Source organism: Hippoglossus stenolepis, chromosome 18, assembly GCF_022539355.2.
Source record: "Hippoglossus stenolepis isolate QCI-W04-F060 chromosome 18, HSTE1.2, whole genome shotgun sequence".
Lineage (NCBI taxonomy): Eukaryota > Metazoa > Chordata > Actinopteri > Pleuronectiformes > Pleuronectidae > Hippoglossus > Hippoglossus stenolepis.
In genome coordinates, this window is record NC_061500.1 from 20,585,904 (window position 1) to 20,698,329 (window position 112,426).

The following is a 112,426-nucleotide window of genomic DNA, read 5'->3' on the forward strand; positions in this document are numbered from 1 at the left end:
ATTTGGAATCACCAACAGTCTTCCTAGATCTGGCTGCCCAGCCAAACAGAGTAATTGGGGACGAAGGGCCTTGGTCAGATGGGTAACCAAGAACCCAATAGTCACTATGAATGAGATCCAGAGTTCCTTTGTGCAGATGGGAGAACATTACAGAAGGACAACCATCAGTGCAGCCCTCCATCAATCAGGCCTTTATAGTAGAGTGGCCAGACTGAAGCCATTCCTCACTAAAAGGCACATGGCCGCTGGGAGTTTGCCAAAAAGCACCTAAATGACTCTCAGACCACAAGAAGCAGAATCCTCTGGTCTGAGGAAATGAAAATGTAACTACTTGACCACAAGTCCCAAAGGCGTGTGTGGAGGAAACCAGACACTGAGCATCGCCACATTAATACCATGCCTACAGTCAAAAGTGGTGGCAGCATCATGCTGTGGGGATGCTTTTCTGTGACAGGGACTGGGAGACTAGTCAGGATAAAGGGAAAGATGGATGCAGAAAAATATAGAGCAATCCTGAGTGAAAACCTTTTCCAGAATGCTTTAGATCTCAGGCTGGGCCGGAGGTTATACATTTAAACAAGACAATGACCCGAAGCGTATCGCCAAGAAAACACAGGAGTGGCTTCTGGAAAACTCTGTGAAAGTCCTGGAATGGCCCAGCCAGAGTCTAGACCTGAACCCAATAGAGCATATCTGGAGAGACCTGAAAATGGCTTTGTCATTGTGGAGTATTGTGTGAAAAATAATGAGAATAAGAACGAATTGAATTATTTTAAGATGAGTCTGAAACATAACAAAATGTGGAAAACTTAAAAGGGTCTGAAAAATGTAGGGATGCACTGGTATCTTACCAAATGTTAATATTCCAAAGATATTTTATATGAATATTCATGGTCCCTGCAGAATATTTCTTGAATATTATAACTTTTTAATCACTGTCAATTCTTTTTTTTTTTTCGTGATCAATAATTTATTGAAAAATGCAAAAACTAAGTTTTCACCAATCACAAAGCACGAATAAATACAAATAAAATCCCTTCTGTGAACAAGAGCTAAATAGCAGGGATGAAAACAATAAGTAGCTGAATTAGAGAGCGCGAAAGAGAAAACAAGCAAGAAAATAGGGGGGAAAAGGTGGAATAAAGAAAATATGTATTTAGAAATCAGAAAAAGAAAAATGTTGGGGGTAATAGACCAGAATCCAGACACAATATGATTAAAAAAGAGGAAAACAGAGGCCCAATGTAAATGCATTAATATACAAAATGACACAAAATGACTATTCAGCAGTATTATGCACAAAACATTACTCAGTATTGTTGTGTATTGTGTATAATATTTTAATATTTAAACGAGTAGAGTGATGAATTACAATTTACAAAAGAGAAATTATATTATTGTTACTAATCCACGTAACTCACAGCTGCCGTCTGGATAGCTAACAACAGAAGCTTTGTAAGTGGTAAACACTTTACTGGAACAGCAGTTGAACATAAATGTCTTATTCAGAAGATTTGAATGTAGACTTGATGCATCAAGGAGACCAGAAGGTTGAACAAAATACAAACGCGATTAAACTGTCTCACAGATATTCAAAATTGGGTGGCACATAATTTCCTTCAGATGAACCCAAAAAAGACAGAAATACTTCTGATTGCTACCAACTCTGCACACACCGAACTCACGAACATGCTAGGTCCTTACTCACATCTCAATACTCCTCAGTGTAGAAACATTGCTCCAAGCTACATAACTGACCTTTTAACAACATGTAGACCATCACGAGCCCTGAGATCCTCGTATGCTGCCCTCCTGGCTGTTCCAAAGTCAAGGCTTATACATTTGCCATCCATGCCCCCATTCTTTGGAACAACCTGCTTGAGGAGATCAAGATGGCGAAATGTATCACCTTGTTTAAGTATCTTCTTAAAATGCACTTTTATAGACTAGCCTTCATATGATCCTCTCTTAATATTTTATTTATGTATTTATTTATTTTGCTTTCTTAAAATGTTTAACTTGTTATACTCCTCTATTGATACTCTTATTGTGATTACACTTTTATGATTCCTGTTTTTATCATGTTAAGCACCTTGTAAACCTTGTTTTGGAAAGGTGCTATATAAATACAGTTTATTATTATTATTACACCCAGACAAAAGTGCATTATTATGCCAAATGGGTAATGATTTATTATATTTACAATCAAAATAAATATTCTTTCCTATACTGCGCCATATGGATAGTGTATTAGAAATGATAGGTCCCATACATGATTCCGCCATTTTCTTTTTTTATGTTGGAAAAAGGCAGATCTGGAATTCTGTGATCACCAACCTTTTCGAGCCGAAGATCACTTTTTAATTCCAAACGTAAGCCGAGATCTAGCACCCTGATATCTTCCAAAAAAAACACAACTTCTGTTAAAGGCTGAATGTACGAGCATAAATATACACAAAGAAAGGCAGTTGTGCAACTTTATCTATTCAATGCACAATATTCACATTAATATCTATTCATATTTTCAGCATCTGTTCAGTGCACAATATTTAGCTTCAGTTCAACAATATGTTCGGCAGACGAGCTGCTACTGCAGCACAATGTTTTACATAGGCGTTGCCTTGAATATGTCCATAAAATTGACTTTTCCTTGTATGAAAGTAGTCCCTTGTACTCAAATAAATACAAGTACTATACAGTATGAAGCCGTGCGTCTTCCGCTCCTGCACATATTTCACAATAAAAATAACTTTTTCAACAAAAGAATGGATTCCGTCAACAGAAACGCTGGAGTGCTTTTATTTTGAAACACATACAGAAAGTGGTTTTAACATTTTAAAATCCATGTTTGTGACATAATTCCAACAAATAAACATTAAAACTCAGGTGAAAGATCATTTCCTCTGTTTATTCTTCTGTGAAACACAATGTTTATATGTCTATGACACAAACATATTTACAACACTTCCGGAACCCATTTCAAAGTAAAAGCACTCCAGCGTTTCACTTTCTTATTAATTTGTTCTAACGGGGCTTTGATTGTTATCGACAGACCGGAAGATGCACGTCTTCATACTGTATCCTGACATTTAGTTTAGTACATAAACCGACTTGTTTGAAGGAAATGCAGGAGATAAACCAGCTGCTCCGCCGCCAGTAGCGGACACACAGCGCGTGTGAAAAACAGACAACCGACACACAGCTGATCTGCGGCGCGGCCGCAGCCAGTGAGTCCAGAGAGTTCGGAGATCGACAGTGAAGACTGCGAGATCGACCGGTAGATCGCGATCGACGGGTTGGCAACCACTGCTTTAGTTAGAGCAGAAACAAAGTTATCTTTAACTATTTGAGTGAGTGTAGTTCTAATTTGAATACCTAAGTAAGTAAAGCCATGGTATTGTAGAGAAAGAGGAGGATGATCTAGGTTCATATTTGTCTTATGTAGTGGCATGAGTATTGATTTTACCAGTTTATTTTATAACCGGATAAGGAGCCGAATTTGTGGAAAATATTCAAAACGTGAGGCAATGAGCTATTTACTCCTGAGAGATATGATAAAACGTTAAACCAGCATAAAGGGAGATATATAATGTGATGTACCATTACTTATGATGGGAGATATGGCATGGTTCTCTAACGGCCTGGGCTACTGGTTCCAATGGGAAAGCAAAGAGACCTGCGGAAGGCGGGCATGCCTGCCTAGTTCCTCTTGATAGAACAAAGCCAAGTGAGCCAGGGTGACCAGTTTGAACATGTGCAATGGGAGAGGCATAAAGTGTAGAGACCATTTTTATAAAGAAAGGCCTAAAACCAAAGCATCGCAAAACTGGGTCCATTCCAATAGATCAAGCGCCTTTTCTGCATCTTACAATAGGATTGCCCAGGGATTCACATTGGAGGAATTATATGTAAAAAAACAGCTGACCTTGCATTGGATAATAATTTGTACCTATCCTCAGTTTAATCTGAGTTCTGTTCAAATCAAGGAAAAGGAAATACAAGCTCCTCTTATGTGACACTTAGTTACTTCCCTCAGTACGTGTGGGTTGAAACCTGATTGAACATCGTGGTGGATGAACTCACTTATACCCTTTGAGTCAGGTTAGTTAGAAAATCCCTATTTTGCAAGAGAGTACTATTAAATCGCCATCTATTGATTTTGGGTGAACCAAAGAAATTTTCCAAAGAGAAATGCCTCTTATCATAGAAAAAAGCACACATGCACAGAAGTGAAAAGTGAAGTTGAGAGGGTGTAGCTCCCTTGTCTAAAAGTTAACAAAGAAATCAGGCTGCTATAACTAGATGATTAAATGATTCAGTCACTGACCACGAGATAATATAGTAAGTGTTGAGGAATTTTGGACCATCCTCACACATTACTGTATATGCCACTATATATTATGTATATCACATTATATCTGTACAGGAGAATAGAGCCGGTCTAATTCCACAGATTCTCCCTTCTCTCGCTAAGCAGTACCAAGGTCAGGTTATAGATAAAGGCCCAACCAACAGTACATTGTAGTGTCTATGCTTAGGGACTTTCATATCTAACTCAGATGCTCCAGACAGAGAGACACCAACTTTAACTCTTTTGTGTATTTCACCAGTGGCAAGACGTAAGGACACAATGTGATTTAGGAATGCATACTTTAGGCTTAACTATCCAATAGGATGCGAACACCTACATGTAACATAGAGAGTGACAGCAGTTCTAGCCATTCATGGATGTGCTATTAGAATGGGTGACGCAAGTAGAGGGAGATATATGGGGATGTTGTGGGAGACATCTTCAGACTTGGGGGTGACAATTGCTCATGTATCTCTGTTAGCGTTTGTATATTGTTCCACCTTCTGGTCTCCTTGATGCATCAAGTCTACATTAAGACATCATTCTGCATAAGACATCAGCTGCTGCCTGAGATCTCCTTTCACCAGCTTCCACAAAACATCCATAACAGTAACGGGAATGTAATGCCGCCAAAGAAATCAAGGAAAAAGACTGAGAAGTTATTAAACCAAGGCGGTGGTCTATCGGAGGATGGAGAGACACAAAGAAGAAAAGCAGCGAAAGAGAGTGCCATGGAAAGTGAATCCATGCAGGTGAGCCACGCTGAGTTGTCCGCTCTAATACGCTCGATAATTAGAGAATAGATAGCAGAAAACTTCAGCTACAGTTTGAAGAATTAAAGGTAGGACTAGAAAAAATAGAGCCGATGGAAATGCACAGCGGAAGGTTAAATCTACCTGTATATTGACTGAAAAGGGATATTGAAAAGAGTGAGACCACTGCATTTATGACAAACCTTTCCAAGGAGGTGTTCAATGAGGAGCTCACCTGTGAGCCAGCTGTAGAGAGGCTGAGACCCATACCTATGCTTGTAAGAATAGAGATATCAGGCGAAAGAGAAAATCTTAAAGCTTGCAAGAAGTGTTGTAGAAGATTTCTTGTTAAGAATTCACTGAAGCATATACAGAGGCAGACTGCAGTGAAGCGGAGACGTATTATGAAACAACAATCAGTCCTGCGTCAATGGAAGTATTCACTGATATCTGACAGATATTTATTTCTTATTCATCCATCCAGTGTTCCTATCCGATTACTGCAATTTTTGTCTATATGGATAAACCCTGATTAAATTGATCTGGCTTTGTAAAATGTAACCTGAATTCAATACGAATAGTCATTGTTATGTTATTATGTGAGGGGCCACCATGGTGTAGATAATTTAGAATCAAATTTTTTTAGAATTGCAGCCAATTAAATTGGGGTTCCAGTATGTCATATTATTTTTTTGAGTATTGAGAAATGTACTTGTTCACAGGCTTGGAAGGTAGCAAAAGTTATTCCGCTCTCAAAGAATCCAGCCGAACCATTTTATGGGACAAATTCCGCCCTATAAGTTTGTTACCAGTTTTAGGAAAGGATGGAGAGGATTATTTTAAATACAAACCTATTTTAAAATTCAATAACTTACACAGATACTCAACACGCTTATAGGCCTAGTCATTCTACATGCACAGCTTGACACAAATGAAAGATGATTGGCAAAGTGAACGAGATAGAGGCAAGTTAGTGGGTGCAGTTTTACTTGATTTCAGTTTTGGTGTGTGATGTTATTGATCACTCTATGTTGTTTGATAAGATGAAACAGTATGGCTTCACTTTACTGCATTAAAGTGTATGGAGAGCTATCCAAGAAATCGGTGGGAGACAGTTTTCTTCAATGGCAGATAAAGATCAGAAATGTCACGAGTGGCGTTCAACAAGGGAGCTGTTTAGGGCCGCTATCATTTTCTGTCTTTGTAAATTATATTCCGTTAGCTTTAAAAAGGGCTCAAACTGCCATGTATGCGGGTGACTCCACAATATATGCCGCTGCATCATCAATAGGAATCTTGAATAATATTTTACTTAAGGATTTAAAGTTAGTGGTAGAATGGGTGACCTTGATAAATTGGTGCTCAACTGGCATATGCACACATACACATTAAATGAGGCTTGAGCCTCTGCCATTTTTCTTCCTTGAGAGCAATTGTGTTCTGTGCACAGCTTCCCTGTCAAACAAATATATTGATTGAATAAAATATCAAAATATCAGGTCGGGAGATTAGACTTACTTTCAACCATCCCTCCATGTCTCCTGCACAGTGATTAGCACACATATTCCCAGTCATAGACAGGCAGGACCTCCCACATCCCAGTTCCTGTCCCGGCTGTGGTGTTTTTTTTTCTCTTGTGTGGAGCTGAGTGGTGATTAACCAAAGTCTAAGCTACTAGTGCCTCCAGTTTAGAGCTAATTAGCTAAAACACAAAAACAAATATAGTTAACTTGTGTCTTGCCAATGTACACACGAGCTACTAGCTTATATAATAAGTTAGGGCACACAGGCTAATGTACTGTACTTAAGGGTAGACGCTACAGGTGAATACAGTCAAATTTGTGTCTAATAATGTCATCACAATCGCCACATTAATATGCAATTTAGATGTTAGCTAGAAAAATTTTAAATTACAAATTAACGAAAACATATCACCTCAGAACTTCCCCAGTTCATGACTTACATCCAGACAGTATTGACATATGAAATGTTATGTTCAAATATGCAGAGTAGTTTGTTTGGTGAATTTAGGAGAAATCTACTGATGCAGACAGACCCCTAACCCTAACCCAGGTTAAAACAAACACCATCTAAATTTTTATTTTTGGAAGTTTTCTTTCCGTTAGAGTGAAAGAAGACATGGAAGAAAAATAGACCAAAATCTCAAAATGGACCAGTACATGAAAAAACAGTAATGTTTTTGCCTGTAGTGTCCTGCTTTAAACAGTTACTGCATAATTTGAATTGTAGGCTCTTCATCTAATAACTATTCATTCTACTAGTTTGTTGATATATCTTACATATATCTAAAATGTGAAAGGATGGAATTGTAGGTACACTGGAACTAAGTAATCATCAGTTACTGTGTGTGTAGTAAGTGTAATAATAATAGTAATAATGGCAAAAATAATAATAATGTATTGGATCATTAATGTATTCAGGCAATTCAGTATTATGTTGCTTGGTTATAGTATCTGAAGGTTATCTTACTTGTGAAACACAAAATATTTTTATTTATAATATATATTTCAAATTTCAATTTTTTTTTAATGATTTCCATAAATTTGCTTTATTTTGCATTTTGTCAGTACCTTTTTTGCAGTATTTTTTCCCAGTAAATTAACTAAATGAGTTAGAGAGGAGAGCAGAATTCACTAATTTCTGCAACTAAACAGTAGTTTGGAGGGTAGTTTGGTTTGCTTATTTATGTAGAGAACTATCTTTTTCAGTTTTGTGTGAAATTTTTTGTTGATTTATTTGTTTAAATCCCACCAAAAGAATTCAAAGGATTTATTGTCATGTGAAAAAATTAACAAATTATTACTTCACTTTGTTCCTCTCCCTGGTGTCAGTTATTCTAAATATATACTAGAAACTAGAAGCATAGAAGACCTGCATATTGTGGCATAGTTTCCTTTGTTGTTGCCTGCTCTTGTGCTAAAACTAGTGAATACTAAAGACCATTGTCTCTGTGTGAACTGTTGAGTATTTAACAATTGTGTAAGGGTATTAAAATAAATTGGTAAGTAAGTCAGAGATGTGCTAGTATATTTAACTTTTTGTGTACAATTTTTGTTTTTTTATAAATAATTATGAGAAGTGCCCTTTTTTCTCATTTGAGCCCCTGCCCCCCAAAATGTCTTATGTTGAGCATAATGGGGAAAGGTCTTGTAAGAAGAGTCTGAAAAGTTATGCCACAAAACATTATAGACAAGTTCTAAATGCTTTAGTTCTGTCACAGCATGATTACTGTTCCATGATTTGGTCCAGTGCCTCAATGAAAGAGATTCAAAAATTACAAGTAGCACAAAATAAAGCGGCATTCTGCTCTACATTGCTTTTATAGAACTAATTTAATGGGTATGCATGACAATTTGAGTTGGCTAAATGTTAGTCAGAGATTAACCTATGCCTTGTTGAATTTAGTTAGAAATGCACCTGTGACACGATCACTAAACATATTACATAAAAGGTTACTCTCTCATCCAACACGATATGCTACAGAAGGTTTGTGCTACCTAATGCTGAAACAAGTATGATGCAGAAAACTGTCATGTATAGAGCCATGGTAAGGTGGAAGGGTTTTACAGGGGATTACATATTGTTCAGTGGTTCAAATGTTTGGTAAAAGAGCATCTCCAAATAACTCTGGAACAGTAATTGACTGGTGTCTTTGTGTAAACTGGTAAAAGATAATATATGGATTGTATATTGACCTTGTTTCCTTGGAATTTAATTTTAAGGTGGGAATTGTGCAGAATGGGTAAAAAACTAAACATAGAACTGAGATATCAATTTTTTTCAAGAATTATTACTTAACTGTGTGAAGGTAAAGGGGAAAGTATGTAATGAATTTTAAAATAATTTTAAATGATCTAATATCTTGTGTTTTGCCTAATATCTGTAAAAATAATAATAATTTTGTTTCTCTTCTATATGTACTTGAATGATTTAATGAGATGAACTGTTTTGTCTGTTTATGTGGCTGTGTTTCTTTCTTGTGTTTAATGTCTAATCAATGCAAGAGAATGAGCAATCACGTGTGGAGAAAAAAGTGGTGTCTGAAAAGTCCAGCAAAGTTGACTTAATTGAATCAAAGGAGTTGCTATTAAGAGTATTAGGGGCATATATAGAAGCCATACAGATTTTGGAACCTTTTAACACGGCAATTACAATTACAGAATCTGCCTTCATTATCTTTACCAGAAGCTTTTAATGTTAGATTTAACATCTTTCTAACCAATATCAACATCCGCTTGGTCTTTTTTGGGGCAGAGAAGAAGGCTGCCACCCTATTGTTCTGGAATCTACTGACCAGAATTTATTATGGGTAAGAGAACTTGCCAATAGATCATTAGTACTAAAGGCAATGTACACTAATAAGAAGACACTAAGATAAAACATGAAACATCAAATAAAGTCCCTGCAATATGAGTTACAATATACGAACACGTGCAAATGAGCAATTTACACAAAGACAAGACAAAACAAAAAAGGAGCCAGTATGCCAAGGGACCATAAGTAGAAGGTAACTGGTTAGAAGGATTATATTAGGACCCCTTAAGTACCCTGATAAAAGGTGGGGATTCTCAGTCTGAGCCTGCTTTGCCCGAGTTAAGAGGAAAACGAGGGAAGAGAAAGGTAGGGAGTAAAAAAAATTAAAAGGACGAGTTTAATTTAATTTATTCACTATTTTCCTTAGAATACCTTCCCTTATAAATAATATAGGTATTCCTTGATTGGGAGGGTGATAACCTATGGGCTTAACTGAGAATTTCAATATCTAACTGACAAAAGAGCCATGTTTCAACCATACAAGTAGAATTCAAAATAAAACAATCTGTCTTAACTATATTCTCCCCTAATATTTTCCCTTCTAGCATACTTCCATCCCCTCCTACTGTCTGCCCTTACCATCCTCATTTCATACCTCTACACCTCTAACCTCCTCTGTTAGTCAAACACTCTACCCCCCTGCCCATTACGACCCTGCCCCACTACCTTTATATTGTAGAGAAAGAAAAGAGAATCGAAAATATACAAAGGGTTCAAATAACTAATCAATTTCATATCAAATGCTTGAAGGGAAAGAGTTTCTGATTATACAAAACTAAAATCTGAAAAACTCAGTTTTTCTTCTTTTTTTTCAATGTTATTTGATTGCCTTGGAGAGACTGAGTGAAACACAGTTAACACCCCCGGTTTCACAGGGAATTGTAGAGCTTGCTATAGTGAGGAGTCTCACTAAGGGGGGATAGGGGTTCCAGGCTTACATATTGTGAAGGTTAAAATTACGACAGAATTATGACAGAATTGTAATTTAGTATCACGCCCCAGTGTCATTAACCTATTCTGACAACAATCTAGTTAATAGCCCACCGCGGTGGCGCTTTCAGTCAAGTTTGCTTCAAGACCCCGCATTTATAACTTTTATTTTATGAACAAATTGAGGTATTCTTTGAGTTCAATTCCTCACTGCAATTCAATATTAAACGTGGAGCTCGCCAAGGCTTCCTTCTATCTCCACTTTTATTTTAGCCTTATAACTTTTTGTAATAGCAATAAGATTCCACAATTACATCTCTGGAATAAAAACAGGACATATTTCCTGTCGAAAATCTTCGAGAATGTTGTAGCCAATCAGCTGTGTGAGTTTCTCCAGTAAAATAATCTATACGAAGACTTTCAGTCGGGGTTTAGAGCTCATCATAGCACGGAGACAGCCCTGGAAAAAGTCACTAATGACCTTCTAATAGTTTCAGACCAAGGGCTTGTGTCTGTCCTCATCCTGTTAGTGCAGCATTCGACACTATCGATCATCAAATTTTATTACAGAGACTAGAACAGTTAATTGGCATTAAAGGAACCGCCCTAAACTGGTTTAAATCCTATTTTTCAGATCGATTCCAATTTGTGCAAATTAATGATGTCATGTGCGCACCAAACTTAACCACGGTGTTCCACACAGTGCTGTGTTCGGCCCAGTTTTATTCTCGTGGCTGTGGCTGAGGAGTAGAGCGGTCGTCCTCCAACCAAAAGGCCAGCAGTTCGATCCTCAGTCTTCCCCACCATAGAGGTTGAATGCACTAATTGTAAGTCGCTTTTGATAAAAGCGTCTGCCAAATGACAGAATTAAATTAATATGTAATTATATATGCTTCCACTAGGCAACATTATCAGGACACACTCTGTAAATTTCCACTGCTATGCGGACAACACCCAATTATACCTATCAATAAAACTAGAACAGTGTAATCAACTAACTAAACTTCAAGCATGTTTCAAGGACATAAAGAACTGAATGACCCTAAACACCTTAGAGATACATTATCTAATGATATAGCTATTATACCTTAAAAATATGGCACTATCCTACCTTAAAGAGCTCATAGTACCATATCACCCCACTAGAGCACTGGGCTCCTAGAATTCAGGCTTACTTGTCGTCCCTAAAGTCTCTAAAAGCAGAGTTGGAGCCAGAGCTTTCAGCTATCAAGCTCCTCTCCTGCGGAATCATCGTCTTAGACCTGCTCTTAGTTATGCTGCTATAGGTCTAGAATATCGGGGGACACATGACACATGGAGCTTCTCTTCCCAGCTTCTCTTTCCTCTTCTACATCCTTATCACATCAAAGAAATTAATATCTCATCAATACATGTTACTGACTTGACTTCTTCCCCGGAGTCCCTTTGCCTTATCGTTCGCAGATCCAGAGATCGTGATCGTAATGGCCGATCCTGTATCGTGCTGGCTGATTGTGATAATAAAGGCGGATCCTGTATCGTGTTGGCATCTGATAGTGGTGGTGGACCACGATCGAGGTGGCAGCTGATGGTGGATCCTGATGGCGGCAGTGGATCATGATTATGGACTATAGTGGCATCCGATCTTGATGGTGGATCTTGATCTTGCTGGCTGCTGACCATGGACTATGATTACAACAAAACTGCTTGATATACAATATTTCTCCTCAGATACTCGACCATTACTGACAATAATCCATCAATTCATTTACTTTCCATTATGCTACAAACTGTTTATTCTAATCAATGCTGTAAATACCCTTATCTTTCTGATGTTCTCCTTTACACTTGACATCTATTGCACTTCTGTCCGTCCTGGGAGAGGGATCCCTCACATGTGGCTCTCTCTGAGGTTTCTACATTCTTTTTACCCTGTTAAAAGGGTTTTTAGTAGTTTTTCCTTACTCTTGTTGAGTGTTAAGGGCAGAGGATGTCACACCTTGTTAAAGCCCTATGAGACAAATTGTGATTTGTGAATATGGGCTATACAAATACAATTTGGATTGATATTTACAAATGAATAGCTCTATACGCCGATGATGTACTTCTTTTCCTAACAGACTTAACAAGAACAGTCCCAGCTCTTTTGGACCTTATCAAAATCTTAGGGAATTTCTCAGGATATAAAATAAATCAGTCCAAATCCGCAATAATGCTATTAAATAAAAATAAAAGGATTAGTCCTACGGCACTTGTCTTCCTTTAATGTATCAGACTGCTTCACCTACCTCGCCATCCGTATTGTACCTAACCTGAGACTGATAAAAATGTAGCAACCAATTATGATCCTATTCTAGATTCAATTACCACTAGACTGATGGTCCAATCTACCTATTTCCACTACTGGTCAAATCTGTATACTGAAAATAATGTACTTCTGAAATTACTTGACCATTTTCAAAATTAACCCATGCCCCCCATCTCCAACAATATTTAAAAATCTAAACAAAATTTGCACAAACTTCGTCTGAGATAACCAACATCATAGACTCTGCCTTACGACAGGGGGGTATCCAAATTTCCAATGGTTCTATTGGGCCACTCAGCTGCATACCTTACTGTTCTATTTCTCCTCAGCTCCATCCCCCACATGGGTAGACATTGAAGCAATATCAACAGGACACAAACAACAAAGTCTCTTTATGATTAATGTTTGGTATAAGGTAAGTGAAGTAATAGAAGAATAACACTCCCTTTCCTGATTCAGTCCCATCTGAGGGAATTATTATTTCAGAGCAGGGAGAGCTGATCCAGTAACCCTTATGGGCTGTTGGGACCTGGTTTTTGTGAGACAACACTTCGGTATCACATGTTCAGTCAAAAGCCTGAAGCCGCATGTTCCTCCAGGACTCATCAAAAACCAGAGCAGGGAACTCAGTCTCCCAGGGGGCATCAACTTCACACAGAGGTGTGAAAACCCCCCCAGGGACACAGGTTTCAACTCCCATTGGTCACTCTGGACCCCATGACCTGTGAGGTCACCGGGCCAATATAAGGCCAGGTCTCCCCCTCTTCTCTCTCTTCCTACAATCCTTCCACAGGAGGGAAGGCTGTCGAGCCTCTTCTCCAGCTCACATCTTCTCTTCCCATCCAACTCTTCGAGAGGAGCACCAAGGTGCAGCTTCCAGCTCATCTCACCAAGGAAACCTCCTCGTAACCCAAGCTCTACCAACCCTTCAAGCAGCGACTTGATGTCCTGCTTGCAAACTTCAGCCAGCAACTGAGCTGCACAGCTCAACAGAATCACTAAGGCGGGAGCCACAACCAGCCAGAAGACTTCACAGAACTTCCTTTTTCCCCTTTCCACGGACGGGTAACACAACTGGGCTTAATAATTATACTAGGCTAAGCAAGACTGTTTATTCGATTCTGTATGATGTTTATAAGTTTGATTTGTGTTGTGATATTGTGGTTACAAGTTGTTGAGAAAGTTAATGCTAGTTATGCTCTTCAGTCCTTCCTTGCATACATCTAGCAACCTTCTCTAATTTGGCACACACACAGACACACGCATAACTCTTCACCTCATTATCTCTACAGGTCGTAAACATTCCAATAGGGGGGGAGGGTGTTATATTCAATTGGCCAGCCACCATTTTGAAAGCACGCTGACTCACACAGATGCACACACATACCTATCTTTGTTTAGCAATTAGACCGTTAGTAATTTGTGTTTTTATACTTTATTATATTCATAATAAATGTTTTTCTTTCACAAATGTTTTTTCATTAATGTTGCATAAGTGAATTTTGCCAACCTCTACACTGTCAAGAACTCCATATCCTTCAACTTAGCTAACTATCTATATGGTAATTTTGGTTAGTTATTAATTTAATTGTTAATCAGAGTTCCAAATTTGTAGTTAGAACCTTTGAGACTTAATCAATAAATTGGCTATCTTTTCCCTTCCTTTGAAGGGTGGTGCCACGAGGTAACTTTAATCAATTCGTTATTTAATATTAATAATAAAATATTAATATTTAATATTTTATTTTGATAACCAAATTTATTGAATGCCGAAAGGCACACCATTTTATGATATCACGTTTAATGCATTATGGCACAACAGAGCTATTAACGGGTTGAGTAAGATTGGGGATTTATGTCATGGTGATACTTTGATGACTTTTGAAAGCCTTGAAGCTGAATGTAATATCCCCGATAAACACTTCTTAAAATGTATGCAAATGAGGAGTTTTATAGCAACAGCCAAATGCCAAAAACTAACTGTCCCTCCTCCGTCGACCTTGGAGACAGCGATCTCCAGTCATTGCCATGGTAGGACAAATCTCTTTATTGTACAATTTACTGGTATCTGGATCTACTGAATCTTCCATGGGCCGATTGAATGCTTTGAAGGAGGACATACAGGAAGATATCTCCTTGGAAGAGTGGAGCAATGCATGTCTGAAAGCCCAGACTCAAACCAGTCAACTCAAGATTACAGCTATTATAAAGTTAACTAGTGGCTGATGCACATATATATAACCCCAGTCAAATTACATTAATTCAACAGTAATAAGCCAGATACATGTAATAAGTGAACAAGAGAAAGGGACATTGTTTCACTGCCTGTGGGAATGCGGGAATGTAAGAGAGTTCTGGTGTGAGATATTGCATGCAATAGGTCGGATGATTTGCATATATTTACCCTCAGTTATTTATATTAGGAATATATCCAACTAACCCTACTATTAAAGAAAAAGGGAAATCTTTAGTTAATATATGTTTCCTTCATGCTAAGCGCCTTATATCTCTAGCGTAGAATAAGACAAGTGGCTTAAGGAGACGTCTTCCTATCTCACTGGAGAAAATGACTTGCATCCTTAAAGGTAAAACGGAAGCTTTCCATTCAATTTTTGAATCTTTTTTGGAGCGAAAAAGTATTTGGATAAAGCGCAGAGTTCAGGCAGGTAACAAGATTGGTGCTGGCTGAGACTGAGCCTGTGATCCAGTGAGCTGGATATAAGTAAGGCAGGTTGGCTCTGGCGATCCTGAGGAAAAAAGAGAAAAAGCATTAGGAGGATACAGAACGTACATAAGAAATAGTTTCCAATAGAAGACAACTTGAGATCGGCAGAGAGTGTGTACCACTGAGGTGGGGGAACAATGTGGCGATGAGTGGAGAGAAGACCTGGGTTCTTGATGAGTTGATTGCAACCAGGTGTGGGTCTCGTGCCAGGTGCCAGGACTGTCGCGAGCGCACACACACATACACACACACACTCACATGCACAACACACATACTCACATGCACACACAGGGAGGAGGTGAATAGGAGGGGAGCAGAGAGAAAAGGGGAAACACAAGAGGAATGGCCTGAGCTGTGACATTAGCAATATTATTACAGAAACAGACATTTTAGAGTATTAAACTGACAGCTAAGCTTGTCCACTAGATTAATTTTAGAAGTCAGAATTTACTGAATGTCAGTTGTATTTTCATTTGCATTTGATTTCCAGTGGATAGTGGATCTTCAAAATGAGAACTGGTTAATTCTGTGTCAAATCATCACACTTTTAGGTTGCAAATCACAGATATTAATATAAGATATCAATATAATATAAGATATCCATTGAATATAAATTGCATGTGTTTTGGATTGCAATTAAGGGAGGCTTACGACATTTCAACTCTTTTGGCTCTTTGATTTTGACTGGCAATATCTCTCTTAATATAGGTCATAAAGAAATGTTTCTCATATTGTTTTAAAGCTATTTTTTAGCTTTATATTTTTCTAAATACCTGAAGTGTTATCACATCAATAATTTCTTACAATGTTTTTGAACAGCAGTTAGTGAGTATTGTTTTTTTTTACATGGGTTGAGATCCAACTAGCTAACTAAGAGGGCCCTGCATGTACCCCCAGACCTAACCCTAACCCAAGAAGAAGAGATTATATTACTCGTGTCTTAGCTTCCCTGCATTGGCTCCCTGTAAAATTCAGAATCAAATTCAAAATCTTGCTCCTCACATACAAAGCCCTTAAAAAATAAAGTCACATCATATACGGTGACTTTGGGTGACTGTGATGGCCGCACCAGCAACCACACACACTGAAACTTGGTAACATGGTGGTAACCTCTCTTGATTCCTAATTTGCTGAGTTTGTTTCTTTTTGCACACGCATCCACTTCATTTATTAAATAACTGGACACATTTTGGTTTCATACAACATACTTTTATTTATTAAATCTTTTCTTCTCTGATAATTAATCAAGTTTTCTTTGAGTTACCAGTTCCTGGGGGTTGCTGCTGGAGTCATCTGGCCATTCATCCAAAGAAGGCCCAGCTGCAGCAGACAACCTTAAATGGCGTTGAGCACTAATTGGACTGCACCATGTCTCGTGTAATCATTGGGAGGGACATTATTTCCTTATTTCGATTGTTAGTTGTTAATCTTTGATTATTGTTTGCTATTTATATTTAATTAATTTCCCTTAGTTAATATTATATGGTCTTATACTGGAGTGTTATGTTGTGGCTGTAGTTTGTTTTCAATGTTGGTATGTCTAAGTCTATCCCCCTTTGTTGTTTTGAGTGGCTTGACCAGCCACCATATATGTTCCCCTGTATCAGTTGAGGGGCAGTTTCCTTTAGGCTGTTAACTGGTCGCCATCTGTTACTGGAGGCTAGTTTTGATTAATTGACCTTTTTACTGGTTGTGAAATTTATCTTTTTGGCAGTTTTGTTAATGGATCCCAGATTAAAAGACCGGTTGTTCAAAGAAACTATCTGTGGCTCTCTGGTCTTCCTGCTTGGTCCCTGACAATGACATTTTTTGCAATTTTGACTTCTGTGATTTACTCTGATATCTGTTTTGCATATTGGATCAACATATTATACATTTCTGTTATCCTCTAAATGTTTTCTAACCACACATGAAGAAAGAATGGAGATATCATACCCAGAGGAGCCATGGCACAGCTTTTAGTGTTCTTTGTGTATAAAATTCTGCCTGAATTAGATAACCTGGGACAGCTCAATATGTAATCTGGGACACCTGGATCAGGCTTTGAAAAAAAAAGACTAATTCACTTTGCTTTATGCATGCCAAGCTCAATATTACCACGTTTTAAGCATTGTGAAAAAATTACAGAAAGCTGAAATAGAAAATGTACATTATTCAAAGATATTATATATTCATATTAACATGTTAAGTCCTTTTTTTTTCATGAAGAACCCTAGCCTAAATAAAAAATTATAAAATTTATTAAAAACATTCTATTAAAGATAGATTTTTAAAATTCAATCAACAGCGATTAAAAATAACAGATGAGTCATAACTAATTCATCACTCTATTGGGGCTACTCAGGGAACAAACAAACTTTGCAGATGAGAGACCATCATCATCATCGATCAGCCCATTGTCTTCTCCACATGTTTGGTGAAACCAATGGCTGCAGACGACAGGGCAGGCTCTTCTTTGGATCATCTCTGTCCTAGAAAGCTAAGTGATTATGTGTTAGTTAGCTAACCAGACAATTAGTTTAAACAGACAGGGAGAGACTGTATGTACCATTAACCCGTGTCTGACAGCTGCAGACCATATGCTACATCTCTTTAGTTTATCTTTTTTTTTTACTTCAGGAAGTCTGAATGTATATTTCCCCATTTAGAGAATTTAAGTGACTGTCCCAGATTGGAGTTTAAGTGTCCCAGCTTACCCAAATTCACCATATAAAATGGTAACTGGTCTGTACTATATAATCCAAATAGTTTCTCTCTCTCTCTTTCTGGCTCTCTTTCCACCCACCTCTCTTCTCTCCCCTTTTTTCTTCTCCACTCACCCTAACCGGTCGAGTCAGATGGCTGCCCACATTGATTCTGGTTCTGGTAGAGGTCTCTTCCTGTCAAAGGGTTTTTTCTCTCCACACTCAGTTATACTTGCTTGATGTGTGAACTGTTTGTTTTCTCTATAATATTATCTTAACCTTATTATGTAAAGTGCCTTCAGATATTGTGCATTGTGATTCCATGAAATACTGAAATATTTAATTTAATTAACACTTGAAGTTGAGAGCCATTTCAGGATGAAGGGATTTCAGGGATTTATTGCACACATCACATGTCAAACAACTTTGCTCGTGTGGATCTTGTCTTTCAAGTTCAGATAATCTCACCTTTATCATTTACTTTAAACATTATGAAAACATTGATTTTGTGTTTCAGTGTCATTTTCAGGCAGTTTTAAATTCACCAATGACTCATGTTTTGATTTTGCTTCACCACAGTACTTGATTCATTCACCCATATCAGATTGTAACTTTTTTGCATTCTTATTTGATTTCCTAAGCCCTTTTATCGTTTCCATTAACCTTTTAGCTTGCTTGAATATCAAGCTACTTGTACTTTAACAGTCCCCAATCAACAGTTCCAAGCCTTAAGCTGTATGTTTAATAATCCTTGAAAATTGAAATGACGAATCAGAACATTTCACTTGAATAAAATATCTGCATTTTGTACATCAAATAAAGAAAACAAAGAGAAAGGAAAGCAGAAAACAGTGACATAATGTGTAGCCAAGACCTTAATTCTTTAGAATAAGAACATGTTTGTCTAAAACACAACTGATACTAATACTGTACTTTTTTACATTAAACTGTGTTAAATGTTTTGTCCTCCAAAACCTGAGGATTACTCTATATTTCCTTTCATTAATTATTTATGCTGGAATATTTCAACCATATATTCAAAAATCTTTTCTTCATGTTGATCATACTGAAAGCTTAATTTCTACAAAAATAGTGTTTTCATCACCCAGAAAACAAACTTGAGTTTGCCTGGGTTTCACATATTTGTTATTGATTGCAAACAAATTTGAAGTTGCTACTGAAGAGGCTGAGATAAATATTAGTAGATACTCACTTTGTGCATGTGAGCTGTTAAGAATAATTCTCAAAACCCAACAACAGTTAAAACTCAGAAAAAACATAAATATACAAACTGTAGAGCCAAAGAGAAACAGCTGTTCAAGGTTTTGATGCTAGTAACACAACTACTTCTTAAATTATTTTTTTTGTTGTTGTTTGTTTTACATTTAAAATATGCATCAATTTAAAAAGAAATTCTGTATGGGAAAAATTGCTGTTGATAACAGTTATTGATTAAATAAAGTATTGCTTACACTTTGGAATTTTCCAACTGATGTCTAGCAGTTAAGCGCTGCTTACCTTGAGTGCCTTGACAGCACCCCACTGGTAAATAGTCAAGTTTCCAAATTTTAACCCAGTTTCCAGAAAATCTGAAAACCAAAATCCAAATTAATGCACTTTTCCATCCATTACTGTTATGTGGATACAAGGAGTTGGTTTAATGAAAGTAATCATTTGACGGAGCCAGTTCCCCAGTTGGTGTTGTTAATCCACTGCAGAGGAAGAGGCCATTACAAGATGAGATGTTTAAAAGAGCTCCAGTCAAAGCTGCAAGTTCAAAAACCCCATGAGAAACCCATGATATAAATGTGACATCTAATGTTCCAGTTCTGATCTGATTTTCTAATTTGTGACGTGGCATTAAAGTTATGTATTCAAGTACATGTTTGTGTCTACTACGCTTTGCATTAGAGTACACTCATAAGTATTCTTAACTCTCTTTAAGACACAATGGGCCTCATTTACCGATATTGTTTTTTTTTTGTTCTTACATTTGTTCTTAAGAATGTTTCAAAGAAAATTCTACATCAGATTCATGACGTGTTCATAAACTGCTGAATTTTTCACACCTGTGATCTTATATTGATGAAAGCTGTTGTCTTTGTAAGTTGAAGGCGTATGCCTGTAATTCCAATGAGAATAGGTCAACACCCTGCTAATGGCCATAAAAGGGCATGAGGCTGCAGTGCTGTGTGCACACACAAAAATCAAACAAACTGAAAAGAAAGTTTAAAGAGTCAGCAATGCATTCACAAATATTTAAAGACGGTGGGGCACCGGTCTTAAACCATAAAAAGCTGTTATATTAAGTCATGTCAGCAGTGGCTATAAAATGATACATATATAGGGATGCACTTACATGTTCTCCTCTTCAACACGTCCATGTGTTTAAAATCGTACTTATACTTACACACAGTGAGTGTCAGGATCTTTGTAAAATCTGCAAAGGTGGGTTTAAAGAAGAAATTTCCTCTTAAGTGAATGAAAGAGGCCCAATGTCTTCTAAGTAGAACAGTATTTGTCAAAATGTTAAAAAGTTTGATTTTTCCAACCAGTCCAGTCAAGTCTGACATTTTTTTGTAGCCAGTCTGTTTCAAGTAAATGACAGAGGAGCAACACTTGTCAGTACTTGATCTTTACCAATGTTTCTTCATACAAAGGGGACATTATCCTACAATATCTGTCCTTCACACCAGCCCAGGTATTCAATAAAAGTTTCAGTTAATCCTGCACACCAACTCATAGTGCTAGTATCACCTCTAACACCCTTGGTTTCTCAGCCTTTTTGTCAGATGAGTCTTTCCTCTGGCGGCACTTTGAGCATACTGTCCATCTCCAGCCGGGCACCTGCCAGCTCCTGAGCACTGGGGCTGTATACACCCTCCGACTGGCGTTTCTTTCTGGCCGTGAGCATCATGAAGGTCAAGCTGATGGTCAGTGTTAGAACAGAGAAACAGAGCAGCGGGATAGCTACCACCAGCCAGGAGATGCCTTCTTTGTGAGCTTGTTTCTGCAAAGAAACAGAGGATAGAGATTGTGCCTTACTGATGTAGACATTGACTTAATGTCATCATTAGAGCCCAACCACTGATGGTGCTAGATCCAAAACAGTCCCTAGCAGTGAAGGTGCAAGAGAACAATAGTTTTTGTTGAAATTATTATTAGTGCTTGAGCACTGATGATGCAAGGGCCAGAACAGTCCCTATCACTGAAGGTGCAAGAGACCTATTGTTTTTACATTAAATATTATTAATCTGCTTCGGGCCGATCAAGCAAATGTGCAAGAGACGTATAGTTTTGGTAGGGATTATTATTAGGGCCAGAGCACCGGGCTACGTGAAAATTGCAAAGTAGTGGGGTGATTAGGCTTGGGCATGGTCAGGGGGCTCCAGAACACCCCTGAAACAGCTAAATGGCAGAGTATAAGATGCCTAGATATAAATAAAATTGGGTGAGATTCTTCAACTCACATTGAAATTTTAAAAACATATTTATTTTGAATTTTTTGACAGACCGGAAGTCTGGCCTTTTGAGTTACCTGGGACACTTTTCATTTAACAATAATGCTTTTGAGGCCTTTAGCCTGCATGAAAACTCACGAAACTTTGCATAGATGTTTTAAATAATAAATTATTCGATTTAATATGACAGTTGGCCATGGGCATGGCACAGACACTCCAAAGTGCCCCCTTATTACTTTTAGCATTTATCAATGGCAAAGCGTATTCTACAACTCACGAAAATTTGCACATTCATCAAGATTGGTTCAACTTAATTTTATTAAATGTGGTTGAGCATGGGTGTGAACAAATGACTCAAAGGCACACTCTAGTGTCTGTGGCAGTGTGGTGGATTTCAATGTCTGGACATGATAGTTGAAGTTGTTCTAATTCTCATATAAATTGTCGAATCTTCCACGAATTTAACGTTTGATAAGAGTCCTTGCCCAAAGATATGTGACTACCAATATTCAATAGTCATAGCACTATCTACTGGCAACAGGAAATGACATTTATTAAACTGCTTGATTATGGCGGCATGGAGAATTTCTTTGTTTCCCCATTAAAAAGGTATTTTGCTCTAACTCACATATAAATTGTCCTAGCTTGAAGACATCCAAATGGTAATATTCAGTTTTAGTGCCATCTACTAGCAACAGGATTATATGTTCTCATATTTTTTATATCTTAAAGCAAATTGACCACATCCACCTCGAATCCTTACTCTATTGTTGATTTCCCCTAGTGAAAATTGGGATTTTTCATCAAAAACATTTGTTCGTAGTGGCATGGTGGATTTCGAAGCTTCGACATTAACAATGAATGGTTGTAACTCACATATAAATTGTTCCATCTTCTCGAAATGATGCATGCTTGATAATAGTGCTGGCATGAAGACATCTACATGCCAATATTCTGTGTAAGTTATAGCCCACCCAACAGGAAATAACATGTTTTTATACTCATTATCGTCACAATGATCATTCCGTTTCTGGTCTGCAAGTTTTACATGGCAACAAAGTGCATGTTTGGGGCATGCTCTAACTCATTTGTGCAATGTTCAATAGTAGTGACAGCACGCCACAGTGTAAACCTGTGTCCAGCCTGTACCCCATACGTAGAGGGGGATGAGGGCTGCGTCTTTGGTTTGACTTTTCATGCATCCTAAGGGCATGTCTCAACTCCCTCAAAATAGCCCTAGTGTTGTCCCATATTTCAATGTGATCTAGGAGTAGAGGCCTTCTAGCCTTTTTAACACCCCTTCTACCATAGTATACTCAGGATCACCCTAAAAAAACAAAGGGGTAGAGGAAAATTCCCCAATGCTTAACTAACGGACGAAGAAAATCAACATGGCAACCACTGCCAGTAAAATGTTCATAAATGTAAGCATGAAATTGAGCCAAATAACCATGAAAATAGTTTTCAATCCCCCGGAATATGTTATTTTAATTTAGTAGCAAATGAAAATGTAATTGAATCACTCTGACAAGCGTTTCAGGAAAATCGCTATTCAAAACAAGCATGTACACAGTCTGAGTGAGTGTAATGAGTAACGTATATGAATTTTGAAAAATTGCCAAGTCGCAAATTTTGCAAACTTCCCGTTCACGTTAAACCGTTTTCTCTGCCAGGCAGAACTTTCTGTGGGCAGGACTAACGTTACATTTAAATAGCAGATGTAAATTGCTAACTGATCAATACATCAATCTGTCCTGCAAAGTGGTCAGATGTGTCACTATTATAATGTCGGTTGATAATGATTGTTAATATAATAACGTTAGTTGATATTGTTTGTCACTGGTTGGCTGCTGACGTAGCAAGTAGTGTCCCAATTCCTAGGGGGAAGATTTTATAGCTCTACCCCCTGTAGCTTCGTTTGTTGTGGACACTCCCCAGCAATGAGCACTTTATATTTAGGGGTAGGGCTGAGGGAGAGGAATTGGGACAGGCCCTTAATCTTAAAACACATGGACGTAAAAGACAACAGTCTTGTTCACAATTTCTTAGACATTTAAAAATTTGATTATTAAAAAGAAATGATAATATTGCTAGGCAACACATTAAAAAGTTAAATCTCTTGACCAATTAATGATTAATAAGACTGTAATAATATGTTGTAAAAAACATTGTAAACATACGTTAGTGTCGCACACTGGACCACTGTAGCCAGGGGGGCACTCGCACACAAACATGTTGAACCGATTCAAACAGGATCCACCGTTTCGACAAGGATTTGACTCACATTCATCGAGCTCTGTTTCACAACTGCAAGACACAAAATACATGTCAAATGCACATCACATATTAGCAGAACATATACATACTTGGAAAGTGCTGACATACAGTTACATCGAACCTGTACCATTAGTAGTTTTCAACTAAAAAGTCTTTGACTGTTTATTTTCCAAATTTTAGAAAGGTTCTACCCTAAATGGAATGTTATTTGTGTGTCTCAAATGATTTAAATATTACATAAGTACAATGATGAATGTGTTTGCAGCTGCATGATATGCCTCCATCATGCTATGATTCTTACATTGTCAATGTTTTGTTTTTCAATATTGTAGTTTGAGAAGATGATATTTTAACATTGAAGAAAAGAAAGACAATGGAATTAGAATACTAAATCCATAGAATTACACACACACACACACACACACACACACACTCACTCACAAAAGTATCACCAATATTTCTCAACATTTCACAAATAAAATTAAAATGTATCTACTCTTCTGGTGGTAAAGCCTAAAAAACAAACTTTTTCAAGATATTCTATCATCCAATATTTTGTAAGTTCACATAAGGAGCATACAAACTAAGCTTACCTGGTGCCTGTAAAACCTGGCATGCATGTACAATTAGCTCCCCAAAGCCCATCATTGCAGATCCCATCATTTGCACACTGGACATCTTCACCACACTGTAATGGGGGATAGTCCCACCTGTTGGAAATTCATTTTGTATTACTTTGTGCATTGTATACTAAAGCAGATATTGCTGTCTGTAAAAACATATAAACTGATTAATGAGTGCGTGCTCACTGGCAGAGAGGACCATTGTAGTCTTTGGGACATGTACAGGTGTACATATTGGGTCCGTCCTGACAGGTGCCTCCGTGTTCACAAGGGTGATGTTCACACTCATTGAGATCCTCATCACAGAGTTTGCCAGTATATCCTTGGTGGCAATAGCACTCAAAACCAGTTAAGTAGTCCTTGCAGGTTCCATGAACACAGGGCTGAGATGCACAGTCATCAGTGTCAGTCTCACACTGATCTCCCTCCCAGCCAGAGTCACACACACAGCTAAATTTATTGAAGAGGTCCTCACATGTGGCTCCATTTAGACAAGGACCTGAATCACAAACAGGGGTACTAGTACAGCCTAAATTAAGCTTTGGTTTCCCAATGAAATGGAACTGGGATTGCTGTGGGGCTTTATAGTTATCAGTAAAAGGAAGGTGAACTCCACCAACTCTCACTGTACCCAAGCAGCCAGCAAAGCTCTCTGCAATCGCCAGCATGGCCCCCTTCTCATTGATAAATTGCAAACTTTTCGTGCGCTCCGGCAAGCTGCTGGTGTCTATAATTCCATCCACAGTGATGACCCAGGGAGAGGGTTTGCGCTCCTTCTCAGCCATTGAGACGTTAACACGATGCCAGCTCCCGTCAGCCACTCTGCGAACTCCTGTAAAGGTCAGTGTCTCAACACTGTTGCCAATGTGGATTTCTACTCGTACTGAGGAGTTCAGAAGACCCACTATAAACAGGTCAGAGCCCCAAGAGGCCCTCAGAAGCAAAGCATTCTCTGATCGAGTCCGAAGCTCTATGTATATATTAGAGACAGGTTCAGCCAGGGAGCCTCCAGCGCTGTATTGCACAGGATTGTTCTCAAATGTGGCATTGTGTAGACCTAGGTTTCAACATGGAGAAATATTTGTATTATTATTCATTGTTTTACCATACTGTCTTGCTTTCACCAACCTTTTTCTTCCCAATAATGCCTCAATTTAGGTTATCTGTCCATACATTGCAGGTGTGCAGCGCTGGCCCCACCGATGCAAAATGCCAATCCTGAAGCATCTGCTTCAGTATTAAGTCTGACACATTCTTGATCCAACTCCATTAATTAATAAATAAATCTGATTGTCAGTTTGTGTCTGAAGAGAGAGAGATGAGACACACACAGACACACAGGCTGCAGACAGGAGAGAAGTCCGTCCTGCAGATTATCACACAACGTAGTGTTCCTTCTAACTTCATTGTTACAGAACAAGCGATGCCCTGCTTATCCAGGAACATATACATATTAATTCAGAAGATTATTATCAAGATAGTTAGATAGATAAAGAGTAGCTCTACATGATTCAAATTATTACATGCATTTCAGGAGAGTAATATATAAATAGGAGAGATTTATTTAGCTGTGGGCTTCCCCTACAGCTAAATAAATCTTAATGGAAACACTGTCTAGTCTAATATTGAATCTTTATACTTCACTGATTGGAACTCATTGAGCATCATTTTATTGTAAGTTCATTTGAGGGCAGGGGTTGTATGTCCAAAATTGCTATGATTTAAATGAGATTCCAACACTAAACAGGAATTCCTGCCAAAATGGGCTTACCTGGGAAAAAGTCTACCTTGTTTTCTGTATAGTTTGTGTATTACCAGAACTGTATGTGTGTGGATGCATAAAGTTTTGGTTAATGCAATAAATGTCCTGTGCCCCTGTTTGATGGGCAAATCCCCCATGAGTAAACTGGGCATCCTTACATTCCTTGTTAAATAACCACATGTTCATTTTTGGGCAGTGATGTCTATTTTCTTTGACTTTAACCTAACCATTGAGTGAGAATTAAAACACTGACTCAGCTTTAAGCAGTTTGTGTTCAACTCCATTCTGACTCAATAGTGGAGCAACTGCAGTCACCTATTTTACATATTTTACCTAGGGCGAGTTACACAACAGTCGACGAAGACCTGGTTTGTAAAAGGCAAAACTGTGGTGTGCCCTAATTAAAATAAAAGTACCAAGAAGCGTGATATAGCATGACTGCTGTCATGCCAGATGTCATATGTTTCTTTGTGGTCAAACCAGCCACCCATAAATATGGATATCGCTCGAAATCAGACCCCTATGGTACATATTGAAACGGCCCTGAGCAGCTGACAAGAGTGACTTTATCTGTCATTTTTCTCACTCTCTAAAGACACATGTTGCAGTATCAGAGACATACTTGAAAAGAGGCCATAAAATATTTACGGACCACTTGTCATCCAAGTGTCTGCAAGCCTCGACATTCATATTCGACTCGAAACAAGGTCATTTACACCGTGTTTTAAGCCTAAAAGCCCACCGGAAGTATATGGTGTAAATGATGCCGTTTTGAGTCGAATATGAATATCGGGGCTTGCAGACACATGGATGACACCACACAAGCAGTATGGAGGCATTTTATCTTTTCTCTGTTGTCTTATTAGTCTGAAGAAGAGGACAACAATGACTTCAATTGTATTGAATTCTGCTGCAACAAATTTGACCCCTGAGACTCCCAAAGTGTTTTGTGGACCCAAACAATTCGCCCACCCCTCCATCGGCATAGTGGTGAGTATTTTAATTGTTTGGTGAAGGGATGGATTTACACTCCCTCAAATGTATCTATGTTGGGGTTTCAACTTGTGTCTTTTGTTTTCTGAATGATTAGAAGAGTTTGCATACCTCTATACAATTTACAAATATATTTATGCTCATCTTGTTTTTTTGTCATGGCCTCTACTTTATTCAAAATACTTAAATTATCATTCACAAATGTTTCCTACACTGTTAATGGGTTAGGAACTACTGTGGCTACTATTCTTTACTGCTCTGTAAAGCTCAGTGTTTGTGAACTTGGGATCTATTTTTCGCAATCCCATGTCATGGTTATGTGAATGCAGCATTATTTAATTAGCATAGTTACTACATATGTAAAGGATTACTTGTTAAGGTGCAATGTTTTATGTATAATTTCAGGTATGTTAAGAGGTGAACAACAAATGCAATTGTCCACTGAGTCTTCAGGATTCATCAAGGTAATCAGTCACAAGAAGACTTTCAGTTTTGATTTGATTGATTAGATTGACCAGCAAAATTTTCAGTTTTGTTCACTTACAATTAAATGCACAACACAATTAAGTGTGCAAAAAGTGAAGGGGTCCAAACACTTCCTGAACACAGTGAATATGCCATAGGGCCTGTTAATCAAAGAAATAACAGTTTTAGAATTATGCAGATGTTCTTACATTCATATCCATCAGGGAGGTCCACACAATGGCCACCATTGACACAAGGACCGCTTATACACCAAACACGTTTTTTGCAGGTCTTTCCGGTGTATTCCGCCAGACAGGAGCATGTAAAATCATTGAATGTGATGGTGCATTCTCCTCCGTTTTGACAAGGCTTCATCTGCAGAGTGAAGCATTGTGGTATACATCACATATATCATCTGTACACAAAAAACTCAAAAGCAAATTAAACTGTATACTTTACAGTGTTAACTTTGGTATGTTGAGACAATAGTTATCCATAACTGTCAATCTAAGGGTCGGTTATGTGTGCCATTTTGGGGTTCCAATGTTTTGATTGTGTCTTCTGACAAGTTACCAATGTTATCCCTTTCGAAAGGCTCCTCTAAATTCAATTCAACTTTATTTTTATATTTGTAAAAATGTGGCCAAGAAATGCTTAAGAATGTTTAACATTACGGCATAGATGAAATAAGTCCATTTATTGTGTATCAATTTGACCAGGAATAAAAATTATGTTTGACACTATGATGAAATCCCTGTCGAAGTTCTTTGAGAGGAGGTGCGGGGTGCAGTTGCAGCGATTTTTTGCCACCGGTTGTTGCTGACTTTTTTTTGAGTCACGTGATCCATCAGAAATGTTTTGTATTTCTGATACAGAATCACAACATTGAGGCAACCAGGTTGTCGCCCACACAACTGCATGGATCATGGAGCAGAGCGAGGAACTATTTCTTACCTTGCAAGTATCATCACTGACACACCCCTTCTTTACATTTTCAGCATCACTTGGTAAAAGCACTTTCTCTTCATCCCAAATGTTCCAGGCATCTCCATCGAGATACACTGAGGCTAAACGAAGGTCCTGCAGGCAACCTTTGTAATAGCCCCCCCACATATCCGAGTGAAAGTCTCCTGGAAGCCCTCCTACATAGGCCTGATCTCCACTGTTAATATTCACTTCAGGAATCTCTCCTATTCCATAGCGAAGGCCTGCATGCTCAAAGATTACTTGTCTATGTTGGACTTCCACCTGCAAAAGTTGCCTCTCACCAGTGGTCACAAATACTGGCGCTGTCAGTGGGACAGTGTTAGGCAGAGAGCTAACCAGAACTCTCCCCATCCCTAGATGGATTGAGAAGTAGACCTCTTCCCCCTCTTCCTCTGTAGGTCTCCTCAGCTGGAACAGCAGTCCATCTGGCTTTAATGACCTCAGGAAAAAGGACACATTGAAGTTGTTCCCAAGGCTCTTACTCACATTGTAGGCACTGAAACTCACTGTTTCCTCATGGCCATATGTCCATGAAGGGAATTCTGTCAGGGGAGAATTGGAAGATTGGATTAATCACATGAAAAACACAAAATTAGAACATAGTAATTGGACTTCATTATTTTTTTAAGTAGTGGACAGTCGTTACAGTTGTTAGTGCAGAGCTCTAGTTTTATCTAGTTTGTATTTATGGGATCTCTGATGAAGAAACCAGAGCTGTTATCTCTAAGAATTCAAGTGCCATACTTTTTTATTTGCCATTGATACATTTTCAAGTCATTGAAATAAAAAACAACTGTCAAGGTAGAACAATTATGAAGATAATCAATGCTAATCCTTTAATATACAAGTTAATTTATATTTGTTAATTTATTTATTTAATCACTATATTTGTGTAGTTATGGAATATAACTGAGTACTTGTACTTCAGCAGAGTTGCAAAGTATTACGCTCAATTATTTCCATGTTATGCTACTTTATACTGTACTTTCCTTAAATTCCCTAAATTCCAGGGTAAAATATGACATTTTTACACTATTAAATTCCACAGCTGTAGTTAATAGCTACTCTAAATAACATTCTGCACACCACCATTTTAAAATATAAATCAAGCGTAATTTGTACATGCCCAAAGAGTCCTGAGAAATGTCTTATTAGGCAACACAGGTCACGTTACATCAAAATATGATTTAGCGTTATATATAGCATATAAAAACATAACACATACCAGGTCCACCCTGCATAATGACTTATTTTACCTTTTAATTTTTCTGATAATACTTAAAGGGGCAGATTGTAGAATTTCCAAGGCTCTCTGCAAAATTTGATATAATTCTTATATTTAAGCTACTGTAATTTTGTTGGGACCCTTCAATAAAAAGATTGTGTTTTTGTCACAGTAGAATGGGCCTTATATATTATCAAATATCTACAGTATATGTACTGCGTCCCTCCCCCTCTTTCTCTCCCTCCCCTCCTTGAGTATGCATAGGCAGTAGACGCGTCAACCATAGTCCTAATAATCCTAATAAATTCATATACTGTGAACCTCGTAATAACTTGGACTCATTTAGGGATGTTACATAAGCCTTCTAAAGAGCCAAGAGAAAGTAGGTCATCGAGGAACCCCATCTCAAACTCCATGGCTAACTCTGAAACTGATGCTAATGATAAAAGAACGGATATTTTAGCAAAGGCCTCAGGTAATTTGAGGCTATAGAAGCCCTCCTCTCCACGCCCTTTTACCGCTACAGAAGAAGACATCTAAGGTGACGGGCCAGGCAAAGTGACTATTGTTTATCCATATTGATATGCTAATAGAGCATATGTGAAAAAATAAAAGACGGTGATGTTATTGTTACGAATTAGGTTAGTATGTTTACATTGTCTGTGACTCATGGTCATTAATAGGCTATAGTTACTAGAAATTTGATTTTTTCCCACTTTTTTCCCCGACTCACAACTGGTTTGTACAGTACTTGTATACAATAGCCTGTTGGTTTGAAAAGTGACAGTAAACGCCGGTTAGGCAGCACATTCTTTTAGAGGTTCCCAGTGTTAGAAATAATATTTGTTTAACCGCAGGAAGGGTGCAAATGGGAGATTGCAAACGTTTTACCTGTTTAATGGGGGGTTTGCCATCTCAAGGCATAGGATATATGTTTTGTTCATTACTTGTTACATGTAGCTGTACATATATTGTGTATGTTTTATGTTTTGTTTGTACATTCATTAATATTCTTTATAACTCAAATTGGATGGACACTGATATATTTGAAATGATTAGTTCTAATGCCACTTAATAATTCATATTCAATCCCAGGTAATGGAGAAGTGAATATAATAAGTTGGAATGTAAAAGGTCTTAACCATGTGGTCAAAAGAAAGAAAGTTCTATCCAATTTACCTTGGGTTAGGCATAGCATTGATACAGGAAACTCACCTTAGAAAAATAAAGACCATTCTAGGATTCATAAAGATTGGGTGGGTCAGCTCTTTCATTTAAAATTTGATTTTAAAAGCAGGGGTACAAATGGTAGATATGTAGTGGTGGTTTGAAAGCTGTTCCAACTTCATGTAATACTAGTTAGTATCTATGCCCCTAACTTTGATGATAAAGACTTTTTTTAAAGATCTGGGCAGCTATCACCTGATTCTATCTGGGGATTACAACCTAGTTTATGGACCCGGTTTGTGATCATTCCTCCAACTCTGTGCCAATCAGCACGAATAATCCAAGCATTCATGGATTTGCATAAACTGATAGACCCATGGAGATAAAAAAATCCCACTAAAAGGGATATTCTTATTTTTCTAATGTACACAAACCATTCTCTAGGACATATTTTTTCTGGTTGATCATTATTTACTGAGTGCAATCACAGATTGCGAATATAATTGATTTCATGATTTCTGATCACGCCACTGTAGGTATGAATATGAAGTTCCCAACTCAGAGGACAAACAGACATGGCGACTTCTATTTAGTCTATTAACTGAAGGCATTTCTTAGGGGACAGATCATCGCTTGCAATGCATATATCAGTAAAATTAATCTAAAAAATGTTGATAATGTGTCCTCAGGGATTAGGGATTTAGACCAATATATATCAGCCTCTCCGACCCCTGACTTGATTAAAAAAAGAATAGGTCTACAAACTGAAGCTGATCTATTAGCCACCACCCAAGCAGAGAGGCTAATATTTAAATCCCAAAGTAGGTTTTATGAAGAAGGGGATAAACCTTTCAACTTCGCCAAAAAACAGCGTCTCACATCATCTCACAGATTATATTATCTGATGGTTTTTTTTACTGAAGATCATCAAACTATTAATCATCAATTAAAGAGTTCTATTCCAAACTATATTACTCAGATCCAACACCAGATCACAGCCCATTTGACACTTTTTCCCCCACAAGTAAAATTAGAACAGACTCTCACACAGGAATAAATTGAGACGGCTGTTTAACGTAAACTACACTAAATCTGACACTCCATCCTCAGAAGCAATAATATAACGATGCAGAGAAGGCATTTGATAGGGTTGAGTGGGATTATCTCCTCTATACACTGAATAAACTTGGATTTGGCCCTAATTTTATTTAATTGATTAAATGTATCTATACTGACCCAACTGCTTCAGTTTTTACAAATTCTACCTCCTCTGATTATTTTCCTTTTCACAGGGAGACCCATTAAGCCCACTCCTTTTTGTCCATAGCTATAGAACCACTATGACAGCAATGAGAATATACAAGGTATTGTACGTGGTGGTGTAACACATACTGTCTCACTATTTACTGATGATTTATTAATATATATCACCAACACCGTCACATCTATAACTGTCCTTAAAGTTCCAGAAGACTTGGACAATATCAGGATACATGTATAAGCTTAACTATAACAAAAGTGAGTACTTTCCCATTTGCAACAAGGCTAAAGACAATCCCATTCTGCCATTTAAACTTTCAGTTGATTACTTTATACACCTGGTGGTAAAAATCACAGAATCCTACTTTTATTATTATTATTGTTTAAAGGTAATTTTACTCCTCTTCTAGAACATTGCAAAAAGGATATCAAGCGATGGTCCACTTCACCGTTATCGCCTCTTGGGAGAATAAATTCTGTAAAGATGAGCATTGTACCCAAATTTCTATATTTATTTCAAGCAATACCTGTTTTCATACCACAATCTTTTTTTAGGCATACATAGAGATGATCTCTTCCTTTGTTTGTAATTATAAATCAGCAGATAGAATTTATGGAAATACCAAAAACCTTAGGTGAACTGTCCCTTCCAAACCTCCATTCATATTACTGGGTTGCTAATCTGTGATTAAGGATTAACTTCCGGCGTTACTCTGTGCATCTTTGCCATCACTGGCTAATAATATTGATGGAAATATAATCGTAACCCAGTCAATGCAAATTGTTAAACAGTTTAAAAAATGCCTGGGCATTCAGAACATTTCTATTTACTCACCTATAATTAATAATCACCTTTTTCAGCCATCTTTATTAGACAAAGGCTTCCAGGGTTGGCATGTCAAGGGTATATGTAGTATTGGGGACTTTGAAGCTTTGAATAATTATCCCCATAATTTGAACTAGTAGTAATTTCTTCCGCTACTTACAAATCAGGGATTTTGCACATAACAAATTTACTAGTTTTCCAAGAACCCCTCCTTTATCCTGCCTGGATTCTTTGTTAAAGGTTAATATGGTAAATAAGGGCAGATTGTTATTGATTTATGCTGAGATTATGGATAAATACCTTTATAGGTTATTTTAGAGAACAATGGGTCTGTCAGATGAGGTATGGGACATGGCCCTTGCGAGGGTTCATTCATCTTCTATATGTTCATGGCATGCCTTAATACGGTTTAAAATGCTACTTCGGCTACACTTTTCTTAAGCTTAACTGGCAAAAAAAATTCCTAAATCTAAACACAATATGTGACAGGTACAAACAGACCCCGGCAACCATCTACCACATGTTATGGTCTTGCTCAAAACTTGTTTCCTTTTGGTCATACTTTTTTGAACTCATTTTCAAGACATGTGACTATGACATTCATCCTTCTTCTTTATTTGCTATATTTGGTGTATTCTCAGCTAATGATTCAGCTGATTTCAGTCTCCAACTCACTTACAAAAGGTAATTGCCTTTTCTTCTTTATCAACTAGACGCTCAATTCTATTTAAATGGAAGGATACAACCCCTCCAACACACAATCAATGGATCAGAGACATGATGCAGATCATAAAGCTTAAAAAAATTAGATGCACCCTCAATGGCTCCCTTAAGAGATTTTTTTAAGACCTGGGATCCATTTCTAAACTATGTGAATAGTTTACCTGGCCTGGAACTATGAACTTGCATCTTTATGAATGATGTGTCTTATATGTGCTTGAATACTTGCTTGAATAGATAATGTGATGCACTTTTATTTATTTTTAACTTCCTGTCATCTTTCTGTCTTGTTGTCGCTGTTGTGCTTTTCCCCCCACACTTAGCATTGTGCTTTGATTTTTACCATATATGTAAATGTTTGTCTGGGAAAATGTGTTAAAAAGTGTTAAAAAACAAATTCAGAATGTTTTATTCTGGTGGAGGTGGAACTTTCTATAGAGTGCTGGAGTGATTTAATTTCCATAAAGTATTGATCAAGAACATTTGAAATTGTATCTGAGAACTCTTTGAAAACACATTGTCTTGAGATGGAATGCATATTATTCTGAATTCAGACTGAATAAAATGAATAAAAAATTATTCTAATCTTGGGAAAGGAAAAGAAAATAATCTGGGGGTTATTGAAGAGAAGAAAATTAAAAGTTGTATAGATACTTGCAAATGAGGCATTATATAGAGCAACTATTAAGAAGGGAGACTTTAGAGGGGATTGAGTTATCCAAATATTTATTTTGGCATATGAATCAGATTTGAGTAGTCAGTTGATTTCAAAATTATTTGCAGATGTAGAAGATCTAAAAGGAAATGACAGATTGTATATATATATTTGAAAAAATGGGAGAAAGAGGCAAATATGAAGCTGTCAGAAGATGAATGGAAAGAGATTAATTAACAACAGGGAAAATCAAAATGCCCTTTATTTTGGAAAGAATATGGATGGAGCAACATTGTTGCAGAAAAAATAGCAAGATATAAATTGTTGGAGATTACGCGGGACTGGGATTGCTCCTCAATTAACCTCTGAGAGTCAAATGTATAAAGAAGGATGTATGTATGTTTAAAGAAAGTATTGAGGAAATTGACATACTGACATTTGAGGCAATATGCTTGTCTAAACTAGACATAAGACTATTAAGCATTGGGGACAAATACACATTTAGGGTCATGGATAACTAAAAAAAGCTATAATTAAAAAAAAAATTTGAAGACAGAGAACTGGAATAGGGGATTGAGTAGAGAAAATGCACAGCATAGATAAAATGGAAACGTTTACTTTTCTTACAGATTAGAACTGGACAAATTCAATATAATCTGGGTAAACTGGATTAAATATATGTCAACAACTAGAGTGGACTTTGTACAATAGAGTCCACACACTAACTAATAGGTTCAAGTAAATTCTAGGAGCTTGCTTTCCCCTGAATATTGTACTGGACTTTGCACTGTCACTTTATAAATGTGGGAAGAACCTAATGTTTCCCAGGGAGGGACAAACATGACCAGAACAAAACAAAAAAACACACACAGGGACTTCATTCTCTTTTCAGGATGCCATTATGCCACTATGTGTTTACATAGAAAATAGTTTTTGGCTGTTATATATAACTTTGAAGTAACTTTAAGGTTTTAAAGAATTTGCTGGTGGTAACAGTGCTTACCTTTAGAGCAGCTCTCACTGTGGAAGGGACGGTAACACTCACACTGGTAGCTGGTCCACAGGTCCACACAACGTCCATGCCCATAGCAGGGATCAGGCTTACACCATTCATTCTTACTGCAGCCCAGCTCGTGGCCTTGGTCCTCTGGTAGTGTTTGGGGTAGGATAAGGTTCGAGTCTATCATTAAGTCTTCCATACATCCAATGAATCCCACCTCACTTGCAGAGCCCTCCAAAAGCTCCTTTGGTGCTCCACCTATATAAATGTTAGTGAAGGCTTCAGAGGGCTGGAAAGGTAATTCATTTGTGCTAACATCCATAACCCTACACCCATCACCGTCACATCCAGGGCCTTTTATAATCAAAATTAGACCTTGATTATCTAGAAGAACATGAGCATTCCACCAGGCCCCATCATTAACCAAGCCTGGAAATGTTACATCAAGATTAGATTCCTCAGAAAAAGCTTTAACACTAAGACCACCATTCACAATCTCTAGGATAAAGTGGTTGTCCACATCCCCTCTGTAGATGAGCAACATATTGGGTATAGTGGTCCTAAAACGTAGCTGTACCTCGAAACCCTTATGAACATGGTGCTCAACTTCCCTTCGGCTCCTTTCTTTTAGAGCAACCTGAATGTGAATGAATCCTGGAGTGGAGAAGGAGAATGTTGTACTTGTGGAGCACTGCTCATCATAGAAGCCATGAGGACACAAGCACGTGTGATTGTGTTCTCCACTCTCCAGCCATGGATGACAGGTGGCTCCATTCTGGCATTCATGGTCCACACAGCCGTGGAGTCTCACATCGCAGTGATATCCTCCCCAAGGTAGTTCACCTGGCTCTGCCTCAGGACAGTGGCAGATGTAGGACGCTCTGCTATCTTCACACCAGCCACCATTCTGACAGGGTTGGCTCGCACATTCATCAATGTCCATGTCACACAGCTCACCTGGAAAGAGATAACAGCTAGATATACATGTTGCTGACTACTAGTGGACACTTGAGATTTAAACGAAGAAAAGAGGAGAATAATGCTATGGTTCTCTTTGTTTTTTGTATATGCATGTAGAGATTTTTCTTACTGTCAAAAGATCCCATGGACCAAACAAAACTAACAATGTGCTGTTCCAGAATTAAATTTGTATTAAATTTTGTATTAAGTTTTAAAGGCTCTGTTATTTCATAGAACAGATTATCACTTGGGGGGTACTGGGTACTATGTTTTACTACTTTCATCACTGGATCAATACACAATTGGGCTGTCAGTGAGCATGCCTTCTTCTCTCTTTGTGTGCCTTAACTGGATATCTTTTCTTTATTCAGTCACCTTATAATCATTCGTATTGCTCAAAGAGACACAGTTAATTCTTGTATGAGGGCCACAATGTCACAAAGATGAGGAACCCTTGAGGGCAAAGAACATATAGAACCGGAGTTCTATTAAAAAAATTAGGTGGTGGCACTTAATTAGTATTGTTTATGCATTGGTTTTTGTGTGCATTTACAATGGCTTTTTGGTAAACAGCTGTTTTGAGGCAACAATATTGAAATTTTTCAACGGCAAATCACAAAACACACCATTGTGTTTTGTGATTAGTAATTGTGATTTAGTATTTGCCTTTGTATATCCCTATTTGCCATTGTGTTTAGCTTTTTGCCATTTTGTTTTACCATGTGCCGTTGTGATTTCCTATTTGCTGTTGTGTTTCCCCTTTGCCATTGTGTTTTGCTATTTGCCATTGTGTTTTGCTTTTTGCTCTTGTGTTTTGCTATTTGCCGTTGCTATTCCCTATTTGCCATTATGTTTCCCTTTGGGTCAATGTGTTTTGTGTAAAAGTGCTTTCAACATTTTTATGTGTTATGTTAAAGGAAAGAAAGCACAAATAAATAAGAGGACCTGTGGTTGGCTATGTTAAGTTGTGCTAACTCCCCCTGGGTTTACAAAAGTTTTCAAACCTTAGTACTCAGCAGCCAATGAGACCTTGAGGCTCTTACCCGTTAAAAGTGTTTCCAGATTGGGAAGGTTCTTGCCAAATGGAGCGGTTTTGACTTTGATTGTACGGGTCAAAATTGGTTTGGGATCAGTTTGGCGGTTTGTTTTCAAACATCCATTTTATGGCCTAATTTGAAACAAAACTGAGTAGTGCATGCACTTCATCCAATCAGTCTACATCATCTCTAGACAGCAACGTAGTCACTGATTAACAATGATTGGCAATCAGTGACTACCAGTCTCTGTTGTTGACGAACCCTTCTGGCATTTTTTTGGGGAAGTCAAGATACCAAGAGGGCAAAATATTTAATTTTAAACTTAAAGAGTGGAAGAGTGATTGAGATCAGAAACCATGGATATTGCCATCTTAAACAGATGATGGCAAAGCTCGCTGCAAATTCTAAAACACGGACATACAGGCCCACTTGAAGGATTTGACATAAGTGCATAATTCAACTAAGTTTCATTCAGATGCTCAATTGTGTTCCTCAGCAGCATGTTCAAGTTGCATGTTCAAGTTGCAACCGCCTGTTCTACATTTACAGGTAAGATCTCACACACACACTTGCCTGAAGCTGATTATAATGATTATAATTACTTATTGTTCATTGTGAATGTAAATAATACATAATAACATAATAATTATCCTAATTATTTACAATAATCTAAATATACCCTGTAAAAGTGCACTGTGTGTATGGATTTGTGCGACAGAGACAGGCAGATGCGCACACACGCACGCACGCAATCTGGATTTATGATCTGACATCATTGATTAATAAATAAATAAATATGATGGTCAGTTTGTGTCAAGAGCGACAGAGACGGGGAGATGCGCACACACGCACGCACACAGACTGGTGCACCGAAAAAAGACACAGCTAGCTCACACAATTTATTTCAGCCTCTGCTGTGGGGCAGGCTTCCGGTGTTGATGTTGGAATTTTGTATGTACAGTATGCTTTGACTGCCAGTGTGCATTGCTTTTAAGTATGGGACAGTTAATAATTATAGCAGTTAAAGTAGTGATCTACTTATTGATGGAATATTTTGGGTGGTTTTGTATGCGTTTTGGTGGTTTTCTAACTGTTTTGGGGTTGCAAGTCAATAGCTGTACCTGGTAACACTGTGTTTAAACTGGGTAAGTGGCCACACACACAAACACAGCATCATTGGACAAATCTGTAAATTCAGAATGGGTAAAAACCTAATTTGGTCTTCACAAACACAAATGACGGTTTGATTATTTGCATATGAGTGGGGAAATTTGGTATTAGGGTAGATGCATGTTAGTCACTGCGGTCAAGCTATGTGGCTTTAGTTTTTCCTTCCTCTTGTTGAGGGTTAAGGGCAGAGGATGTCACACCTTGTTAAAGCCCTATGAGACAAACTGTGATTTGTGAATATGGGCTATACAAATAAAATTTGATTGTATTGATTGATGGAATTCATGAGGCAGGCAGTTCCCATAAACACATAAAAAAAAGAAACGCAGTTCACCTGCTACACACAAAACGAAACGCGCACCACCAAGACGTTGGGGTTAAAGTGACAGTAACGATCCAGATTCATGATCACACAGCATCAATTCATAACTAAATAACTGTAATAGTCAGTTTGTGTCTGGAGAGAGTCAGAAACCATCAGATGACATAGAAAAGTTTCAGAAATTAGAGAATTTCTTGGATTGTGGCAGAAACAATTGATGATTTTCCAAGACTTACCTAGAAATCCAGCTGAGCACGTACAGATGTAGCCATTGATCTTATCCTCACAAGTGCCTCCATTCTGACAGGGTTCAGACTCACACTCATCAATGTTCACAGAGCAGTTCTCTCCTGTGATGTGAAAGAAACTAAATTATTGTCAGATTTTTAAAAAGGAGAGTGAGAAGTTTAGCATATTGTTTTCTTTAGTTTTACTCACCTGCAAACCCAGACTGACACTGACAAATATATCCAGCTGCATCTGCATAACTGAGCTCCCACTCCATCTCCCAGTGAGACGGATCTGAACGCTCAAAACACTCTCCACCGTTCTCACAAGGCTGCTCTGTACACTCATCTATGTCATTCTCACAGTTTGGTCCTTCATAACCTAAAGAAAACAAAACACAGCATTTAGGTTTTTGGGGTTTTACTTACAGAAATAACAATAATCCATATGGTTTCTTTAACCCTTATTCACCATAACACATTGTTGTCCTCTTCATTCGGTTTTTGTGATTTCTTTTTGCTGTGTTAATGCATACTGAATAAAAATTGTTAAGGATGTGTATTTTTGTGGACGTTTGGAAGAAAATAAGCCCTCTCCCTCAAATCCAATGTTTGCAACTGAAATGATGTGTGTGTGTATGTGTTGATATGGTCATCAGAGAGTGAGGTTAGTAAAAACAAGTGTTTGTGTGTATGTGTCCATTACCAATCCAATCACTCACACATAAACATGCTTCTGAACAGGCCTTCACACTGAATAATATATAATAAATAAATCGTTTTGTTTTGTTTATTTTTATTTTCCACTCTCCTCAGTTTATTCAGAATTCCATTGTGTCATGATGTAAAACAAGTAGGAGGAAGGATAAGGCATTGAGAAAAAACACAGTTGAATAGATTAACAGTATATAGTATAACAATGAACTGAGACTCTGTGTTTATTGTGTTCAGGTAACAGACTTGTAACAATTATAACAAAATTAAGTTTACCATTTAGTACAAGATATTACTGAAACAGAACACACAACAGTAGGTCCTGGAATTCCATAAATATACCTGTCTGTCAGTAACATTGTAATGTCTGCTGTGGCAAACAATAACTGTTTCCATGGTCACTGTGTGTGTGTGTATGTGTGTGTGTGTGTGTGTGTGTGTGTGTGTGTGTGTGTGTGTGTGTGTGTGTGTGTGATCTGTGTGTGTAGTCGAGGTATTACTTAGTTGTGGGGACCTAAATCTGACACATTATGGGGACTTGTCTGACTTATGGGGACAAAAAGCAAGTCTCCATATCGTAAATCAACAAATAAAGCTCTGGAGGACGGCTGTGTGAGTATCAGTAGAACTGTGAAATTCAACACGTCCTGTCTCCAGTTGTAGGCAGCAAGACCACAGACACTTCTGACAAATCTAATCTGTACTTGCACATAATCCTATTCTACCATACTTTAATAACCTTTGATTTATTTCTACCAGACTACATGCCATTAATCAAAAACTCATTTTCTAGATGTCTATCTGATAGAGCTGTAAATACATTTAACGAAATAGTTCTGTTTACATTTAACTCAGTATCATCCCTCAATATAACTGACAAATTCTTTAAAAACCTTTATCCCACTGAGATTGACCATCTTGTCGATAGCACCACAGACTCACTATGAGTAACATTAGACTCCAGAGCGCCTCTAAAAAGGAAGGATGTAAAACATAGTAAATTAGCTCCGTGGTATAATTCCAACGCACGAGAATTATACCAGGTGGTATAGGAAGTGGCGCTCCAACAATTGTGTTGAAAATCACCTAAGCTGGAGAGATAGTCTTAAGGTATATAAGAAGGCCCTCCACAAAGCAAGAGCTGCCCATTACACACATTAATAGAAGAAAATAAAAACAACCCAAGGTTTCTCTTCAGCACTGTAGCCAGGCTGACAGAGAGTCACACCTACATCAAACCCAGTATTCCTCCATCCCTGGATAGCAATGTCTTTATGCACTTCTTTTACGATAAAATTCAAAAAAAAGAAAGAAAAACTATTACATCATCAAGCACAGAAATCTCAGGAACAGCTGAGAATCCTATTCATTATTTAGCCAGCTTCTCTCTGATCACCCTTGATCAGCTGACCAAAATTATCTCATTGTCTAAACCCACAACTTGTATCTTAGATCCCATTCCTACAAAGTTAGTTAAAGAAATTCTTCCCCTAATTAATAGTACTTTACTGAATACAATCAATCTATCGTTATCATCAGGATATGTACCACGGTCCTTTAAGATAGCAGTAAATAAAAACCCACAAACAACAGAACTGGGTTTTGATCCAGTACTGATTGCGCAAATCGAAGAACTGGTTGCGTTAATGGAAGAATCCTTGTTCAAAGTGTTTCCACTATCTGACGACAGTTGTATAACAAGAATATCATAAATACCCGAAGGACTTCTGAACCACATTATGGTATTGAAAACTCTGTCCTATTCAGCAGAATATAGACTCTGATAGATTCTGATCAATTCCAGATTATATTCTTGAGTTATTTTTGTTATATTCCCTGTTGTATTTCCTGCTTCAAAAAATTCACAAAAGACAGTTTGATCTGAAAATTCGTATTTATTTTCTATCACCAAGAATTTCCAACAAAAACACTTGGTGACGAGGATGGGATTGGAAGCGTGATCTGGACTCCGAGAGAAGGACAGAAGGCGCCACATAGAACATCTGATTCCTCCCAACGTGTGAGAAGCTGTCATCCAGTGGAGTTCGGATTGCCGATCCAAAGGAAAAGGTAAGAAACCACGCGGTGAGAGAAATCTAAATTTAATCTGAAGAAAAGCAGAGTCTAGGAATAAAGATTGTATATCTCACGACCAGGAAGAGTTGTTGACAGACGTGTCTTAGTCGTTTTTGTCGTATTGTCTAGTACTGTTGTCAGCAACATTATCAGGAGTAGTGTCGCACGAGAAAGGAAACATAGTAGGACAGAGAGCTCGAGGTGGGTTAAGGCATGAGTAAAGAAAAGATGTTTATTAAAGCAAATGAATGAAAACCTATCCAGGCAGCCTCAGTCAAATCACTGTTAAAATGGAATTCCCTGAAAAAGGAAGTTGTAATAATAAACAACTTGAGCAGTTAAAAGAGAAACAGGAAGAGAGAGGGACAAATTAACGACAGCGGATTGCAACTCTGTCCAAAAGACAACTTAATAAATATAAACCGTTTCAAACAGATTGGAAAGCTTACAGTATGTGTGTACAGGAGGCAGAGAAAAGGGAAAGACAGAGACTGAGAGTACAACAAACACAGAGCACACAAGACAGTCAACAAGTACAAACACAAACACAACAGTCTACTAATACACTGTATCCCTGTCTTTTTGAACAAGAACAAAGCAAAACATAAGGTGAATTTGGATATGGTCTCCGCTCCTCCTCCTCCTCCCTACGCTGAAGTACCAGTGCAACAACAACATCAACCTCCAACTGATCAAGGAGGATAGCCATCAGTCCCCACACCTCCACAACCATCTCGCCAAGTGGAAGTTGATGCGAATGTAGCGAGGTGGGAAAGCGGGGATAGTGAGAGGTTGCCACAACGCCACCTGGGGAATTTCACCTCCAGGAAATAACTCAAATATTGTAAGTGCAACAGCACAGGTTCGTTTAAATCACGGGGCAAGAGACCAACTTTGATTTCAAGGCCTCAAAGCTCGCCTCACACTGAGGTGTCCATGCAGCACCCAAAGTTTGGCCTGGCCCCTTCTTGGACTTGATAACTGCCAGCTCGGCCACTAGTTTATGCAGCGGGCCAGCCAGCTTTGCAAAACCCTCTACAAAGCGACGGTAGTAGCTGGCGAAACCCAAAAAGGAGCACAGTTCCGATAGGTGACGGGGGCGCTGCCAATTAGCCACAGCCTCGATTTTCTTGGGGTCTGTGGAGACTCCCTGGCTTGTGATGACATGCCCCAAGTAACCAACCTCCCGTCGAAAGAATGCACACTTTTCGAGCTTTGCTTTTAGGCCTTCCTTTTGGAGCCGACCAAGCACTATTTCCAGCCTCTGCAGATGTTGTTCAACAGAGGAGGAAAAGACAATAATATCATCCAGATAAAGTAGCAAGGACTGACCCTGCTCGTTACCAAACATCCTCTGCATCAGACGCTGGAAAGTGCTTGGGGCATTACACAAGCCAAAAGGCATGCGATTGAACTCGAAAAGGCCAAATGGTGTACAGAATGCAGTTTTGGGTCGGTCCTGTTCTGCCATAGGGACCTGGTTGTAACCACTGGCCAGATCGAGGGTGGAAAACCAGCAAGCCCCAGAGAGTGCATCCAAGCTCTCCTCGATGTGAGGCAGAGGAAATGCATCCTTTCTGGTCTTACTGTTAAGGAGGCGATAATCCACGCACAAGCGCAGGTTCCCATCCTTTTTCCTTACCAATACTATGGGTGATGCATATGGACTACTGCTCTCCCTAATGACCCGGGACTCCAGCAGCTGATTAATGTGAACCTTCACTGCTTCGTACTCTGAGGGAGGGATACGCCGGTACCTCTGCCGGACAGGGACATCATCGAGCAGAGGTATGTCATGGGAGAGGAGGTTGGTGCAGCCCAAGTCGCCTTCATGGGTTGAAAAGACGGATTGATACTTGCGTATTAGAGAGTTTTCACTGGCCCCATTATTCACCCAATTCAGTTATGTTGTCATATTAATTATTAAATTTGTTTATTTCGCCCTCTTAGAGGCCCTGCTCCTTCGTCGGCCGTCATTGGCCACCACGTCTCAGACGGACCTGCTGTTTTGGCTTTACCGGAAATTGCACTATCCTAAATCACACTTTTAATGAACTGTTGCAACTGATAAGAGCACGGCTCCACAGTTGAAGACTGCCCAGGCTCAGGACCAAGGAAGTGTGTTCTTAAAGTATTGTCTCGTGCACTGTGGCTCTCCACGCTACACCTTCACGGCGCGTGGAGTGATCACCACAAAGGGACGCCTAGTTTTTTTAGCAACCTTTAAATCTCGTTTATATTGGTTGGTATTTCGTTGTTTTGTTGTTCTGTTTTGTTTTGTTGTTTCCACGCGGACATGTTTTAATTATTCTTTTATTGTTGGTCAGGTGCTCTGGGCCTGAGGCGGCGACCCAATTCCTGGTGGCGGGGTTTTCTTCACAACCCGTTTTGTTGGTTTGCTGTGTCACGGGTGGCGAGTTTGTTAATCCTTCCCCTTTTTCTTTGGTTGTCGTCGCCGCGGTAAGTCCCAGCCCTGTCCCTGTGTTGCTCCTGTCAAGCGTTTTATTGCATGTTAATTGGTGTTCTGTTTGTTTTCATTTTGCTTGTTGATTTATGGAGCGACGCCGGCGAGCTAGTTCTGGCAGGCAACTCGAGCTGCGCTGTTTCAATCGTGTGACACTCATCATGTGACACACTTCATGTGACATACATCATGTGACACACTTCATGTGACATACATCATGTGACATACTTCACTCGCCACTACCATCTACAGTACTCATCCACCTCATTAGGCGGTCTATTTAAGCAGAGGGAATTCCCATCCCTCTCTCTGCTTCCTAACTACTACGCAGTATCACAGACAATTGTCTCAGCCCCTCCACCACCCCAGCATCCACCTGTAGGCTCCGACAGGGGGTTACAGTATTAGCTCATCACTCCCATCATTCCTGTGTATCATATGGGGGAGTGATTAAGTCGGAGCCTAGACGCCAAACACTAAACCTGTTCTACTGTTGAATAAACATTCAAACGTGAGTTGTCTGACTGAAATGCATTTATTTGAGTTATATTAAAGTTCTTTTTTTATTAGTTAAACACGTCTCTTGCCCCGTGATTTAAACGAACCTGTGCTGCTGCACTTACAATATTTGAGTAATTTCCTGGAGGTGAAATTCCCCAGGTGGCGTTGTGGCAACCTCTCACTATCCCCCGCTTTCCCACCTCGCTACACAAGCTATGATGAGCCGGATGAGAGAGGTGCTGTAGGAGGACTACACCCTGATTCCACCACAGGCAGTCAGATGCAGACAAGAAGCATGATGATTGGTAAACAAGTGAATGGTACTTTCCCTACGGTAGAAGTAGCTGGTGCTGAAGGCCCAGTGCTGGTCAGAACAAGATATAATTGAAGCCATGGGTCATGTTTGTGATCCAAAAGAAAATGTACAAAAGTCGGAAACTGAGATTTGTCAGAGAATATCGTCCCACAATGGCAGAAATTAAGCGAATGTTGCAGAGGCAACTCAAAAAGGATTTCCATAAGATAAGTGCTGTGTGACAAGATGACTGAAAGATGTAAATTATACCAGCCAAAACAATGACAGCTCCAGAAACGCGATTAACAATGTTTAAAGCTGCGGGCCCAGTGTGGAGGAGTCGAAGCAGAAAAGACCGGCGCACAATCCCAAAGTTGCAGTAATAGCTAAACTAAAGAGAGAAGCCATTGTTAACTGCTAAGCTAAGTAACTAGCAGATCTAAATAGCATGTAAACAACTGTGGGATAAGCGAGAAAGTTGCTAAAAGAAAAAGAGAGCAATGAGTGCTTGAGCAGAACTAGTGTATGTTTAAATGTGTTTGAACTGCTTAAACTAAGTTTGTTTTTGTTAAGTTTGTTCACAAAAGCTACTTTTTTGTTCCGTTGTATTTTATAGGAAACTGTCTGATCTATATCTATCATTTTGTTTTCACAGCCTGAGCTGAGCGTTATGTCGAAGCTCTCGCTGCAAGTCCGGATTTGCACTGTGTAGGCAGAATGCCACCTAGAACCTACTACCCAGAGGCTGCAAAGAGGCATTTCAAGCCTCACATGATACCCCAGGTCCGGCTGTAGGCCTATATGTTCTTTTCACTGGCTGGGCCAGTTGTGTTTGTGCAACATGTACACACTGTGTGTAAATAAAGCTTTGATTCAACATGTACCCCGTAAATGTTTCTCTCTTTCCCCAAAAAGTTTATCTTGACGTCATTTACGTATATAGTGTAGCCAATATGATAACAATGATATAACATCAAGTCTCACATGAATATATGTATAGTCTTCGGTAACTGCAGTGTTTTTAGTATAGGCTTACCATTAATTCATAATAATAAATTAATTTGTAATAGTAATTGTATTATTATTTTAATCATAATTATTATTATTATTGTGTAAGAGGGGTTTACTCAAGTCTGTATTATAATTACCCATGGTGAGCAATAGCAACAGATGTACCAGCCAATCACAAGTGACCTTTCGTTTCAAAGGTCTATGGTTTCATCCAATGGTGAAGTGAGATAAGCTCTCGCCAGGGGTTTCACTGTGATTCATATGCTAATTGATCTTCCTGAATTGATGTCACTAGTTTCATCATCTAAACCAAAAACTTGTCTTTAGACTCTGTCCCAACTAGACTTTTTAAGGAAGTTTTCCCCCTAATTGACAGTTCCATATTAAATCAAATTAATATGTCTTTGTTAACCGGCTACATACCACAAGCTTTTAAGGTAGCTGTAATTAAACCTCTGCTTAAAAGGACCACTCTTGACCCAGAGATTTTAGCTAATTATGGACCCATATCAAACCTGCCCTTCATTTCCAAAATCCTAGAAAAAGCAGTTGCTAACCACTGTGGGACAACTTAGATAGTAATGGTCTGTTGAAAACTTTCAGTCAGGATTTAGAATCCATCACACACAGAAACAGCACTATTAAAAGTTACTAATGACCTTTTCATGGCCTCACATAATGGACTCTATACTCGTCCTTCTGAATCTTAGTACAGCATTTGACAAAATAGATCATAAGGCTTCCTTGTGGTTCCAAGAATCTGTAAGAGTAAAATGGGAGGTAGATCCTCCAGCTACCAGGCTCCTCTCCTGTGGAACCAGTTCCCACTCTGGGTTCAGGAGGCAGACACCATATCTACATTTGAGGTTAAAACATTCCTTTTTGATAAAGCCTATAGTTAGTGCTGGATCAGGTGAGTCCTGAACTTAGTTATGCTGCTATAGGTCTAGACTGCTGGGGAAACTCCCATCATGCACTGAGCACTTCTCCCCTTCTCTCTGCGCCCACATTCAACTATTTACATGTCACTAACTATGTGTCTTTTTCCTCTCTCTCATAATAATAACTAACAAACAAAAAACACAGTGTTGACCAAAGATTGAATGTTTACGAGAAGATGATCCACTCCCCCGCCTACTCAATCACCCACCACCCACATACACACACAAGCAATGAAGGTGATGATTAGACAGAGGAGCACATCGTATTTTGGCATTGTACAAGTTATTTTTAGGAAGTTAAATCACCTTTTTTTTTTTTTTTTTTTAATACCGAGGTCCGAACCTCTGTGTCCTCAATGATAGCTACGGCCATGCTAGTGTGTTGTCCCCCCTGGTAGCACATTTAACGTGTTGATGGAATTTAGGGAGGACAGACTTTAAGTCAGCATGATTAAAATCACCGGCTATGATGTGGGCTGCGTCTGGATGTTTGCTCTGTTGTGAGTTAATAGCACGAAGCATGTAACCTAATGCTACAATGCCTATAAAAAGTATTCACCCCCTTGGATGTTTCACCCTTTTGTTGCTTTTATACATGAAATCATGGTCAATATAATTTGGCTTTTTTGACAAGAATTTGCACAAAAAAACTCTTTAATATCAAAGTGAAAACAGATTTTTACAAAATAATGTCAATTAATTAAAAATATATAAGGTAAAGTAAATGATTGCATAAATATTCACCCCCTTCAGATCAGTATTTGGTAGATGCACCTTTGGCTGCAATCACAGTACTGAGTCTGTGTGGATATGTCTCAATCAGGCTGGCACATCTGGACACTGCAATTTGTCTCCATTCTTCCTTGCAAAACAGCTCAAGCTCTGTCAGGTTGCTCGGGGATCGGGCGTGAACAGCTCTTTTCAAGTCCAGCCACAAATTCTCGATTGGATTGAGATCTGGGCTTTGACTTGGCCACTCCAGAACATTCACCTTGTTGTCTTTGAACCATTTCTGTGTAGCTTTTGCTGTATGCTTGGGGTCGTTGTCTTGCTGGAAAATAAATCTTCTCCCAAGTCGTAGTTCTCTTGCAGAATGAGTCAGATTATCCTCCAGGATTTGGCGATATTTTTCTGCATTCATGTTCCCCTCTACCTTTACAAGCCTTCCAGGGCCTGCTGCTGAGAAGCATCCCCAGAGCATGATGCTGCCATCACCATGCTTCACGGTGGAGATGGTGTGTTTGTGGTGATGTGCAGTCAATTGAGCCAAAAAGCTCAATTTTTGTCTCATCAGACCAAAGAACCTTCTTCCAATTGACCTTGGAGTCTCCCACATGCCTTTGGGCGAATTCCAGGCGAGACTTCATATGAGCTTTTTTCAACAGTGGCTTTCTCTTTGCCACTCTCCCATACAGCTTCGACTGGTGAAGAACCCGGGCAACAGTTGTTGTATGTACAGTCTCTCCCATCTGAGCCACTGAAGCTTTGAACTCCTTCAGAGTGGTCGGAGGTGTCTTGGTGGCTCCCTCACCAGTCTTCTTCTTGCCCGGTCACTCAGTTTGTGAGGACGGCCAGCTCTAGGCAGATTTAAACAAGTGCCATACTCCTTCCATTTCTTAATGATGGATTTAACTGAACTCTGTGGGATGTCCAGTGAGTTGGAAATCTTTTTGTAGCCATCTCCTGACTTATACTTTTCAATGATCTTTTCTCTGAGTTGCTTGGAGTGTTCTTTTGTCTTCATGTTGCAATTGCAGCAGGAATCCTGATGAACCAGAGACTGGACCTCCCAGACACAGGTGTTTTTATACTCCAGTCACTTGACACACATCCACTGCACTCAGGTGATCTCCATTTCACTAATTGTGACACTGCTGGCATCAACTAGCTGGACCTCTGTTGAATTAGGTCAGTCACTTTAAAGGGGGTGAATATTTATGCAAACACTTATTTTACACTATATATTTTTAATTAATTGACATTAGTTTGTAAATATCTGTTTTCACTTTGACATGAAAGAAGCTTTTTTTGCAAATTCTTCTCAAAAAAGCCAAATTATATTGACCATGATTTCATGTATAAAAGCAACAAAAGGGTGAAACATCCAAGGGGGATGAATACTTTTTATAGGCATTGTATGCTAGCGTTAGCATCGGGTGGGATATAAACAGCCATGACTGTAACAGCACTAAACTCATGTGGGAGGTAAATAGGCCTGAATACAACTGTCACGCACTCCAAGTCACTAGAACAGTGTTTGTCTTTGATTGTGGCATTAGCGCACCAGTTGTTATGGATATAAATGCATAACCCCCCTCTGCTCTTACCGGAGTCTTTGTTCCTGTCCCAGCGAAAGGCTGTGCGGCCCGCTAGATCGAAAGCGGAGTCTGGGATCAGTGGATGTAGCCACGTGTCTGTTATTATCAGAATGCAGCAGTCACGCAAGAGTTTGTGTGCGGCTATCTGAAGGTTCAGTTTGTCTATTTTGTTGATGATGGATCTGGCGTGAGAAGAATGCTGGGCAGCGGTGGTTTGTGTGGCTGTTTTCTTAGCTTGGCAGGTAGGCCGGAGCGGCATCCAGGATTTTGCTTTCCCTGTCTCCGCCACCTCCGACGCCTGCCGGAGCCGACAACAATCCATCTCCTCCAGTATGTGGTAATGGGTGAATGAATTCACTCGTAACTGTCTGGTGTTGCTATATTCCAATGGTCAGAAGAGCTTCGCGGTTGTAGGTGGGATTCACATTGCAAAAAATAAAGTGTACGACAGACATACAATAACATAAACACACTTAAAGAGCACCGATAGGGAGAGCTTCGAGCCACTGCGACTGTGCATGCCGCCATCTTAACCTCCAGTCACGGGAATGTATATATGAACTGTTTCTGCTATCATTAATAATCAATAGCATCTTTACACTGTTATTGTTATCAACTACTCAGAGCTGATACCTGATGCTGCACAAGTGTTCCTGGTCTCCCTCTCCTCTATCTCCACCTCTCCTCCCCCTCCCCCCATCTCTCTCTCTCTTCTCTCCCTTCTTTTCCATCCATCTTTCCTATCCTCCTCAGTTTTCCCTGCTCACCCCAACCGGTCGAGGCACATGGCCACCCACATTTTAAGGTCTAACCCTTTAATGTAAAGTACCTTGAGATAATGTTTATTATGATTTGGCGCGATACAAATATAATTGAATTTAATTGAATTAGAATCCCACCTTCGCTACTCCCAGGATTGGTACCACAGCAACAAAGAAAAATCTGTAAAATACAGTGTTAATGCAGCAGCAATGAAGGCACGGAGCATTCTGTTCATCATCCAGACTGCATCTGAGATGTGGGCGGAAGTTACCCCCAAAGAGACAGTCCGGGGTGCAACTGCTCCGGTGCCAACGTTCCACCTGAGTGCTGCTGTCGATTGTAGGATGATTCCAAGGGCCAGCACAGACAGGGGCCCTCATAGAACACTATTATTGTTATTATTATTAGTTAGTTAATGTAATTAAAATTATATTTTTATCTATTAAAAAGTTATACAATTATAGCCTTTATATTTCACCCCTCTCTCTGTTCACTGCATGGTTCAGTCTTGCTTACTTTCCAGCAGGTGCGCAACAAGCACCCTGTCACACCCTGTGTGGTTGTTCACACTGGCAGCGTGGGTCATACAGCTTTTGGTGTTTTTCAGTCTCCACAATAGGTTTTGTGTCATCAATCCTTGACGAGTGGTCCGAAATGGGGAGTGTTTTTACCTGTTGCGCATCACGCATTGCGTGTTTGTGTGTGTGTGTGTGTGTGTGTGTGTGTGTGTGAGAGAGAGAGAGAAAGAGAGTCTACTATCCATCACCTGAATTAAGTTAACTTTTAATAAAGCCTTTGTAAGGTTTCTGGTGTGACTAGTGTATTTCCTTGTATACAACTATACACACTAGTCCTAGCGGTGCCCCTCCCCAGAGGTAATTAAACTCATAGGTAAATATGCCAGTTGAATTACATGTGTTGCCTATATTACTACCACCCAGAACTAAATGTTTTCTACTGCAATGTATTAATTAAATTCCATGTGTTTGTGTCTCAGTGGGAATTTTTCCATGTTTGTGTTATTTTTTTTAAACTGAAGCAAGACGTGGTGTGGGTTTCAAGGCACACGGAGAGTGGTCCAGTCAGGTCAAGTGTTCTCAGCCCTTGCTAGTTATTGTATTGGGACATAAATGTTTGGTGTGCAGCATGTAATTCAGTACCTGACCAGCAGAGGCATGTGTATCCTTTGACTCCCTCTAGACATGTGGCACCATGCTGGCAGGGATCAGAGGCACACTCAAGGATGTCCACTTCACAGTGGTCACCATGGAATCCTGTATCACTGCAGTCACATTCATAGCTGTAACAAACAAGTGGGTTTTTATCAAAATCAGTCATCAAAATTCAAACAATGCATGTACAAAAATATCAATGGTGACGAAGTTCCCCTCAGCCTAAAAATGTATTTCATGTGAATCAGGTGGCCACCACCATCGCTCAGTGGAGAGGGTAGAAGGGGCCTTGAAGTTCTCACATTCTCTTTCTCTCTAATATTTTTGAAATCCTACCTGCAGCCTTAATGGAGCACATATGGGTAGTATAATATGCCCATAAACAAGAGACTAAATACAAGAGTTGAAAAACTATGTACGAGAGACAAGTGTGCAGAGTTGCAGTAGTTGTTTGCATTTACAAGAAAATGTAATGAGGTAGGTAGGAATAGGACATACAGTACATAATATATGAATATGAGATGCTTAGGTTTGTGAGAGTTCACCTTTTGACAGAGGTGAGGAGTTATACAATGTTATTGCTGTAGGCAGGATAGAATTTCTGTATCTGTCCTTGCGGCAGCGGAGCTGAACCAGTCTGTTGGAGAAAGTGCTCTATTGTCTGTCCACTAGGTAGTGGAGAGGGTACTCGTGATTGTCAATGATGGATAGCAGTTTGTCCAGTGCCCTCCTCTCCACCACCACATCAAAAGAGTCTGGTTTGCAGTAAGTTAGACATACTTGTGAGTATCACAAGCAATAAGACTGACTACAATAACATGGTAAATTTTATATTTCAGCTTCTGAAACTAAGAGTCTCTACACTAGAGGAACTCTTCGCAGAAGACCTCAGAAGACCCTGTCCTCTGGTGGTAGGATAAGAAGGACACTTTACCTCTTCTCTCAAAGCTCTCCACCACCCACTTCTGTGTTCAGGCTTCCTTTACACATTTTCAACTGGGGTGTTGATTTATTATAACTCCTCTGTGCATTGTCCAATCAGTATCAAAATTCTGTCACATGTTCACAGTCCTTCCCTGATCAGATCCCTATGTCAATATTGACCCATCATCACAGCGCCACCTAATAGCGACAGGAAGTGACATGTTTTACACTTTGAAGCACTGCTCCTGGCTGGTTTACAATATATAGCTCAAATGAGCTCAGACAAGTCATAAGACCATGGTCAGAATTGTGACATTTCAGAATCAGAATTCTTTTAATTGCCAAGTATATTTACACATACAGGAAATTGCCTTGGTATGGTTGGTGCATTGGACATAAAAACAACAATCGGACATAAAACAAAAATATATACAGTAAGAACAATAAGTTATGGGCACGTGCGGTGCTAAGGTGCAGTGATTGGTTTCGGGATAGTGCCAATAATATATAAATTATGTGCAGGGGGGGCCAGAGTCAGTGTGATGCAGGGGGCTTGTTTGTGAGCCCCACTGCCATGGGGAAAAAACTGTTCAGATGGCGTGAGGTTTTGATGGCCCGGAACCTTTTTCCGGATGGGAGTCTCTGAAATAGGTGGTGACCGGGATGGGAAGGATCAGCAATGATCTTGCCTGCTCTCTTACTGGTCCTGGGGTGGAGCAGGTCTAGGAGAGCCGGCAGGTCGCAGCCGATGACCTTCTCAGCTGACCGAATGATCCGCTGCAGTCTGCCCTTGTCCTTGGCAGTGGAGGCAGCGAACCAGACGGTAATTGATGAGGTGAGGATGGACTCAATGATGGCCGTGTAGAACTCGACCATCACTTTCTGCGGCATGTTGAATTTCTTCAGTTGCCGCAGGAAGAAGATCCTCTGCTGGGCCTTCTTGATGGTGGAGGTGATGTTCTCCGCCCACCTCAGGTCCTGTGCAATTATAGTCTCCAGGAATCTGAAAGACTCCACTGGAGGTGCAGTTGTTGGTGTAGAGGGAGAAGAGTAGAGGGGAGAGCACACAACCTTGTGGGGCTCCAGTGCTGATGGTCCGGTCGTTTGATACTGTCGTTTGGCCTCCTTATTCTCCTTGCCAAACGAGTATTTAGCCAGTCTGAACCTATCCTTGTCCCCACTCTTGAAGGCCACCTCTTTCTCCAAACAAAGCTGTTTGAGTTTTGCTGTGAACCAGGGCTTGTCGTTGTTGTAACTCACCCTGGTGCGTGTTGGAATACATCTGTCCTCACAGAAGCTGATGTATGACGTCACAGCCTCTGTATATTCGTCCAGGCTGTTGGAAGCAGTTCTAAAAATGTCCCAGTCTGTGTTGTCCAGGCAGTCACGCAGCTCCTCCACAGCTTCTCTGCTGCTCCAGTTCTTAGATCTCAGCACAGCAGGTTTAGAAAGTTTGAGTTTCTGTCTGTAAGCCGGGATCAGATGAATAAGAGCGTGGTCGGATAGACCCAGAGCAGCGCGGGAAACTGCATGATAAGCCCTGCTGATGGTACTGTAGCAGTGGTCCAGAGTATTCTCCCCCCTGGTCGGGCATTTGACTAACTGTTTGTATTTGGGGAGTTCGTGAGATAAGTTGCCCTTATTAAAGTCCCCAATGACAATAACAGGGGAATACGTGTTCTCTCTCCTTCTCTCCACTCCTAGTATCTGATCAGCGAGTTGACATTGAGCCTCGCGCACATCAGCTTGCGGTGGGATGTAAACTCCTGCCAGGATAAAAGAAGTGAATTCGTGGGGAGAGTAAAGCGGTCTGCAGGTGATGAAAAAAGATTCCAGGTCAGGAGAACAGGATTGTAAAATCCTTTCCTCAAACTGTGTAAACATTGGGGTGCGGCGAAGGTTGATATTTCGCCAACGGAAAGAAAGTCATTATAACCCATTTGCATTGTCCAATCAGCACCAAAATACTGTGACATGATCAGAGTCCCAGCCTGAACAGCTCCATACGTCAATATTAACTCAGGGTCATAACACCACCTACTGATTTGGCATGAAACAGGATTTTTTTTTTACTCCACTGTACATTGTCCAATCAGCGCAAAAACTTCTGTCACCTGATCAGAGTCCCGGCATGAACAGCTCCATATGTCAATATTGACTCAGGGTCATAGCGCCACCTGCTGATTCACTGTTAAACAGGACGTTTTTGTAACTCCACTGAGAATTTTCCAATCAGCACTACAATTCTGTCAGATGATCAGAGCCCCTGCCTAGACAAATCTATTAGTCTGTATGTAGTTATAGTGATGGTGCCAACTATTGACAACAGGAAGTAAGCCTCGTTTTACAACTTTAATCGATTTACATTATATTTATATATGTGTGATCTGCACTTGATGTGACGTGGAAACCCTAACCCTTAATGCGTAGTGGGCGTGGTCCAGTGCCACATGAACGACGCAGGAAGTTAAGGGTTTATTCTTCCGGCGGTGCACAAAACGCACGCAACACACATCCTTTTTTGGCCCGGTCCACGACCGCCCTCCCAGGCGACCGCATCAGGTCCCGCTCAGTGCTGCTTTGTGGAGCCCTAGTTAGGTCCTGAACACGACAGTGCAAGGACCTATTGGTTTTGCTAGAATTCTTCTTCTGACGAAAGAAATGCCTTTTTGGGGCCTTAACATACTCGAAAAATAACCAAATTTTGTGGGCGCATCAGATTTGGTTAAAAGTATAATGTTTTATACTTTGACATTCTACGCCTAGCTTTTTCATTTGATTCATTTCAAAATAGGTCAGGGAAGCCTTGACACATTGGTGAAGTGATATTTTGAAAATTATGCCTCTACGTTGGATGATGATGGCGTGCACTTCGATGGAACGCCAACAAACAGGAAGGGGTTTGAAACAACACTGCACCTGCACATCAGGTCCGGGGGACTGGTACCGGCTGGGTGGGGCTGAGAGACGAGTGCAAACCCATATGACTCATACGGGGAGGAAGTACGAAACGAGATGTTTCGAAAACATATTTCTTAGAATGGACTGAGTGAAAAGGTCCGCGGAGTGACTGTTTTCATACTTTATGGGTCCATACTGACCCCCTTCAAGTAATTACGGATAGTAAAACCCCAGAAAATCTATTTTAAACAATATGGGCCCTTTAAAGTGTTACAAGATACAAGGGATGGGGTGGGGCTTGCAGGTTTGCGTGTGTATGTTGGGGGGCCTGGGGGGCGCCAATCTGAAATCTCGCCTAGGGCTCCAACATTGCCAGGGCGGGTCCTGTGTTTATCCTTCCTGCGGTGTGCAAAACGCATGCAACGCAGAGCCGTTTCGGGCGGTCCCCGAGCACCCTCCCCAGTGGCCGCAACAGGTCTTGATTTCGCAAGTGCTCGGTCCCGCACAGTGCTGCTCGCAGCCCTAGTTTGTGTTTGAAATTGTGCTTTGTTACAGTTTTACAGTAAAAGGTTCTTCATTAAACAAACAAGAAAATTTACGCCTTGGAAGACTTCACACTGTTAGCTAACTGTCAAGCTTTAAAGATGAGCAACTCATTGCAAGGACAGTATAGTATCAGTATCGTTGAAATCCTAACAATACCCATCTCTAATTAAAAGAAAGTGTTTATCCTTTCAAAAGAAGATACTGTGTAGGTGTTGATAATGCTGTATGGTTTAGTATATCTAGGATGGCTCCACTTAATCTCCCAGATGACCCCGACCTCATCTCTCTGGCCGTTAAGTTCAACAAGAGACTGGCTCACAGGAGGTCACCCTGCGTCTTCAGGAGTTTCCACCTGTACACAGAATGTATGCACAGGCTCCCGTTGGTGTCTCCCCGGCAACTGGGTAGTCCCCAGCACCAAGGAGGAGCTGATGCAGCTGAGACAAACCAGAGGAGCGTCAGCGACGGATGAGAGAGGGGCGATGCATCTGCTACGGTCAGATTGGTCACTTCCAAGGTCAGGGCCCTGTAAAAGGCCGTGCTCACTTGTAGAATGGAGGGTGTTGGTGAGCCAAACAGTTGTGGACCTCCTGACTCACACCATGATCACCATTCCTACCCACAATCTCAAACTCTTTGTGTTCATTAATTCTGCTGCTGACTTTAATTTCATTGGCAGGGGTCTCGCGACTTAAACAAACTTGGATGACACCACTGTAGCAGTATGGAGGCATTTTATGTTTTTTTTAGTGGCCACCATTTACTTCAGTTGTATTGGATTTGGTTGCAACGCTGTTTACCCCTGAAACTCCAAAAGTGTTTCATGGAATCAAACACTTCACCCAGCCCTCCATAGGCATGAGTGCATTTTCATTTTTGGGTGAACTATCTCTTTAACAACTTCATGATTTTGTACCTTGGCGATCTATCGATTTTTTTCTTAAATCTGAGCAGAAGTACAATGAGCATATCAACAAGGTCCTCCAAAGCAGACTCGGGCACCGGGTCGGGTACCCGCCGGGTACCTGCCGGGTAACCCGCAATAACTATGTGTAACGGGTACAAAATATTTTTATGTAAATTCATGGGTACAAGGGTAAAACTAATGCAGGCGGATAGCGGGTGAGAACAAAAATATGTGGTTGCTGTTATTTTTTAAATTGATATCGGTGCTGAAAAGTCTTATAAGCCACTGGAAAAATGTTTTATTGTGAAAGCCTGTGACACAGCTTGACCCACACACATAGACTTTATTTTGACGTCACTGATGCAACAGTGGTGTGGGCTTGCTGCTAGCTAGTAGATCAGAATGATGACATAAAGACAAAAATTGTCAGTGGTGAATATCAAATGTGGACAACACATCGTCGAGAGCCAAGTCGGACGTTTGGGACAAATTTGGTATCATCAAAGACCACGGGCCCGAGCGTACCACAAACGGAGAAGAGACCCCGTCCCCTATCAACAGGTGAGGACTTAGCTGACGTGGAGGACTCTAGCGATGAAAGTTTGCTGCCGCCGGATGAGGTGGCATCCTACATGGAATTCAAAACACCCAAGGAGGATCCTTTCAATGTTTTGTGTTGGTGGAAGGAGCACTCTACAATGTTTCCTAACCTGGCAGTGCTCGCATCGAATGTGCTCACCATCCCGGCTTCGAGCGCAGCCAGCGAAAGAGACTTTTTGTGATTCAAGAACGTAGAACCCAGCTTAAACCAGGGACTGTTAACGATATTCTATTTCTGCACAGCAACCTCATTCTCAAGAGTAATGACACGTCAGCATGAGAATAGTGAAGAGCAGCAAAGTTGTTTATTGATTCTGCCACATTAGCTGCTGTTAATTATAATCTGAAATTCTTGTTTCTACATTTTTAAATGTCGCAAGTAAAAATAAAGCGCTTTGAAGTGAGTGACTGTTTAGCCTCTGTGTTTAATCACAGGTGAGTCGCGGATCTAATACTGATGAGTCTGGGCGGGTCCGGATTTGAGTTATAGGCAACTACCGGTAACGGGTCGGTTCTGGTACTGAGTTGTGCAGGTGCGGATGGGTGCGGGTTTGCAAAACTGGACCTATGCAGGACTGTGCTCCAAAGACTTCAGGATAATAATATTGTTAAATCTGAAAAGTTTTGTGGCCCTAAAGTTTCCTTGCTAGGATTGAATGTGGCAGAGGGCAGCATGCAGAATGAGCCTGAAAATATCAGGGCAGCATCTGAGTGGCCTACTCCAAGCTCACATAAACCTTTGCAGAAATTCTTGGGCTTCATAAATTTCTAGAGACACTTAAGAAATTATAGCACCATTTCTTGCTCTCATTTCTCAAGGGACCTGTTTCAGCTGGACCAGCACTGCTTATGTGGAGTTCAGGGATATTAAACAATGTTACTGCTCTGCTCCGCTCCTCACCTTTTTTGACTCCAAACTCCAGTTTGTTGTCAAGGTCGACGTTTCTGATGTGGTTCTGTGGGCAGTTCTCTCGCAACGCACCTCCAAGGATAGTAAGCTTTACCTATGGGAATTATTTTCCAGGAAGCTTTCCTCGGCTGAGAGGAAGTATGATGTTGAGAACTGTGAGCTCCTGGCAATCAAGATGGCTTTGAAGGAGTGGCGACATTGGCTGGTAGGCAGGGAGCAGCCGTATCTGGTCTGGACTAACCATAAGAACCTGGAATACATACGTACTGCCAAAAGACTCAAGTGGGCACTGTTTTAGACCCATTTTAACTTCTACCTCTCATATTGCCCAGGCTCCAGGAATGTTAATATGCCCAGAATAAGTTCTTATGGTGCCCTTCAGCCAGCCTCCTGCATCCAATGCCCGTAACCCTGGCGTTGGTCCAATGTCTCTGTGGATTTACTCACCAGACTAGATAAAATGTATCCCTCTGCCAAAGCTGCCAAGTACAGGTCACTTATTTTACATCAACTTTTATAAACTATTGATTCCAACAAAGATTTTACCAATCTGTTTGCTATGGTTGTTCCAGGAAGAGACATTTTCTTGAATGTATCACACCAAACATCTTCTATGGTGTGTCACCAGATTGCTTTGGAATGAGCCCATACTCGTGGGTTAGAGGAAAAGTCATGTCTGTTAATAGTTGACCAATATAAAAGAACATCCATGGTGTAAAAGGACATACTAATTACTGCTTAATTTTTATCCAGCTCAGATTTGTGTCTCGATTGTTAAAACAGTTTTGACATTTTAAAAGATAGATGGTAAATATAATATATGGGGTTAGGGTCTTATTTCTTATGTTCACACTTTCTTAATACCGATCCTTGGTCTCTTTTTGTTCCATGTCTAAGTCTTTGAATAGTATATCATATTCCCTGAACAAGTGTGGGGGTATTCCTACAGGCAACATCATGGAAAAAAAATCTAATGGTGAAGAAATGACCATTTCAATACGTTGATTTTTCCCAATAAAAATTAAAAAAATTCTCATTTGTCTGAATAAAATTTTGTCTTCAGGAGGAGAAGTTCAATATTTTGAAGCATTTAGTTATGTTACTTTTGTCCTTTTTCACGTTTTATTTTGAAACACATCTGGCTTTGTTTCAGGTCACTTTACTTCTAATGCTCATGTGTTTCCCACTCACATGATTACGTCCACCTGCCCTAATTTGTCACACCTGCATTTCATTGTCTACCCTCTTTTTTAGTATTTAGTCTCTGTGTTTTCCTCCTGTTTCTGCCAGTACAGCAGGTGACCTTGAGTACAGCATTCCAGCATTTAGTTTGCCGTGGAAGATTTGAAAAAAAACACTTTGTTCCGAAAGTCAATGTGATCGCGGAACGCTAGAGAGCACAGAGACCTGACAAGACTATTAATCAGTTTCTTGCTTGAACTAGCTGCACTGTGAATTTGGCGTCATGGGGGTGCAAATGCTTTGGGATAAACTGATAGAGCGTGTTGCCACCACGCGCATACGAGACAGACTCTTGTTAGAACCGGCTAAAGCTACTACACTGGCTTTAAAGATCGAGGCTGGACTACGGAATCCTGATGTTCTCTCTGATGCTACTACTGTTGTTTCTGCATCGGTGAGAGCCATAGACAAGCAGCAGAGGAGGAACAAGCCATACTGCTCCTGTGGTGTCATCCAAGTGTCCACAAGCCCCGACATTGATATTCAACTCAAAACAAGGTCATTTACACTGTGTTTTAAAGCCTAAATATCTGCTGATATCTTCCAACAAGGTGCATTCAGGGACCATCAGAAATGTTAACATCTGCTAGCTTAGCCACTTCTGGTGGACTTTTAGCTGTAAAACACAATAGGAATTACCTCGTTTCAAGTCAAATATGAATGTCGGGGCTTGCAGATACTTGGATGACACCACAGGAGCAGTATGGAGGCACGTTATGTTTTTTTCTGTTGTTGTGTTACGTCTGAAGATAAGCCCCTAATATCTTCCGTTGTATTGGATACAGCTGCTAACTGGCTGCTACACTGTTTACCCCTGAAACTCCAGCAGTGTTTTGTGGACTCAAACACTAGATAATGAGTGAATTATCATTTTTGGGTGAAGTATTCTTTTAAGGGTGACACAGTGGTTACTACCAGCCCCACCGACCCTACCTCCTGTCTCTTTCCACGCAACCCTCCGTGAGGAGAAGTGCGGCTGTCCAGCTCCTTTTCTCGACTCCTCTTTCAACTCAACTCAACTCTCCGAGAGGAGCCCACCTCTCTGTCTACTCAACTTCAATGGAGGAGAGGTGCAGCTTTCCACTCACCGAGCGAGGGAAACCTCCTCCAAATCCAAGCTCTACCAACCCTCAAGCAGGCCTGACTGGAGCAGACTGCTAATTCTCCAAAAGGCAGCGATGCGAGGTCCTGCCTAACAACTCAGCACAAGAGCTGCATCGCACAGCAGAACCACAACCAGCAAGACGACTTCACTGGACTTCGAACAGCACAGCGACCTTTTTTTCACTTTCCATGGACGGGTAACACAACTGGGCTTAATAATTATACTAGGCTAAGCAAAGACTGTTTATTCGATTCCGTGTGATATTTATAAGTTTGATTTGTGTTGCTGTGATATTTTGGTTACAAGTTATTTGAAAGTTAATGTTAGTTATGCTCTTCAGTCTTTCCTTGCATGCATCTAGTAACTTTCTCTAATTTGGGACCAACACACACACCCGCATATCTCTTCACCCATCTCTCTGACCCCCGCCACATGTCGTAAACATACTAGGGGGGGGTGGTTTATATGTATACACACACGCATACTCACATACACATATTTATATAATAAGTACATCTTTAGTAATTTGTGTTTTTATACTTTATTATCTTCATAATAAATGATTTTCTTTCACAAATGTTGTATTAATGAATGTTGCATAAGTGTGAATTTTGCCAACCTCTACACTGTCAAGAACTCTATATCCTTCAACTTAGCTAACTATCTATATGGTAATTTTGGTTATAGTTATTAATTTAATTGTTAATCAGAGTTCCAAATTTGTAGTTAGTTCTTTCATGAGACTTAATCAATAAATTGGCTATCTTTTCCCTTCCTTTGAAGGGTGGTGCCCCGAGGTAACTGTAATCAATTAAAGTTATTATTTGATATTAATATTTTTAATATTAATATTCAATATTTTATTTTGATAACCAAATTTATTGAATGCCGAAAGGCACACCATTTAATGTTATCACATTTAATGCATTATTGCATAACAGCAATGTGTACCTACAGTACCAGGCACTATACTACAGGCTGCATCAGAGACTCAGGTGCTGGAGATTGGATGTGCAAAATGCTTTATGCACAAAATACAACTTAAACCAGATGCTGTGCCAGTCCAACAGAAACTGAGGGGGTTTCCATTCTCTGTGATGTAGGCTGTGACTGATGAGCCCAAAGACCTACGAGAAAAAGGCATCATAGAATGCATTGATGCATCCCCATGGTTCTCCCCCATTGTTGTGACTCAGACAAAGGATAGAGGAAAGACTTGCATGTGTGTCGACCTCAGGGAGCCAAACAAGTAAATTGTCATTTACTGTCATCCTTTTCCACACATGGACGAGCTGTTCACTAACTTGCGAGGGGCTACTGTCTTTTCTACCATCGACCTTGCCATTTGTTCCATTTGGAACATTTGTTCCATTTGGCCTCGCTTCCATTTGGCAATTTGGCCTCGCTTCAGCTCCATCAGCCTTTCAAAAAATTATGTCAACCATACTGGCAGGTCTACCAGGAGTACAGGCTTAGCTTGATGATGTGATATGCTATGGTGACAACAAGCAGTGTCATGATGCTAAGCCAAACTGAAAAAGTAAAAGTGTACTTCACCTTGTCCAAGATCGGGTTAGTGAAGTAGCCGATGCACCTGCCCCACATGACACATCCCCCCTACATTCCTTTCTGGGACTTGCATTATGGTACAGTATGTTCATTCCAAACTTTGCCACTGTTGTTGAACCGCTATGTGCAATACTCAAAGAATCTACTGACCTGAAGTTTGCTGAGATTAAGAGACTGATAGCTGAGAGCCCTGCTTTAGCGCTGTATGACCCTGAGTTACCTACTTATGTGACTACTGATGCCTCTGACTATGGACTAGGGGCTGTACTTAGTCCAAGTACAGGCTTATCTGCATGAAGCAGCACATCTGCATGTTGGAAATTTCATTGGCTATACGTTTCGCCAGTAATCAGAACAATCGGTTGCAATCGGCAAGTCTCCTTGGCTATTGTAGGCTGTGGACAGGACATGCCCGCTCCTATTTGGTCAAGTGAGCTGTCAATCCAAAGTTCAGAGTGCAGCCTCCATTTTGATATCAAGATATCGGCTATGTTTACATGCTAACGGGAGTTACGAGGGAAAATACATCAAAGGTTACACATAGCTGCCGGCTAGTTTGAAATGATGCAACAGCAGTCTGTGGGTATTTATTGATGTAATAATGTGTTTTGGACTAAACGTGTTACTGGATTGGATCGTCTGGACCTTTGGCAATGTATCAAGACCGTTTTTGTTGGAATGTTATCGATCTGTGGATTACGATGAGGCTTCTTAGGTAAGTGACCTCGATTTTGTTATTGTTTTTTTTTTGTTGGTGGTCTGACAGAGGCGTTGATTGTACCTGCTGTGGTGATCGTATCTTGAAATGGTTTGCATCAATCGAATCACAAGAATCTTAGCTTTCCAAAGATATGTCGCATCAGTACCTAGCTCTACGAAGCCGTCGGATCGTTAAGTGGTTAATGTAGACAGAGGGCGCTGTAAGCAAGTGGTGTTACGTGCAAGGTAGCCCGTCTCTCCGGCTAGTACTTTACTTTTTTACGAGTGCAATATACCACATACTGGCAGTATTTTGGCAATATGATTATTTAGGAGCTAGCTTATAATTTGATTATAACAATTGTAAAGTATATGGTGTCTCGATGCATTATCTTTTATTTTGCTTGAATACTTTGAACATTGATACACCTATCCATTTATTTTCAACTTGTTCTTTCCTCATACATGTTGTAAATATTATTTTGTTGTGGTGCTCTGCTAAACTCGGCACCTATTGCACCTCTCTCCATCCTGGGAGGTGGATCCCTCACGTGCGGCTCCATCTGTGGTTTCTACATTGTCTTTCTTTGTTTAAAGGTTTTTATTGGTAGTTTTTTCTTAGTCTTGCAGAGGGTTAAGGGCACAGGATTGTGCACCTTGTTAGGCCCTATGAAGCAAATTGCGATTAGTGAAAGTGAGCAATACAAATATATTTTGACTGATTGAATGATTATACATAACATTTAGAAATAATTATATAATCTGTGACCAGAATATAGGTTAAATTCTATTGGTTATGAATCCCTGCATGATGCCTTTATTGGGGGGAGGCTATCAATTACGTTCTTAACTTCTTTTGAAGTCTTTAATGTGTGTCCGTAATACTTCCGATCTCTTTTTACACTTCTCCATGTCTTTTTCTGTCTGTGCATATACATTCTCCCATGTCAGATATGCATTGTTCTACTTCTACCAGCCTTGTTTTTATTTTTCCACTCTGAGCTCTTTCATTTTCTGCTTAATTGTGACCACATCCATCGCCACAAACTGCAGAGTAGCACTTATTATCTGTATCCCTTAAACACACTCTTGTCATCATCAAGTGTATGTTTCTAAATTTATGTTAATATTTGATAGATGAAGGGAGCTCTCCTAGTAGGCATCTTTCTTGGTGGTCCCACAGGACTCCAGTAATTTTCTTTAACAGTGTAAGGGGCACACTTGATATCAGTGAGAGACTTAAAAAAATTAATCCGGGACAATTACAACATATTCCTTGTCATTTTTTGTGCCCCTCCATCTGGTGGCACCCTGTGTGAATCCCAGTCGGTAGAAGGTCTGTGTCACTAAGCTATATAGGATTACCAAAACTGAAATTTACTAAGCATCTATCTAATCACAATTTTCACAATCATAGTGTTTAGTGTGACAGTAAACTCAACTTGAGGATTGACCTACCTGTTCACCATGTCATGACAGACAGCTCCATTCTGACAGGGATCACTGGCACACTCATCCACATCAACCTCACAGTCGATGCCGTCAAACCCAGGCAGACATTCACATGAGTACATGCCGATCAGGTCATGGCAGGTGGCTCCATTGCGGCAGGGACTGGACTCACACTCGTCTATTTCAATGTCACAGTTGACTCCTGGTGGAAGGAAAGTCAAGATGAGAAGAAAGCACTGAGACAAAATGATGATGATGATGATGATGATGATGATGAAAAGCAATTAATATCTTACCACTTATAAATAAATAAAAATGAACAAACCAACCATATTGAACTGCCAATATGAAAAAGTAATAAATGTCAGTAATATGGCATTATATATATGCATTCTCCAAACTAAGTGAGTTTTGAATGTCAGGGCAATGTAGTATTGCTCTAACCCCACCACTCATAGACACAAAACACAAAGCTCCTCTGACAAAGAGCAGACTCATTGAGAAAGAATGCAGTGTAAAAAAGGCAAAATATTGTTTTATCACTTTATCTTAGCTGCAGTCAAGATGTCTGACTAAAAACATCTTACTGTGCACCTAAAGTACTGATGATAAAGAACAAAAAGTAGAAGAAACTTCCAGAGAAAGCTACACACACATGGCTTTCACCACATCCCACACCTCCACCACACACTGACAACTGACTGGATATTTCATAAATTTTGTTATTCTTTTGAGTCCATTAAAAAAATGTTGCTTAACCCAAGATTACCATATAGACTTTAATTGTTGTTACCTAAAACGAGCTGGTCATAACTGGATCAACATACACATGTGAATCAAGCTTTTTCGCACATGAACTCTCGATGCTTCCTGACCGACAGTACTCCTTACCTGTCTTCGAATTGCATTGACATCTTACGAGCCAAAAGTCACTGCTCTCGTTCAGAACAAAAAATGTCACTTTTCCCACTTAGAAAGTCAGCATTGTAACTGTAGCCTATATATGAACATAATGTGTGATCGCTAACAAAGGCTTATCACACATGTGATGATTTAAAAACAAACATATTTCTGTTCCTTCAATAGGAGACATATGCATGTGTGTTAATTACTGTTAGCACTTGTTATGGGTTTGTGCACTAATAGCTTTGATAGCATTGATAGTTCTTTTTTATTCTGTTAAATGCACTTTGTGAGGTGACTGGGTCAGATGTGAGCAAAAATCCTATTGCTGCTATCTCAAGTTCTGTTAAATTACAGCTCTTTTGTTTTATGCACTTTTTTATGTGCCTGTGTCAGATGCGACCAAATTTAAAAGGTAAACAATTAATTAACATTGCATTTTTTTATTACATTCATTTGTGTTGGTTTAAAATTTGACCTGCGGCTTATTGGCCACCGAAAACGTGGCCCAGCTAAATATTAGGTTTTGAAATCTGGCCCAATTGAATTTATAATTTAATAGCCTTGACATATGGTGTAAGCATGTGTGTAAGTAAAAGTTAAAAAACACTTTCGTACCTTTATTACACTTTCGTACCCTTTCTAATTTGTGTCTCATTTTTCATATGTGTTGAATGTTTGCTCATACACTCACACACACAGGTATTTCCTTTTGTTTGCGATTTTTCTTTTTTCTTTTTGTGATTTGTTCATTCTTACCAGCGATATTGTCGAACCTGCCTGCCTACCAACCAAAGAAATCTTTATATATTTTTTACAATTATTTGACAATTAAGATCTCTTCCAGAACTGGGATGGTCAGTCTATCTGTAAGAAAAGCAAGTTAGATTGACCATGTGTGTATGCACATGTATATGCATACACACAATAATTGTCCCGCCAAAGTTTCATTATGACACAATAGGTTTTACACATCAAAGATCATGCATGTGTTGTGTCTTATGTTGTGCATGGTGGTGTGTATGATGTACCTGCAAAGCCTGCCAGACAATCACATTTATAGTGGTCCTTCTCATTGATACAGGTGGCATTGTTCTCACAGGGTCGTGAAGCACACTCGTTGATGTCTATTTCACACTTGTAGCCCTGAAAACCAGGCACGCAGAAGCAGTGGAACTCTGCCACCCCGTCTATACAAATAGCTCCATTCTGACAAGGCTCTGATAGACACTCATTCACATCTTCCTCGCAAGTCTTCCCCTTGAACCCTGTTGCACAATGGCATTCGAAGCCTTCTGCTTGTAACACACAAGTCCCATTGTTCCTGCAGGGTTCATCGATGCAGTCAGTTACACGTGTTTTGCAGACCTGTCCTCCCAACCCAGCAGGACATCTGCAGAAGTAACCGTTCAACTGGTCTATACACATTGAACGGGGTTCAGAGCAGGGATTGCTCTGACACTCGTCCACCTCCTCTGTGCAGTTATCACCCGTAAGTCCTTCTGGGCAGATGCAATGGTACTCTCTGGTCCCAGGGGTGCTGGAACAGACTTCACATGGTGCGAAGGAGCAGGCATCATAGAATTCATCACAGGTTTTGCCCATGTATTGGACCCCTTCTTTGGCACAGATACAGGCGTAGTCATCCATGGTGTCCACACAGGTAGCTCCATTCTGGCAGGGTGCAGACAAACATTTGTCTGACGTGGCTGTGCAGAGGATTCCTGAAACAGAAAGTAAATGTATTGCGAAGGTCAATGAATTAATTTTAAGAACATTTTCTATAAAGAAGTCATAATTATAATAGCATTTAGAAAATATATGGGCCGCAGCATAATTTTAGAAAACAATGGATATTTTTTCAAAATTTTGCTTTTTTTGTGTGACTCACTCAGTACTTTTATCCTGTATATAAATCAATTAGAGAAAACCCATATTTTGTTGAAAAGCTCACCACCCATGCACACTAAGACAAAATGCTTTGATGAAGGATAGATCACTTTATTTTAAGAAGATACAAATTCTAAATTTAGGAACAACTGGTCTCGGAAAGTAGGAAGCTACCCAAAAACAATGATAACCATTGTGAGAAGTGCATAAATGGCCCATTGTTGTTTTTCTTAATATGCAGTATCAAGAGTATCATGATAAAAATCATGTCAAACTGAAATATGTGGTACTATTTGAGATCAATATTTTGACATACAGACAAGTTTAGTGTACCTAACTGTTGACATGTGTATATCTATATATATATTGTTGAGAACTTTATTAAGAACACTTGTGCACCTTCTCATGCCTGTGCTTATTAATTTCAGTGGTAGCAGGGAAACGATAAAGTCCTGTAGATAAGGGTTATGAGCTTTGTCAGTTAATGTTCACATCAAACATCAGAATGAATAAAAATTGCTGTGAGGTCAAGCAGGGCAAGCAGTGTTAGAACTGGGCCTGTACTACAAAGCAAGTTCAACACACCTTATCTCACTTCACTGAACCTAACATTGGCCATCCTGATAACCTATTCTAGGAAGCTGGTTGTCAACTGGCTCAGTTAACTCTGTCTGAGTCATAAATAAAGTTCAAATATGACATGAAAACAAACTGTGATATAGCACGAACATCCTTATAGGTTTAAAGAGGTTAGAGTGGTTTGTTGGTGGTTTGATTCTCACTGGGCATAACCTTGAAATCCAAAATGCCCCTGACATCTGTGCTTTTAGTACGTATAAGTGACAGAAAGAGTAAGGATTCATGTGAAAAAGGATTGATAAGTAAGCTTCAGGTCACTTGCTCTTGTTTAACTACAAAGTTAAATGTATTTAACCGTAAATGTACCTCATCAATAATAATTATTATAATGAAAATAATTCATTAAGTTAGATTATCAACTCATAGTTCAGTAGTAAAGGCAATTAGTGACACAGCAGCCACCAAAAAACAATCAGTTCTTTTTTTAAGTGATTACACTGTGAGCCAGTACTTGGACCAAAGTAGTATTAACTTCTATTCTGTGATTTGACATAAAAAATAAAAAAAACTGCTGCTGGTCTGTCTGTCCATCCAACTGCAGGCCATATTGTTGTGACATTTGTTGTGGATTTTGATTAACTTGGAAGGAAGAAACAGTTGTGTTTTTCCATACCATGAAAATGTATTTCTTTGCTGTTATAAGGCAATAACAGATAAAATGCTGCTGTGCTGTGTTTAGGCTTCTGAATGTCTCAGACATGCCAAGAATTTGTCACATCTGTGGGCCTGTACTATGAAGTGAGTTCAACATACCCAGGAGATCTTTCAGTTATCTGGCTGAAATCAACGTAACAAACGCAGTCAGGCTACATGCACATAAAAGGGGCGGTGTTTACTGCGTATTACCAATCACCGACATGGACAAGTGAACTGACAGAAGAACTGTATATTTCACAACGAGAAGCAAACTATTATATGAGAAAAATACAAGAATTACAAACAGCTGCTAAATGCATGAAAGACAACTGGTTAAAAATCTCTGATTTTGTGAATGTGTTATTTACGGAGTCCCCTGGAGACATTTGGGAAAGAATATATTACGTGACCACAAAATAAAAACGCATGGGAACGAAATAAATATCTGTGGGACATGAGGTATGTGTCTGTTCTTTACTAACGGGACCTGGCGAACTGAAATGAAGAATCCTCTTGGATGAGACACTTTTCACTTAATCACATTAGCCCTTATAATGGGCTTTAGTTTGAAACACACTGTCTGCACTGACTCTGAGGACACACTGTGCGGCAAACATTTGCAATTACTAATTAATAAAAACATATGGACCCATTTTCGTGCACCATGGCGCACGGAACATGACTGTGCGCATTTAGAATAATGGTGGCCGGATGCGCCTGGCGCTTCTGGAAACAGGGAGATATTGTGATGTACTGGGTGTGTTAGCGGCGGGGGTGGACTTAACTGACCAGACATTGTGTGGTTATCCCACCGCTAACACACCCAGTACATAGATTTCAGTAACTCCCACATAGGAAACGTAGAGCGATGCAGACAGTCCGTGGTGAGCACAATGCTCCTACGTGTCATGTGTTCGGCTCCAGCAGTTGACAAAGGTTTATCATTCCTTTAGTTTATCATTCCTTCAAGACAATCTATATATTTCATAAGGATACACATAAACGTAAAAGGATTTTGTCGGTCTCTGAAGACCCTTGTCCTCAATCCAAACCGAGGTCCAGAGGATCCTTTTTTTTTTTGTTCCATGGGATCCTCTAAGAACGGTCATGTCATGTTTCAAAGGAATTGATTGGTCAGTGGGCAGTGCTTTTATACTGCTTGATCTCTTATCTCCAATTTAACCTGCTCCGGAGCAGGTTAGCCGTTATGGTGATTTATCCCGATAAGATGTGAACAAGCTTCGTAGGAGTGAAAATCCTGAAGTTACCTGAAGTAACCCTGATAACCGCAAATCCTGCTTGGTAGTACAGGCCCCAGCTCTAAAGTTTAGGTGATGTTTTATTTATTTCTATCATTCAGTATATGTCTTCCTATTTTAATCTGTATAATCAAACTCTGTCTCTTTTCAGATCCTCACTTCCTGTGGTTATAAGAGCCGGTGCCGGTGTCGGTAATACATTACTTCCTGCCTCTGTCTGCTGCAGCCGGCTGCTCCACCTCTCACATGAATAATGCGGAGGATTTGTTGCTGTTGTGCAGCTTAGTTTAATTTGGTGACAGTTACCTTTGCTGATTTTCTTTCAGTCTCAAGACTGATAAAATTATTATATAATTATTATTATAAATTTTCATGTGTAATCCCTTAGATCAGAGGTCTTCAACAGGCCTCCCCCCCCCCACCGCAGAGGTACTGCAAGGGGGTCGCGAAATTTTTGGTTGACTAGACAATTTGTAATTTTTTTTGAATTTGTAATTTTTTTTTCTAACCAATTTTTTTTTCACAAATTTAAATGTCTTTAAATACACATTAAAATGGTCAAGACTGCAGCCTGAGGCTGATATGACCCTCTGCCTGACAACCTCCATCCGTCCAATGTTAGATAAGTTGCGTGTTACTCATCAGTGTCAGACATCTCACTAATGTGGGAGTATGTGTGCCATCCACAGATGGCTTGAGGATTCACTGTCCCTCCTACATGTATGTTTAAAATAAAAACATGAATCTGTGAATTATTTTAATAGCTCAGTGTTGTATGCAAGATGTATGTTTATAAATGGCAGTGGCACGGCCACCCTGTACCTTGCACATGTTTAAAATAAAAACATGAATATATGAACCTGTGTATTATTTGAATAGCTTAGTATTGAATGCACAATAAGAGGGTAGCTATGTTTATACATGGCACTAGGCCCAGTTTAATATAAAACACAATTTTATACAATATATATAGTAGGGGGTCCCTGCTCCATCTCTCCATCAGTTTGGGGGTCCTTGGCCTGAAAAACGTTGAAAACCCCTGCCTTAGATAGATGGCAAAAGTCTAAATTTCCTATGAAGTTGTGAGAAAGAAGCAAAGAAACATTCTTTATGCAAGTCTCCAATGCAATGAATGCTTATTCCACTCAATGTAGAAATACCTCCATCCAGATTCGAGGGGGCAAATTTGATATTTTTTGCAATGGATAGTACTAGAGCTATGGGATTAAGATCAAAATTACATGTGTATATGTAATAGCTTTTTAGTCTTAAGTCATTTTCAGACATGTACTCTGGGGAATGTACTCAGAATTGGGTTCTCTGGGGGTTCTCTTTACACATGAACAACACAGCTGGAGATTTTCGGCTTAGATGCGTTTACAATAACACAGAAATCTCCAAAATGTTAAGGTGAGGGGTGGTGCAGCAGGCAGAGCCAGGACATAATGTATTAATGGTATCATGGTGAATCCTGGAGAGGATCTCCTGCTGTTTTCTCACATCAGTTCATTCAGACATTCTATGGACTTTTCACCAGGGGGCTGGCTGAAGAAACTCTGCACAAAGTCCAGAGCCTCCAATTGTCCAGACGTTCTCTGTAGTTCAGTGCATGTCTGAAAGCAGCTTTATTGAGGCCTAGTAGGAAGTACTAATAATATGGTTAAAAGTTATAAAAGTGAAAAGGTTATAAAGGTGAAAGTCTTAATTACAGGAGCCAAACACTCCATCGAGCATTTTGTCACCACAAAAAGGGAGTTTGAGTTTAAAAAAAATATTTTTGAGCCAAATAGCGATGCTCTGACCCGTAAAAAAGTATCGCCCACTGAACAATCAATTCCATTTGGCTTCACCGTTCTTAGAGGATCCTGTGGAGCAAAACCAGTGGTGGGAAGTAACGAAGTATAAATACTTCGAAGTATACTTCGTTACTGTACTTAAGTAGATTTTTCACATATCTGTACTTTACTTGAGTATTTATTTTCCTGACGACTTTTTACTTTTACTCGATACATTTGAACACAAATTTCTGTACTTTCTACTTCTTATATTATCAAAACTGGCTCGTTACTTGAGCAGCGGAGGTTGGCGCAACGCGCCTTTATGCACGGCGCACCTCTCTCTCGCTCACTCGCGTGCCCCCTGCCTTGGGAGATGCGCAGGCCCGGCGGCGTGTTTGCCGTCGGGGGAGCGAGACCCTAAGCATCCGGAGGTTGGTTGGGCTGCCTTGGTCGACCGGGGTCAAGCAGGCTGTACCGGTAATGATACCTCCACAGGTTCACCTTCAGAAACTTTGTTACGAGTTTAACTTCCTCTAGATAGTGATCGTCTTCTCGGCGCTCCGCCAGGGCCGTGACCGACTCCGGCGGGGCCGATCCGAGGACCTCACTAAACCATCCAATGGGTAGTAGCGATGTGTACAAAGGGCAGGGACTTAATCAACGTGAGCACATTCCCCATCCATTTATTCCCTTTAGAATTATCCAGGTGCTCATGCAGGAGCTCGGTTCAGTTCAGTCTTTATTATTCTGTCTGAAATTTGGCCTCCAGCAAAACTAGACTGTGTCCAGTGATTTTCTCTTCTCTGTACTAGCACTGTGCAGGTTGTTAACTAAAGAGAAACTATCCTATTTTGTGTGCCTAGAACTTGTTTCCTTTTGCTGAGTTATCATAAGGGGCATTGTGTGTCATTCCTGCTACTGATTAGAAAGTGAAAGGTCCATGTTTAGTGATATTTACAGAAATTTTTAGTGGTTATACTGTGGTCTATTAGTGTTCTTAGGCAGACACAAGAGGCACTTGTTTATTCTGTTGTGTTGGTTCTTTGTTGTCCCTAGAAGTTCAGATGCACTAGTCTGATACTATTTGAACCTCAGCATCTGGGGTTAAAAATTTGTAAAATTATTGAAATAAATCAGTTGAAATAAATCCTGACGAGAACAATTTTGGGTTGTTTTGTGTCTGTATAGACTATAAAAAGCACTTTGCATTTATAATTTTGGTACTTGTACTTTTACTTTTGATACTTAAGTACATTTCAACACCAGATACTTTTGATACTTAAGTACATTTAATATGAGCTACTTTAAGACTTTGACTCAAGTCATTTTCTTGACTTTTTCTTTTACCGGAGTAACTTTCAGGTAAGATATCTGTACTTTTACTCAAGTATGGCTTTCAAGTACTTTATACACCACTGTTGGGACATGGTATTTGTGAACCACAGTTCGGGCCTACATGTGTAGTCAAAAGCCTAAAGCCGCATGTCCTTTGTTCTGGAGAAAACCAGAGCCTCAAATCACCTTCATGGAGGAGAGTTGCAGCTTCCAGCTCATCTCACCAAGGAAACCTCCTCGCAATCCAAGCTCTACCAACCTTCAAGCAGCGACACGATGTCCTGCGGGAGAACTTCAAACAGCAACTGAGCCCAACAGAACCACGAAGGCAGGAGCCACAAACCAGCAAGACGACTTCACAGAACTTCGAACAGCACAGCAACTCTTTTTTCCCTTTCCATGGACGGGTAACACAACTGGGCTTAATAATTATACTAGGCTAAGCAAAGACTGTTTATTCGATTCTGTGTGATGTTATAAGTTTGATTTGTGTTGTTGGGATATTTTGGTTATAAGTTATTTGAAAGCTAATGTTAGTTTGTTATGCTCTTCACAGTCTTTCTTTGCATTTCACTCTACACTCTTTCTCTAACTTGGCACCAACACAGACACACGCATATCGCAGCACCTATCTCTCTGACCCCCACCACATGTTGTAAACATTCCAAAGGGGATGTCTGTTGTCTTTAGAGTGGCCAGCCGCCATTTTGGAAGCACGCTGACTCACACAGAAACACACACACGCATACTCACATACATATCTTTATTTAGTAAGTACACCGTTAGTAATTTGTGTTTTTATACTTTATTATATTCATAATAAATGTTTTTCTTTCACAAATGTTTTTTTCATTAATGTTGCATAAGTGAATTTTGCCAACCTCTACACTGTCAAGAACTCTATGTCCTTCAACTTAGCTAACTATCTATATGGTAATTTTTGTTATAGTTATTAATTTAATTGTTAATCATAGTTCCAAATTTGTAGTTAGTACTTTTATGAGACTTAACCAATAAATTGGCTATCTTTTCCCTTCCTTTGAAGGGTGGTGCCCCGAGGTAACTTTAACCAATTAAAGTTATTATTTCATATTAATATTTTTAATATTAATATTGAATATTTTATTTTGATAACCAAATTTATTGAATGCCAAAAGGCACACCATTTTATGGGATCACGTTTAATGCATTATTGCACAACACCACTGAGCAAAACAAAGGATCCTGTAGAGCTCGGTGCGGATTGTTGGAGGATCTCTGCGGAGGACCTGCAATATCCTTTTGCTTACACCGATGACAAGCTTTATGAAACGTATGGAGCCTCATCGTAGGGAATGGTCTATCTTTGTCAGCTGCTGGAGCCGAACATAACTTGACACAAAGGAGCAATGCGCTCACAGTAACACGACATTGTCCTACGTTTATTTGATTGTGGGAGTTACTGATACACTGTGGGTAAGGTTTATTTTGTTACACTTGAACCCACCAGGTTTGCACACATACATATACACAATGACAATATATATAAATAAAGCATTGACACAATGAAAACACAAAGCAAATTATAGTTAGACCGACTCTTGCCCTAATGATAGAACAGTTTTACTATAAAAAACGTTGACACAATCAGAGATTTTTTGCCAGCTGCCCTTCCTGCATTTGGCAGCTGCAGCTGTGTTTCTTTTAGCCCGGTTAATGTGTTTGCACTCCTCGTATTTTTCTAATATAACTTTTGCTCCTCGTTTGTGAAATATGCGGTTTCTCTCCTGCCAGAAACCCTGGGTTGACTTAACGAGTTGATAACCAGCGTCGTGTGACCGCTTAGCCTGACTGCGTTTATTAGGTTAAGTTCAGCCAGATAACAGAAAGAAATCCGGAGTATGTTGAGCTTGCTTCGTAGAACAGGCCCCTGGTCTTGAACCTTTCTATTAGACGGGGGCGTTCCCTTGGAAGAGAGAGGAATTATATATTTTTTTCATATAATTGTGACCCATCTTGAGTGGAAAACAAAACAAATATGACTGAGTATCTATACTTAATGAAAATAAAAGCACAGGTTTGCATATTTATTTTTTCATAATATGTTGATATCTGCGGAGAGGATTGTCAATGTGGACCAGCTGCTGTTGAAAGGCTTGGACTCATAGACACAGTAATGAATGGGAGTTGAGGGAGAAATTTCAGGCTCTCTTGCTCCCACACTACTGGCTGTATGTGAAAAAAGACTATCCTGCACTGGCTGAGAGGGCTCTGAAATCTCTTCTTCCATTTGCCACCACCTACCTCTGCGAGTCTGGCTTTTCTACATTGGAGGTATTGAAAACAAAGCACAGAGCACATCTGCAAGAGGAGAATGACATTTGACTGGTTCTGAGAAAACTAAAACCTAGGATTGATAAACTGTGTTGGAGCCACCAAGCCCACCCCTCCCACTAGTGAGGGACCAGGTATACACACAGAGACACACATACTGAAATAACAAGGACTATTAACAACAGAAGAAAGACACTGAATGTAATGAATAAATAACAAAATAGAAAGACTAGAATATATATGTATATGTATATATATATATATGTTTCGGTTAATATTACTGTTGAATATTGTTAAGAATGTTTATAACAGAAGACACACTGAATGTAATGAATGAAAAACAAAAGATAAAAATGAAAAAAGAAGTTTACTTTTAATATTACTGTTGAATATTGAGACAGAAATGACGAGGAATGTTTATAAGAGAAAAAAGACTGATTATTACTTATTAATAAAAAATAAGGGAAAAAGCTGCATGTTTGATTTTGGATATTTGCTATCATATTGTACATGTAATTTTAAAATTTGCAACTGGGGGGTCCCCGCCAGAGGCTTATTCTATATTGGGGGGGGGTCCTTGGCATGGAAAAGTTTGGGAACACCTGTTCTAAGGTATGTCACTTTCCCCTTACAAAGATATTTTGGTAGTAGTGTTCATATATGGTTGCAAAAGTAGCCCTTGCTTTTTTAACACCCTCTCAGATGTGTTAAGCTAGTTTCTCTTCAATTCTTTGGATGACTTCCAAGTAAATGACCATGTCTTGCTGGCCCCTTGAAATCAGTCTCTAAACTCTGACCCTCACCACTGCTCATGTCCGACACACTAACTGACTGGTAAATAAGGTAATAAAGAGTAGGGGGGTCATTACCTAGAATGACAGAATATGGCAATGTTGGCGCTAATGCTACAGGCAGAAGAAAAGTTTGGCCTCCTGCCATCAGATAGACCTCAGCTGTGGGGTATACATGCTCATCCCCGAGAATACAGCTAATCATTTACCTATCGTCACTCCACTTTTCCCTATGGACCAAACTGGACAGAACTACGGCCTTAAAACATGCTGAGTCAAGTAAAGCAATCTCACGCTGTCCACTGATTTGTCTGGTGCTGTACGGACTGCCTCCTGAGGACTGGCCTACTGTGTCAATCCTTGTTGGCCTTGGAGCTGGACACAGAAGAGATGGTTTTGTGTGACCTAAATTATTGCAATGGTAGGATCTGACATCCTGTTGGGAGGATCTATAAATTGTATCTTCTTTTTTAACACCATTGTCTTTTTTTTAAATGTATTTCTTTTAAACCTTTAACTAGTTTTATGGTTTTTATTTTATTTTAAGTCTTTGTTTTATTGCTAACGTGTTATTATTGATCCATCTTGTTTCTTGTCTTTGATTTTATTGCAAAGCCCTTTGAGCTGCATTTTATGTATGAAAAGTGCTGTATGAATAAAATGTATTATTAAGTAATGCAGATTTATTTATGCTCAAACTCTGTTACCTATGATCTTTTGTGATTAATTGTATTTATAATTCTAGTGTTTTAAATGTAAATTTATTCTCTACCTTTGTCACATCATTCATTTATCATAAGAACAAATTTGATGTAACCCTTGACAATGGCCGCTGTTCAAAAGACATAACTAGGGGAAAAAAAGATAATGTTGTCAATTTAATGATTATATATAATGATATAGTTATCTCAACATGAGAAAATGCAATACTGAGAAGACACCTTTGACAAAATTATAACAACAAAAGAGATCAGGGGTGTTGCTACTGTATTGGATAAGTATAAGGTAACCTCTGCCATCACTGTTTTTGTAATATCCATTAGTGAGAGGAGCATCTGGCCTTCAGGATATATATTTCCAGCAAGACAATTCTTTAATACGAAAAAGACTCATGTCAGCAATGATTTTTTTCTGCAATAAAACATAATACCATAAAACAGTAAACTAACATGTCCTCCGGGGTACTCACTTCTGGCTTCTGACCTTAAAGATGAGCTACTGTCTAGTTTGCGAGGTCAAATTTGCAGTAATCAAAAATATTTAAGCTTCAGTGTCATTACAGCTGGAAAACAGCTGAAAACTGAACGAGTTACAAGGATAAATGTAAATGGTCTGTATTTATATACTTTATATAGTAGCCCTATGAGACAAATTGTGATTTGTAAATATGGGCTATACAAATAAAATTTGATTGTTTGATATACTATCTTTTCTAGTCCTGATGACCACTCAAAGCACTTTACAGTACAGTTTACTTGCTTTACACCCATTCACACACACATTCATACAGTGCATCTATGTGCAGCACTTTCTCTATGAGAGGAGGCAATTTGGGGTTCAGTATCTTGCCCAAGGACACTTCGGCATGCAGACTAGGGAAGACTGGGATCAAACTGCCAACCTTATGGTTAGAGGACGACCGCTATAAACCCCTGAGCCACAGCCGCCCCAAATGCCCTTGGAAAAAGATACAACTCTTTGGTGGAGTTTGGTGTCAGCTTTCACAAGACCAGAGTCAGACAGAGACAATTATGCAGGCAAGTTTTATGGTGATTCAGAGAACAGATTACTGATCTGATACATGTTATAGATATGTATAAATACTGCAGGAAACATCAAGTTTTTCTCTCTTGCTTGTGAGAAACAACAGATGTAATAAATACAGACCAAAAAGACATTTTATGTATGGTACTACCAAAGGTGAGGATTTTTTGGGCAAGTTGTTTTGACTGAAACTAGCTATGAGTAGCATCATCACTATCTGACATCAGACACTGTGCTGAAGAGAAGCAGTTCCGACCATCCCCTTTCGAGAGGAGAGTGTGATGTAGGATTTATTTCAATTAGTATAGACCTCAAAGTTTAACATTTTTAATGGTCATTAATTTAATATACATTTCATACCTTAAAAAGGTCTCAGACCTGCCAGTTAGGGCCAGCCCTATAACCATGGGCCTGCATTGCCCTTTTGGAGCAGACGGTTGATGTCATTACCAATTGTGCATGAGGTGCATCCTCCCCTCAGTCTGAACTGTAGACACTTACTTTGTTTGAACCCAACAGATTATGGTGGGTTGCAGGAGATTGTACGGCACCTGTACACTATAAGAGAACCAGGTGGCTGCCTGGGATTTTGAGATTAGGTTCAAGTCCTCTTGATCTAAAAAGGGGACCAGGATAAACATTTTAATTAAGTGAGGAGGTGAGTCTTTGCTTGCTTGATAACTAACATAAGTGCCGCAAGTGGGTGAAACAACACCTTTCAAATCATACGCTATTTGATTTAAATGATTTCAAATTATTTATTTGTCTGTGCCTGCATGTGCAATCAGTCTGCATAATCTTCTAAGGCTGCTACTTGGTATCAACACTACACTCAACCCCTCAGGTTCAGAATTTGCATGTGTATATCTGGACGTTCATATGCCATATTTTATTGGTGTATATCCATTAAAAACATCAAATTATCATGTTTTACTTGCCAGAATGTTTTGTTTGTCCTGGTTCACAATTTGTTCTGTGTACATGCTTGTCTGTCTTTATTTTAATCATGTCTATCAACATAATTAACCTAAATAAAATATACAAATATTCCGACTTTGGAGAAGATCTGTGCATCCAAATTATGTGATAGGTAAGGCCAAAGTAAGATTGGCCTCATTTATCAACCATTCTTATAAATAAATGTCTTCTTAAAACCCACTTTTGTAGTTTTTATGAACATTCTAACATTTATCAATATTTTTATATTTGAGATTTGTTCTTATGTAACAACAGAATACTCTGGAGCACTCTTACACACACTTGACTACTGACATGCTAGTGCAAAATAGTAAAACAGTCATTTTTTTCAATTCTACACTTGTATAATAGGAATTGGATGACCATCATTTTTGTCCTTTTTATCTTAAAAAGGACTAACAGGTTTCAGTGCATATTTATATTTTCGCAAATTTGTATTAATTTCTTTACTTGTCTCAGAGATTGATAACACATGGACATGTTGAAGAGGAGAACAATTATTCATGAAAATAGTCATTACTAGTATACTCATCTGTAGGTTTTACAAACTGATGTTTACTGAAAAACAAGCTGACTGTCTGATTCTTAGAGGGTAGATGACCCAGGAAATGCAACTGCAGTTAATGTAAACTGAGTTTGTGTTACTCTCTAATCTGGGGAAACAAGAAACAATCATTTGTGTCAGGGAAAGACATGTGCAGTGTAAAAAATCAGCCCAGTCAATGTGACCGACCAGAACCTGATTATTATTTTAACATTTTGTCCTAACCCGGCCTGGCATGTCATTCTGGTTGGGTATCCACACTCATCTGCTCATCTGAAGGTAAACCGGCAATGCTTGTTTGGCAAGTAAACTCCAAACAGGACTAGCCAGACTATAAATCTAGCAACAAAATAGGATTAGGGCAACTAAAGGTTATAGTAGTGTTATTATAGTTCACCCTAAAAATGAATATTCAATCATTAACTACTCACCACTATGAGGATGGAGGGGTGGGTATTTGAGTGCACAAAAAACTTTTGGAGTTTCAGGGGTAAACAGCGTTGCAACCAAATCCAATACAACTGAAGTAAATGGTGGCCACTCTTTCAAACGTTAAAAAAACAACAGAAAAAAGCATAAAATGCCTCCATACTGCTCCTGTGGTGCTATCCAAGTGTCTGTAAGCCCCGACATTCAAATTAGACTCGAAACTAGGTCATTTACACAATGTTTTTAGCCTACATGTTTGCTGTGATCCACATCCGCAAACGTGGCTCCAGAGGAGGATACAGCGGACATTTAGGCTAACGACATGGTGTAAATGATGCAGTTTCGAGTCTTATTGACCACTTAAGTCACATTCACCTATATGTTTCTATACAAAGCACTTGCTCTATGGAGCAAAATCAGGGCCAAATGTTTTGATCATTTGAAAAAAATTCTAGAATGTTTTTATTAAATAATACATTTCTCAGTTTCAGATTCAGATTTTATGTTTTCAGATAAAAAAATTTTTACATTTTCAAATCTTTTTTTCGGTTTTCATATCTTTTCTGTTCACGTTACTGAACTCTCCTCTTCACTGTCTGTTTCTCCCTGTTGGAGTGAGTGGGAACGGGGCCTATGTAAGTGTAAACACTGCTACCAGACTAAGAGGACACTTTCAGATCAAATACATGCAGGCACACCAAATAATTGTTAGGCACTCCTGTACGAAAACTTCTACTATTCATCCTATTTCCCCCTATTTTAGTTGGGCAGGTTTTATGGCCTCCCTGACCTCAAGAGTCTTTCCATGTTGTAATCCCTCTGGCCTCTTGAGGGCAATCCCCTTGCTCCTCTAATCTCCTGGTGCCCAGATACCTGCACAGATTACAGATTCAAGCTTCGATTTCTAGCATGTGTCTACCTGTCATCTACTTTACTTTTTTTAGCATACTCTCCTGTCAATTTGACTTCAACATTTCACACTCTAACCCTCTGGATTCCCAGGATTTAGATACCTCACACACATTAGGGTTAATTTACAGCGCCTTCCAAGAGCAGTGATATCACAAAGTGCCTCACCAAGGGGATACAATTATGCAAAGTAAAGCCTTGACAAGTTGGTCTACATGTGTTCACAGATCTTACACTCTGGACACATGTATTTCAGAAAATAGAATGGAGAATATCTCTTCAAACATACAAGGGATATTCTCCATCTTGTCCTATGTTCTAAAATACATGGATTGTGGAGAGAAAAAAACTCCCTCATTAACTGGAAGAAACCTCTAGCAGAGCTAGACTCAGTGTGGGTGGCCATCGGAGTCGACCAGTTGGATTGAGCGGAGAAAATTGGGGTAGAGAGGAGAGGTGGGTGGCAAAGAGGGGAGAGAAGAGAGAGAGTGGTGGGGGGTTGGGAGAGAGGAGAGAGACCAGGAACAGTGTCCACAGTATCCACAGATCTTAAGTCGTGTTCAAAGGTTTTGGAGCCACAACTCAAAAGTCTCTTTTTGTCATGGTCTGCACTGTGGTCGCCCCTCACTCCTCTATGTGTTTGTAAGTATGAGAGAGAATGAGAATGAATGTGCACTGATTGGTATGTGTGAGTGTGTGTGTGATTGGTTTGGCAAGTTTGGACATAGGTTCCCTCAGGTTCCTGAAAACTGATCAACACTAATCATTAGGGATGAGCCAGTACACCATTATCTGTATATGTATCTGTTCAACCAACTAAATTATCTGTATCCATATCTGTACTCAGACGTTGGCGAGGCTTAAACCGGAAGTGGGCAGGACCTAATCTAAAGTTGGTATATTAAGCCTGACACGTATATGGGTTGATCAGCAGTTGCTATAATTATTGTTTATTAGAAAACTATTTACAGAACAGCCTTAGAATTGAGATTCAGATCAATGTTTTTGATCACAATAGTAAGAGAACTATTCAGAACAAGTTTTTTATAAACTTAAGTAAATAAACTTCAATGAATCAATGAAAACAACACATGCAGTATTAAGAAGTATAAAAGGCCCCATATTTTACATCTTTCTGGGATTTAATTCTAGGTTTTGGTACCCCTAAGATGATATATCAGTGGTTTAAAGTCTTAAAAACTGCTGCAATGTGTATTACCGTGTCCTCTCTTCTGCCTCTCTCTGGAGCTGCAGACACAGGTTTTGGCCTGCCTCTTGAGCCCCTCCTCTTATTGGCTGACTGTCCTTTGAGTGACACGCGACCAGGCCTATCACCGGTCTCATTCTGGCGCATTCACTCTGGTAAACACAGCTGAAAGTCACGTTATGTTTGCAGCTATAGAAGACCAGCCACATATTTACAGTCGGTTACAACAGGATGTTTCTGAACGGTAAGTTACACCGTCCTCATGTTTGTTCAAGCTTTAGCAGGACAGTCGGCCAATGTAGGATTAACGTCCCAAGTTACAGTACGGAGTTTCACAATGGAGTTTCAATACGGAGTAACGTAGACTTTACTCCGTAGTGAGCACACCGACACAGCACTTCAGAAGAAATAAAGCGTAACCGGTGGTCTTGAACAGTAACGTTCTTGGGAGGAATGTGCACGGACACATTCTCTTCCTTGCATCCCTCCATGCTGCAGTGTTTCTTCAGTGTTATTTGTTGTGGTTAGCCTGTGGTAGCTAACAAGCTGCTAGCTCAGCAACAAGTCTGCTTGGTGTCGCGTTCGGTGTGGAGGGGTGGTGATGGTGGTGGGGAGCGGGGGTGGTGGGTTCGGAGGCCTGGCTGGGTGGGGCTGAGAGACGAGTGCGATCCTGAATGACTCATACGGGGGAGGAAGTACGAAGCAAGACATTTCAATAACATATTTCTTGGAAGGGACTGAGTGAAAAAGTCTGCGGAGTGACTGTTTTCATACTTTGAGGGTACCTACTGACCCCCTCAAGTAATCACGGATAGTAAAAGCCAAGAAAATGTATTTTACACAATATGGGCCCTTTAAGTAAAATGCAGGTTTTCATACTCAACATACTCAACTCAGTGAGTTTTCATACTCAACATTTTCTTTTTTATAGTTTTTTATTTTTTTACTTTTTAAAAATTACCTTTAAACACAGAGATGTTTGTGTGTGTACCTGTACCAATTTTTATTTCTACACAAAGTAAAACACAATGTTAATTATGTGGTGTGGGTATGTGTGAGGAGTGCTCGCTCTGTGTGCGTCTAGCCAGGCGTGGTGCACTCTGACCCAGCAAGTTGGGCCCCCGCATGTCGCCTGGCTCTCCCTCACTCACTCGGCTGGTGGAGAGGAGCGCTCGCTCCATGTGCGTCTAGCTGGGCTGGGTGCACTCTGACTCAACCAGTGGAGCCCCAGCATGCCGTCTGGCTCTCCCTAACTCACTTGGCTGGTGGAGACCAGGCTGGGAGCACTCTGACTCGGCCAGTGGAAGCTGAGAATATATGATCATAGATAACGATGTTACATGTTAGTATCCCTGTGGACAGAGTGGCTGTGACAATGACAAGATTGTGTTTTGTGGCACTGCTGGCGTAGCAGCAGTGAATTTTTATAGGCTCTCTGTAAGGCAAGAGCTCTGTGTGTGGCTGGCTTATCAAGGAATGATGTGGACACAGCTATCCAATGATGATTTTCATTCATCACGAGTACAGATTTTGACACATTTTACTCGGATGGTACTCGTGCTCGTGAAAGTACATTATGCGTACCGGATACTCGTTTCATCCAAGTATTCAGCTCAACCCTACTAATTATCTGCATAAGTATAAGAACCCTAGTCTTCACTCCACTCATCGCCAGATAACATGGAAGTATCATACAGTATTGACTCACATTCTGTGGTTTATTCTAACATTTGGTTCTAACATTCTTTGTCTCGGCCTGTCTTAGATGCTAATCGGCAAGACAGTTTGTTTGCCTGCTTATCTGCACTGCTTGAATCCTACCTGTGGTTCGTCCTGTCTGCCTGTCTCCTGCCTAATTGGTTTGTCCATCGGCACGCACGTCGAGTCTGATGCCCTTCATCCTGTTTCCTGCCTGTGTCCTGCCGATCACTCAGTGGAAGCCCTACCGGTTTCAACTCCTACAACGCCGCTTCGCTCATCCACACTACCCTGCTTACCAAGCCAAACACAATAACCACACCAAAGACTTCCACATACCAACCACTGTAACATCACTGAGAAAACCCAGCATAGTGTCCTGACTGCTGAGGGCTAAACGGACCGTCTGATTGTCCTGTAAGTTGTCAGAACCCTCTGCTAGGCTAACACGAACAGGCTTTCTGAGAAGTCTACGAGGCATTACGTGGACTCGCCCTCAGCGTGATGGAAATCAAAACTCAGCTTAGATCCACCACCACACCTTCTCCTTCTTTCTATGCTTCACCACCAGCCATCTCTCTCTCTCCCTAGTCCCTTGAACTGTACATTTCAGCACTGGAACATTACGACTGTAATTTAGGAGAGTGTAGCTCCTCTCTCCTCCAATGCTCACTCGTATTAGACACTTAATCATCCAACAGTTTTAGAATAGCCTACATAATTGGCTTACTCATAGGGAGGACAGAGACTTGGGGAGAGGCCATTTGAAATATTCAGCTAATTCGGTTTGACTTATTTCTGAGAGGAAGAGGGTTTCTGATCACATGGTTAGTGGTAGTGACGCAAGCAGTTTATTATTATGACTCACACAAGGATCATTAAGCATTGCTTCATATTCCATTGAATCCTGCCCACTGGGAGCAGAGTTCGGATGGAATGACAGCTTCTTACAGGTAGTGAATCAGGCAGATCCGAAACTAAGTCGCTCAACGAACTGAACTCCCTAGCCATTAAATTAGACATTAGGTTAAGAATCTCCCTCCTAATTGTCTAGGCTACCTGGGTGGGAGAAGTGGTTTGTTTGTACTTTTTTTGTACATTTTATGTCTGTTTTTCTTTTTCAATGTGATTTACTAAAAATGTGGGAAAAAGATGGAAGTATTGGATCTTTAAACTCTGTATGTCATGCTATACACTTCCTTGAATAAAGTATGAGGAAGAAAAAACAAAGAATCTCCCTCCTCAAAATCTCCCCTGCTACTTCAGAATCACACAGCTTGGCATCTCCCTGTGCCCCATCAGTACCAGCTCGGACACCGGAGAGACTTATGCACCTGGGTCGGAGTCAATTGACCCAAGCAAAAGGTGATAAACCACTTCACCCCCGCATCAATTTCCGTGGCCTCAATTCCATAACTATTAAGAATAATTTCCAACTGCCCCTCATCAGCTCCACGTTCGAACCCCTCCATGGTTCACCAGACTAGACCTCAGGTACAGTAGGTCAGGCCTCAGGACTCTTTAAGTTGAGTTATTTGGATCTATTTGTTTTGCTTAAAGAAATAAAGATGCTGAAACCCGAATGGTTTGTCTCTGGCTGCTGTGGTGAGTGCCCAGTGGCATGGTGATTTGCCACAAGCACACAACACTGTTATTGTTTTCATTGTAACTACTCAGAGCTGATAACTGATGCTGCACAAGTGTTCCTGGTCTCCCTCTCCTCTCTCAAATTGAGTATGAAAACTTGTTAAGTTGAGTATGTTGAGTATGAAAACCTGCATTTAACTTAATACTTCCTAATACTGCATGTGTTGTGTTCATTGATTCACTGAAGTTTTATAAAAAAAACTTGTTCTGAATAGTTCTCTTACTGTTGTGATCAAAAACATTGATCTGAAGCTCAATTCTAAGGCTGTCTATATAATAGTTTTCTAATAAACAATAAAAATAGCAACTTCTGATCAGCACATATCCATGTCAGGCTTAAAATACCAACTTTCGGTTAGGCCCTGCCCACTTCCGAGTACAGATACGGATACAGATAATTTAGTTGGTTGAACAGATACAGTTACAGATACAGATAATGGTGTACTCGCTCATCCCTAATTTGGGGGAAAAAATATTCTGACTTAATCGTGGGGCCGAGATAAATAAGGAGATATGAATCTGTTCTTTTCTAACAAGACCTGGTGAACTGAACTGAAGATTTTCATCTTCAGTTCAGTTCACCAGGTCTTGTTCACCAGGTCTTCACCAGGTCCGTTTCACTTAATCACATGATGTAGTCTCTATAATGGGCTTTAGTTTGACAAACACTGTCTGCACTGACTCTGAGTACACACTGTGGGGGAAACGTTTGCAATTACTTATCAATAAAAACACAAGGACCAATTTCCGTGCACCATGGCACACAGACCATGACTCTGCACATTCGGTCCAATTGGTGACAGAATGCGCCTGGTGCATCTGGAAACAGGGAGAGATAGAGATGTAGTGGGTGTGTTAGCAGCGGGGAAAGACTTGACCGACCAGATGATGTTTTATACTTCCCTTATCCTTCCCTTTAAGCACAGTGCGTGCCACGCAACAGTGTAGAGTAATTTGGTGCCCTGGGTGCACTGCTCATGAGGGCACAATTGGCTACAATTGTATGGAACATTTAAACTAAAAGCTTTAGCTGTAAAACCATGGAACATGTGACACTTTTAATATGTAAAAACCAGTGTGTACAACGTAAGATAAAAATGCTAAAATATCATGATAATTTAAATCTTATCATACAATTGTAGAATAAAATTATTATTTTGAACAAGCATGTCAGTGGTCAAGGGTGCATAAGAGTGCTCTTGAGTGTGCATAGATTCTATTCTTACCTAATACCCAGATAAAAAAAATACTGACGAAGGCCAGAATCTTCGTAAAAATTGTGTGAGTTGGTTTTAAGAAGAAATTACCCATATCACAAATTAAACATGTCACAAAAGCCCTCCAGACATCACCCCTCCAAATCCCCCAAGCTCCTGGACCATCATCCAGCTTATAAATGTTATAATACATTTTATTCATACAGCACCTTTCTCACATAAAATGCAGCTCAAAGTGCTTTACAATAAAATCAAAGACATGAACTAAGAGATCAATAAGAACCCATAAAGCAAAGACTTAAGAAAAAATGTAATATAATAAAATAAAACAGATACGATTAATTAAAGGCAAGATCCTAGAAATGGGTCTTGAGTTGTTTCTTAAAACTATCAACAGAAGAAGCTTGTCTGATGTTTGGTGGGAGTTTGTGTCTAACCTTTGGTGCATAGCAACAGAATGCAGCTTCCCCAAACGTTTTATAGTTTGTTTTTGGGTTATTAAGCGAGACCTGAGGGAACGGTTTGGAACATATTCCGAAAAAGAACATATTCCGATAAAGAATCAGATATGTATGAGGATGCTGTACAATTAAGAGACTTGAAAACAAGTAAAATAATTTTAAAATCAATCCTCAGTGATACTGGAAGCCAGTGTAAAGAAGCTAAAACGAGTAATGTGATCTCCTTTCCTATTTCTCATTAAAACTCTGGCTGCAGAATTTTGTACAAGCTGGAGTCGATCAATGGATTTTTTCCAGTAATCCTAAATATAGTGCATTACAGTAGTCCAGGCGAGCAACCTGAAAGCATGAGTCAACTTTTTGCATCTTCCAGAGTGAGGTAAGGGAGGTACTCTTGCAATGTTTCTTAAATGATAAAAGGCAATCTTTGTGACATTGTTTATGTGTGAATTAAAATCTAGTTCTGAGTCAAGTGTAACACCCAGGTTCTTTACTTTTGATTTGTTGTGATGCACCAGACTTCCAAGTTTGCTCATAATGTTTTGTCTCTGATCATCAGTACCAATTACAAGAATTTATTTTTTATCTTCGTTTAATTTTAGAAAGTTGTTGCTCATCCATTTTCCCACGCTGAAGAGGCAATTCATAACTTGGTTTGGAGCATCAGAGTTATCTGGTACTACGGATAGATATAATTGAGTATCATCAGCATAACAATGATAGTTCACACCATAGTCACTAATAATTTTTCCCAGTGGTAACATATATAAGCAAAATAGTAATGGACCAAGAATGGAACCCTGCGGAATGCCGAAAAGGTTATCATGCTTTTGTGAAACATGTTCACCAAGGCTAATGAAATATGTCCTGTGATACCAATCCAACTTTCGAGTCTGTGTAAAAGGATCTTGTGATCTACTGTGTCAAATGCGGCAGATAAGTTGAGGAGCATCAGGATAGATGCATTTTTCTTATCTGCGCTCACTCGAAGGTAATTTATTATTCTCAGCAGTGCTGTTTTGGTGCTGTGTCCCTTTCTAAAACCAGACTGAAATCTGTCCTGTATATGATTCATAAGTAGGAACTCATCCAACTGATATGGCCTTTTCCAGAATTTTACTAAGGAAAGGCAGGTTGGAAATGGGTCTGTAGTTTTGCTCAAATTCTATGGTTTTCTCTGTTCTTCATGTGAGTTCTTACATTCTTTGTCTCTACTTGCCTCAGATGCTAATCAGCTAGTTTGCCTGTTCGCCCTGCATAAATCCTTTCAGCTGGTTTGTCCTGTCTGCCTGTCTCCTGTCTGATTGGTTCATACATCGGCACATACGCCTTTTCTGAAGCCCATCATTCTGTTTCCTGCCTGTCTCCCGCACTGATCTGAAAAAAACTTTCATTAAACCTTTACTCACTGATCATCGGGCCCGGATCTAGAAGTGGGCATGGGTTGGCAAGGCCCCCCCAAATTTCTACCCTGCCCACCCAATTGGTCAACTTTATACTGTGCTATTTGAATCTGCCAATCATGTTTATTTCATTCGCCCTGTTGGAATTTCCTGATGTCTGAATTGCTGGTTGGACTTAGGGCTGGGTTTAAAAAAAACTATTCTCTGATTAAAATGTATCTTTATTTTAATTATCCTATATCGATTCATAAGAAGGGTGGATCGATCTTTTAATATAAACTTTTTCCCATGCGTGACCCCATTGTTTACATAATACGAACAAAAACATTTTAGCTAGTCGTGTCTATGCTCTTCTCTCATCTCCTTTCCTGGAGCGAGGCAGAGTGGTCACACACAAACACACACACATACACACACAATAGTATGTTTCATTTTTGGTGCTACTTTCATGTGCGAAAAACCAAAAAACTACACAGAGGTCAACCAAGCCAAAGTCTCCCAGTGTACACAGTTTGTCCATTTCCTAAATTTATTTTTTTTTACATATTTTAAATTAATCACACCTGTATCATTCAAAAATATTTTGCAGGCTTAAAAAGTTCGGTGGCACTAGTCTGTGCATTGCAGGCTGTCAGCCCAACCCTAACCTGAGCCAAATGTTAAATATTTATTCAGAAACAATTTTTGTTAACAGAGTCCATTTTATGTATTGTTTTGGTTGTTTGTGGTTTGTTTTAATTATATTTTATTTATTTAGGATATTATAATATGTTTAATTCTAATTCAAATGTCAGGCTGTATATTCTTTAGAACTAAATGCTCTTTGCTCTTTGTAAGGGTGATTATTATTATGCTATAATATTATCATTATATCAGTGGTATGAAACGGTTTCAAAGTGATGACAATAATATGATTTATCACAATAATTTCTCTCTCAACAAAATTTGACAGGCCTACCTTAATATTTTCAATAATGCACAAAGTGAGAGGTTTTGAACAATATACATCTTTAGTTCTCTGAGAATTTCTTTCATATCCAAGCAAAAGTGTTATTGTACAATGAAATTAACTGAATCGATATTGAATCGAATTGGAAATTGAATCAAAACCTTGTGAATCAGAGTCTAAATGATTTGGAAAATCAGTGGCGATACCAACCCCGAGTTGGACAGTATAACTACGAAAAACCCTGTTCCTTGTTGTCATTCTGCATGCATATGCATATGACTAATCATATGTGACAGTGGAAGTCTATTAGTATTCTTATTAGTATTCTTCTTCTTATTAAATCTTGTTTTGTTAAAAATTGCTGTAGTGTTTGTTATAGTGTTGTGTTAAATAGGTATCGTTGCTGGTAGTTGTTTTATTTTACTAGATAAATAGCTAGCAAGCACAGCTACCTACAGTATTTAGCATTTGACATTTTGCCAAAGTTTATCAACACTCACTCAGTTTAAATAAAATCAACCTGTAGGGATTTGAAGCAAGCAGGATAAGCTTCCTGCTTAGAGCAACCTATGACATCCTTCACTCACACCAAAACCTACAGCAGTGGCTGAATGAAGGTCCATCCTGCCCACTATGCTCAACTCCAGCTACCCTCAGGCACATCCTCACTGGTTGTAAAATAAGTCTCTCCCAAGGTAGGTATACGTGGAGACACAACCAGGTACTCAAATGCCTTGCAGCAACAATAGAAACAAAGAGAACTGCTACCAATGCCTTGCCCTCCAAAACATCAAACGCAGTTAAAAAACAACATTTGGGGGGGAACAGGGACAGAGAGGGCCTCCTCCAACTGACCACTCCTGGTCCACCAACATTTCCCAGTCTCTGGCTGGGAAATGTTGGTGGACGTGGGTCAGGGGTTAACAGTCCCATCACATATTGTCACTACCCCCTAAGACCTGACCTGATACTCTGGTCCAACACCCTGCGCGTCATCTACTTCGTATAATTGACAGTACCCTGGGAGGATAATGTTGATGAAGCAAATGAGAGGAAAAGTATTTAGACATTGCATTTGAGGTAGAGCATTGTGGCTGGAAAGCGATGGTTTGCCCTGTGGAGGTTGATCTCAACTGGGCCCCAAGATGCTAGGGACATGCATCCAGGTCAGATCAACCTGTGGTGGGCCTGCCTTAGAAGATGGTGTCTTTTGATTAAAAGGCTGAAATACCTGATGACCTTAAGGAACACAACTGAAGATATGTCCCTAACATCTGCTGATGGTCACTACCATCAACTAACATCAACTGGTGGTAGGCATTAATTAGCGAGGTAAAACATACAAGGGATATATTCTCCATCTTGTGAACAGTGCTTACTTTACAAAAGGCATAGAGGTAATGATGTCTGATCTACTGAGCGGGCCGCATGGCTTTCATAGTACTGCCATACAAGCTAGTTGCCAGTCAGATCTGCCTTCAGCCTCAGCTTACACTCAAGTTCGGCCTGTATCATTGATTACAAGGCCAAAACACTTGATGACACTAAGGTGCACAACTGAGGTTATGTCCCTAACATCTGCTGGTGGCCGCTAACTCCTGCGAACATCTATTGGCAGATGGTAACTTAAATTGTGCAGAAGACCTTCAAACGTACAAGGGACATTCACCATCATGTCCTATATTCTAAAATAAAACCTGGTTAGATAATGCTAGACTTAAAGTAGTCAATGGTCTGTATTTGTATTGTGTTTTTCTAGGCTCGATGACCACTCAAAGCGCTTTACAGTGCAGTTTTTTTGCCACATCTTTGGGCAGCATGCAGAGTCAATCGGACCAACAACCCTTCGCTGAGCCACAGCCGCCCTGTGTAAATATACACATATATATATTTATGCAAACCAATAATATAAGTAAGTAAATTAAAATGACACCATATACACGATAATAAATCAAATCTAATCAAACATCAACTGTTGAATATTCCAAAAGTCCAACAGCATCAGTAATAAAAATAACTGCAATGCACATGCTTATGATTCCTTCGTGTCAAAATGCACCAATCACCCCTTCATCTATTTTCTTAATATAGTGAGAGAAATAACATATAAAGCACATTGCAAAAAGAGTACCATAGAGTACCAGTATCTCTGCGAGCACTGATGACGTTCCTGAGACATGCTCCTGTTAACTGTTTAAGATTAGAATTAACAGATTGGAAAAGCTCCTTATCCTAATCCATTAAATTTAAAAAAACATATTGTTTTGTTTTATCTATAAGCATACTGTAAGGATGTGTGAGGTACAATGTTTCTTGGGCATGTAACCTGTACATGAGGATTATACTGTAACTTGAATCAACAAGCAATTGACGAGTTTACCATCAGGAATTAGAATCTGACATTTCCTTCAGTGCTTCATTCAGTTGAGATGATCATCCAAATTGAAACTTCAACTACCCTGAACACAAACATAAATAGCTGAACTGTTAATTATAATTAATTATACTCACCCCATTTGAACATCATCATCGTAAGCAGCACTGTCTTTAGATTCAGATTCAGCTCCATGGTAAAACCAGTGATCCTTAATAAGAAAGACTACAAAATTATGTGTTAATGTTGCCCTGTGGTTAGAGGCTGGCATGCTACATACTGCCCATGCTTGGGCTCAAACAGACAGCCCTCCCTGCTCTTGACTTAGCCAGTGTAATCAGCCATGAGAGCAGAGAGTCAACAGCAAAACATGAGCTGGACTAACACCTGCTAATACTAATGCTCATTCACCAAGACCTTTTATATTGGAATATATATCCCAAATTTGGAAATTAGATATTGTCAGTGAAGGAGTAAAAGGAGAAATTGCACAAAACAGAGTATTAAAAGAAACATAGTACAAATTAAAGATATTAAAAGAAAAACACTGACTAACAAGCTAAAGAAAATCTTAAATGTATTTCACATTGTATTTCTAGATTCTTTAATTATACTTAAGGATTTTGAGATCAAAGACAATAATTTAGGTTTCAGTGTAAAAGGAGTGACACATCTAACAATTGAATGCCCCCGCGCAGAATTCCTTTTGTCCTTTCGGCAAAAAAAACCCAAAAAAATATCCATCTATAGAAGAAGCACCCTTTTACCAGACTGCATAGCTTCATCTTCAAAGAAAAACAAATATATCTATTTTTGTGAATTGGAGCATGTATTATAAATTATAATAAAACCCTTTATGTAAGGATCAAATTTAAAACAAGAATAATATATTGTCATATGTCACTCTTATTATTATCATAACAACCAGTGTGACTGAGTTTAAATATAACAGTTCCAAAACTGTTGCTGGTCTCGCATATAAAAATATGATAAAAAGGATAAAAACTTACCAACCCTACCTTGAATAAAACCCGGTTTCCCTGTTCGGTCTTGAGAAATCAACTGTGAATTGCTTCTGTCTATATATGTTTACCCTGTTCAGGTGTCGTATTCCTCACACGTCTCTTGCCCCAGCCCTCCCATGACCTTTAACAGAATGACATAGAAAATAAATGGATGCATTGACATCAATTTTATATTTTGTGAATGGATGAAATGAGAAATAATTACTTCATAGAGACAAAGCAGTTTCGTTCTTTAGATCTTGACGATCTCAACATTCAAGATTCTGCACACAGCAGTGCAGAGAGATGTCCGAAAACATGCAAGATTTGAAGGACAAATTTGAGTATATTTAAACATACTAATTTAACTGAAAGCATATTGGATTCATCATTGGAATCCTCAATCCACTGGATGTCCTTGTATACCAATTAGCCGGTAGCATTGTGTTGTATTTATAGTGTGCAGTCCAGTGGATCCAGGCCAGGTTTTACTTACAGGCTCATTAGTGTCTTCAGCTGCCCTAGTGGGTCCTTTGTAGTGTGGGGCTTAGTAGTTAGACATCCATCACTTGGCTGCGTAGAGACCTGTTACTCCCTGAAATCCCTCCATCCCCCACCTCTTCCTAAACACCAGCTGTGCCTGACACCCCATGGCAAGATTTGCACCCATAAACTTGCATAATGATGCACTTGTATGAATAAAATCAAGACTTAACCCATAGGGCTATGTTTAAAAAAAACTTCCTTTTTGCACCTTTGTGAACTAATATGTCTATTCCCTAAAAGAAATTTTAAATAAATTAATATTATTTTTCGCTTTATATATAAAAAAAAAGACTTGTATAGACTTGTATACCGAATATAAATTTGCATTATTTTAACCCTTTAAATGCCAGTTTTAAAAATGTTACTCCACATTAGTTTTGGAGGCTTAACACAGTCTGGTATATGTGACTGATAAGCAACAACATTGACTTTTATGCATTGTTATTTTTTGTGTATGTCACATTTTAAAAACGCTGCCTTCTCAGCAATTTCGAGGACAAAACTTTTCCTCTCCCTAAAACTGCTATAATACACTAAACATGGTTATATTTTTTCTCTTTTAATGACTTAATTTATGAACAACGTAAGTACTGTCTAAATATGAATTCATTTTCAATATTTTAACCCTTGTGAAGTTTAAGTGTGTATAGCCTCTAGTGGTGAAGCTTATACTGCAACCAGCTGAACAAATTACATTATCTTACTAACTGTTTCTTCTAATCAATGTTGTAAATACTGTTATTTTGTTGATGCGTTCAGTTACACGCGGCATCTATTGCACTTCTCTCAGTCCTGGGAGAAGGATTTCTCACATTGTGATTTGTGAATATGGGCTATACAAATAAAATTTGATTGAAGGAATTATTATTTGTCTTCCCGCTGACGAATGAAATACATGTTTGGTGGCCTTAACTTTTAATCAAACTAAAATTCAGATGTATGAGATATTTACGTGTCAAATGGTTTTCACTCATGGGTATGCCTAACTGACTTGATGGCATCCCCTAAATAGCAGCCCCTGCTGCACGTTTTACCAAAATGCATATTTATCATGCCCAGATGTAAAAGAAGTGTAACTGACCCATGCTCCAAACCCAACAGGAAGTCAGTCATTTCGGATTAAGTGGTAATTTTTGGCGATTCACACACATCGTACTTTAATTTATTTAATTATTTAATTATTAAATATCTGAACAGGTCCCCATTTTCTAAGTAATGGAGTTTTCTCCTGTTCGAACTGAACTGTTTGTCCCATATTTGGCTCAATATGTTTCCATCTAGCCTGATACTCAGTGGAGCAAGAATAGACAAAGTATTTCAGTTGAGCAGCGTAATAGTACTCTCTGAGGTTTGGCAGTGCCAGGCCTCCGTTTTCCTTATCAATTTGGAGAGTCTTAATGTTTACCCTTGGCCTTGCTCCTGCCCAGATGAACCTGCATGATGAATATCTGCTTATTCCCGGCTATAAACTGAGATTCTGGGATTCTGACTGGTAGTGATAAGAAGAGGTACAGCAACCTCGGCAGGACGTTCATTTTCACGACCTCAATTCTTGAGCTAAAATCCATTTTCTTAAATCTTTCTGTAACCTGTTATTTATTATATTGTAGTTTCTTCCATATAGATTTTGCCTCCTACTTTGAATGATACTTCTGCCTGATTGACTTGCATGGAATGTAGTTAAGAGGGAGCACTTGTGTTTTTGTGATGTTCAATTTATAACCTGACATCCATAATGGTCTGTATGGTCTGTATTTATATATCACTTTTCTAGTCTTGATGACCACTCAAAGCGCTTTACAGTACAGTTTTTTACCATTCAGCCATTCACACACACATTCATACAGTGCATCTTGTCATAAGTTTGGGGAGAGTTGAATCTGGATTCTGGAGAAAGGTAATAATATCATCAACAAAAAGTCCTATAATATGTTCCTCTTTTGCTATATTGACTCCTTTCAGCTCTTTATTTTGTCTAATAGCTTGGGCCAAAGGTCAATGAATATTTCAAAAAAGGAAGGGCTGAGACAGCAGCCCTGGCGATTCTAGCGGTGGGATCTGTGGTGGCAATTTCTGTGAATCAAGCACAAAGTCAAACAATTGTCTTTCGGTAAGTGTAATCCAACATCTGCAGATGGACCCACAGTACACATCACCTGAATGACATATACAATGAGCAAAGAATAGGCATGAGAGTTTTGTTCTTATAACCCACTGCCCCCTCACATTGGGTATCTTATTACCCTCTTTGATGTTTTATTAGGGTGGGAGACATCCTCTCTTCATTTCTGGACCAGACCCCTAGAGTGAATCATTTGTGAGATCCAAACCATTTGCTCAGAGACACCATAGACATCAGGATTCAAGAGGCCATAAATTGAAAGTCCATGAGCAATAATCGTAAACCGAAAGTTAAAGTTAAACAATCTGGTCAATCCTCTAAATACACGTCTGTTCATCCAATCATCATTACACAAATGCAAAAAAGACAAAAATGTTTACTGTTAATATTACTGTTGAATATTGAGACAGAAATGACAAGGAATGTTTAGAACAGAAAAAAGACTGATTAATAGTTATAATTAAAAATAAGGTGATAGATTTTTGATATTTGCCATCATATTGTACACATAATTTAAAAAAAGTTTGCAACTGGGGGGGTCCCCGCCAGAGGCTTATTCTATATGGGGTTCCTTGGCATGGAAAGGTTTGGGAACCCCTGATGTAAGATACATGTAGAATTTGTATCTTTTTTGTAGATAGCACAGTGAAACTACAGATTATATATAAATTGTTTTATTTTAAATGATGTGTAAAGTGTAAACCAAACTTTAGGATTAGTTGTTGATAACTTAAAGTTGCAGTGTGTAGAATTTGGTGACATCTAGTGGTGAAGATTCATGTTGCAGCTGAATACCCCTCACCTCATCCTCCCCTTCCAAACATGAAAGAGAACCTGTGGTGACCTTCAGTTTTCATAAAAACTCAAAGGGTGTTTAGTTTGTCCAGTCTGGGCTACTACAAGAAACATGGCGGCCTCCATAGAGAGGACCCCCCCTGATGTAAATCTAAAGTATTTCAATATAAAAGGGCCCATTCTAGGGTAAATAAAACAACAATTTGTATAATTTAGATGAAACACACTCATGAAAACGTCACTAGGATTATTTTATATTAAATTTCTGTCAATAGATCCCTTTCACCTAAATCTTACACACTGGACCTTTAATATTACTTATTATTATATAAACTAATAATTGTATTTATAATTTAATCTGATTAAAGAATATATCTTGCTGTTTCTTAAGCTTACTGTCAACTTAGTATTTATTGGAATGCAGTCACATTTGTTTTATATATGTATAGTACAATAAAAAAAAACTTTCATTTTATTTTTATTATATAATTTATTTACCCCTTAGCCCTTGCAATAAACAGTATGTCTATCATTAACTGTTTTGCACAGTTATACAGTTATACAAAATAAAATAAGAACTTTAAGTTTTTTTTTTAACTCATTGCTATTACAGAGCACATGAAGTATAACAGTATGTACAAACAAAACTGTACATAGCAGAAATACAAATACAAAGTCATAAGAAAAATGTAAAAAGAGAAAAAAGAATCAATGTTCTTCATCATCAGTCCATATCAAATTAATCCAAAACACAATAGGCCTATATACTGTAATAAAACACAAAAGATGACATCTTGATGATCTTTGATTCCCATTTAGTTTGTCCAAGTGCCCGGCTCGGTATGAATGTGCTCTTTTAAGTGGGGAATGCTTAGATCCATGGAATTAGACGTGTAATCTATCATCAAATGGTAATATCAAATAACGGGAATAACATTCATGCTCACTAAATGACACAACGCATGGGTGATGATATAAACAACATGCGACTACGTGGTTTACGGGATTGCAGAGTCCATAGCAATCACCATAGCAACGATAAGCAACGTTGCAGTCCTGACATTTTCTGGCAAGATCTGAAAAAATATTCGTAATAACTAATAAAATATAGATCATAGGCATGAACTGGGTGAAGATTGTGAAAGCTAGAAATCTTATCAAAATGCATTTTAATGCCCAAACTATGTTATAAAATTACATTTTTATCTGAAAATACAAGGAATGTCGGCAATGTTTTCGCAAAAACGTAGGCATCTCACAATTTGAGAGGCCAGATTGTGAGATTACCACCAAGAATGCAGGACAGACTCAAGGATGCAGTTTAACAGTTTAATGAAATGGAGAGTAATGGTGGGAATCACAAGTCAGACAGTGTTGGGGTTATTGATCCTTTTAATCTCAAACGGGCCAATGTAACAGGGTGAAAGTTTGACTCTGTCTTAAGTGGAACGTCTTTGGAGGATAACCAAACTTTCTGACCTGGGATTTAGTTCAGCGATGCGATGCGTCTGTTTACGGATGCGGTTCTGAGCAGGGCGGCTCGGGTCTCCCTCCAAACTTGGAGATGGGACTGGACAGAAGGTACTGCAATAACTCTCTTCTGAGTTGGAAATAGTGTTGGTTGGAAGTTGTGAGCATACTCAATCCACCACAGCTGGGAGCTCAAGGAGGATGGATTGGTGGAGGTGACGCAGCGAAAGGCTGCCTCCAAATCCTGGTTCAACCTCTCAGTCTGCCCATTGGTCTGGGATGGAAACCAGAAGATACACTGACCTTGTCCCCCAAAGCCTGGCAAAAAGCTCTCCACACATGAGAGATGAACTGAGGGCCCCGATCAGAGATGATATTGGAAGGGATGCCATGGAGACGCAAAACATTATGGAGCAGGAGGTCGGCAGTTTCCAGAGCAGAGGGAAGTTTAGACAAGGGGACAAAATGGACAGCCTTGGAGAACCGATCCACAATGGTTAGAATGACTGTGTTACCTTCTGAGAGAGAGAGTCCAGTAACAAAGTCTAGTGCAATATGTGACCATGGACATCCAGGGATGGGAAGAGGGGGGAGCAACCTTGCAGGAGGGTGGTGAGAGGCCTTGCTTCTGGCACACGCGGTACAGGCACAGACAACAGCTCGGTGTTGGTCTCCATAGTGGGCCACCAGAAATGTTGCGTAAGGAGGGAGAGCGTTCGACTGATGCCAGGGTGGCAGGAGAACCGCGAGGCATGGCCCCACTGGACGACTGAAGAACGGGCAGGGTCCGGCTCAATCAGTTGGGCCTCTCGAACCACACAGGGTGGGGGCAGGATGGTGTCAGAGCAGGTAGGAGACTCCTAAGACGCTAGCTGGCAGGAAAGAGCATCGGTTTAATGTTTTTAGAACCTGGGTGGTATGTGAAGGGTGAAAGAAAAGCGCCCAAAGAGTAGAGCCCAGTGGGCCTGATGGGAGTTCAGGCGCTTAGTCGTCTGAATGTACGCCAGATTCTTGTGATCAATCCACACGACAAAAGGGAGCTCTGCACCTTCCAACCAGTGTCTCCATTCTTCCAAGGCTAGTTTCACGGCTAGTAACTCCCTGTTGCCCACATCATAATTCCGCTCAGCAAGTGATAGGCAACTGCAGAAGATCTGCGCCGGAGCGTTGAGACAAAACCGCCCCTACCCCAGTGTCTGAGGCGTCGACCTCCACGATACACTGGGAAGACGGGTCAAGTTGCCTGAGGACCAGAGCTGTGGTGAAGCACGTCTTCAAACGAGTAAAAGCAAGTTCAGCCTCAGAGCCCCAGCTGCATCGGTTCCTCTGTCTGATGGGCAGAGACGGAAGAAACACTGGGAACAGGCGAAGAATGAGAATCCGCTCTCGCGAGAGTTGGAGGCAAGGATTGGCGATTCACAGAGAGCTGGGGCAGGGCCGGCCCTGGCAATGCTGGAGCCCTAGGCGAGATTTCAGATTGGCGCGCCACACACACACACACACACACACACACACACACACACACACACACACACACACACACACACACACACACACACACACACACACACACACACACACACACACACACACACACACACACACACACACACACACACACACACAAAACAAGTTAACAAAAAAAATATTTTGAAAATGAAATACTGGATGTGTAGAAAATGCACATCAGAATCCATTTGGTGTAATATGAACAAGGTTTGACATATGGATATGTTAAACATGAGGAAATGCTATACATTATTTATTTCACATGCTCTCCAATAGCCTGTCAAATTGTCATGCATCCCCAAGAACTTTTGGACTGTGTACAGATGTACACACAGGCAGACAAAAATGTAGGCTATAAAAAATAATAAAAATATATAATAAAAAATATAAAAAGAGTCTGAAATCTGCTATACTGACAGCTAGCTAGCTAGTCATGTCGACAAAAATAAACATTAATGATGTGCAATTCTCATCGATGTGCAAAAATCTGGGAAATTGAAACTCCAGGAACACAGCGGGGAAATTAAAATTATGGGATGTATATTTGATCATTTATATAATATATCACTTATATCGTTTAATATCGATTTTCAGTGTGTTTTCTGGCCCGATTCGCTCGTGGCTAGCAGACAAAATAGAACAGACCCCGAAACCATCGCTGCAGATCGCGAGCCGGCCGCAGATCAATTAACATTCTGCCACCGGTGTGTCCCCGGGCTTAGAGGATGATGGTTTGACGTTACTGCATGGGTTAACATTACATGTATCACGTCATGATAAATCAGCCTCTTGTGGCGCCCTCTCTGTATTTTGCGCCCTAGGCAACCGCCTATGTCACCTATGCCAGGAGCCGCCCCTGAGCTGGGGTGTTTGTTTTCTCTCCCGGTGTCTCTCCCGCAGGCGATTATCAATCTTTACGGACAGGGAGATGAGAGAGTCGAGAGAATTAGACTTGTCATGTAGAGTGTGTTATATAAGTTCACACAAACCATTCAATAATACCCCTCTTAGAGCTTCGCCATTTCACCCGGACTCGGTTGCGAGAATCCGGAACGCCATGGAGTAATCTGCCACGCTTTTCTTTCCCTGACGTAGGTTAAGCAGCCGCTTGGCTGCATCCCCAGTATACACCGGAGGATCAAAAACTTTCTTTAGCTCTTCTAAAAAGTAAAAAAAGGATATGGAGTTTATTACTGAACAACCCAGCTTAGACTTAGCCCCCCTTCATAAAAATCAAACATATACCCCAAAATGTTTGGTAATTAGGAATAGGAATACACATGGAAAAGTGTATCAGCTAACACATTTTCTGTCCCTTTCTTATGGCGAATCTCTACTGTATATTAAAATCTTGCACCAGCAAAGACCACCTCATGAGTCTCTGGTTAGAGTTCTGCATCTGTGCCCAAAAAACCAGAGGGTTATGATCCGTGTACACAGCAATGGGAAAGCGAACTTGAGGCCACATAAACTTTGAAGTGCTGCAGCGCAAGCAGCAGAGAGTGCGCTTCTTTTTCGATGGTGCTGTACTTTACTTGATGCTTACTGAATTTTCTGGAGAAGTAGCAAATTGGGTGATCAATGCCACGGTCATCCTCCTGCAGCAGCACCGCCACAGCACCGCTGGCACTGGCCTCCACCTCCGGAGCCGCCATGACGGGTATGCTGCAAAGAAGAGCTTTGGCAAATAAAAAGACATTTTGACACGCAGGAGACCAGACAAATGTTTTAGCGACATTAGTCAAATTGGTGAGGGGAGCAACAACATCCGCTAAGTTTCTGCAGAAACCACGATAATAGCCAGCCATTCCTAAGAAACGGCAAAGCTCACGTCTGGTCTGAGGCACAGGGAAATCTAGGATGGCCTGGATTTTGGTGCACCTGACCCTGACCCACAACTTTTCCTAAATAGATCACAGTGGCTCTGCCAAAGTCACATTTGGCCAGGTTCAAAGTGAGGGAAGCTAGCTTTCACTTTGCAAAAATTACTTTTAGGGTTTTTATTCTTACGCCAGCAAGGTGTAATGTACTGAGATGTGTTAGACTCAAATGCTCGACTCGGAGACAGAGATGATCAAGAATAACTTTTACTGAATGGTTACGGTACACGGAGTGGCAGTCCAGTAACAAACACAATATTCCAATAAGTGTCGGGCAGCAGCAGAAGTCAAAGGAGATCCAGTCCAGGTTCGATACACAGGTGAGGCAGTCCAATAACAAACACACAATTCCAATGAGTGTCAGGCAGTAGCAGGGTTCGGTGAAGATCCAGTCCAGGTTCGGTACACGGGTAGACAAATGTTGAACAGGCAGAGGTACCGACAGGGAAGAAGCAAAAGCGGAGTTGATTACACAGACCGGGGTCGGAATCACTAGAGACTTAATTATCATGGAAATCGCTGGGACGCTTGAGACACGGGGAAACAAAGACGAACTGGCAACGCGACACAGGAACACACAGACTAAATACACTAGGTGATGAGGAACAGGTGCAAACAATCGGGGAGGAGCAGACAATCAACAAGGTGGAGCACACACAAGGCAGGGAGTGAGGAGTCTGAAACGAGAGGAGAGATGAGTAACCAATCACAACACAGAACAGAAGAATAAACGATAAATATCAGGCCAACTTAACTAGGACGCAGGACTGAACGTAACACAAGGATGATGTGCATGAGACGCTGGAAGGTGGCAGATGCATTCCTGAGGCCAAATGTAAAAAGTTGTCAGGAGTGATAAAAGCGGAAATCTCAGACTCACGGGAATTAAAGGGACTTGTCAATAGTCCTTTGTCAGATCAAGCTTCGTGACAAATTTAACAGAACCAGCTCTGTCTACACAATCCTCCATTGGCAGAAGATATGACTCCGGTTTTGTAACTCCATTAATTTTCTGGAAACGTGGCATTTGTCAGTTTTGGGCACGTGAAGACACAGGGAACTCCACACACTGGAACTTGGAACAGCTAACCAGTTTTCAAGCAAATAAGCACAAACAACACTTTCTTCTACGGTCTGGGGTACCGACATCATAGTCAGTTTCACTTAGCTTACTTTCCACAACATACGGACCACAAAACTAGAACCAGGGATTGGAAGCAGAGTTAAAACTTTGTCACCAACTTAGAGCTGTTATCCAGAGCTGCAGGATAACAACTATTATTATTATTACTATTATTAACAATACCTATTATTACTTAATTACTATATGAACTGTTGCTGCTATCATTAATAATCAATAGCATCTTTACACTGTTATTGTTTTCATTATAACTAGTCAGAGCTGATACCTGATGCTGCACAAGTGTTCCTGGTCTCCCTCTCCTCTCTCTCCCCCTCTCCTCCCCCTCCCCCATATCTCTCTCTCTCTTCTCTCCCCTCTTTTCCACCCTGTGGTAGTGGGGCGTGATCAGCATCGGCTGAAGGAGGGAGGGAGTGGGGATGGGGTTCTGGGATCGGTGCCAGGGAGAGAGTCTGATTGTGCACAGGTGTTCCAGGTCAACTAATGACTCTCTCCTCTTTATCAGCAGTAGCGCGCTGGGACGGTCGGCCCCCAGAGCAGGAAGACAACACCTGGAGAGATTGCCAGAGTGTATATATGTGTGTTGTTGGGCCATGGTTCTTTGTGAAACCACACTTCGGCCTACATGTTCAGTCAAGAGCCTGAAGCCGCATGTTCCTCCAAGACTCAGTCTCCCAGGGGCCATCAGAGGTCAGAGCAAGGAACTCAGTCTCCCAGGGGGCATCAGAGGTGTGAAACCCCCCCCAGGGACACAGGTTTCAACTCCCATTGGTCACTCTGGACCCCATGACCTGTGAGGTCACCGGGCCAATATAAAGCCAGGTTTATCCAACTCTTCATTCTCTTTCTAAACTCCCTCAACGGAGAGAAGGCTGTCGAGCCTCGTCCTGCCTCTTCCTACGATCCTTCCACAGGAGGGAAGGCTGTCGAGCCTCTTCTCCAGCTCACATCTTCTCTTCCCATCCAACTCTTCGAGAGGAGCACAAAGGTGCAGCTTCCAGCTCATCTCACCAAGGAAACCTCCTCGCCCTCCAAGCTCTACCAACGTCCTAGCAGCGACTCGATGTCCTGCTTGCAAACTTCAGCCAGCAACTGAACTGAACTCAACAGAAACCAGCAAGACGACACAAAACTGCGAACTGCACAGCAACTTCCTTTTTCCCCTTTCCACGGACTGGTAACACAACTGGGCTTAATAATTATACTAGGCTAAGCAAGACTGTTTATTCGATTCTGTGTGAGGTTTATAAGTTTGATTTGTGGTGTTGTGATATTTTGGGTACAAGTTATTGAGAAAGTAATGTTAGTCTGTTATGCTCTTCACAGTCTTTCGTTGCATCCAATCTAGTAACTTCCTCTAATTTGGCACACACACAGACACACGCATAACTCTTCACCTCATTATCTCTACAGGTCGTAAACATTCCAATAGGGGGAAGGGTGTTATCTCTTTGGCCAGCGACCATCTTGAAAGCACGCTGACTCACACAGACACACACACACACACATGTATACACACATACCTATCTTTGTTTAGCAATTAGACCGTTAGTAATTTGTGTTTTTATACTTTATTATATTCATAATAAATGTTTTTCTTTCACAAATGTTTTTTCATTAATGTTGCATAAGTGAATTTCGCCAACCTCTACACTGTCAAGAACCCCATATCCTTCAACTTAGCTAACTATCTATATGGTAATTTTGGTTATAGTTATTAATTTAATTGTTAATCAGAGTTCCAAATTTGTAGTTAGAACCTTTATGAGACTTAATCAATAAATTGGCTATCTTTTCCCTTCCTTTGAAGGGTGGTGCCACGAGGTAACTTTAATCAATTAAAGTTATTATTTAATATTAATAATAAAATATTAATATGTAATATTTTTATCTTGATAACCAAATTTATTGAATGCCGAAAGGCACACCATTTTATGGTATCACGTTTGATGCATTATGGCACAACAGTGTCAAGTTCCTAGGTTTTTTCCAGCTCTCAAAATCTCCTAAACTCCTGCTGTGATTTTTTCCAGCTTCTGCAGGTCATTGTGGGAGGTTAAGAGGTCATCCACATAACTGTCCTCTTCAAGGACTCGCCGTTCATCGTCGAAGTGAGCAAACATGGGCAGGCTTGCTGTTAACCGCATAGCTACCTGTGCAATGCAGCCGGCTGGCTTGTCCCCGATGTTGACTCTTGTGATGGCATATTCACTTATCTCTTCATCTGGACTGTCCCTCCAAAGAAATCTGTGCAGATGCATCTCACGCTCCTCTAACCATACTGAGTTGTACATTTTCCTGATGTCCCCTAATGCTGCATGCACACCCCCTCTGAACCTCAGCAGAACAGCTCTGATAGGGTTGAGAACATCTGGTCCCTTTAGAAGAAGATCATTCATGCTTACACCTTTGAATTTCTGGCTGCTATTCCATACAATACTCACTGGAGTTGTCACTGAATGAGGGCACTGCAGCTTTGTTGTTGGTGGGATCTACAGTCCATGGATATTTTGCATCCCAGTGTGGAGATGTTGCGTGAGCATCCTCTGTGATGTAGGTGAGGCCTCCTTTTATGATCTCAAGCTCCCTCTCCTCTGCCAAGGTCAATTATTTTCCTCCTGGTTGGCAGTTTCCGCATCGACATCCTCCACATCTTGGTTCACCTGCAGCTCCAATGCTTTCCCACCGCCACCGCTCCAGGAAGTCACGGTTACTAGCAGCTGTAAACTTGGCCTGAGCCTGTTGTAACTGGGCTGCCTCAGTTGTTGGACTCCTGAGGATTTCCTCACACTTTTCAGCAGCTGTCCTCATGGAGCGAGCAAAGTGTGTTTTGGACTCGTGTGTTGCCACTTCTACTTCCTCAAACAAGTTGGGGTGTGCTCCGCCCACTGTCTTACCCAATAGACTTTCCCACAATACAAGATCTCCTACAACTCTCACTCTCTGCGGAGCGAGTCTTCCCTCTCGGTGGCTAATGAGGAGTTCAACTTCTTCTGGCCTTCTCAATTCCTCAAGCTCAACCTCCGGGAAGAATTTCTGCAACTTCTCAGGTTCAATTATTTTGTGCACTTTGGCAATTTCATCCAAGCCGTAGCAGACAAGTTCATGTGCCCTCTCTGTTCCTTGAGGAGTTTTGACTCTGACTTTGAGGACATATCTTTCAGTGTTCACCTTCATGGTCATTCCACCAACCCCGTGCACAACCAAGGTTATCTTCTCACTTTGTAACTTCAGCCTGTCAGCAGCCTTATGGGTAATGTAGTTTGTGTCAGATGCAAGGTCAACCAGAGTCCCAATCTTCTGCCCTGCATTTGCAGTGACCTCCATCAGCATCATGATGACAGGAGGTTCAGACAGCCCCCTTTTCTCCAAAAGCTCTGACTGGTCTTTAGCATTGTTTGTAACTGCGGTTTTGTTGGTGAAAGCTTTTTTGCACCGTTCTGCTAGTTCTGGGGAGAGTTCAGACAAGAACTCCTCTTGTTCCTCTGTTAGCTTGCTTTTACCACTGCTGCCTTTTCCACTCTTTTCCTCCTCACCCCTTTTTAGTTCTCCTTTTGGGCAGAGAAAGTAATGGTGGTCTGGGGTGTCTCCTCCCTTTTTACAGTATTTATTCCTGCATAGGAAGGTGTCTCTGCAATATCCGTCGTCATCGTGGCATCCAAGACATTTTCTGCACGCTCCCAGCTTTTTTAAGGCAGATTTCTTTTCCGGTAGCTTCAGCCCTTTGAACTTCCTACAGAAGAAAATGTTGTTATTGTGTCCACTATCACCACACACACCACACACATCTTCCAGCTCTCCTTTCTTTGTGGTTCTTGTTGAAGCATATTTCCTCTCATATTTCTTTTCTGGACGGTCTGATTTCTCCGTCTTCTCCACAATCCTTAGCTGTTCAAGCCTCTCAAGGATTTCTTCCTGTTTTTTTAGGAATTTTAAGAGCATGTCAAAGTGGTTGTCTGAAGTGACATCATTTGCAGGGTTGACCATAAACATTAGCCAGTCTCTTTTAATAAAGTCAGGTAACTTGCTCTCAATAGATTTAATTACAGTAGGTTCTTTATGGCTCCAGAGTCTCCACAGACTGTATGAGGTCAATGACTCTCCTTGGCTGGTTCCCCCTCACATGTGGTATCTTCTCCAGCTTGTGATGGAAATCTGAAAATACAAACACCAAAGTTATCTACATGTATTTTAATAGGGGCTTTCTGCAGAAAGGATCAACACAGAGAGTCACAAGGATCTCAGAGTGAGGATGGAGAACAGTCAAATGCAAGGATCTTATATAGGAGAACTAAAGCTGTTTGCCTGAGCCAGTTCAGACTGGTTCTGTAGGCGCAGTTTGAGACAGGAATTAATGCACAGGAAACTGATTTGCATACATTTCCATTGGGTTCTTGAACAGTCAATAAGTAATGGAAAGGTCAAACAGGTATATAGAAAGGTCATACAGGTTTCAGGTCATAAACATTTCAGGTCATGGAGTCTTAGACAGGTATGCAAAAAGTTACTCTTCAACTATAAAATAGGTTTCAACCACACTTAATTATTTTCCACTACACTAAGTCATTTTTCCAATACAAGCTCCTCAAGGATTTCTATGGCGATAGTTGACTTGTTGCCATACCTGTTCTCCATGACTCTGAATATATCTTCAGCAGTGTTGTAGGTTGAAAGTCTGAGGTCCTTTGAAATCTTGTCCTCCACACGATCCAGGAGCTGAAGTTTCTTGACTTCAGCTGATCCAGTTGGCTCTCCTTGCCGTTGTAGGCTCTCCCAGTCTTTCCTCCATCTGTGATATTCTCTTTTGCAGCCATTGAAGATGGGCAGAGTGGTTGGCTTGATCTTCACGATTGGTGTTGCTGGTGTGGGCAGTGCCCTCCCCCTCCAACCTCCTGAAACTTCTGTGGCTCGCATTTGTTCTGCAATCCTCCGTGCAGTGACGAATTCAGCTCTTTTATGTTCAAGCCTGTTGCTAGCTGTTCTCAGATCCTTGACTCTGTTATCTAGCTCATCCTTTAATAATGCAGGGATCCATCGCTCCCAAGCTGACATCACTGTGGTGAGCTCCTTTATCCGCTTCTCCAAGAGGGTCAGGTGCACTTCATAGCACTCCAAATTAGTACTTTCAACAACTACATTATTTGCTTGATCACAGGCATTTTCAGCTTCTATGATCGCAGTTTTGAGTTCATTTTTGCCGTATCTTGACCACAGGTTCGTCTGGACAATATCTTTTACTTCTTCAAACTTTGTTTCAGCTTCATTTTCTGTCCTCTCAATGTCGCCCTCTTGCTGCTTTTCAAGCACTGCTTCTTCTTCCTCCTCCTCTGGCTTTTTAATCTCAGCCAGCAGTCCCATCCTGTAGTCATCATTGGCATCAAGCAGTTGTCTCAAACAGTCTGAGAGTTTAGTGAACTCATCCTTTAGCTCTGCTTCAAGCATGCTGCTTACCCCTCTGGTAATGAAGTTTGCCTGTCTGGTGAAGCTGCTTTTTGCAGTGGTCCTCTCTCTTTTGAGCTGCTTGACCGTCTTCCCCAGAGCATCCTCTGCCATTTTGATTCCCTCTGCGTCAACAGCTTGTCTCTGGATGTCTGAAGCCGTTTATCCTCAGGTCCAGGCTGCTTCGCGTGGTTTTCAACTGTCAAGTTCCTAGGTTTTTTCCTTCAACTCTTGCCCAACTTGCAACTTGCAAGGTTCTTGGTACAAGAACCCCAAAGGACGCATGGGACAACTCTTTCCAACACAGCTCTATTTATTTTTCCTTATTTGTTAGTTGTTTGCTGGTTGGTTCATCAGGTTGAAAACCTTCAAAACACAAAAAGAACAAGAAGTTATACAAATATGCAAATATTTCAAACAACTACAATCCAATAAATAAAGTAAATATGTTTTTTACAGTGTATGTAAATGAATGAATGTAAACAGTATTCAAACACCTATATAAATTGAACAAACAACTAAGTACACTTAAACAAAAAGCCAAACTTATATGCATGCTGCCTTTATGCTGTGTGCTGCTTGATTATTATTTTACCATTCGTCAAACAAGACATCCTAACATTAATGATGATAGCAGCACTTCCAATATTAAATAATCATCAAAATAAAAGTCTTGCTACAGTACCAGTGGCTTCTTTGGTTGTACCATGAGCTGAATCCTCTCTCTCTCTCTCTCTCTCTCTCTCTCTGCTGAGACGTTTGCTGAGAGTCCCCTTCCTCTCGCAGGTGTTCCAACTCAAGTTGTAATGAGCAGCCTGCACTGGCCTGCTGGTGGTGCATTATGGGACTTTAAGTTTTTTAGACAAAGTTCATCTTTTTACCTCAACAATGTGTATAGCCAAAAGAATAAAGAGGCATTCAAATCATACCTGTGGTTCTCAGAGTTCATGACGAGATACGCACGGCAACAGAGAGGTCTGTTACACACCCATCTCTCCTCTCCTCCCCATTTTTCCCTGCTCACCCGAACCGATCGAGGCAGACCACATTGAGTCTGGTTCTGCTAGAGGTTTCTTCCAGTTAATGAGGGAGTTTTTTCTCTCCACAGTCGCCAAAGTGCTTGCTCATTGTGGGAACTGTTGGGTTTCTCTATAAACATTTTAAGGTCAATGTAAAGTGCCTTGACATAATGTATATAATGATTTGGCGCTATACAAATAAAATTGAATTGGCGCACATCAATGTCAAAAGGTACTGATGTCCAGATTTTGTTTTGGAGTGGACCGATAATATCAATGAGGATGTGTTTGAAAGGTTCTCCTAATATATAGGTTGCAGCATGGCAGGGGGAATAACCTGGTTCGGATTACAACTAACCTGGCAGATATGGCAAGAACGACAATATTTAGTCACATCCGCTTTCAAACCTGGCCAAAAGAAATACAGCAAGATAAGGTGGTAAGTCTTTTTTATTGCTAAATGCCAGCAGAACTTTCATGTGCGAGGCTGAGAACTTGAGGGCGAAATTTCTGAGGAACCACTACTTGTTGAAATGAATTCCAACCTAGATCACCAGATGAGGGATTGCACATTAACACACTGTTGTTGATGCTGTAGACAAAGGGGCACTCACCGCTCGAGTTGGCAACAGAGATGCACGTAACCAGAGTTGGGTGGGTCTGTTGTGCCTGGATATGCTCAGCCCTATCAACCTCAAAATACAGGTTAGCTTCAGAAGTCAACACATTATCAATCACACATTTTTCAGATTTTCCTAAAAATGTTTCTGTTTTTTTAGGACCATCTTCGGGACACATGAATGAGTCAGACAAATCAATCACATCACCAAATTTAGGCGTTTGTGCACGTGTAACAGCACAGCTAGGGAACACGGAGGATGAGCTAACAGCAGCGGGAGCAAAAACACGAGAATCAGCAACAGGGTTTTCCATCTCTTCAGGGGTCGAAAAAAAGGATCAAGGCAACACCCCGCACCAGAAAACGAGTTCGTATTCCAAAGACGAGACAAGAACGCAAGAATAGAGTGTGTATCGGTGCTCTTAATACCGTAATTTTCATGCCCCACAGAAGGGCATCAGGCTACACATTTTGTAACATGAGAGACTGACTAGCTCCGGTATCACACAATACTGTGATCGACATCTAATCTTCCTCCCTTCCTGTCAGAGAGACTGAACCTTTCAAGATGAAAGGTCGATAACCCTCATCCACCTCATCTTTTTCAGGTTCGACTGGAATCAACTTCACTTTCTCTAAATTGTGGCAGTAAGGCGACATGCCTGCTTACATCAAATTGCTCAGACAAAGCGGAGGGGAGACGCATACTTACAGGGGTAAAAAAGAGCAGGTCTATCTATCTCCAAAGCCCTTATGCGGAGATGCATAATCTCAACCTCGCAGGTTTTTATTCAAGTTACACCACTCTCAGGCGTAGGGCCTGATCCTCCGTATCCTGTATCAATGCTATCGGGTCTCTGCTCGGAACCTCAGCCCCTAGGGTTTGTGTGGCTGTGGCAGCCGCCGCTCCCACTTCCCCATATAAAACCCTCAGGTGCAGTACCCATCTAAGACTTTATTGTCCCAACTATACCCCTGTCCACCAGCTTCTCTGACAAACACATTCTGCCTTGCGTGCATTCAAGGGGACAGAGATATCAAAGAAATTTGCGATCAATAACAAATCCGCTTTTGTGCCTCTATCTAGTTTATCAAGGGTGGGATCTTGTGCAAACTTATCAATATCAAATGCCATTTTTATACCCGCACACGCAAAGAAAAATTGCCAACCAAAGACAGGAATTAATTCATTTTCCAACCAACGACCACGATAGGAAAAAAAAGAAAGGACGAGCCCCCACTTTATGTTCAGTGCTAACTACAAGTTGTGGGACAGTGAATGGGACTAATTTTAATATATACACAAATACTTACTAACTAGATCTAGGGTAACAAACACAAGGTAAACACGCGAAGCAATCAATAGCACAACAGGTTTAGAAACCGAGGACAGAACCGAGCCACTGCTGTCAAGTTGTTGTCATCGGACTGCTGGAAACCCCGGACTTTTTAAACTGCAGGATGTTGCGGAGGGACCAACCAGCAGCGGACAGCTCCCAGGACAAATCAGCCCACCCAGCTAATCAGCAGGAGACCTAGTGGTGGCCCTACAAATCTCCTCTACTGAGCAGAGCACACACTCACACTAAAAACACAGACACACAAGTTATGGAGAAGAAAACACTACGGCCAGGTCCTAAACATATGGCATAGGTGAACGGTTATCTGCCAAAAACCAGCAAGCACTGGAGGAGGAATCCACCACAGCCTCCGATATCCCCGGCCATTAGCTATTAGGCTTCTAGCCTTCCACTGAAGTATGTGAAGTACCATAATTAAGGGGCGAAACATCAGGTTGTACATTTTCTCCACCTTTAGCTGAGATGGAACATTAATGGTGTGGCAGATGAATACTATAAAGCTCACTTTTTTCACAACTAGATTGTCATTATCAACTTTGCATCTGTGGGTACAAGCACTCTGCATAGGTATGGGGGCTTGGGTTGGGGCCTGGTTTCCTGGAACATTGTTATCTCTTGGAACTGAATTTCTTTGCATTCCACTAGCATCAAATCTAGTTTATTCCTGCTCTCCTTACTCTCTTTAATGCCTCTGCATTTGACACCTTTTCAATAATCTTTACTTTCTGGCTTCCCTCTCCACTTCACAGCCTCCAAATGTAGCACTATGCTCACCTCTGCAGTTAGAGGATTTCCCCTTGGCATATTTTCCACATTTTCCATTTTTATGCTGGCCTCCACATCTTGCACATTTTATTTTGTCTTTGCACTGCTGTGCAGTGTGTCCTGGGAATTATTCCATTACATTACACATCATATATCTCATGTGGACTGATTTGGGGAGGGTTTTCTCAAACTCAATAAGCACTGATAAAGTTTCCTTTAGTGTGCCATCCTGATTATATTCAATTATTACTTTACACTAATTTTCTTGTGTTTGCTCCATACCTGCCTACCTGTCATACTGGCTAGTTCTTGATTTTTCGGTATTGCTACCCCTGTCGCCCTCACTATGGTCCAACCAACTTTTCAGCCGCTAGCGTCTCGACTCCATACCCACTAGTGTTTCGGCAGTGTAATTGCAGAGCAACGCACACACACCTACGCTCAATTATGAATGCTCACAACAGTGTAGGCCATGGGTGTAAGCTACGTGCGTACGTACGCCGTAGCTTCGACGCAGAACTATGAACTATTCTTTTTACCCTGTTAAAAGTTTTATTTTATTTAATTTTTTTCCTTACTCTTGTTGAGGGTTAAGGACAGAGGATGTCACACCTTGTTAAAGCCCTATGAGACAAATTGTGATTTGTGAATATGGGCTATACAAATAAAATTTGATTGATTGATTGATATTAAATGCAAGTTGAGATAAGAAAGTAATGAAGAGCTCAAGGAAATGTTTCACAAATGTGTCATCAGGCAAAGGCAACTTTATATATATTCAGCGGTCCCCCTTGGTATCCCCACCAGGAATTCCTCTTTAGAAATGTCTCTGTTTATTGTCTATTGTTTATTGTATGGTGATATTTCGCAAATGAAACAGATAGTTCTATATATATCTATTGTAAATACTCCCACACGAACATATATATGTATATATAACAACAATTCATAAAATGTAGGTGATTACACACTGGTGAAAAACATCACTAGGATTATATTAAATTCAGTTTCTGCCAATAGATCCCTTTCACCTAAATCTTACATACTGGACCTTTAACATGTCTGATATGCCAAAATTCAACATTATCATAGCACCACCTACTAGCAACACAAGAGGATGTGACATTTAACTGCGTCATGCACTGTGCAAAGGCATAATGCAATATCAAGCTATATGTCAACAAACCACCAGCAACTACACCGCGGCCACAGCAAACCTCGATGGGCTCAGACTGAGGGGGCAATCACTGCTTACAGTTTAGATTTTTTATGATACTGGACCTGACCGGACCCAGCAAAGATTATTTATTATTCAGCACACA

The 112,426-nt window shown here is 40.1% G+C and overlaps 1 protein-coding gene across 1 annotated transcript; it reads right to left on the reverse strand.

Moving 5' to 3' along the window:
- Positions 1 to 18,425: 18,425 nt before the first annotated feature.
- On the reverse strand, positions 18,426 to 91,749 carry crb2a (crumbs cell polarity complex component 2a). The gene is made up of 13 exons (XM_035141841.2): positions 91,572 to 91,749; positions 66,245 to 66,937; positions 64,317 to 64,512; positions 51,444 to 51,583; positions 39,413 to 39,583; positions 39,211 to 39,324; positions 35,489 to 36,442; positions 28,600 to 29,174; positions 27,855 to 28,020; positions 24,612 to 25,482; positions 24,396 to 24,512; positions 23,706 to 23,832; positions 18,426 to 21,074 (listed from the first exon to the last, which is right to left on the reverse strand). Exons 1-13 carry the CDS (start codon positions 91,627 to 91,629, stop codon positions 20,853 to 20,855), a joined length of 4,404 nt encoding a protein of 1,467 aa, XP_034997732.1. The 5' UTR covers positions 91,630 to 91,749; the 3' UTR covers positions 18,426 to 20,852.
- Positions 91,750 to 112,426: the final 20,677 nt, after the last annotated feature.

Bases quoted from the DNA above. Each gene is read 5' to 3' on its own strand.
- crb2a (XM_035141841.2), bottom strand. From the start codon at position 91,629: ATGGAGCTGAATCTGAATCTAAAGACAGTGCTGCTTACGATGATGATG. The intron at 39,584-51,443 runs GTACTGAATTAC...TGTTTTCTTTAG, and splicing joins CACATGCCTCTGCTGGTCAG to GTTATGAAGGACCAAACTGT. The intron at 21,075-23,705 runs GTATGTTTACAA...GTTTCTTTGCAG, and splicing joins GTCCAGTGTGCGACACTAAC to AAACAAGCTCACAAAGAAGG.